At 37.7% G+C, this 144179-nt stretch overlaps 2 protein-coding genes across 5 annotated transcripts; both read left to right on the top strand.

The window, feature by feature from the left end:
* Positions 1-60093: 60093 nt before the first annotated feature.
* Positions 60094-69121, top strand: LOC149811702 (BTB/POZ domain-containing protein At5g48800-like). Its single transcript, XM_089992900.1, has 5 exons — positions 60094-60225; positions 60327-60475; positions 65928-65994; positions 66806-67978; positions 68393-69121. Exons 1-5 carry the CDS (start codon positions 60094-60096, stop codon positions 68927-68929), a joined length of 2058 nt encoding a protein of 685 aa, XP_089849026.1. The 3' UTR covers positions 68930-69121.
* Positions 69122-87474: 18353 nt separating this feature from the next.
* Positions 87475-117856, top strand: LOC149811701 (mitogen-activated protein kinase kinase SIPKK-like). Of its 4 annotated transcripts, XM_089992766.1 has the most exons (9): positions 87476-87711; positions 87809-87893; positions 90759-90893; positions 92482-92706; positions 92811-92993; positions 93176-93399; positions 116915-116960; positions 117063-117162; positions 117408-117856. In XM_089992766.1, exons 1-8 carry the CDS (start codon positions 87638-87640, stop codon positions 117150-117152), a joined length of 1062 nt encoding a protein of 353 aa, XP_089848892.1. In that variant the 5' UTR covers positions 87476-87637; the 3' UTR covers positions 117153-117162; positions 117408-117856. The 4 variants fall into 4 exon arrangements, 2 of the variants coding, with proteins under 2 accessions (XP_089848893.1, XP_089848892.1); XR_016428480.1 differs by lacking the exon at positions 93176-93399 and having other exon boundaries at positions 87475-87711; XR_016428479.1 differs by lacking the exon at positions 117408-117856 and having other exon boundaries at positions 87475-87711; positions 116884-116960; positions 117063-117111.
* Positions 117857-144179: the final 26323 nt, after the last annotated feature.

The following is a 144179-nucleotide window of genomic DNA, read 5'->3' as shown; positions in this document are numbered from 1 at the left end:
AATCCCTTAACTCGATGGGATTGACATGCTCGGCATACCATTTGGCGGCTATTCCCTCCAAACTGCGGGGAAAACAGAGGAAGAGGGCATGGTTGTCTTCGCTGAACCGGGCGCATTCTGCGAAGAACATGGCAAGGTGGGCCTTGGGGTCTCCGGATCCATCGAATTTAATGAATTTTCGGGGGAGATTCTCCAAATTGATGTCTTCTTCCAAACCAAGGTAGAAATCATGCCTAGTGTATGCCCTTTTTCCTTTGTCCCGGACTTGCAGGTCTTTGACGATTTTTGTCAATGCCTGGATCGAGTCTTCTGCGGGGGCCCCATACTTGGGCTTGTTCACTGACACTGGCTCCTCTACCGGCCTCTTGGACTGCCGCAGATGTTTCGGGATGTAAATCAACTGCTCTTCTTCAGAATTTTCTTCTGCTGACTCAGAATCTTCAGAGGTACTGTCACGCTGTACCTTTTGCTTGCTGATCTTGACGGGCTTTTTCATGGGCTTCTTCTTAGCTTTGGTCTTAGAAGCCGCCTTCTTTGGAACCGCCTTAGTCTGCTTGGCCATCATTTTAGTCATCATTTTCTGAAAAATCTGGTACATGGCCGGATCAACATCGCTTTCATCTCCGGAGTCATGCTTCTTGGTCAATCTAGGAGAATTCATCTCCTCTGACTCGTTGTCACTGTGTTGTTGAGCAGCCCTCTTGTCAGCCCTTGTCTGAACCATTTTCCAGATGCCTAAGCTTCCCTGCAGAATATGGGAATGGTTAGAGTATGGAGAAGCTTTTTGAAAATCATAATTTCTTCGAGAGAAAGCAAGAAATGAGGGGATTTGGTAGACAATTTCAAGAGATTATCCCATTACCCGGGATTGGGTCATCACACGATTTGTGATTATTGTGTTACCATTTGATGATAACAGAGAAATGTGCCTTGTTACCTAGGCGAGGTCGTCAACCATGATAAGATTTGAAGAAATGCGGAAGGAATATCCCTTTTACCTGGGATTAGGTCGTCACTCAAGTTTTTGTGACTTTTATTTGTGCTACAAACAAAATACAGAAAATAACATTTTTGGCCAAAAACCAAAATTTTATTGATATTTGTAACTTTCAAGGACAAAGAGAGGGTGGGCAGACAGTTTGCCACCACTCTTGATATTCAGATGATACATTTGGCCCAGAAAATATAGACAGAGAAATAAAGGAGTTCCAGGTATATTTTGCGACATGATATGCCCCAGACCACTGATCCGACTGCAGGTTGAATTCTGACACATTGCATGTCGGGAAACGGGTGTTGGCACGGACCTGCCGCTGTGAAAACTGCCTCAGACATCGTTCCGGCTGATAATCGACACAAAAGAAAGGGCCCATCAACTTGTAGTGCTTGTCACGGGCATAAGTGTATCGAGGAACAATCTCTTTTCTGTCAAAGAAATCCCAGGTGATCTCCTCCTGATGCAGCTTCTCGATCAGAGCTCGGCATTGGATGACTGTCTTCGGTTGCTTACTGTTGAATCTGAAAGAACTGGCCTTCGAGGGAACGTGGCGTAGGAGCCACGACTGCAAGGCATAAGTGCATCCTTCTACCAGAATGGTCTCCCCAAGAGCGAATCGAGCCAAACCTCTGTAAAGGAAGGCTAATGCGGCCATGGAGACTGAGAGCTGACGGGTCTGCTTGCTTCCCCATCTCCGAAAGAGCTGAGCAACTCTGATGTCTATAAAATTCTGACCATCTTGGAAGAAGGCTAACCCCACTGTGCACAGGATCATGGCGTGCTGAATTCTGTCCTTCGCTGCTCGGGACAAAGTGTCAACCTCTTTGTAGGCTCCGTACTTTTGATATAATTCAAACAGGTCGATGAACTGATTCCCACCAATCTCGGTGAGAGGCCAGGATCTGCTCCCTGTTGCTCTTGCTAAGGCTTCTCGAACATCTACCCCTCTGATGTTGATCAAAAATTGCTGCTCGACAGGATCATCTGGCTGACCAGCTGGTTCGGGCAATCCCATAATGTCGTTGAATTCGTCCATCAGCAGAGTCATCTCTCCCCAGGGAAACCAGAAGGTGCAGGTACGTGGATTCCATCGTTCTGCCATGGCCTGAATCAACGCTCCATTGATGACTCGCTTGCCTACCGCTGATGCCATCTCCAACCCACAGTCATCCAAGTGATCTGGGAACATACGTGAGAAGGTGGCGAACCAAGAATAATACCACCGTGGGAAGAAAGTACGAGACTGGATGACCCGCAGATCTGGGGTTCCATCCCTTATTTGATAGAGGACATGATCCCAAGGAAAGATAGTATCGGGAGATTCAGATGCCATCGGAGTGATACTGAGGCAAAAGGAGGAAGCGAGTCAGATAGAATGCAGAACTTACGGATAGACTTTTTAAAGAATCAAACCTGGACATTTTGAAAGATTGAGGGGATTTTTAAAAGAGTTTTCCAGGGTTTTGGAGAAAATTTATCCTAAAAAGAGGAAAAAGAAGATGTAGGTAGATAGAAAATATACACCTGGGGTTTTTGAAAATAAAGGTAAGTTTTGAATAATACACCTAGGGTTTTTTGAAAAAAAAGGTTTGATACATATAAGAGAAATATCACACAACCAAGGCTGCACAAACAAGGATGCGCATACAGCACTCCCTAAAGGCTGACTCTAAATGCAATATTTGAAATGGCTTGTAGGACCTTAATCCTAACTCTAAGGTTCAAATTATCTGATTCCGATCAAGATACGCCGATATACCCAAGCCGAAGCTCGAAGTACGTGGCATAGAAATATTTCTCCGGTTCTAAGGTAATGGCTTCCCAACATCCTTGAGCACCTACCGATATACCTCGGACTATGGCCCTTTGGTACGTGGTAGGGGGGCGCGAACCCAAATAAGTGGTCCAGTTGTGAGGCTCTCTCCCGAACTATGGTTCAGTGAGACAGCCCAGCAACGTGAAGACCGGGACAATATAGGTAAGGGATGTTTTTGAAAACATGTTCAACAAAAAGTCAGATGGCTCTAATGCAAGTCCTAAAGAGATAGATTTAAAATAAAGAGAAGCATACACTTGCATACATTGTTTACATTCAATCCCTAAATTTGAGGAGAGTTGTATTCAAGACCTAAGTCTAATGTGAGCATGGAATAATCTCCTCAATATGATCCTACCAAACCATACTTAAATCCTATATGCAATGATGTCAGCTTTAGGACAGAGTCTAGGCTCCTAAGGTTTGCATGAAAATGTAGCTGACATATATAGAATAAAGACTTAGATAATATCAAAGCAAAAGAAAAGGCATAATTCGACCGGACGGAGACGGGTCCCATCACGGTCGCCAAAACTGTGATCATCGCAAAAATTTTCCTCATAATGTTCTCTCTCTTCCTTCTCTTTTCCTTTCCTACCTCTTATTTTCCTCCTTTTTGAAGGGAGAAAGATAAAAGACGGAAAGAAAGAGAGAAGAGAAAGAAGAGAAGAGAAGAGGAACTCTTTTGCGGGTCTCACTTGACCTTAATTTTGAAAATATTTTGAAATAACTCGCCTCCGTTTTTGAAATATTTGCGGGAAAACTGGGAGACGGGATCCGCTCGTCGGTACGAGGTTCGACCGTTCCTGGCGCCTTTACCAGGGGTAATCGAATCAAGTGTCGAATTAATGCCTTTTGCTTTGCAATGAATTTATCTAAGTATTTATCCTAAGTCTAAAATGCACAATGAATCATGCTTGTGCAAATGCAAAGATGTATGCTCTTTTTGAAAATATTTTGAAGAATTTCCAAGTGAATTAGATAAAGTGAAGAAATGTTTTCTAACTTAGAACTTAAGATTTGAAGTTCTAAGTTTTTAGAATAATCAGAGCTTAGGAAAATGAATTTGGATCTTTGAGAGAAATGATCTTAAAACTGAAAGAAAGAAAATTTCAAAGTCATAAATGGACTTTGAATTTGGAAGTTTGAACTTTGGAATGGAATTGAATTCTAACTTTGAAGTTTTTGAAGTTAGAAGGAAATGTGGGGGATCTAAAGGAATTGAGGAATGGGACTTGGAACAGTTGGAATTTCAAGATGAAATCCGAATCCAAATTCTGGATTCTGAATAGAGTTTTGAGTTGATTTTTTGATTTAAGATCTGAAATAGGAACTTTGGTTTGAATGAAAAAAATGAGACTGGCTTTGAGAATTGGAATTCAAAGTGGAATTTGGACTTGGAATTTTGAATGGAATTAGATTCAAGATGTGGAATCCAAGAAGGTATTTGGATCTGAAATCTGAGATCCGAGATAGGGTTGGACTCTGGATCCTAAGATGGAATTGGATCTGAAGTTTGAGATCCAAAGTAGAATTGGATTCTGGATCCTAAACTGGACTTGGATCTGAAATCCGAGGTCCGAGGTGAATTGGGTTCTAGATCCTAAAGAATGGATTTTGGATCTGAAGTCTGAGATCCAAAGTAGAGTTGGATTCTGGATCCTAAGAATTGGAATTGGGATCTGAATCTGAGATCCAATGGTAGAATGGGATCTGAATCCTAAATGGATTTTGGATCTGAAGTCTAAGATCCAAAGTAGCATTGGATTCTAGATCCTAGAATGGATTTGGATCTGAAGTCTGAGATCCAATGTAGGATTGGATTCTAGATCCTAAGAATTGGATTTTGGATCTGAAATTTGAGATCCAAAGTAGAATTGGATCTGGATCCTAAATGAAATTTGGATCTGTGATTGGAGATCCAAAGTGAAATAAGGGTTTGGACCCTAAATGGAATTTGGATCTGTGATGGGAGATCCAGAGTAGAATAAGGATTTGAATCCTAAATGGAATTTGGATCCGTGATTGGAGATCCAAAGTGGAATGGAGTCCTATACTTGGAAACCTGGATCCAAGTTGAGACTAGGATTTGATTTTGGATTTGGGTTTTGAGAAGTCCAAATAGGTCCTTTAAAGGTGGATCTGGGTTTTTTAGAAACCCAAATTTAAACTTGAGATTCAAACCCAAACCTTGATTGAAGATAAGGGGGATGAATTTGATTTTGAAATCAGAAGATAACTTCAAAGTTAAATTGAACTTTGATTTTGAATTTTGATTTGAATTGAAGTTTGAATATAAAATGATTTTGGAATTTCAAAGCCAAATTGGACTTTGAAATTGAGATAGATTTGAAATTTGAAATAGAAAAGATGTTCAAAAAAATCACTTTGGGTTTTTGAAAGAATTTAAAAAAAATATGATGCAATTCTACCCTATATGATGAATGAATTTGAATAAGTTTGAAATTGGACTTTGAAAAGCTATTTCATTCTTTAAATGAATTAAAATAAGATTGAAAATATAATACATCCTTGACTATGGTCATTGAGTGTATTATATGATAATCTATATTTAAATTCAAAAGAAGAATAAAATACATTTTTAGTGCTTTTATAGAATTTAAAATGAAATCAACCCTCAATATACCCTGACTATGGCCATTGGTATATATTTTGAGTTAATCCTAAGTTAAATTCTGATAAAAGAAAAAAATATTTTGAGAAAATATGATGGATTTTGAAAGTGGATCCAGTGTGGATCCAATGTTATTTCGTAAAAGATAAGAATTCTAAGTTTTGTTCACACCCCGACTATGGCCGTTGATGTAAATCGTCAACTTAGAATTAACTTACCTCTTACGAAATGGTGCACGTGCCATTCTTGTTTCACCATTGTGGGGATTTTGAGAAATACAGAAAAAAATGCATGGAATAAACAATTCATGGTGTTCTATGATGCTCATCCATTCTACCTAAAGCGAGAAATGTAAATTTTCATTAAAGCCTAGCTATTACAACTCATAAAATCAAATTTACAACTTCAAATAATGACAACTTTATCCACATATTTCCTGCAAAACAGGATTAGCACTTGACAAAAATGATAAAAGAAATACAAGTGTTAATCATGTTTATGGAAGACATTTAGAAATGAGGAGGAGGTTACAATGCATATTCTATATTTATGAGAAAGTGTTCGTATATACCCATGCATATATACATATTATTATATATATATAGGAAGTATCATAAGCCGAAAAAAAAAATCCTATATGTGCAATGGATAAATATGAAATGTATAGTAGTGGCTAATGAGGTGAGATGGTAGGTAAGTGAATGATGATTTAGGTGACTGTGCTGAATCTACACAGGTGCTGTAGTAATATGAGGGATAGTGTATCATGCTGCCATGGATGGAAGGTATGCAGGGTATACATCAGCACAGCTGCTGCATAACAGTGGAAGGAGATGAACATGCAGGTGGGTATGTGGCTGTGAGAGGCTCGTGCAGGGGTTTAACAGGTGAGACAACAAATGATGCTGAATGTGTTGCTAGAAATGTTCAGCTACATAGGTTAAAATATCATCCAGATGACATTTGGAAGGCAATGTGAGACAAAGGGGAAACTGTGATGAGAAGGACACACAAAAATAGAAAACACAACACTGTGCTGAGACTGCTGCTATAGCAGATGGATGCTGCAAAAAGATGCCTCAGTTAGTGAGGGAAATGTAGGGATGTCATGGGAGCTGAAGTCTGTAACTGAAGTTGTGCACTCATATAATAGGCTTATATTATGCAGGAGTAAAAAATGTTGGCCGTTGGGGGTGCTATGTTTGAAGAAAATATGAATGGAGGTGCGAAACATGAGATGGGATGCTGACAGTACTGGAGTGTTCAGATGACCTGAAGGGTAATCGGTGGTTCTCAAATGCTGACAAACGATGAGAGGAAAAGCTTTTCCTATCCTAGCACAGTCCTGCAAGTTAAGCATTCAATAAACAGAATTACATGAATTTGTTCACCTGGTACCCTCCCCTTTTTATATATGAAAAACTAAAGGGTCCTTCTGACACAACCTCTATCAGAACGACCTGTAGTCATAGCGGCTCACAAGGCTTCACCCCTTTTACCCACCTGGCCAGAACACTATTAAAATGACAGTAATGTGACCGTAGTTTCGAAAACGTGATTGCCAAAAGCATTCAGTATGTCAAATATTTGTAACATGTCCCCTACATAACCCTCTTTGGCATACGTGATGATCACCATCACTCAAGGAGCTACGTGTGCATCGCATTAAACAGATATAACGTGTCATATGGATGCATTTGTCCAAGTGAGACAAAACTCCACTGAATAGTTTTGGGCATGGATTTCCTTGCTACTGAATTCCAAATAAATTCATACTCTCTTCGGAGGAGCAGAGAGGCCTGCTCTTAGGTAAAACTACCAAAGACATCGTTCTTTATGGGGCAATCCTAACTGAAGAAAGATCTTTAACATCTGCTAGGTTGCTGGGCACCATTTTCCAGAGGACCAGTGAATAACCTTCCGAGCCACACAAAGATCGTCTGATGCACTGGTAGGCAGGATATCAAAAGAAATGAAGGGAGTCAAGAGATGAAGGGTCAATGAAAACATAAACTTGATGAATAACAAAAAAAAAAAAATCATTGTGGAATGAACTCCAGCCGATAGCAGCAAAATCTTAAATCATTATGCTTTACTATATCTGATACACATGAGGTATATTCAGAGCTACCCAGATCAAGAAGTCAAGCAGGGATGACATTATGAGCCATTAAACCATACAGCTAACATGGAAGAGGTGAATCAAATGACATACAGAAGAAACCAAAAAAAAAAGGGGAAAGTAATCAGTCGATCAACACGAGGATCTAGGTTAAACCAAGCAAACAATCAAACGTAAATGCTGGAACTAAGTTACAGAAATTATGATAATGTAAAATGATGATTGCTTGCAACAAAGTATATCAGATGTTTCAAACATACGCACAATGAGCAATCTGCAGAATCCCTTTAAAATTCTTACTATGAGCTGGACATTAGGAATGGAACTTGCTTCCAGCACATGGAGCCGTTATCGTTGATATATAATGAAATACCTCATAGTCCCCCTTTATAGTTTCTTCATAATTACCCACCAGATTCTCCGGTGAGTATACATCTTTGTTCAGTTACACCTTGGTTAAGGAGAGCCAATGAAGAAGATATCCTCCACTTCATGAAAAGGTGTCATAAGACCATCATCCATTCCCCTGACTCTGAAATATCGATCGGAGGCAAACTAGAAGAAATTCTGAGATCTGAAAGGTGCGTACCCCTCTTTTCTTTTTTTTTAGATGGGAATCAAGTGATTTCCAAACTATGTGACCGAAACAAGAGACTACCTATTTACAGGCTTTTGAAAGCATGTTAACGGCAAAACGAGCTCCAGGAGCAACAACACACAATGTTAAATATGAAGTAACTCATAGGAAGATACAGAAAATGTAAATGATGACAGGGAAATAGTAACTGTAATCATGGAGTGCGTCTCTTTTGCATTGAAAGACTCATAAACTAAATCAACAAAACAATTATAAGTAAAAAAAAAAAGGGCAAAACGAGTGTTGGAATCGTGAATATTCCATTAATATTGCCATAGGTAAACCGATTCTGCTATAGGCAGATCGGCATTACGATAAGGGCTTACTTATCACGTGATAAAGAACAACTTCGGATTTCATAATACACAAAAGAGAAAAGGGGAATTCGCTTACTGTGAATTCGAGGAAGGATTCTCTTCTTGATTTCCTGCTGAACAAAATTCCTTGATTCGACTGAGATAGAGGTAGAAGAGATGAGTTTTCTGTGTACAACCGCAACAGATGATGGATTGATCGATGAGAAGAAAACTTGATAAGAGGATAGGAAATGGATATCGACCCTTGATTATCAGAAAAACTCCATGCGTCGGAGTGGAGTATGGATGATCGGCACCAGAGAAGGAAAATGAATGGTAAATGGATTCTTGCCGAGGAAACTTGGTCGATAATGGGGATGAAGAGATGCCTATAAAAAAAAGAATGGGTGCCAGAGGAGAAATTTTGCTGTGCCAAAATCCATCCTCCGAGAAGCGGTGGAGGCCTTCTCTTAAAGGAGTAGTGGAAGGTTCGAGTAGAAAAACTCGTTGGAGATGGAAGGTGAAGAATGGGCAGGCTGTTTCAGATCGGACGGTGATGAGAGAAGAAGAGGGAAGCGCGGGAGGAGTTTGTTGTGGATTTTCTCTCTTTCCAAAAAGAAGACTCCTTTTAAGAAATTTTTTGTAAAATGGTTTTTCAAATGAGGTTTTTAGCAAAAGACAACTTTGCAAAGCTTGAAATCATTTGTTTTTCTTATAATTTTTCCAAATTTTTGCTTTTTCATGTTATTTTTCTATTTTTTGTATTTTTAGAATAAAATCCTAAAGTTTTACGAGAAATCAAGGGTTAAAAACTATTTTTTTTTGTGTTTTTGCGAAAATATTTACAAAAAGGAATTTTTCTGAGAATTTTAAAAATCTATTTTGAGAAAATTTCCTCAGAAATGGGTTTTGATCCGGATTTGGAGGAAATATGGATTTAAAGTGCTGGATTCGGATCCGGAGTTGATTTTGAATATATCAATATGAATTTTAATTCAGAGAATCTGAAGAAATGACTTGATTTTCTCAGAAAACGGGGTTAGGGGCAAAATGGTCATTTTTACAAAATTTTGAAAAATTTGGGGTGTTCACAGATGTGTTAGTCAAGGTCGAGGACTTCTACTTTCCTATTGATTTTCTTATTCTGGACATGGAGGGCACTGATGTCACTCACCAGATCCCCATTATTCTGGTCAGACCATTCTTGGCCAATGCTCATGCTCATATCGATTGTCATACTGAGGAGATGAAAGTTTCTTTTGGCAACAAGCATTTACTGTTACATATCTTTGATGTTGCCAAGAGAATGACAGAACATGATGATTGTTTTTAGGTGACAGCCGCCACAGGGAAGCAATCCGAGCCACAGTTGGATGCATGTCATGCTAGTCATTCGGTTTATAACTCACCATCATTTGAGACTAGTCTCCACGTGGAGATAAAGCTCCTTCATCCCAAGTTTCAGAGTCATCGTAGGATACATAGGAGTAGAGTTGGAAGACACATAGTGTGTAGTGTCATAGATGACACTATTTTTCTTAGAACCTCTGATTGAGCATGACTTCATGTCCATTGATCTCACGGACGATGAAGGGTCACCAGAGATTTGTCTGGCTGTAACATAAAACTTAACGCTTTATGGAAGGCAGCCCATATTTGCGATGTACTATTAGTAGTTTCATGTTTTTAGTTAGTTTTCTTCTTTCGTGAGCATGAATGATAAAGCATGTATGCATTGCATTTTTGTATATTTTTATGAGTTACATAACAGGCAGACATGTGGAACCTATGCATAGCCATTCACATGCCATAATAGATAAAGTTCCACAACGTGGATTAGGTGACTTCTACCCCTTTCTCCTAGTTATTTTTGTTCTCATATGTATTCATTCAGTTTCATGCAAGCATGGTGGAGTGCCACTGAGGACAATGTCATTCAAGCATGGGGGGGAGTGTAGTTTGCACACCCAAACTTTTTTTGTCTTGGTACTTGCACTTTTTATGACAACTCATAAACATTGGGCTTTTAAGGAATGTGTTTGATATTATATAAATGCTTTACATAATCTAATGTTTTTAGAGAATTTTTAAGCCCCACGATTTTTTTCCTAACACTGATTTAGAAAAATGTGGTTGTTTATGTAGATTTCAAAGAAATAGCGATAGATGCATGTTAGAGTTTATTTTGAATCATAAGTATGAGTATGCATGGTTTTATTTTAAAAAAACTAAGCAAATGAATAATATTAAAAATAAGAGCTCAAAAAGTGAAAATGAGCATATGTTTAGTTGTTTGATATCTTCGTATTCCCTAGTAGCTGGGCTCAGACACAAGTTGAAGTATTTGATTTCTATGTTGAAAAGGATAATGAGGGAAGTCACTTCTATGTCTAGTTGATATCTGTGACATATTTTATTCAAGCAAGTAGAGCCTGAGGGGTGTTTACACCTGGTGTCCTAAAGCCATCTGGTTTGAGTGCCATTGACCCAAAAGCCCATTACATGGACTTTATAGAGAGCCTAATAGATGTTGACATTGCACATGATAGAGAGGCAGACTATACATAAACTATGAAAATAGAAGGTCTAGTGACTTGAGCAATTAAGTATGAGGGATACTTAGTATCTGGTGCCCTAAGGTCGTCTGATCTGGGAGTCACTGACTCAAAGCTTGTTACGTGGGTTATAAAAACTGGAAATTTGATATAGTGCTCAACAAAAGAAAGAAAAAATATGAAAATTTGAAAATCAAGAAAAAGAAAAAAGAAATGAGCATAAAAGAGAAAAGATCATTGTTTTGAAGCAAATATTGAGAAAACCTGTGCAGAAAACATATGAGGGATGATAAGTAAATAATGACATATACATATTTAATTTTTTTAGAATAAAACATAAATTATTATGCTATTTAGAAAAGTAAAAGAAAAGATTTTATTCTGTGGTGGCCTGTAAAAGACTCTAATTATGTTTTGATAATGTAATGGTATGAAATGTTTATTAAAACAAACTTCTTAACTGCCTAATGGTTTTTGAAGTCAAATTTTTATGCATACATGATTGAGATGTTTGTGGGTAGCATCACTGCAAACCCTCACGAGGCCTTACTCATCTACTTGGGGTAACTCAGGGGTTGAAAGAGCTTGTTGCATACGCTAAATGTAACCGTGATTCCTACGAAAGTGAGTTAGGTTTGTTTTGATTAGTTTAGTATTTGTGCTTTTTGCTTCAGTTTGCTCAAGGACTAGCAAACAATAAGCATGAAGGTATTTGATCATGCATAATATTTGCATTTTATTTATCTTTATTTATGCATGATCCATGATAAAATCACATTAAAAACCCATCTTTCTCGTTGTTTTCGAGAATTCACTTCGAGATTAAATTTCCCAAAAAAATCACATTTTCTGGTTTGGCCCTACATTTTTTGGTATTTTTATTAGTTTTAGAATTTCCTTAATTATAGTTTAGTTAGATTAGGACTTAATTATTTTGAATTAGTTTTAAAAAAAATATCTCTTTGAAAAACAAGTTTCAAGAAGCGACCTGTTTTGGAAATTGAGAAAAATTATCAGACTCTTTTTGAAATTTTGAATTCTAACCTAATTAGAGATTATAAATAGTATGCTTTCAGCTGAAGAAAATGGTTTTTTTTCAGCAGCCTTAAGCCCTCCTCTCTCTTTCCCCATCTCTTCTCTTCTTCTTACTCCCTTCGTTTCTCTCCTTGCTGATTTCTCTGCCTCTTCTTCTTCTTCTTCTTCTTCTTCTTCTTCTTCTTCTTCTTCTTCTTCCTCCTCCTATTCTTCTTGCTTCTAGACCTTCTCATCATCAGCAATACAGTCTTTTCATCAGGGAGGTACTTGCTCATAGCTGGGATTAGCCATCTTTTCTTCTCATCCACTCCGTCGGAAGCGGATCGTTAGGTTTGCTTCTTTCTTCCCCATTTCATCGTATATCTAGTTTTGCATCACATAAAACATATCATCACATGTAGTTTTATTAGATCATTGCATCATCTAGATGTTAATATAGTTTAGTTCATGTTTTACATCTAAAAAAATAAAAAGAAAAGAAAAATATATTTCATTTTGATAGTTTAGCCATTTTCTAGATTTAATCATTGAAAAATCTTGATTTAGGTAGATTGTTAGTTTTAATATAGGTTTTATATTTTGTTTTCTTGATTTGTGATTAGTTTTAATATAGGTTTTATATTTTGTTTTTTTGATTTGTGATTAGTTTTAGATTAGATTTAGTTTAGAAATGGTTGCAGCACATTTTATTTATTTATTCGGTGTTTTGTTTCGTGTTTAGATCACGTAAATAAATTTCTTTTATTAGCCGATTAGTTTTTATCATTTTTCTGAAATTCGGTCAAGTAGTTTGTTGCTTATTTTCAATACCAGGTTAGTTTAGCTATTGTTAACCCATGTTCTAGATGTTTTAGTTTGTTAGTTTACTTGTTTTAGTTTTTTTGTTTACTTAAATAAATTTCTTCAACCAATTCGGTAGTTATAGTTTAGAATTAAATTTTTTTTACACCGTGATTAGTCGTAGATTGCTATAGTGATAGATGAGCTTACGAGATCAATTCAAGAAAATATGCCGTGGTGTATGTTGTTTGTTGATGATATTGTTTTGATTGATGAGTCTAGAGCTAGGGTTAATGCTAAGTTAGAATTATGGAGACAGACATTGGAAGCAAGAGGTTTTAAGTTGAGTAAGAGTAAGACAAAATATATGGAATGTCGGTTTAGTAAGCAACGAAGTAGTGATGGGAGTGTAGTGAAACTTGGTGAGCAAGAAATATCGGTGGATGATTGTTTCAAATATTTTGGATCTATCATTCAAAAGTATGGAGAAATTGATGGAGATGTAAATCATAGGATAAAGGTTGGGTGGATGAAATGGAAAAGTGCAACTGGAGTGTTGTGCGATCGTAGAATGCCATTGCGGTTGAAGGGAAAGTTTTATAAGACGACTATTAGGCCCGCTTTACTATATGATACAGAATGTTGGGCTGCCAAGAGACATCATATTAAAAAAATGAGTGTAGCTGAGATGCGTATGCTTAGATGGATGTGTGGAAATACAATAAAAGATAAGATTCAAAATGAGGAGATACGTAAGAAGGTAGGTGTTGCACCCATTGAAAATAAGATGAGAGAGAATCGTTTACGGTGGTTTGGACATATTCGGCGAAGGCCTAATGATGCTTCAGTTAGAAGGATGGAGAAATGGGAAAATATATTTGTTAAAAGAGGTCGGGGTAGGCCTAGGAAGACTTGGATGGAAATGATAGGAAAGGATATGAATGCTTTGAACCTCACCGAGGACATGGCATTGGATAGAAATGATTGGAGGAGAAGGATTCATGTGGAAGACCCAGAATGATTTTATTTTTTGGTTCATATCGCCGATCCCAATTGTTTTGGGATGAAGGCGTAGTTGTTGTTGTTGTGATTAGTCATAGATTACTTGCAGCCTTTAAGTCATTAGCCGTCAGCAACATTTTTGTTTTTTTAGTTTCTTTGCAGCAACATTTCTTTAGTTGTTTTGAATCAACATTTTTTTTATTTTACTAGTCATTTTTTTTAGTAGCCGAGGTCATTAGACGTTCCTTTTTTTGTGCCTTATTAGTTAAGCCCATCAGTCATGTATCCCATAAGGTATTTCAATTAACATAGTGTATTTCCTTAGGTTATTTCACTACTGCAATCGTTGATTTCATTTAATTTTTTTAGTTCTTATCTCATTAGTGGTTACTTTATTAGTTTACCTCATTAGTTATTTACCTTAGACAATCTTTGTGTTGCATATAATTTGTAGAGTATTGCATTAGATTTTCATGGGTGATAGGGTAGTTCATGCTAATTAGTTATTGCTAGTTTTGCTATGATTCACGTCATTTTTGTTTGTTTATTTAATAAGATTGGTAACAGTTAGGTTAATTCCTATTCATTAGAGTTAATTAAAATCCCAGCCGAGTCAATGCTTTTGATTGTTAACAGATTTTTTTTGTGATAGTTTAGGTTATTTGTTGCTATACATTGGTTAGTTTTATTAGTTTAATTTGTGTTTTAACAATTCGTATATCATCCTTCGTTATGTGTCATTCGGTAGTTAGTTAGTTGTTTTAATCTTGCATAAAGTCTACTAACTAGATTTAATTGATTCGGGTTAGCCGATTAACATAGTTTATTAGTTAATTTTCCTGATTTAGTTCTTGTTAATTTTTATTAATTTGTTGATATTAGAATAATTTAATTAGTTAAGTAGTTTGCCATGTTCAGTTGAATGCTTTCTTGATCTTTAGAGTTAATTAGGTTCTTGATTTATTGAATTAGTTAATCATAGTTTGTTAGGAATTAGTTTTTTGATTAGTTAGTCAGGTTGTTTTGCTATTTTGTCATTTAGTGTTAGTTATATTAGTTTGTTCATAGTTAGTGCTTGTTAATTGTTTGTTTTAGTTAGTTTAATTCTTGTTCTTGCTGAATTTTGTCATTAGCTAATCAATTATTGTTTACTTCTATTCGTACTGCTTTACTTCGCGTTGTTTGTTTTTGCAAAGAGGCATTTGGATGTGCGGTGAGCCCCTTTTTGTACCCCCGAAGTGCCCTCTAAGGTCCCTCCAGGCCCTCAAAAAGTGCCCTCAGGAAGCCCTTTAGCAAACCATGCAAAAGTGTTCAACCTAGTTAACCAAAGCTAAAAGGGGAGGGACAAGAAGACTCAAAGCACTGAAGCCTTTTTTCTTTTTAGATTAGGATTTCATTTATTTTATTTATTAATTGGGTCTGTAATAAAACTATTTATTTATTTGTTTAAGCCCTTTGCAGGGGAAACACCTTAGTTATTTATTTAATTAATTGAATTTTCTTTTTTTTTTGCAATAAAGAGTAGTTTAGATTGTGTGCTTGAATACAAAGTATTTCCCATCCCCTAAGTTCGACCTAGACTCCACCACTTGTGCAAGCTAGTTTTTATATTTTTGATGTTTGGCTTTCACTTGATTTTAATTAAAATTATTATTTTAAAAAGCATTTTCCAAAACTCACACCAATACGCATGAAAATTTTTAATTTATTTTGATGTTTGCATAAGTATGACCGTGTGCATGTTTGGGAGTTTATGTATAAAATTGATCATGATAATATGTATTGCAAGTATTTGTTTGCATGCGTATGCAATTGGTTTTATGTGTATTCATCTTGTGTAATTTAATGTTCATTGTGGACATGTTGTGAAGCAAGTTTGTTGCATGTTCATTGAAATTTTACAAAAAGATGCATAAATCACTTTGAGATGCTTTTGTGGTCAGATGTGAACCATGACGATCGTGTGGACTAGGAGCAAGTGTTGCTTCAATGTTGTTGATTTTAATTTATGCATTACAAAATTTATTTATGAAAATTATTGATTTTTCAAAATTAATTGCATTGTTATATTGTGTGGGTCAGGGCCCAAGATGGGTTTTGAATGTTGATTTGCAAAACGGTTCTTGTGTGAAGAACTTGAATTTGTTTAAAAGGTAAAAGAGACCAAATAGTGTAATTAATATCTTCCTTGATATCACTTACATAGTGTGAGGATCTTGAATAGTGGTTTTGAAGAATCTGTGAGGATACTAAAACTTCATATGCGATTGTGCCCCTGAACTTGATATGATGGTTTACCTCCTGACCACGGTTTTAGAGAGATTCAGTCATTTTTCCTATGGGTGATCTTATTGACTCAGCTATAGTTATTGGTATACCAACAATATGGTGTCAATGGATGATGATTTTCTTGATGTTTCAACATTAGATGTTGTTTTCTAATGTTCTGATGGATGGTGTTGATTCCTGATATCAGTCGAGCAACAAGTGTTGAACCCAGTAATAAAATACAAATTGTGTGTTAAGCTACAATTGATAACCTAACTTGGACTTCGTGAACTTGTGCCCGATTTGAGTATTCGTGGGTTTAAGGAAAAGTTAAAACTAAAATTATGTGCATTTAATTGAGACATGCATACAAAAGCAACTCTGATAAATATCTTAATAAGTTATCCATGCATGTGCATTGAATCATGCATATTTATTATTCTGCATTTGTTTATGCAGTCATGCTTATTCTGTTTTGCATGATATGTATTGTTGTATGATATTTGTTTAAATATTCGAATGATAAGTTGATTATGAAAATTATTGTTGTGATATTCCTCTAAAATTATGCATGGATTTGGTTTATGCTATTTCATTACTGTTTAAATTTTTAGAGGAATTCATACAAAGGACTTTGGTTTTTACCCATTTTCATAATTGTTTTATATGATCGGGTACACAGTGATGAGATGACTTGCTATATGGAGATTGTGAGCCTTGCGTGACATGTTCTGGGTTCTTGATAGAGTGGCTCCTTGTTCAAATAATTTTATTATTTTTGCTTATTTGACATTATTTTATTGATTCATAAAGTTGATTATCCTTAGTTGATTCAATGCACTATCTGTTGTAGTTTGGTATATATTAAATCTCTGAGACCTCGAATCCTTGGGTTTATTTCCGCAATTGTTTAAAAAAAATCCACTTTTTATGAGGACAAGTTGGGGTCGTTACATGCCAAGACTGCAATCAAATGCCAAACATGATTTGAATTGAATTCAAACCTTGCACCAGGTACCCACTCCAACGACGATAGTTTGCTCGAGGACCTTGGTTCCCATTTACACGAATTTTCACTTAAATGATATTTAGAGCAGAAGAAAAAAGCAATTTCTCCTTTGTCGATACATAAAGACCACCACCACTTAGATATAAGGGATACATTCTATTGACATAGGCAACGAATACCCAAGCCCCCACGAGACATGGTGTTCGTATAAACAACCACCAAACAAGTGCAGAGCGATGGGCATTGTCAATAGAACTCTACAAATAGGATTTCAAATGTTTTTCAATTTGGTTCTGAATTTTGGCTGGCATATAGAATGTGGACATGAAGTAGGTTGGGATAGAGGACAACATTGATTTAATTAGTGTCACCTTACCAGCACTCCAGAGGTGCTTTGCTCGCCATGTTTGTAATCTACAATCAATTTTATCCAAGATTAGACACTAAACGAGTTTAAGCAAGCACACACAACCCAATAGTTTATGTGGTTGGACTTAGGATGAGTCTACATCCATGGCCCAACGATTTTCTCTCTCTATCTCTCTTTACCTTTTTCAAAGATGAAATGTTTCCTTATATATAATTGTTTTAAGTTACATACTTTTAGGGAACCCAGAGTCCCATTACAATTCAACTTTGATTTTATCACATCCACGTTAAGAGTTCTAACACAAGTGACATTTTCTCCATCTTGAGGCTGCTTCATTTGATATCTCAATAAGAGTTGTCGCATTTAGAGCCTTTTCATTTAGTGACATCTTGCCCTGCTGGGATTTTCTTCTCATTAGCCTTATCACAAGGTTTGGTAACTATCCCATTTTTAATAGGACTCTTCACATTTGAGCTTTATGGATCACTATCTTGATCATAATCTATATATTTTTTAACAACCACCCTCAAGCTCAATGGCCTAAGGGAGTTGAGCTTCTCTCTAAGTAGGATGGACCTGAATCTAGCATGAGAGTGGAGTCCCACGGGACACGAAGATCCTTTAGGAGATACGTGAGCCAGAGCACCTCGACAACTGTGTTGGACAAAGACCTATATTCAGCTTTTGTACTAGAGCGGGACACAATGCTTTGCTTACGGGCAAACCATGAGACCAAAGAGTTACCAAGGAACACGACAAACTCACCAGTCAACTTTCGATCATCTATATTATCAGCCCAGTCTGCATCTGAATATGTGTGGATCTGAAAGTTACTCCTCTTAGGAATGAGAAGACTATAGTTGATAGTGTGCTTGACATAACACAGAATGTTGTCCAATAAATAGTGATAGGGTTATGCATAAACTGACAAACCTTATTAACTATAAAGGCAAGATCTGGTCTAATTAGAGTAAGGTACTAGAGGGTGTCGGCCACCTGATGATGTTGTGTAGGATCTGGTAGAGTGTCTCCTTTATGGATGGATAACCGAGTAGAGGTGTCCATAGGGATGTGAACAAGTTTGGCGCCAGATATGTTAGTTTGTTTCAGTAGGTCCAACATGTACTTTTGTTGGGACAAGAACAACCCACCAGGGTGAAACTTGGCTTCAATGCATAAGAAATAGTAGCTAGTTGATCAATAATGCGAGCAACATAATTTAATAAAAGTGTAGGAGTCTATAGGTGGGCCATCCCATCCTATGTGGCACTCCTTTTCAACTTTAAAAAGTTAAAATGAAAATTTAGCTTTAAAATCAATGATATTTTGAAACTTACCAAAAACCAAAACAAGGCATTAAAAGTCAAAACTTACCTCTTCAAATAGTAGCCTCCTAAGGGGAGAGGGGCATCCCCTCCTAGATGGTTCTAGGATGGGGATGGCTGGAATAAGGAAAAGAAATAGAAAGGGCATGGGAAAAGAAAAGAAAGAAAGAAAGAAAAAAGGAAAAAAACTTCTTGACTATTCAAACTTGCTTGCCAAGCAAGCAAGTTTGAAAGTGGGAAATGGAAAGGTTGGACCATAGGGGTCAACCAGCCCATCTTCCCTTTTAATTCACATGGTATACCATATATTATATGACCCATATACATATATTATATATATACCTTAATCTAAGTAAAATATCAATACAAAAGAAAATAAAAGAGAGGAAAGGAAGTAGACAAAAATTTGAGAAAAGGAAAGAGAGCTTGAGAGAGATCAGGGGCTGAGATTAACCCAGCCCTTGACCTCCCCCCCTAATGACTATAAAGCCATAGGAGGGGCTCCCCCCCCCCCCCCCGCACCCCCACCCCCGCTATTTGCACATTTTGAGATTTTTTCTTTCTTGCTCTCCCTTTTTCCTTTTGCTTCCTTGATTTCCCTCCTTCCTCCCCTTTTTTCCCTACATCCTCCTTGTGCTTCTCCTCTTAACTCAATTAAGAGGGATTCTACGTGCATGTGTGGAGCGTAAGGAGTTTGTTGGCATGGTCACTATACATAGTGGGCGGCCAGTTCGTGTACAAAGTTCAATTTCACAAGCTTAAGAGGTGTTTTCGCAAAAGAGGTAGGGAGTTCTATTCTCTACACGTAAATCAGAATTAGTAGGCACGAGTCCTTCTGATTTTTTATAAGAACGAACCCTATACCATGCCCTCTCATATGTGGGTTTGGCCTAGGATTTGTCGAAATATAAAATAGAGAGAGTTTTAAAAAGAAAACCCCCTCTCAAAACCGATTTCTTCAAAATGGGGTTTTGGAATCCAATTCAAACTATTGTTAAAAAGAAGATTTTTGTAAAAAAACATGTATGGTAAATGAATGTGATCGGGAAATAATACGCCAAGTTTTTGTCCTGTTTGAATTTTCGCTGCAGTTTTTATAAAACCGTTTCAAAAAAAAAATCTTGATTTTTGGGATACAAAATTTGCGGTGTTACAAAAGAGATAGCAATAGTATGAACAATATGAACCATTGGTGGTTCTACCACATGACCAAATATTTCAAAATAATCAATCCCTTCTTCTTGACTATAGCTTTTAGCAACAAGCCGAGCCTTATGGTTGATTTTAAAAATCCATTTGCACCCGACAATGTTGGTATTCATTTTAGGTGGAACTAGGATCCAGGTTTGGTTTTTAAGGAGAGCATTAAACTCATAAGTCATGGTAGAGCGCCAGTGAGGGTGTTTATGAGCTTGGGTGATACAGGTAGGTTCATGGTCTTGAAGGAACTCGATGAGATAAATGAAAGGGATATGATTCTAGGTAACAAGGTAGGTCTTGGGTTTCAAGGACCTAGTTTGAGACTGGTTAACCATAGCATGGGTATGAAGGGGGAGATTCAGTTGGGCCGCAAGGGGAGACAATGGAGTGACAGGAAGGGCAGGCAAGGGTGGTGGGTCTATAGGAGCTGGACCCATATCCGAATCTAGAGTGGGAGATGTGGGGATCAACAAATCAGGTGGGAGGCTAGCTAGAGGATCATGTGGGAGAGGAATAGGGATAGACACAAGGACATTCAATGACATGGGAGGAGAGACAAACTCAGGTGGGTGTGGTAAGGGTTTAAAAGGAAACTCACTTTTATCAAATTGGATGTTTCTGCTAATGACAACTTTTCTCGTATCAGGTTCAAGATAGAAGTATCCTTTGTGTTGACCACTATAACCCAAGAAAACACACTTTTTGTTGCAAAATTAAAGCTTGTGGTTATTGACTAATCGAAGGCAAGGGTAACATGCACAACAAAAGATCTTAAGAAACTTATAGTCAGGGATGATACAATAGAGGATTTGATAGGTTGACCTGTGTTTAGTAACACTAGATGGCATTATATTGATTAGATAGACAACAATCAAGAAAGCATAATCCCAATATTTTTGTGGTAATCCTACTTGAGTTAAGAGAGTCAAACCAGTCTCAGCTATGTGTCGGTGCTTATGTTCAATACAGTCATTTTGCTCATGTGTGTATGGACAAGTGATTCTGTCGTCAATACGATGCGATTTCAAATAAGAGACAAATATATATTCACCGCCCTAGTCAGTTTGAAGGGTCTTATGCATCGCCCAAATTGGTTTCTTAAGTTTTTGAAAATTTTGAAATATGGGGAAAACATGAGGCTTTTTCTCAATAAGAAATATCCATGTAAATCTTGAAAAAGCATCCACAAAGCTAAGATAATGTGAATATTTTTTAGCACTATGAACTTATGCGGTCTCCAAACATCAGAATAAACTAAATCAAGAGGTCCATCAACCTTATGTGTAGATGGTTCAAAGGAGAGAATGTGACTCTTACCCATTTGACACGCCTCACAAACAGAACTATGATGCTTACTTAAAACAAGCAGATTGTACTTATTTAGAATTTGACTAACAATCTGAAAAGAAGGATGTCTCATCCTTTTATGTCATTGCTCAATAGAAGTATGTTCACCTATGTAGGCGAACACACCATGATCTTCCTTCCAATGTCCATGTTTGGTGATGTCCAAAATTTATAGACCCATCATTTATACCCTGCAGAACTGCTTTTTTCATTTTGTGGTCCTTAACATAACACCGACCATGATAAAATTTAAAGAATACATCATTGTCTTTAGTAAATTTATGAATAGATAAGAGATTTTGAGTAATAGCATAAACATGCATAATATCTCTTATGATAAATTTAGTATCATAAACTACTAAAAATTGAATCACCAATATTTTGTATTTATAAGTGAGAGCCATTACCAATTTTATTGTGATCATTCCCATGATATTTGGACTGCAGTGAGAGGTTGTTCAAGTCTACCGTGACATGGTAGGTAGCATTAGAATCGGCAAACTAGGCTCCATCATCAACATGATTCATCTGGCATTATAAGCTTCTAGACTAAGCAGGTCTTTTTGAAATTTGAATACTTTACACTACAATGCACCGTGGTCTTGTTTTCTACAGGCCTAACATGTGGTACGACATTGAACAACAATGTGTCCATGATTTCCACATGCATGACATATGATCGGATTTGCAGAACCTTTGGAATTGGATCGGTTATACCTATGGTTTTGACCAATCCGATTGGATTGTCATCCTCCTCCTCTCCCTCGTGAGGAATTGAATAAGTTTTAAGTACTACGCAGATCACGATTTCCCAAAACATGACTCTGGTTGGGGGGTTTGTAGGTTAAATTGGCCATGATTGGCTTAGGTTCCTCAAGTTCATGTAGTTGGGTTTCATGAATGAATAACATGCCCAAAAGATTTTCAGGTGTGATAGAATCTTGTTTAGTATTGAACAAGGTTCTCAACGAACCGTACTCGCTCATGGGTTGGCCAGCAATGATATACATAGAGAGATCATCATTAGATATAGGCTTCCCTGCCATAGCCAGTTGATGGGTGATGCTTTTGGCTTTATAAAAATATGTAGTAATATTATCGAATCTCTTTTTCTAACTTTGCAATTGGGATTTCAATTGTTGTTCCAACCACTTAGCAATGCACACTGTCAGACAAAGAGGACAAGATCCAACTCAACAATAGTTGATCCATGTGTTCCCACTTAATTAACTTAGGTTTTTTCTCTGTTTTTTTGCGGGCTTCATCACTACAATATTCATTTGGATGGGGTTTTGAACTATCAACGTACCTCATAAGATTGCAACTTTTAGCAGGAGAATAAATTGTGATTCTCACAAGAGAAAATTGTCCGTAGACAGTTTTACGAACAGAGTGTTGCAGGCTAGTACGTGCAGGGAGCAGAAGGAAGAGATCATTCACCTGTAACGATGGAGCTGTTTTCTACAGCCATAGCAGCACACGTTGATAGGACAGAGGCAGGATCACAATACGATGATGATGCCAACACGAACTAGATGAACCAGGTCGCAGGAAGGCATGTGCTCTATTACCGTAAACGAGTTCATTCAAGTACATAAGATACAATAGTTTACGGGGTTCGAAGCAGGATGAGTCTATGCCCACGACCCAACAATTTTCTCTCTCTATATCTCTACCTTTTTAAGAGCTGAGAGGTTCCCAACTTATATAGAATTGTTTTGAGTTACATGCTTTTGGGGAACCCAGAGTCCCAAAACGATTCAATTTTGGTTTTATCACATCCACATTAAGAATCCTAACAGGTGACTTTTTCTCCATCTTGAGGTTGCTTCACACGTGATATCTCAATAGGAGTTCTCATTTGGATCATTTCATTAGTGACGTCTTGCCCAGATGGGATTTTCTTCTCATTAATCACAAGGTTTGGTAATTATCTCATTTTCAATAGGGCTCTTCACATTTGAGCTGTGGATCACTATCCTGATCGTGATCTGAGTCTTCCTTAACAGGCACCAATGATGCGCGCTAACAGACTTGTGAAGAGGGAGCCCCAAATACATTGTAGGAAGAGTGTCGATCCTACATCCGAACAAATAAGCAGCAGTGGTGACTGCGATGTGGTCTGTATTGAAAAGAAAATTCTCGCTCCTAGTCTCATTTATACGCATCCCTGACATGAACGCAAATGCCTTAATAATGCAAAGAAATCTGGTCATTTGTTCGGTGGCGTTCCCGAAGATAACTGTCATAAGCAAACATGAGCAACCTGAAATCAAATCCATGGAAGCACATAGGGGTTAGAAATCCAACTTCACAGCTTCCCTGAATAGTATGTTAAAGTCCCTCAATGGCCAAATCAAAGAGAAGGGGCAAAATTTTGACCATTAAAAAAAAACTCAGTTTTGAGTTCAGGCTAGGCCTGCTAAAAAACAAAAGAATTTGAACTCAAGTCTTACTAAACCAAACTCGAGCAGTTCATGAGTTACCCAGATCGATGCCCCCCCCTTTAGCCATTTCATGCTATGTTAGGAGTGCACATACCAGTTATGAGCCGTCTCATACCTTGTTGGTTCAATATAAATAATGCATAATGTCGAAAAACATGCTTTAAATTTTTTTTTATATATGTTGGCCTATCGAGTCCTCCACAAAGCTTAGACATATTTAAGGCAATTTGTTTCAAGTAGTTTTCATAGGAGATTGCTGAGGTGACATCTCTTCTGGTCCTTAATTTTCCCACCATGGTTGAAACATACCTCCAAACATCATACCTCCCTCCCCTCCCCACTCTTCCAAAAAAGAAGAAGAAAAAGCTATTTTAGGAAGACTGAGCTGGCAGGAGTTTCTAGAAATCTTCCTCATTTCTCATGAAAAGCCTCCTTCCATGGAAATGAAACAAATGGGGACATTGCAAAGAAATGACAACCAACCTGCTTGTGATAGACAAGACTAATTAACAAAGCAATATTGAGTTCAAGGTTGTGATTCTTTCTTGGGCATTTTAAAGAAATGACATCCAACCTGCTTGGGCAAATTCAATCCAGCTGGGCATGTTTGAAGATGCTGGATCGAACCCCACCTGGGGTTTACCTCGTAGGGGGCAGGTGCACAAAGCGGCCTGGTTTTTGGTGAGGGTTCCTTGCCATAAAAAAAAAGTTTACACACTATACTTCTTGCACACTTGCAGCCACAAGAAGCTTGCCCTGCCTATCGTTAGGGTTGAGTGGTGGGGTAGGGGTCTCCTACGCAGACCTCCTGGTTTTCATCATAGTAAGCTTTGAAAATTTGTATGATCATGTCTACTTGGTGGGGTAGGCGTCTCCTACGCAGACCTCCTGGTTTTCATCATAGTAAGCTTTGAAAATTTGTATGATCATGTCTACTTGGTACTGGGCTACCTGGAGGGAGCGAAACAATAGAACTTTTCAAGACACTACATCTAACCAGTTCACAGATTAGTATTAACGAGCGGTTTTCATATGGTCTGTCGCCAGTGGAAAGATAAATCTTGGGACTTGTTGGCTCCTCTTTTTTAATGTAACCCACAACTGTTGAACTCGCTTATGGTCGACTTCTCTTCGACCAATTTTTCTGTATGACAGATTTTTGCTGATGAAATGAAACGTTAATCTTTACCTTCAAAAAAAAAATTCAACAGCCTCCCAATGTAGCCAAGATTTCATGACTTGAAATCATGTTCTTACATCAAAAACATTTTCTGAAGCCTGATCCTTAGCAGATAGACTAAGCTGAATATATCTAAGGGTCAGATTGAGTAGATGCAAGTTATGCCCATAATTTTCAGCTAGATAGGAGTAGGTACTCCAAGAGCATCCAGGTCAAACTACCAAAACCCTGTGGCACTTTCCCTCCCCATAGAAAACACACTTTGGCATCTTTCGTATGAAAACCCCTTCATATGATTTTCCTTTCCAATGTCCTAGTGCCTGCCACATGAAGGCTCCTTCACCAAGAAACAAACGTGCCTTACCAATGGGGGCTCCGTTTGTCTGGTAGGGGCAGCTAGTATATGTCACCTTGTGATATGACGTTGCAAGTTCAAATCCCAATGGTATCGTTGTATAACTGGCCAGGGGTCTGCCTTGTTGGGGTTTTCAGGTTTCGGTGGTGGATTTCCGACGAAGCCTCAATCGGCACCCCTGAGCAGTGGTGGCCCTGCGTAAAAACAGAAATAACACAGAGCACACGTACCTGATGCCGCCATTGGTGGAGCTGTTGTGCTCGTCGGAGATAGTCGTCGGAGTTTCTCTGCTTAGCCGAACTGCTGCCCTCCACGAGTACAGGCTTCCTGATGCATTCGGTGAGTAGACCTTCTTTTTCACTTCTGAGAAGTATCTGTATCAGGGTCGCTCATGATACCCTGTTTTTATAAGCATAGGGTGGGAACGATTTGCGTAACCGTTCCCCCTTATCTTATGCTGATTTATCGGCAGGATCATCCCTTATCGGGGATGTATCCACATTCTGGATAACCACCACGTTAATCGTGGTGGTTAATCCAACATTCTCCTACTTGATCCGACGATAAATCTTTTTAACCAGAAAACCTTATGGAAATAACTTGATGAATAGATTGGCCTTTATAATCTATTCTATAGGTCCTTAGTTGAATCTCTAATCCTTATGAGATTAACAACAACCATAATGAGATTCAAGAACTGAAAGTGATCACTTTATTTATATGCATATGTCAAAAAAGAGTTTAACAATCCCATCCTCATTACATGTTAGGAATATAATCCTGGTGCTAGCCCTTTAGTAAGAGGATCAACGATCATCTCTTTGGTACCAATATTAAAAATATGTACTAAATGATTCTCCGTCCTTTCTTTAACAACAAAATACTTCAATTCCATATGCTTGCATGACGTAGTACTTTTGTTGTTGTTCGAAAAGGACATCGCAACTTCATTATCACAGTAGACCTTCAGTGGCTTCCCAATGGAATTGATGACCTTTAACTGTGATATGAAGTTCTTTAACCATATAGCCTGCGAAGTAGTCTCGTACAATACTATGAATTCTGCCTCCATGGTGTGGGCAGCAGTGGTCGTCTGCTTTCCACTCCTCCAAGAGATCGCGCCCCCAGCAAGTAAGAAGACGTACCCAGTAGTAGACTTTCTACTATCAAGGCATCCTCCTAAATCTGCATCTGAGTAGCCAATGACCACGAGGTGATCAACTTTATGATACATTAACATATAGTCTTTTGTCCCATGTAAGTACTGCAAGACTTTCTTGGCAGCCTTTCAATGGGGTAAACCTGGGTTAGACTGAAATCTGCCAAGTACCCCTACTGCAAAAGAAATATCTGGTCGAGAACATGTCTGCGCGTACTGCAAGCTGCCAACAACTGATGCATATGGATAAGCACTCATCTGTGCTTTGTCAATATCGTTCTGTGGACAATCCTTTAGGCTCAGCTTATCACCTTTTGATATGGGTGTAGAACTAGGAGAATAATTCTCCATCCCATATCGCTTTAACACCTTTTCTATATAGGATCTTTGGGAGAGGCCTAGAAAACCTTTTTCTCGGTCTCAACGAATCTCAATGCCAAGAACGTAAGCAGCCTCACCCATATCTTTCATATCAAAATGTGATGCAAGAAACTGTTTTGTCTCTGACAGTAACTTTATATCATTGGTTTCAAGTAAGATATCATCCACATACAACATCAATATAATAAACTTACTCTCACTTTCCTTACGATATATACATTGATCAATAATGTTTTCTGTAAACCCGAAAGTCACAATGACTTGAAAAAATTTAATATACCATTGTCGGGAGGCCTGTTTAAGTCCATATATTGATTTTTTAAGCTTGCAAACCAAACGATCATTTTCAGAGAAACCAAGAGGTTGTTCCATGTATACCTCTTCATTCATATCCCCATTGAGGAACGTTGTTTTCACATCCATCTGATGTAGCTCTAAGTCATAATGAGCTACGAGGGCCAAAATTATCCTCATTGACTCCTTAGTTGAGACAGAAGAAAATGTCTCATTATAGTCAATGCCTTCCATCTGAGTGAATCCTTTAGCAACCAATCTTGCTTTATGTCTCTCTATGTTACCTTTGGAGTCCTTCTTGGTCTTAAAGACCCATTTACACCCTACGGGCTTTACTCCCTTAGGTAACGTGACAAGATCTCACACTTGATTTTTAGCCATAGAGTCTAACTCTTCTTTCATGGCTTCTATCTAGTGCGAAGATTGTTTGCTTTCAACAACTTTCATAAAAGTCAACGGGTTATCATCCATATCTATGAAATCACCAGGCTTCTGAAGGTACACCACATAATCAGGATGTATGGCAGATCTCCTAATCCTTGTGGATCTCCAAACAGGTCGTTCCTCAAGCTCAGATTGAACCTGATCATCCTGTTCGGGCTCTTTTGCATTATCCACAATAGGTTCACTTTGGATTTATGCATTAACAATCGAATGATCAACCACACTATCATTAGGAATAACAATGTGGTATCTTTCGATGTTTTCCTTAACAGGTGACAAAACTGGATCTTGTTCTTCCTCAAAACCAAGGCTTTGAAGTGCACTTAATCCTACTGAACCATCTTTTAGGAATTTAGCCTTATCTGTTTCAACAATCTGTGGTGAATGAGATGGGCAATAAAACTTGTACCCTTTTGATCTTTCTGGATAACCAATGAAATATCCATTGGTCGTTCTTGGATCAAAGGCTTTAATGTGGGGGTTATACAGTTTAGCCTCTGCAGGACATCCTCATATGTGCATATAAGACAGTGATGGTTTCCTACCTGTCCACAGCTCATAAGGAGTTTAGGCACAGATTTCGTAGGAACCTTATTCAAAATATGCACAGCAGTCTTTAAGGCTTCACCCCACAACTTTATGGGAAGGGTTGAATAATTCAACATTGCTCTGACCATTTCCTTAAGTGTACGATTTCTCCTTTCACCTACACTATTCTGATAGGCACTACCAGGCATGGTATATTGAGGCACAATGCCTTCTTCTTTGAGAACTCGTGTTAATGGTTCTTCCCTTTGCCCCATCTCAGTAAACCTACCATAATATTCGCCACCTCTATCAGACCTGACTATCTTAATAACTTTATCGATTTGTTTCTCTATTTCTTTCTTAAATTCTTTAAACATCTGAAAAACATCAGATTTTTCGAAAATCAAATAGAGATACATATACCGAGAATAGTCATCAATAAAGGTGACAAAATATTTTTCGCCTGTGTAACAGGGGGAAAACGGTCCACATACATCTGTATGGACTATTTCTAATATCTCACTACTGCGTTTGACACCCTCTTTATATGTGTTTGTATGCTTAGCCTTTATGCAATCAACACATGGGTCATTGTCAGTAAAATTTAGAGATTGCAAGATCCCTTCATTTACAAGTCTCTTTATTCTCTTTTCAGAGATATGACCCAACCTTCGATGCCAAAGCATGTAAGATTTATCATTCGTCATGCTACGTTTATTTTCAACTAATGCGTATTCAGAAGTCAAAGACTTCTAAGTTTGGATATTCACATTCAATCTATATAAACCATCATAAACTGATGCAGAACCAATTTTAATTGAATTTCTAAATATGAACAATTTAAAATTTTCAAACTTAAAACAATATCCAAATTTATCCAACTTTGAAATTGAAATTAAGTTTCTACTATATGATGGAATATAAAAGACATCATGAAGATCTAAAACTACGCCTGTATCCAGAGTAATCCTGCAGGTTCTAACACCCTTCACATGTGAACACATCTTGTTTCCCGAATAGATGCTCTTCTCATGCATTGTTGGTTCCCTTCTGCTCAAGAACAACTGTAGACAGTTGGAAATAGGAACAGTAGCACTAGAATCAATCCACCATCTATTTTCAGGAATATGTAATAAATTACATTCATGAGAAACTAATGACAAATTACCTCTCTTTTCCAACCACTTATTATACTGTATGCAATTTGCCTTCATGTATCCCTTCTTCTTGCAAAAGAAGCACTTTATGGGAGCAGAATTGGATTGCTTGTCTTGGAATGACTTATCCCCAGTTGGCTTCTTCCTAGCATTTCTCTTAAATGCATTCTTTCTTGGTTGTACCTTGAACGTATGAGAAGCCATATGTGCACTCTGCACCTTCTCACCTTTCATCCTCTCTTCTTCTTCAACACACTTGGATATAAGTTCATTGAACGTCCATTCATCATTATGTGTGTTGTACGAGATTTTGAAAGGTTTGTATTCCAAGGGTAAGGATGTTAGAACTAAATGCACTAGGAAAGAATCAGAGATGGTGAGCTTCATGTCATTCAGCTGAGATGCTATGTTCCTCATCTCCAAAATATGTTGGCGAATGTTTCCCCCTACAGTATATTTCATAGATATGAGTTTTGACATCGGGGCACTGGCTCTGGCCTTGTTTGAACTCACAAACTGTGCCTCAATGGCATTCATGAATTCCCTCACTGTTTTGCATTGTGGGATAGCACTACGAATGTTCTTAGCTACTTTAGATTGCAAAAGCAACAAACTAAGTCTATTTGAGCACTCCCACTTCTCAAAAGCAATCTTTTGATCAGTAGTGCTCTGACCAGTGAGGATCGCGGGTTCATCTATCCTTAGGGTCAGATCTAGATCCATATACCCTAATGCAAAAAGATCAGTTTCTTTTCAATCACTAAAATTGAATCCATCTAGAAAAAGTATAGAGCTTGAGCCATCTAAAATCACAGAATTAAAAACTGCATGACAAAAGACACGTATCAAGAAGTATTCATACAAGACTAAACTTTAATGGAAAAAGCAAAAGAATAAAGGCCCTTGATATACTTCTTTCCAGGCGAGTGAAGGGGGTCATCAAAGTCCTACTTTGGTAAGAGCTCCAACACGCGAAACCACTTCGCCTACCGACCATGTTCGGTAAAACTAAGGTTCTTGTGAAGTTAGACCATCAACACAAGATACCTTTGGATACTCATGTGTGATGTATCTCAACACATTTACCTTATTCTACCCTACTTAAATTCCAAACACGATAAAACTACCTTTGGGTCGTCTATCATTTCATGAATCTAAGTACAATGTGCATATCGACTTAAACTGTATGATAGTAAAAAAAAATCATTGATGACTTACGTGTATTCAATCACTTTGGTGACATGAAAACATTGAGTCATCTAACTATCCTTAATGCCAATATGCAAAATAATATCTTAAAATGGTCCATAAACGGAATGGACCAGTCATATGACCTTCAAAATGGTTCGAAAACTGAATGAACCTGTCATATGTATCACGAGCCGGTCTTAAAGCACTCTGAACCGGTCTGAAATTGCCTCGAACTAGTCATCCAAGGGTCCGAACCGGTTCTGAACCGGGTCAAGTATGGACAAAAGTTCATAAAAACCCTATAACTGTATGCCAAAATCCCTGCATTTTCTTATATTTAAGAAAACAAGGTCTTAGCATCTCGGAACCGGTGAGAAACTGGAAGGAACCGGTCAAAAACGGCTCTGAACCGGTCCTGAAAGGGGACCGAATCAGTCCCTGATCCGGTTTAGGCCAAATAGTGCATGGACCCTACTGGATCTGGGTCAGACCCAACTGTGACCGGATCTGGGTCAGACCCGGTATAATCTGGATCCGGGTCGGACCCGATACTAACAGGATCCAGGTCGGACCCAGTACTAACCGGATCCATGTCGGCCCGGGGTTTACTGGATCCGGTCCAGACCCGGTACTGGCTGGATCCGGGTTGGACCCGGTAAGAACCGGATCCGGATCAGACCTGATATTATCTGGATCCAGGTCAGACCCAGTAATATCTGGATCCGGGTCGGACCCTGTAATATCTGGATCCGGGTCGGACCCGGTTGTAACTGAATCCGAGTCAGACCCGGTAATAAATTGGATTCGGCTTGGACCCGGTAATAAATTGGATCCGGGTCGGACTCGGTTGTAACCGAATCCGAGTCAGACCCGGTAATAAATTGGATTCAGCTCGGACCCGGTAATAAATTGGATCCGGGTCAGCCCGAGGTTTACTAGATCCGGGCCAGACCCGGTAATAACCGGATCCGGGTCTGACTCGGGGTTTACCAGATCCGGGTCGGACCCAGTCCGGTTCCACCCATTAAAAACACACGTAATGGGCACAAACAGAAAACCCGATTTTCTGAAAAGAGGGGTTTTTCCCTTCTTGCAGTCGGCGACCGATGTCGCCCGCCGGCGACCCACCGGCTACCAACGTCGCCTGTTGGTGACCCACGCAGGAGCCCTGACAGAGACGTACACCGGAGCTCTGCCGATGATGCACCACTGGCAAAAATTGCCGCCTAACACAGCCTGCTGCCCTAAAATAGGACGCCAGAGTGCCCTAGATATCGTACATCTCCGGATTCATCTTCGACGTCGGTGATACATCCGTCAAAAAAGCTCCAGTTTCCCGGCGATACAGCAGCCTTATGGCCTCAGGTAAAGAAAAACCCGAAAACCCTTTTTCTTTTTTTTGTCGCCCGACGGTGACAGTCGCCGGAAAAGGGGTATGTCGCCCAATGGCAACAGTTGCCGGAAACCTCGCAGCGGAAGGCGAGGTGTGGGCCCATAACCCATTGTTGGGGTTTTCAGGTTCCGGTGGTGGATTTCCGACGAAGCCTCAATCGGCACCCCTGAGCAGCGGTGACCCTGCGTAAAAACAGAAATAACGCATAGCACACGTACCTGATGCCACCATTGGTGGAGCTGTTGTGGTCGTCGGAGATGGTCACCGGAGTTTCTCTACTCAGTCGGATTGCTGCCCTCCACGAGCCCATGCTTCCGGATGCAGTCGGTGAGTATACCTTCTTTTTCACTTCTGGGAAGTATCTGTATCAGGGTCGCTCATGATACTCTGTTTTTATAAGCATAGGGTGGGAACGGTTTGCGTAATTGTTTCCCCTTATCTTATGCTGATTTATCGACAGGATCATCCCTTATCGGGGATGTATCCATATTCTGGATAACCACCACGTTAATCGTGGTGGTTAATCCAACATGCCTAACCCCAGCTTGACTATAAAAAAAGAAACAAACGTGCCTTGAGGAAACTATTCCTCCATCAACATTCAACATTAAGGTGAAAGGAATAAGAAATAGGGAAAATAACATTTAAGAGAGCTTGGGAAGTTTGTAATTGATTCTTTTTGCCCTTTCAAAGATGAAGGCTTTTATAATTGCTTAAGGAATAGCCATATTTTGTAATGATAAAGGCCAGAATTGTATGAAAAAATTAAGTTTGTGACCCACGAAGAATGATGGTCTTGTTTGTCATATATAGCATTTACTAAAATTTTGGTCTAATCAATTGGGGCTCCGCGTGGTTGATAGGAGCTGTCAGTGCACGTCTTCATGTGGTGGGACGTTGCAGGTTCAAAACCCAATGGTTGCAGTTGAATAACTGGTGGGGTCTGCCTAACCCCAGCTTGCCTTTTAAAAAAAAGTCTGTATACTGTCTAAGGCATCAAAATTTGAACCCATAATCACTGCTTTTATGTTTACATCAACATATGTAATTCTACATGAAATGAAACATTAGTACATGCGGTCCACCATTATATATCACGTGGCAGCAGTGATCTCCACTGGGATTACTCCAACCCAAGTTCCCTTTAATCATGATAAAAAAAAACTGGCCCATCCCTAGAAAGATGCTTCACTACTTGCCTTTTTGTCCACAGAGAAAGCTAAGGTTAGGCAGACCCCTAACAGTTATACAGCCATACCATTTGGGGTTTGAACTTGCAAAGTCCCAACACAAGGTGACATACACTAATTACTCCTGCCAGACAAGCGGAGCCCCCGGTGGTAGCTTCACTACTTTCTTACACAAATAGATCCATGCTCATTTTGCTAAAATATGCTTCATTCTTTTTTCCCCTTTTTCTTCATTTTTGAGTAGCAAAAATTCTTTGGCCACTTTCCAGCCACAAAGAGGAATGAAATTTGATTCCAATTCCGCTGAATCCTTGAAACCAAACAGAAAATAGGAATACTATTCTACTTCATATTAGGGAAGCCAATATATGGTTCAGACTAGATCCAGATCTGTACCATGTCCGACCTACATTTGACTAACGGGTAGATTGTCTCACCATAATCTGGCCTGGCTTTGTTCTTCAACCTGGATCGGCCATGGTCCCTCATAGTTTGAATGTTCTGTATATCGGATATAAGCAGTTCCCAATCTAAATCCACATCCAGCAACCGCATATACAGGTGAAACATACGCAGGTTTTATGCTATAAATCATAAATCTACTTGAGGGCATACTAGATTAGGATATTTATCCCTGATCTAACTTGGATCGTGGCTAACCCTACTCATCATATATCCTTTTTAAACTATTGACAAAGTGCTGATCTACTCATATTGAACACTTGAATCTTTGTTGGTTATTACATGTTTTCCAAATTCTCAATAGAATGAAGAAAATTAAGAAGGGGAAGATGAGGTGTATGGATTTTATTTTAGAATATATGGAGTGCACGCATATGCTTAGATAAATATTGGTGTAGATCCAAGCAGTTCATGCTGGCCATCAACCTATCAACAAGAACTAAAGATAGAAGGCATCAACATTCTTTAGTTATTTCAAGAAAGATGAAATGGCCCAAGTCAATCATGCTAAATCAGGTTTATGTATATTAAAGATGAAATTCTCTACCAAATGCCTTAAAATTTCAGCCAACTACCTTAGTGGGATTCTCTTAACGCAGCACTAGGGGTGGCAGTGGACTGGGGAAATCAAAACCCGTGTGGGGATGGAGGTGGGGACAAACTTACGTTTTTTCCTGCCCCGCTCCATTAGTAAAAATGCTAAAATACTCTTTAGTGATGGCAGTGGATCGAGGGGAAAAGGGGTCCTGCCTCACATCGTTTGCACTGGGAATGGAGGATATGAAACGGGGATGGAAGTTAAAATCAAAACCCGTGTGAAGGGATGAAGGTAGGAATAGAGGGCAGAATTTTTATACGGGGTGGGGGTGGAGACCTTGTCTCCCGCCCCGGTCCAGTGCCATCCCTACACAGCACTCACATCTTGACCTCCTTTTATTGATTATGATTTGCAAGATCTCGTGCATTTCTTGCTTTGTAATATTTATAATGTAAATCAATTGGGCACTATGTTACAAGGACACGATTTAGGGTCTCATGTAAAGGGGATGCAACACGACACTTAGACACTTACAAACATTAATTTTTTTTAATATTTAATAGTTTTCAATAAATTTTTAATTAATAGATAGATTTTACATATTAGATATCAGAAATATATTTTTATCGCTTATATAATACTATATTTGAGAATAGATCAGTAGGGTTATTTTGGAGAAGAATGATAGGGATAGAAATGACAGCACTACAATAACATTTGACGTAAAACTTTTACATCATTTTATCCTCCCTCTTTTTCTCTCACACACACTCTTTTTAAAGTGCCAATATTACTTTTTTTTTTCTCTTGAAGTCATTATTGCTGGCTTGGTCTTTGCTACGGGTGGGCTGGCTGGCCCCTCTTAATTATCACTAGAAATGGTTCATGTGATGTGGTGATGTATATGTTCTTTGATATTTCCAAGAGGGTAAAATTATCGAAAGATCCATAAATTTTAGTGACGTTTGAGATGTGAGTTAAGTTGGTTTAAGCTTAAATAGAGAGAGAGAGAGAGAGAGAGAGAGAGAGAGAGATGAAAACAGAAACTGAAACTCTTATCATTTTCTAATAAAGTTAAAGAGTATCATCAACATGGAATTCTAATTACTTGTAAGACTGTTTGTCAGACTTGAATTGAGACGGAAACACCATTTCTTTGTGTTACCAAAATATGGTTTTGTCAAAATGTAGTGTTATGAAGTTGCCAAAAACACTCTTTTGGATGGTGTTGGGGCTTCCAACTTCAATCCTAACACAGTGCTTTGACAACACACAGCAGAGAGCATGACAGCACGGGGACAAACCGCAACACACCACCAATTCAAGGCTCTCAAACAGAGCCTAAAAAGCTTTATTAAAAGAAAGTGCATGTCAGGCTTTCTGTTTACCATGTCCTAGCGGTTTCTGCATAAAAATGACAACATGTTGTCATTTTCAGTGTGAATTGGCCGATTTGTAGGCAGAAAATCGATACGATACTAACCTAAATTGGCTATTTTTTTATAAATATAAAATATTTAAAATTAATTTTAACATTATTTTAATGGTTTTAACATGTGTCAGATTGACATAGAATATTTTTAAATTATTTTAGCCAATTCAAAACAATTCACTTGAGAATCGGTAAAGGCTGATTCACCTGAATCTTTGGACAAACGATTAGATAGCCAATATGATTTTGACAACATCGATGGCAACAGCAGCGAACTGTGTCCCAGTTTGTGTATTTCATAAAATATTAAGGTCTTGTCAAAAAGATGGTTGAGTTCTTTTGTATGAATTTAGGAATGTTCAACAAATCGAAATTATCTAAGAAGTTTAGGTGTTAATTGATTAATTCTGTGGGTTAAACACTTTTTATGTTCATATAAAGAATTTAAACTTGGATGAATCCTTCATATAGCAGATCCCAAGAATTTTTTTTCTCTAAATCATGGCTACTAGCAGCATGGACTTGAGCTCATGATGCCTCGATCTGCCTTCCTGGTTAGGGGAGCCCGTGACTTGACACTTGTCATGAGCAGATCACAGTTCAAAACTCTATTGTGCCCATTGCTGGAAGGTCAAGGATTTTACCAACCAGAGCCCTGTCAATGTGCGGTCGATGATGGTTGTTTTTCTTTCGCTTAAAAGAAAAAACATGTACTTTAACAAATTCTCTCAAATCAGCATATTCACATGCATTAGAGATATATTGAACCAATAAAATGAGTGCATTTAAGGGGTTAGGATGCCCACTCATCAGAAAAAAGAAAAAGTTATATGATTAAGCCCCATTTGCCTCAATTTTCTGGGGTCAGCATATGGAGCCAAACACTTTCATGGTAAACACAAGCTGTCTTAAATGATAAGGATTATCCTTAAGAAAATGGACAAAGATTGAATGATTGCACATTCATAATAAGAAAATAATAACGTCCCTCTATTTTCTGCTGTGATGTATTAAGTCAATGCTTTTATATATATATATATATATATATATATATATATATATATATATATATATATATATATATATATATATATTTTGAGCACTCAATATTTTGTTTAATTCCCTTGACATTAATGTGTTGGCTTATTTTTTGAACCATGTTCCTGGTCAAAACTTTGTCTCTACTTCTAAACTTGGTCAGGCAACCCCCAAGTGGGGGTTGATTAAGTACTTGGTTAGATCTAGTGACGGAGTGGAGCTACATGCAATTCGAGTTCATAAGAGATTTATTTGGATTCATTTTAATTTAGGTTTTTTTTTGTGTTTATTAAATTTAAATATATTTTTAATGTATTAGATCCATTAAAGATTTGAAATAAACCTAGGGTATGTTGTGTTTTCTTATAAATAAATACTCATTATAAGAATCTTTCAAAAAAGTTGATTGGACTTAGACATATTATTTTATTTTTTTCATTAATAATTGCTTGTTTCCATTAATCTTGCTTTGGTACGGTAGAGCATAACTTAGTTGTTTCTTCATGAATCTGAAAATGAATTTGCATCAACTGGTATCAGAGCAAGACCTTGATCTTGCTCATGATGCTGTGAAATTAGCAGAGCAACTCTAAGGAGGCAAAAAAACCATGCATGAGTTATGTGAGAATTGTGTTGCATGAGATGAAAAAAGAATGCATGACATGATTCAAGAGTGTTTCCACAACAAGATTCTGGAACAAATAGATTAAAGATATGTTGCACTCAAATAGATGCTCACAAACCAAAACACATCCATCAAGTTCATGACAAAACGAAGTTATCGTCCTGCAACTCGAGAAGCAATACCAAGAACACAATTCAACTAGCAGCCAACATCATCTCTGGCATATTTGCAACACTGGCAATGACGGCAAGTGGTTTCTCAACCCACATGAGGGTGACCAAGTTGTTCACGAGGGTCGATGCACCAGAGCCCTTTGTCATAGTTGGTCATGTACCAATAGAGGAGCGACAAGGGGTGTCAAGCAAACAAGCACGTCTTTTGCTGGGAGCATAGCCAAGCAAAGCAGGTTATATGTTCCCCCCCCCCCCCCCCCGAACAGGGCCGGTACTGAGATCTCATGTTCGGGGCTTCCAAATAGCGCCACATATACGATCAAGACCGGCATGGTTCCCGATGACAGTCCGCATCATACTGCATCGTAATTTGGTGCCGCAACAAAGACTTAAGTACCCTTTACCGCCATTCGCTTTATCTTCCTTGAACGGACATAAATGCCCTCATTCTAGAAAACTGAACCGTCGGTTCGTGAAAAGGACAAAACTGCCCTCCATCGTTATCGCGCCAAAACCTTCCGCAGAGTTTGCGTATGTAGCAAGCGTTATTTTGTAGGATTCAAATAGTTCGAAACAATCCATTCTCGCTCTAAGCACTCTACCGGAGATTCTTTGCTTTCATCTGGAGTCGTCGGAGCATCCTTTTCCCTTTGTTCCAGAGCATCTGTTTCCGTCTTACCACTGCTTACTCTACAGTTAGAATATCCAAATTTCCATCGTTTCGGTGAGTTTCGTGTAAGGTTTCTTTCTTCAATCTGAACTTTGCTTCTTATACAACGATTTGTTTCTTATGAACCCAAATATTCTGACGATTTCTAATCATGATGATCGTGTAATGTGTTGTGCAGGTTACCAATGTCTGCGCCTCATCAGATTAGAGATACCCCGTCGTTCTATGGGTTGTCTATTAGAGAAGTGATCCGCCAGTCCCATCTATCTAAGGTGTTTGAAAGATACCAAAATATACTTAAGATTGAGAATGATAAAAATAGGGAAAAAGCCTTGGAATCGTATTATGCGGAGGATTATCCATCAGACATTGAGGCTGCGGACCAAATGAAGAACTCTGAAGAACGAAAGATGCAGAACAAGGATGACGAAGAGAAGGCAAAGGCAAGAAATATTGCTGAGAATTTGAAAAGAAGGCTGAGGATTGACGCACGGGTGAGGGAAAAGATGAAGAAGAATGAGGCGCAGTATAAAACTTATGTTCAATCTTTAGTGGATGAAACTGCGACACAATGTAAGAGGAGAGACTTGGAGTGCAGGGCAATGTTTAACAAGACATGGCTACTGAAGAAGAAGGAGGAGAGGCGAAGGCAAATGAATAAGGAGGAGGAAGAGAAGCAACAGAATAATCCTCAATATGAGGAAGAAAAGGAAAGGCGAATGAGGGAGAAGGAGTTTGAGGAAGCTAAGGAAATGCAAAGGCAGGAGAAGGAGAATGAGGAAAAGAAGAAAAGGCAACGGAAGGAGAAGGAGGAGGAAGAAGAAAAGGAAAGAGAAAGGAAGAAGCAGGAGGAAGAATTCCAGGAAAGAAGGAAACAAGAACTGGAAGAGAAAGAAAGGCGGCGGAAGGAGAAGGAGGAGGAAGGAAATGAAAGGGAAAGGAAGAAGCAGGAGGAGGAAGTGCAGGAAAGGTTAAGGAAGAAGCAGGAGAAAGAGGCGAAAAGAGAGAGAGAAAGGAAGCAGAAGGATGAGAAGAAAAAGCAGAGAGAAAGGAAGGAGAAGGAGGAGGAGGCGAAAAAGGAGAGAGAAAGGATGCAGGAGCAGAAAAGGGAGAGAGAAAGGAAGCAGAGGAAGAGGAGAAAAGGGAGAGAGAAAAGAAGGAGAAGAAGGAGGAGGAGAATAGGGAGAGAGAAAGGAAACAGAAGAAGGAGGAGGAGAAAAGGGAGAGAGAAATGAAGGAGAAGGAGGATGAGAAAAGGAAGGATAGAGAAAGGATGGAGAAGGAGGCCGAGAAAAGGAAGGCGAGAGAAAGGCATGCGATGGTGGAGCCGGTAGAGATGGAGCTTGAAAGTCAATTGGTGGCACTGAACCCACCAGAAAGTCTCAGGTTGGAGGGAGAACAGGAGAAAATAGCGACCAAGGTAAATATATTTGTTCTGTCTGTGAAGATTTAATAACATATTTAGCGATTTTGGTATAGCGATTACTGTGTTAGGTATTAATATGTATAGCGATTACTGTGATATTCTGTCTGCAACCAATATTATTTATAGTGGTTAGTAGAATAGTATTTATAAGTACAAATGGAACTAAATTACAATTGGTAGGAATAATATATTATTTTGTGTTACAGGGAGTTCACAGGAGAAGTAGAGCACCAGGTGAAAAGCTCAGAGGTCGGTGTCAATGACCTGTAGTTCTGTCGTGGTATGGTCAGCTGAGTGCATATCAGAAGGACCGATTACGAAATATGCACTTCGGTGGCCTTTTGGACCAGCAATATTTTGAAACTTGCTGGAATACCATGACCCACCTGGTAAATAAATGGAATGATAAGACGAACACATTCCAGTTTGATTCTTTTGAGATCACCATGACTCTAGAAGATGTGGCGAGGATCACTGGCCTTAAGTGCGATGGCAGTGCTGTCCTGTTACGGCATTCAAACTATAACGCAAGGGAGAAATGCACGGCCCTGTTAGGAATGTCGATGGACGAATGGAGTCAATGTATTTCTGGTGGAATAAATTTCACATCAATAAAGGTCTCATTTTTTCGTAATAAATGGGAAGGCCACTCCGCTACTTGTGCATCTGAAATAGCTGACCAAGAGTTGCGCGGCTTCCTTCTATATTTTTTTGGTCTTACATTATTTTCCGATTGTTCTGGTTCGAGAATAAGTTCCATGTGGCTGCAGTACCTGGCAGACTTAGACGAAGTAGACAACTATGCCTGGGGTGCCGCTATGCTCGCACACTTGTACAGTCAACTCCACCATGCGAGTAACGGTACGAAAACAGTTGGTGGATTTTGGCCATTTGTTCAGGTATTTGTTGATTACATACTTAGTAATTGTAGAACAATCTCATTGCAGGTTGTGGTGTTACTAATAATATTGTTTTTGTTAGGCCTGGGCGTTGGAACATATTATCCCATTGCGTCCTCGTTGTGGCCCTCCGATTTGTGGTTTTCCAAAGATCGGTCGTTGGGCTAGAATAAACGTCGCAGTTTATAATGCTAAGTCCATTTTAGATGGGCTGCAACTAAACGAGGTAAACATTCTAAAATTGTTTACAATCGCGACAGCATTTACCATTGAGTATTATAAATCGTTGTAATGTTCAGCATTCTTAAGTATCCATCGCTGCAGGATTGTCTTCCGTAGTACATATCATTGTTGCCATATCATGCGTAAATAAATGTTAATATATTTGTCATTCGTTATTAAAAAGAATTACCAATGTACAGGTTTTATGGAGACCTTATGGAGATGGGGAGGACGATAATGAAGACGTTGTTGCGGTGGCTGCTAGATTGTCTTATCGCGATTTGTGGATATTCTGCAATTTTGAAGCCGAGTTGCAGCAAGGTAGTCGAGCTCTTCTATAATCTGGCTTTGGGCAGTCTATCCCAAATAAGCCTTTGGAAGTGAGAAGGAAGATGAATAGTGGTGGTGGCAGGAACGTTAATTGGCTCGATCGCTACAAGGAGGAATTATTAAATTGTAACTCAGGTGGTTTGATCCCTTCTATTTCGAAACCACATGAAGGACGACAATTTGATCCCTTCTATTTCGAAAGGTATTGGGAACCAATGCGGCGAAATCGGAAGATTGAAAAAATTATGAACCCATGCATCCCAACTGCCCCTTCTCATGTTGCAGGCCAGCCTCTACAACCAAAACGTTGTCTCTCTCCGGTTACTACGACTGGTCCCTCAGTAACAAAGCGCGAGGAAGAGCGAACACTTGCACTAAAAGAGAACATTGTCTCTGCCGCAAGGTTTGAAGTTGTGGAGAGGGAGAATAAGAAATTAAGGGCAGAAGTAAGCACTATGGGGATTCAATTGAACTCAGTGGTAGAGATGATGACCAGTTTTCTTAATAAAGGTCTCGCAACGAAGATGCCACGCAGGATAGACAGTGCATAAATAAAAAGTGAGAGACAAGTCTATGATATTTTATCTGATTCGTCAAGTGCCTCGGAATAAATCGTAGTTTTTCATTTTTATCACGCTAGGTTTTTGTTGTAATTGTATAATGAGTTGTAGTAACGTGACATTCTTTTATTGTTTAATTCTTTTTTGTAATAAATAAACTTTCATCGAAAATAGATGTTTGTTCAAAAATCGTGGCATTGCCTAACCTCTCTAGCATCGCTAAGATATATCATTTCTGTTTAGCAATCGTTGTATTTGTCTCTGCCTCGAAAGAATATCGCAATAAGGATTGGCGATGTAAGCCTTAAATAATAATTTAACGAGTTCTGACGGCGTAAATGATAACAGTCAATAGCGATAAGAAAAGGGTTTGTCGTTGCATGAATATATCGATGTATCCATATACGATAATCAATAGAATAATCATGAAAGATTATTCATACCCAAAAGCTTGTTATAATGCGACCGACTAACGATGGGGTTTTTATTATTTAATATTAAATAATTAAATTTCGGGGGTGTTTCCGAAAAAGTCTGGCATGTGAGACGACGTATTTTTAATTTTTTCTATCGAAAAAAGGGCGGTTTGTGGAAAGACGTATTTTTAAATTTTTCGAAAGCAATCATTTAATTTGGCGGCGGCTATCGAAAATAGGTCGGCATGCGAAAAGACGTATTTTTATTTATTTAAAACACAATCATTTAATTAGCGGGTTGTTTTCCGAAAATGTCCGGCATGTGAGACGACGTATTTTTAATTATTTCTATCGAAAAAAGGGCGGTTTGTGGAAAGATGTATTTTTAAATACTTCGAAAGCAATCATTCAATTTGGCAGAGGCTATCGGAAAAAAGGGCGGCATGCGAAAAGACGTATTTTTATTTATTTAAAACGCAATCATTTAATTAGCGGGTTGTTTTCCGAAAATGTCTGGCATGTGAGACGACGTATTTTTAATTATTTCTATCGAAAAAAGGGTGGTTTGTGGAAAGACGTATTTTTAAATACTTCGAAAGCAATCATTCAATTTGACAGAGGCTATCGAAAAAAAGGGCAGCATGCGAAACGACGTATTTTTATTTATTTAAAACGCAAGCATTTAATTAGCTGGTTGTTTTCGAAAAAGGGTGGCGTTTTCGAAAAAGGGCGCTGTTTTCAAAAAAGGGCAGCGTTTTCGAAAAAGGACTTTACCTTTGTATTTGACTGAGGACGGCGTTTCCGTATCTGCGTTGCAAAGGTGCCATCGATATCTCCGTCCAGGCATGGCGCCGAAGAAGGGGACAATCGGAGCAGTACGACCAGCCATGGCGTCCAAGAAGACGACTACGGGGCCAATACGACCCGGCACGGCGCCAAAGACGATGGGAGCACTACGACCGGGAACGGGGGCAACGGAGAGGACGATGGGAGCAAAACGATCAGGCACGGCGCTAACGGAGAGGACGATGGGAGCAAAACGACCAGGCACAGCGGAAACAGAGAGGACGATGGGAGCAAAACGGCCAGACACGGCGCCGAAGAAGAACACAACCACATCCACATTACCAGTATTAGCGCTTAAGACGTATATTTTTTGAAACGCCTGAGCGGTTTAGTCAACATTTGCCTTTTCATGTCGTATTTGGACTATTGTTGTTTACTGTAGACAATAATTTCAATGTTGAATCCTGAATACCACGCTCATGGTGCACACAGTTCAACATCCACAGGCAAGGCTGGGCGGCAACGCCCTGACGAGTCCGTAGATGACATCGAGCAGATGCAAGATGAATTTGCAGTTGAGAACACTATCAGTAATTTTGTAAGTATTTAACCACTATCAATTTCTAGGTCGTTCCGGTTTGTATGTTTTGAAGTTCGTAAATTTGTGCAAGCAGACAATGTGTGATTTTGTCAATTACATCCAGAGCAAGCCAACGAGCAATACAGTATGCATCATCACCCCTTATTTTATGGTATGGTTGTTCCGCTGTTGTTTTGTTTGTTTTTATTACGTACTAAAGTTTCTTGATGGTTAAATCTTACTATTTCGTGCAACAGATGTACGTCCGACGAAATCCATATAGCATTGGATTCAAAGATGCAGTAACTTGTTGGAACAGCGATGATGAGTGCCTAGACATTTCGAAATTTGGAAAGGTAAGTGAACAAACCTTTTCTCAAAGGTTTAGTCGTAACATCCCCATCATGATATGTCTCTGGAATGAGAAATTATTTTTTCGATTCGCAGATTTTACTTCCTACACTCCGACAAAATCCCGACCATTGGGTCCTATACGAGATGAATTTTTTGGAAAAACAACTATGGTGCTACAACTCATTGGACTGCCACAGTGGCGTAGAACGCGACGCTATGCATTTGGTAAGATTGTGGCCATAGGTGAATCGTAGCTATTCGAGGTGGACCGGAGTGTAATATATTATCCCTTTATCACAGGCGAGATTCCTTAACGAGGTTGTGGGTGTGGACATTGCCGAGTGGATGTTGCTCTATGCTGACGATGCTCCTTTACAAAGTAATGGGGTAGATTGTGGCATATTCGTAATGAAGCATATTGAAGCAATATACAATGGAATAGATGTTACTTTCCACGTTGTATGAGCTTTGTATCCAATGTTATTGTTTATTCCTGTTATATATTTGTTTCACATTACATGTTTTGTTGCAGGATATTATGCCGGAAATACGCGACGAAATATGCGAACAATTGATTGAGTTTAAAAAGAACGGCAGACAAAATATGTTGTTTTCCTCTCCGCCATCACCGTTCTCGCCCTCCTCCTCGACAGCAACCCATTCGGTGCAGTCGCGCTCAGGATGGCCAGCAGAAGCTCCACCACATTGTCTTCCTCTCCCTAACGAGGAGGTCTCAGCACAGCCGTCGTTCCGGTGACGGGCGTTCATATCATTCCGGTGACGGGTGTTCTACGAAATGTAAATCATAATCAGAAATCGCTGTATTGCTGAACCTACGGTAAGGTACGCCTAAGGCGATTTCTTGGGACGCGTCTGGACGTACTTTTGGATTTATTTGAGATCGAAAAATTCGGTCCAATCGCATTGATTAATATTTGGAATAGCCCCCACATTGTTCAATATCATTAATGCGGAGTGCATTTTTACTGAAGATTTGCTTTTGGTTTAATGAAACTGACGTATATACTTGAAAACTGGCAGAGGGTGATAGGACGTTTCATTAATATTTGATTGACACAACACACACTTCCACTTTGCTTCGCGAATAAGGAACCGACAAATCGATAATATTCACACCGACAAGTTTTCATGGTGGTAGCAGTGTAGTTGACGGTAGACCACTAAGCGTATCGCTTCGTACTATTCGTAAAATACGAAAGCTACATTAATGGTCGTTATTCACCACTTTTTTCATATGCCAGCAATAAAGCGATGTTTAAGCATACAACATTTCATAGCGATGTTGAATATTATCATTTCGAACATTAGAAGTCTTTGTTCATTAAAATACATCGCAGTCTCACTCAGCGACTGTCAACCACGTCGGTTGAGCGCACATCTTTTATCAATTGCAAGCCTTTTAGATGCTCGCAAGGCCTCCTTCACTTTCTTTTCCGCAATTAGAAAGGACGTCAATTTTTTGCAGAGTTCTTCACGGAATCCGGGTATATCAACCTGCAAAAACATATTGTAAAGTAGAAGCAATAGACATGCACTTAATCCTCAATAACAGAGGCAAAGAAATGGCATACAGCGTCGAATAAGGGTTCTGCACCATTGTATATTGCTTCAATGTACTTCATTACAAATACCCTGCAATCAACGCCATTATCTTGTAAAGGAGCATTGTATGCCATGCGATAGATCCACTCGCTAGCATCGACTCCCAAAATGGCTTTGAGGAAACCGATCTGAGAATAATGCGACCGACAGTAAATTCATGACCCCAGTACACGTCTTGTTCCTCACATAGATATTGAAACTTACGAGATGGGAAATGTCTAGCCGTAAACCACTGTCAACTTCCAACGAATTGTAACACCATAGTTGTTTTTTGCGTAAATTCATCACGTATAAGACCCAATGCTTTTCAGATTGCCATAGTGTAGGAATCAATATCTGCAAATAGATCGAAAATTTGATGTTAGCACTTGTTATGCTGTAATATTGCACTCTAGGTTTGTTTGCTTACATTTTCACTTGACAAAGGTTCTCTGCAGTGATTACCGTTAACCCAATAAGGTATACCGTCTTGAAATCCACTGGAGTATGGCAAACGGAGTAAGATAGTCTGCAAACCGAAATATTGCTAACACCAATATTAACATACGAATCAATTGGACTAAATCAATAATGAAAAGCAACATAAAATACAACCGATATACCATGAAATACGGGCTGACGACGCTTACAGTCTGGCTTGGTGCGTTGCTTTTAATATAACTGACGAAATCGGATATAGTCTGTTTGCAACAAATATGTTGTTGTTAACGGACGTACACATGGCTTACGTATATAGACAACTGCTACTAGTTTCATACTAACAAAATTACTGATCATGTTGTATTGTGCGAATTCACTCTGCATTCTGTTGATGTCGTCCACGAGTGATTGACTAAGTTTTCGCCCAACTTCGTCGGTGGATGTGCGACTGAAATGAATGTGGACATTGCAACGAACGATATTGAAAATACATTATACAGTACACAAAACACAAATCGCAAAAAACGGCATGAAACAGACGGATTTTGATGAAAATGTAGACGATGTGTAGACAATATACCCATGATTCGCCATTGTTGATCGTGTAGCTATCTTCGTCTGTGTAAGTTTGTATGTATGAAGGAACCGTCTGTTTGATTGTTGTTGGTTCACGAAGTAGAAGACAAACACAGCTTCTAGTACCCGTGCGACTATTTATGACCTAAAAGATGTACTGCTCAACCAACATGATCAATGAATACTGTACGACAAATCAAACATTTATTGTTATCCATTGTAACTGAGTAATTCGACTACATATTGTGGTTATCGTTGAATAGCGATTTGTGCATCAATACTCGGCCTTGGTAAAGGGTGTTAATCAACGCCGATTTGCGGTGTTAAACGATACTAGTATAAATTGATAGTGAACGTTTGTTCATAATAACTCCACGGATCTAAAAAAAAAACCACGGGTTGAACCACATATCGATTGTGAGAAATTGTGCTTTACCACTCACACTTGCACTTCGACTGTTAAAGCGAACAATGTTCCCCCTGTACCAGATGAAGAGGTTGACTTACCTCTTAAGAAATGAAGTGAGGAAGAGAAAAGACACATTGAGTAGCCTTTTATTTATAATATATGGATACAACATTTCACAGGATAACAATAATGATTTCAAAAGGCAATTGGAGGTGTCACAGGAATCTCGTGTAGGCAATTAATTTAGTTGTCATGCCTCTTTGCATGCCCCGATCTCCACAATGTCGGGTATGTTTTTGTGTTTATAGTCATTTGTAACTGACGACTTGCGGTCCGTGGTTGGATTTGCTTAAATCGATAGATAGCAATTTTTTGCTTTTGCAGGAAGTCGATCGATGACATCACTGTATGGCGATTTGTGATTACCGTTGATTAGCGATATGTGGCATCGCAGCGAAGTGATTTGAGTGTATTGTTCGAATGTCGATCAAAGCAGGATGACAATGGTTGTTCAAGTAAGCTTTTTTGGGGCATTGACCAAGGTTGTGCTTCATTTTATGATCCAAGTAGGCTTTCAACCGCGCAGGTGATAGCATACTTAGATCATAAAATGGAACGCATCCTTGCTCATTGCCCGAAAAAAGCTTACTTGAACAACCTTTGTCATCCTGCTTTGATCGACATTCGAACAATACACTCAAATCACTTCGCTGCGATGCCACATATCGCTAATCAACGGTAATCACAAATCGCCATACAGTGATGTCATCGATCGACTTCCTGCAAAAGCAAAAAATTGCTATCTATCGATTTAAGCAAATCCAACCACGGACCGCAAGTCGTCAGTTACAAATGACTATAAACTCAAAAACAAATCCGGCATTGTGGAGATCGGGGCATGCAAAGAGGCATAACAACTAAATTAATGACCCACACGAGATTCCTGTGTCCCATACCTATCTGTCGAATGCATCAGAGCCTGTCATGAAAGAGAAAATATTAGACACTGAATTAAGTTTCACAAGAAATGCATACATCCTCGCAACATTGATTACATACCAAAAGACTTGTAAAACTGTAGCGATCGTTGTCGGAAATCTGGTCGGGAGGAATGTAGGTTTGAACGTTTGGTGGTACTTCGGCATGGTATTGCTGCATGATGGACATTACACGAGTTAGCTATTTGACAAGCTTCTCGCAATGGGAAGCAATATAATGTTTTACATACCTGTTCATTGCAAGGGCCTTGTTGTTTTTTATTACAGGTAGGTTGTTTCTTAATCCTCTTCTTGCCAACCAATTCTAATGCACCCTTTGCCCTCCGACAACTGCGATTAGAGGCAGGTTTTCTTTTGATACCCTTCGCTTCATGAATATGTCCATCATAATCAACAACGTTCACTACTGACTTGTTGAAGATAATGTTTACGCTTCGGTGCAACTTCTCAGGAGTGTCAAGCGAAACATGATTTTGACCTACGCTTTTCGATCCCATTATCTTCGTCTGGTATTCATTCGCTGCAACGGACTTAATGTGAATTAACTCCACGTTTTCAAGTAACTCCGTTGCAGCTTTTCTCACACATGCATAGCCTTCTTCACTTCTCGATGCCAAATCAGCAACATGCATGAATGACCTACACAGTTGTTGGTAACGGGAGGTTATGTGGCACTTCTCGTCAACACCAGATTTACTCGCATTGTCCATAACGAGCATTTCAATCTTCGCGCGTCTGGTCCATCTTCGCATTACGTAAGACTCAGGTATTTCTTGTATCTTCTCTTGATTGAGTGCCTTTAATACATGACAGCATAGAATGCCTTTGAATTCATAAATTTTGCACGAACATTCTACCCTTCCGTTGTCAACATTGTACGTGACATGTGCTTCTTGCCTTTCCTGATGCTTTTCGCCCTGACAAAAAATATGGTATTTGTGCATATTCTCGGTTTGCACGAGTCCTTCTATTTTGCAATTCATGACATGCAACACCTCTTTCTTGATCCATTCAAATACAGTTAGTGTATACAGAGCTGCAGGTCGCATCAATATTTCCATGCCAAAAGTTTGAGGTCGTGTATTGAAGCATTTCACGTCATGTTCAAGCTCATTTTGTCTTAGACCGTCTACAAATAATTCATATTGTTCCATGAAACGAAACATTGTTAAACATGAATACAGAGTTTTCTTCAGGGTGGCATGCATAGATTCGGCTCTTTGTGTGCTTATCATACCTGCACAAAAGTATTGTCTTCCATATGCCAATGCCCACTTCTCTTTTTCTGCATATAAATTTTGTAACCACAGACAGTCAGTAAGGTCGTATGTCTTAATCATTTTGTCCCAATCTGACTTAAAAGTGACCTTGTCTACGCTATGAAGTACACACCTTGTAAACGATTTGTCAAACCCTGTATTCTGATTAAATATGTGTCCTATGTTCTTTGCAGCATTTTGAAAGATATGCCACAAACATAGGCGATGATGTGCATCTGGCCACACATGAAGCACTGCAGCCGCAATTGCGTGATCACCATCTGTAAGTACAGTTTCAGGATGCTTCTCGTTCATTGCCTGTGTAAATACTCTGAACAACCACTCAAAGCTTTGCTTGGTCTGGTCATACACAAAAGCACCGCCTAATATACAACTTTGTGCGTGATGGTTCACTCCCACAAACTGCGCAAATGGCAATTGTTCAGTATTAATCTTTACTGTAGTATCAAACACAAGCACATCATTGAAGCATTCATAATCTACTCTAGACTTTGAATCTACCCAAAACATATTCACAGCATATCCATCTTCGCCCACTTGAATTGCACTAAAGAAACCATGTTCATTGCTTGATTTATTCTGTAAGTAGCGAACCAAACAACATATTTCTCCGTTCTTCATGTTATCTGTCCTCTTTCTTCTCAAGTGGTTTCTTAGATCCAAAGGAGTGAATGGCACATTTTTGCGACCACCATCTATGCGGGTAAACAAATTATATGTCTTCCTTGGTGCAATGCCGGCGCTATCGGCTATTTCAGCCATTACAGCATGCGCTACAGTTACTTTACGATGTGACCTTAGCATAGCGGTCATATATGATGTAGATAAATCATGATTATGATCACTGATTAAAGTACGCACGACAAATTTCTCATTCAGATGTCTTCTCAAAACCAATCTCGCCTGACATCCACATCTTGATTCTGGCATGCTCCTTGTTGGATTTCCCATTGATTTCTTCCAACCTTGCTTGGAACAGACATATGTCTTTCTAACCAAGACACCCTGTGTATTTTTTGACCAAGAAAACCTTCTCACACTGAAGCCAACTTTTAAGGCATAATCATTGTAAAATTTATATGCATCTTCCTCGTTATTAAACTGCATTCCTTCTACAGGAACATAGTCACGTGTAATTCCATGTACATTCCCAGTTCCTACGGTATCAAAATCTACCTCATTATTGAATTGCATTTCTTCTCCTGGAACATTCAAGTCAAGTGTACTTCCGTGTGCATTTCTGGGGCCTACACTTTTATTATGTGCACTGTCATCAAAATCTACCTCATTATTGAATTGCATTTCTTCTCCTGGAACATTCAAGTCAAGTGTACTTCCGTGTACATTCCCGGGGCCTACACTTTTATTATGTGCACTGTCATGGTAGTCTAACTCATCATTGAATTGCATTTCTTCCGCTGGAACATTCAAGTCAAGAGTGGGTCTAATGCCTGCACCCTTCTTTTCATGTGCATTGTTAGTGCAGATATTCAATACTTCAGTTGCGTCATAAGTATAGATATTCAATTCTCTAGATCTTTCGATGGATTCAGCTACATCGTCTTTATTACAACCTGTTGATAAGCTCAAAAATGTTTTAAGCAATATATCAATTTGTGTTTTGCAGCAAAATAGCAAACAAATCGATATTAACTAACAAAACAGGAGTCTGTTACTAATACAGCGGTTTGAGATACAATACATACGATGAATGAATGTAGGATACCTGATGGGGTAGAGGCCCTTCCTAGCATCTGCAAACAAGCATTCTTGTCAATAGGTACCAGCGTCTTACAAATATCGATAAGTTTCCAACCTTCGTAAGAACAAGATCTACCTGCAATAACCAAACAATGCCTTAATGGCACACAAGACGACATGCCTTCTTCATCGATCGCATGATGAGATGAAAAGCTACTCACGCTGCCTTAATGGCACTGGTTGGAATGTTTGTGCATAATTGCTTTCTTCGATAATGCCTAACAACAACGACAAATAAAATAAGACAGTGGAATGTTTTGTAAGCAATATATCAATTTGCGTTAGCAAGCAGCATAGCTTTACTACGATTTAATCAGGATGCATATAACAACGGATACCACTAGGGTTAAGCAAGTCAAAGCAACGATTTAATGCATGACAGTATCAAATCAAGTGCAGTTTGATGTTTACTTATACTGAGCATCGACTTATCGCTTACCATGCAAATAAAATACTCATGTCGTACATGTGTGTTGACGATAACGCTCTCATAATATCCATGAGTCTCTAAAGCGAGTTCAATAGAAGTCGCTGAGAGAGCAGCGATATGCATGCGAAAATCGCCCCGCCATTCGTGTAACGATGTGTTTCTGCATCCACATGTTTTCAAAGTCTGTGTACAAATATCTTACAAATACATATTACATGAAATATAATATCTTACACAAACGATATGTATGTATAGCGATTTGTAAGATATTGAAAATCGATGCGGCAGTTCAGCATAATAACTTACAACTCGACGATACAAAACCATACTATCTAAAAGGTCGATAAATATATCGCACAATAAATTACAAATCGATAAGGAAGAAGTTGAGCATAATAGCAAACAAATCGATATTAACTAACAAAAATATATCTCACAAAAACGGGAGTCTGTTACTAATACAGCGGTTTGAGATACAATGCATACGATGAATGAATGTAGGATACCTGATGGGGTAGAGGCCCTTCCTAGCATCTGCAAACAAGCATTCTTGTCAATAGGTCCCAGCGTCTTACAAATATCGATAAGTTTCCAACCTTCGAAAGAACAAGATCTACCTGCAATAACCAAACAATGCCTTAATGGCACATAAGACGACATGCCTTCTTCATCGATCGCATGATGAGATGAAAAGCTACTCACGCTGCCTTTATGGCACTGGAAGGAATGTTTGTGAATCATTGCTTTCTACCATGATGCCTAACGACAGCAAAAATAAAGAGAAGACACTGGAATGTTTTGTAACGCAAGGCAGGCACGAGAAGGCGACAGTGTGTTGTACAACAGGATAAAAAACAAGGCGGAAAGCTAGACTGGAGACGAAGGCAAAGTTTTGGTTGATAATGGGAGCAACTGTTACAGCAGATGGTGCAGGAGTTTAATGAATAGGGAACGTCTCCACGTTAACATCAAACTTTCTGGATGGAGGACTTTTTTGTCTTTTTATCGACCCGTCGTTTCACAACTTTTGAATGGAGGATATTTTTGTCATTTTCTCGAACCGTTATTTCAGGGCAGGAAAAGCAAGTAAGGGTGATTAAGTCTTTGCAACAGCACCAGAGTCCGATGCAAAGTTATGTCAACATACACGGGAATACGAGCCCCATGTGCATGAATACGTGGCGCTCATTCGATCCCCCGAACACAAACGTGGGATTCAATGAATCATCGGGGGCGAACATACACCACCCTCTCATAGCCAAGCCACCATTCATCCTTTGTGGCTGGCGAGAGGACTCCCCTAGTTTCTGTCAATCATGGTTTGTTGTCAGAGCCCCCATCTTGTCCATCAAGGACACCACCTCTATCGATATCCATCAACGATGACCCACCAATTGAATATAATAGGCCATACCTTTCTCAGCCACCACCCATCTCTTCCATTTCTCACCTCCCACCCTCTCCCTACTCCCCTCATTGAACTGACCATAGCAAATCGACGGACGGGAGAGAACTGGCCGACCAAGGGCCGCCGACCACTTCAAAGCTAGTGGGTTCCTCCACCATGATGGAACGAACTGAACTGATTCTTCTTCGAACCGGTTTGGTTCCTCACCCCCTTTCCTTTTACAAAATAAACATCTTCTTGAATCAACTTTAGAACCAGCTTCTCTTTGCAAAACCTAATATTCTTATCTTTTCAACTCATCCTACCTTATTGTGAATCCAAATCTGACCCAAAGTCCACCTAAACCTACCAGTTTAAGTTTGAATACCCTTTTTAACTTGGATCAATTCAAACCATGTTAACCTTAAACCCAACCATATGACCTAAGACCCTATCCAAGACTACTTAGATCCAGTTAAGGAACATTTGGGTTCCATTGATTGTAATTGAATCCAAGTGCATTTTAAAAATGGATCTTTCTACTTTGACCCATATCTCAATATGAAGACCCACTTGTTTCTTTGGGAAATAAATCACTTGATGATCGAATCATCATTTCACACTTGCTTGGATATTTTATAAATCGGATCTCATCAACGACTGCGGACCTACATTTGCAAGAAGTTGCAATGGAGTATTATTTCTTACGGGTGAAGCAGAACTGGAAGAAACAAAAGTGCACCAGACTCAAGGCCGAGCCTTTCTCCAACCCGAGAAAAATTATGTAGAAACAGAGCATCATGCAATCTGGGTTCATAAGAGATCCATTTAGATTAAGTTTAATTTAGAGCTTTATTTGTGTTTATTTAGATTTTGATATTTTTAAAATGTATTGGATCCATCTTGGATTCAAAATAGACTTAGGATTTCTTGTGTTTTTCTATAAATACTCATTATAGGGATCGTTCAAGAAGGTTGATTAGATCGAGACTTGTTATTTGCTTTAATTTTATGCATTAGTAATTGCTTATTTTACAAACACCTTTGTTTTCTTTTGATATCTCAACGATGATTAACCCAATTTTTAGAAACTGGATGGAAGAGAAAAGCTTAAAATTCAAAATAAAAATGTTTGATTATGCAGGCAAAGGGGCAAAGAAGGAAGAACACGAAGAAGAAAAAAGAAAGTATAAAAGACAGGAGGATGAACAGCTAGTAATAGCAGAAGCTTGGGATACTATTTCATTTGCTCAAGCAGTAAGGAGTTTCCTATTAGTAACCCACTCGATTCTTAAAAAATACATCGTATTACCTTCATTGATAATAGTTAAAAATATTGGTCGTATGTTATTATTTCTTGCTTTGGTAGCATATAGTCACATGAATAGCATGACTTAGTTTTTTTTTTTGTGAATTCGATAACTGATTTGCATCATCGGGATAGACTTTTAGGTGGTGAATTTGGAGTTGTTCTTGGCTAGGTTAACATCTCTAACAAGTCTTAACCAGCTCATTAACTTATTTCACTTTAAACTTCAAGTGTCACATGACTCATGCCTTGTCTTTTGTCTATTAGGTAGCAATGAGGAACTCACTCAAATCTCCAACCAACATCCCAATAATCCATTGTTTGTGTTGGTGGGAGTGTGGGAGAATTAGAGAATCTATGACATTTCCCACCTACACCTTGACATAGAAATCACTGTCCTTTTTGCGTGTATTTATTCTACACTTGAATTATCTCACCTATGGAAGACAATCCAAACTCTGTCTTTCTAGGTAAAAATATCATAATCGCCTATCTAGTTCACAAACCAGTTATTGAAACACAAAGTCTTTCATTAGCTTCCTTGTTCATTTTCTTGTTTCTCCCGTAGTACTAGACCTAGACTCCGGCTAGTCAAACTTCAAAGTTCTAGTCAAGTTCAAATCTGTGGAGCCAAAGTTTGACTTGGTCATGGATATTCTTATGTGCTAATCAAGATCAACTCTAAACTAAGTTCATGTTTCGATAGTCAAGTTGAGGGATCGTTATACGGAAGAGGTTGATGCTATTCAAGCTAGATCATCAGATACTACCTCACCATGGCAGACATTGTTGATCATAATTATGCTTTGATATTAGTATTGTTAAGCAAATCAACATACCATCCAAGCTTTGGCTTTTAAACAGGACGCACCCAATTGAACCATGGAGTTTGTGTCCAGTTGCAAGGTCTAGACCAAGATCCAGAGTCAACCCGACCTATGTCACATATCATGTGTAGATCGAGATCCAAGGGTGAGATTACGATGAGGCGGAAACCCCAAAACCAAAACGAGGCCAGGATTTTTGACAGCCCTCCGATCTGAGTTGATCGGACGGCTATTTTGGGTGTATATATATATATATATATAGAGAGAGAGAGAGAGAGATAAGACAAATAAAACAAATTAAAATTACAACAAAATGCAATATATAGAAGGTATCTGAAATGCTGAAGTTTTTTTATAAGACCCTCGTCGAAGTGAGAAAAACCCCGGGTGGGACCCCACGACCACCCTACTTTACGTGGCCTGCTTCTTAATTCTATGAACACACCTGTGTGTTAGTGATGTTTGATCCAGCATCTTCATCTCAACGCCCTCACAATCACCCTTGAATTTATCATCACTTTATGGCTTCATGAATTTATTGCAATGCAATTTTGATATATTCAAAACAATGGTGGCATTTGTCACTATGACTTTCTCGCAAGGGCTGAAGACAGGTCGTGACCCATTTTCCTTATCCAAAACATAGCCATCTTGCACCTGGTATTTGTATTTGAAGGCCAATTCATATATGAATCGACATCTAACCACAATAACAAGTATCCTGGTTATTTATATTTAACGTCTTTTTTGTGTTCAAGTAGATCTTATTGGTAGATACCAGACTAGGGAATTCACACTCATCATGATTGTGGCCGATGTGAACTAGGTTTTCCTTTCTCCTAAACTATATATATATGCCGACCCCAATTGTTTTGGGATGAAGGCGTAGTTGTAGTTGTTGTTGTTATATATATATATATATATATATATATATATATATATATATATATATATATATATATATAAAGCTGCTCCTATATCGACAGGTGCGTGATGGAAGGTCAGTGCAGAAACGGCAAAAAAATTGCAAGAAATATGCAAGGCATTAAAAAGGGCCTTTAGTGGCGCTTTTGAAGCGGCGCTAAGGATGCACCCAGCATTTTTAAAAAGAGCTTTTAGCGGCGTTTTTGAAGCGCTGCTAAATCCCCCAAAGATACGTTTTGCAGCATTTTTTGCAGAAAAATTTCTGAATATCCATCACTCATACGATGGACACACAACAAAATCAAGTTCCTGTCAAGTATTTATGGATCAAGCACCTACCACTCACTATATATATACAAGCCTATACTAGGTGAGATCAAGCAGGTCAAGCACATTAGCAAACCTAACTACAATACCCTACAAACACATAGCTCGAATCCACAACCCTAACTCATTAATGTATGTCAAGATTTGATCTCTAGGTTCTACCTTTCCACTCCCAAACAAAGTTGGGACTTTGCAGTGCATTCACAAGATAAAAAAGAGCATGACCGAAAGCAGATAATGAAAGTTAAAAAGACAAAAGGTGGATTAGTCAAAGTTGAAAACTTGTTTCATGATATCATGGACTGTTGAGCGGGGGCCCATAAAATGGGACCCTAAATATGTGTTCAATCGTAGAATCCAAGGCCACGCACTGCCACTACCAGTTTGAACCGTAGGTCCTAGCCTACTTCAGCTCTTGCTTGTTCAAGGTCAAGTAATAATAGAAACAGTGTAAAAGAAAAGTGCTCCAGCTTTTTCCGTTCAGGTTTCTTTATAAGATGCATCTAATTTTCCAGATAAGTGGGATAATCTAGGGTATTGTATTGTGCTCCAAAGATCAATGCCCTAGCATTTTCTATTTTGCATCAAAGCATGCCATTAGAGTGATTGTGAACATGAACAATCAGGATCCGGTCATCCATTTGCATTGAGAAACAATTCCTCTATGGTGAGAGGCATGAAAGGCCTTTTGTGAGAAATTGTCCATTTCCATATGAACTGGCATTAGGGTTGCTTGCTTCACCCATGGTAAGAAATCATTTATTTTCATAGGAAAAATGAGTTTCATTTTCCCATAAAACAAATGGGCCCATTTGTTTCACTCCTATAAAAAAGCAAGGCCTTTCATGGGAAGGGGCACTGATTTCTAAATTTCTGTCAGCTCAGTCTTTTCATGAGAGCTTTCATGGGAAGAAGGTACAAAGGGATGAAAAAACTGAGACCCACTTGCGCCAGCAAAACACTTTCCTACCATGATGATTTGATGTTTGTTTCATTCATGGTGAAAAAGGAATAAAAAAGATTGTCAGCTGTATACTTTCCCATGAGAATTGCATGGCCCTAAGAAAATTCACATGTGACTTAGTGACCGGATTTGCTTGAGGAAGCAGTTGAGAGAAGTCAAATATGCCAGGCTAATCATCATTCATCCCAATCTAGTGATAGGTTTGGCTTTCCCATCCTTTTATGTCCACAAATATAATTCATGGCAGCTAATTAAAGAAAAAGATTGGAGAAATAATTATCATTATGAAATAATAGCTACATGACAAATGACACCATGTGGCATACTCCACCTAACCTCAGACCATGCAACTCATACGTTGGCTTTTGCTCAAAAATGGGATGCAAACGTATCAATGTACAGCTATGTATCACAAACAAGGACAGGGAATTCTTGAATACCCTAGACAAACATAAGCTGTTGAATACCACATATCATAGACAAAAGGTGCAGCATATGAGATCCCAGATCATTCTTACCTTGTGGCACAATTCATGGTTTTGAAGATGCTCATAATAGAATACTGTGATCCCAATGTATTGCTTTTCTGCCTGACCTTGCCCTGTAAAAAACAATCAGCAGGACACTAAAGACTTCTTTGCATGGGAGTTATTTTGCCAAACACTAGGACACTAAGGGCTACTTTGCATTAAATTTTTTCCCCAGGATCTTATTGCACTTATGTTAAGGAGTTGGATTGAATGGAGTGAGACTTCTCATGGTAATCTCTTGAGATTTCATTCAGTATATTTCAACACATAATTGCATATCCAAAGGATTACCGTTCTCCCATAATCCACTGAAAGCTTCACTTTTTCCAATATTCAAATTATACTGAAAGTCGAGATTTCCAATCATGGTTGATAAAAACAAAGGGTTGACTCTCTCATGGCAAATACCACAAACGAAAATTTAAAAAGTGAAAATGCAACTGGGATATTCCCATTGCCACCATCCAGAGGAGAGTTTAAAAGCATTCTTTCTTTTTTACATTCAATGAGGGTAAACCCGGCCTAGGAGAGATTGACGCCCTACCGCATAGCTCATCTGTAAGTGGTTAAAATCATGGTTTTAAAATCCAGTGACTCGTCCCTCGATCGGCTCGTCTTTGAGTGACTTGTGACTCTGTTGGGACACTCTGGTGACTCGACGGGGTCATGTTAACTTTATATTTTATAATATATATATATATATAGTATAGTATTTTACCAATATATTTTATATATATATGAATTATATGATATTTTTTATAATATATTTAATATATAATTTTATTAATACATGTATAACCATATTTTTATATATAATATACATAATACTTATATTATATTTTATATAATATATGTAATTATATATAAAATATATTGTATATGTATATATGCATGACTCGCCTATGACTCAACTGACTCGCCCATGACTCGCCGAGTTTTGTGTAAAAAATGAGTTAAACACATTTTTTGACCTAGAGACATGTTCCCGTCCGAGTCAACCAAGTCACCGGGTCAACCCGCCCAGTTTTTTAACTAGGGATAGAACCCCTCGACCACCCCCTTTGTTCACTAGAGAACTCTTGACATTCTTCAACTTGAAAAAACCAACCGACCTAAACAGGTAACATTGATCAGTTTGAATTTGGGGCAGATATCTGTTTATTTAAATTTGATGGAGTAAACATATGATCAGTAATCAGATTCTGATTTTTTCGTAGAGTTTTACATCCAAATTAGAATCCGAGTAGAATCATGTTCATATTAAAGCAAGCACACAAATTTTTTTGCAAACTAGGACTAAGGACATAGTTTTAAAATTTTTCAATGGATACAAATATAGCTTTGCTATGTTGATTTATCTGAAAACATTATTGAGAACATTAAAATAATAATATATTGCGTGTCACATTGCATGTTCAATAGTTGGAAAACTCGGCGAGTCAACTTGTGACTCGGCCGAGTTGACTCGTATCGGTAACAAACTGAGTTAAAAAACTAAGTTAAATATGTTTAGATCAAAGTCAACCGAGTATTTTATTAACTTGGCCAAATCAATCAAAACTCAACCAAGTCTACGAGTTTTACCATTGACTCGGCCGAGTCAGCTGAGTCAGCTAAAACTCAATAAAAAAACACTCAAGTAAAAGAAAAACAGTTCGCTTTTAAATGGGCAAAAAGGTAAATTAAAAGTATAACCTTCAATTCTAGTTTTAAAGCCCTTGCCAAAAGTAGGACGTGTGGATTTGGATGAGTGAAAGGATGAGCCACCTTTCCCATCGATATGGTACTAATTTTCATACCATACACAGTATTCACATGACAAGAGTACTGTCACCAAGGAACGGTACACTAGGCAAAGTTTATATTAAAAATAACATAAAAACCAAAAGCTCTCTTAAATAGGAAAAAAAATAGAATAGAACCCATCAACCTAAAAATATTATAAGATATTGAGATGATTAAATATTTTTATATTTTGGAATGATTAAATATTTTGCTTATATTTAAGAGAAAAGAAGAATATCTGTAAGTCTTATGAAATAGTAAAATACTAAAATAGTTAAATTTTTGGCTTTATATATATATATATATAAGTGTATTAAATATAGAATAGATTCAATAATATATATATATATATGAAAAATTCATATTCCAAATAGATATATTCTTTTAAAAAATTTATATATATATAATTCATGTTCATCATTAATTTTTGATAAATTAAATAAAAAACCTTGACTCACCGGAATCACTAGTTGACTCGGCCGAGTTAGGTTTGACCAATCCCATACCAAGTTTCGGGAATGCCAACAATGGCATGTTAACATGTCATGACATGACATAGAAGAAACACCATATTGAGATTCAATAATGCCTACATCCCAATCAATTCCTACCCACTAATTGTTTCAATCTCAGGCCTATAATGGGAATGGACACTGATTTTTAAAAAATCTTTCTAGCAAAACCTTCTTACGAGAAAGCTTTCATGGGGGAGGTATGAAAGGACTTACCCATAAAAGTGACAGGTGGTGAGAAAAAATTGGGGCCCACCTGTGCCAAAATAATACTTTCCCACAACCATGATGAATTTGATGTTTGTTTGATTCATGGTGGAAAATCAAAAGAAAAAGATTATCAGCTCAGCACATTAAGCCTAGAAAACCATCCAAGCATTGGAAACTGCTCTTTGGAGCGGAACGACATGGACTCTATTGAGGTTGACAGACCTATGAAGTTCCCGAGAAAATCAGGGGTAAACTTGTACATGACCAAGTCAGAGATGAAAATTCTCATTTATTTAAGGATCATGTTTGTCCATGACAAAGATACCGAGGTTATTTTGTGGTAATTCCTCCCAAAATCAACTGCCCTCTGCTGACTGCACTTCCCACCCACAATTGCTTTATTTTTTTCACACTCCAACTGTCATTGTAGTGGTGCAGTGAACTCCCGGGAATTGCTGATGCTTGTCTTTGTGGTGGGTGTTTGATGGCTTACTGTTCTCCCGCTTTTGGTAGTGACCCTTGTGATTCATCATCACATACTGCTCTCTTCTTCTGTGCTATATCCTTAGACATGACCCAGTACTTCGCTCCCCACCACCATCCTTGACCTCCTCCCTTGGCATGCAGACCAACTACTCCAACATTTGTCTCAACCAACTCTCACTTCAGTATCCTGACTTTGCTTGCTTTGTGCGGAATCTGGGTCTCCCTGTTTATCACTGCAAATGGATTACGAACCATCCCTGTCTAAATTCCCTGCTTGGATGGCCTTTTCCGGGCAGTGTGGAGGGAATGAATGGTATGACAGTTAAATTTTGATCTTATTTCTGGGTTTAATAATCTCATTTGATGTTTGTGGGTGTTATGGTTTTTTTGTAAATTTTTATGGAAGTGGGTCTCTGGTCTTTGTTATGATTATTGTTCAGTGTTGAAGGAACTACCTCTTTGCTAGTGTTCTTTCTTTTATATGAGAGTGGTGATCTATGTTGAAGGTGGTTTTTCGTTGTACATCTCTTGTTTTCTTTTCTCTTTTTTTTTTGGTAAAAATATTTAATTCCGATCCCTTTGCCTTGACTCTTTTATTCTATCTTAATTGATATAGAACTTTGATTCTAATAAATATCTTGTCTAAAAAGAACAAAAAGTGTTCATTTTATTCAAGTTAAGGTTTTATATGTCACCTTCATAGAGCTGTTATTAAGAAGATGATAAGATCATCACGTTGCTTCTCAAGTGAAATCTAAGATCAGTCAGCAACTGGTAGCTAATATTATACTCTAACTCAAGAACTCTAATTGTTTAGAATTTGATCTTGGAAGCAGTTGCATAATACTTATTCACATGTAAGGCTCATGCTTGATGCACCTTAAGAGAAGCCTCTGTGAGATGGGGAAGGATGAAGCAACAGTTGATGGCTTTCTATGCAAAACCACAGTTTCTTTTAAATTAATTGGATGGGTTGGACCTTCAGTGTCATATTCAAATTGGGTTTTGAATTAGGAACTGAATTCCACACTACTGCAACACTGGTGATGGCAAGAGAAAAACGACCTATCTTCAATGAAGAACATCCCCTCTTGCTGGAATATGAATTTATGTTTATCCTAATGACCATAAATAACTCAAATAATGGGGATGCTCGTGATATTGAATGCATCAAACCTTGAACAATGGGAATCACCAAGACTACTTTTTAGAGGTCATGGATGTGATCAACCATAAAATTATATTGATCACTTGCTACTCCGTATAAATTCTAATCATTCAATTTATTGTGGATCGCATGTTATAGGATATGTGGGTTTAATGTGGTGATTTGTTGGTACTATGAAAAACAATGCCAATACTGGTGGTTATTGTCCAAGGAATCAAGTCGCCACAAATTCTGCAACTGAAAAATCAGTTGATGATGCTGGCAAACATAGTCAAACATGCTGCTCTGCATTCTTTTACAAAGTTAAACGTGCAATCCACCAGCGGTTCATCATGGTTTGTTGATTTTAGAGCTACCAATCACATTTCTGATAATGTGGGTAAGTCATCTAACCCTCATAATCTGGTAAACGAGGAACTTGTTGCTAGAAATGGGAATATATACCCTTTCATCTTTGGTTTACTCAATTTCATTTGTCCTCCAATTAGGATGGGATTTTATTTCAATTTGTTGACAAGTAAAATGCTTATGTAAGTTTTCTCATGTAGCAAGAGCATCAAAAGGCATAGATCTGCAGTTTCCTACTTCCTTGCCTAGTGGATTTAATGCATTGCCAACTGGTCCAATCCTCTAATGGGATATGAGGAGGTGTACACACAGATATCCATTATCTTCAGGAGCTGATAGGTCCAAGCTTATATAAATCAGATATTCTTGAAATTGGTGTATCAGTTCATCAATCCAGAAAGGTGAAAAATCCGATAAGGTTTGTTAGCTATGAAACTTTATCTTTGAAATTGTCAAACCTATAGAAAAGGCTGCAGTTAGGAAAAAATTTGAACCAATTACTTGCAATAAAAGAAACGTGGATCATAGATGAATAGAGGAAATGAAAAAAGAATATGATGACTCTTCATAGACATCAAACTTGGAAAATTGTTGATAAACCTGTTAACAAAAATATAGTGGAATAAAATGGGTCTATAAGATTAATTACAAGGATATACTCAAGACAAACTCTATTACTATGAGACATTTACACTAATTGTTAAAGTGGAATAAATATTTTTATTGTCTCTGGTAATCAAACATGACCTGCCACCAGAGCAATTTGATGTGAACTATCTTTTTTTAGGAAAATCTTTGTGAAAAAGTATACACAGACCAGCCACCACGTTATAATAAGGGTATGCCACAGTTCAGAGTTGTGTTGATTGGTAAAACAATCTATTATCTCAAATGAATACTGTGGGTTTGATTAGTGTTTCTACAAGGCAGGGCAGTTTGGCTTCTGTAAAGCCAGGTGGACATTTATTTCATGTCAACAGAGATGATTCTAGTATGGATTTTATTCTCTTGCTTGTTGATGACATTGTTACTACAAGTAGTTCCAAGAAATAAATGATTTTTACAAGTTCAACTTCAAATGAAAAGAGTATCGAGCATTTGATGACTTTTTGAAATAGAAGTGGATAAAAGACCAAGTTAACTGGCATTTTTTCCAGCACAAATTTGCACTAAACTATAAAAGAAAACATGTATGAATAATTTATAAACAATGGTAGAACCTAGTTGTGCTAAAAGATATTTGGTGGAAATTGAAGGACGATATTCTTAAATTCTCAAAAGAATATATAACATTGCAGGACTTTAGTATCTTATGTTGACATGATCATGCGTTGTGTTTGTCGTTCATAGTATGCATGCTCTAAGGGCATGTTTGGAAGTGGAAAACATGTGAAGATTCTTTTCAGAATGGAAAACTTTCCATAGACTTCCAAACAAGAGAAAAAAATTCATATTTTTATACAGACACTAGGATTTAAATAAGCTATCCATGTACAGCTTAAGGGGTCTGTTAGAAATTGATTTGGTAGTGTTGAACATTAGAATTATTATATTGTTTCTGTATAGAGATGGAATTATTGATATTATCCATATAAGTGGTTTTATACTGATATATTACATAACAATGTGATGTTTAGTTATTTGAAGGGTATACTAAATTATTATAATCTGATGTATTGATGAATAATTGCTATCTATGTAACAGCTAGAATTTTAGTGTTCACCTACTTTGCATGTTCACACTCAGCCCTATTTGTAGAGACTTAGGAACCTAGGTGGGAGCACTTAAAGTTGGTGAACAAGATAATTTGGTTAGTTAATCATTGTTCCAATTAGACTAGTCAAAATTGAAAAACATAAGTCAATATTTTTTTATCGCTTTAGAAAACTTTATTTTTAGTGGGATTTGGATCCTTAGCATAATTCTTCTGGAGATCTTATACACACACAAATTCATTTATTATCAGGTGAAATCTAAGAAAATGCAAATGCATCCTTAAAAGGATGTCTTTTTAATAATGTGCACCTGTTTAGAGACGTATTCTTTTGTCAAATAATTCTCCATGTATTTTAATAAAAAAAATTATGTCATTCTTTTCTGATTCTCTAATGTTTGGATGAGTGATTCTGTTGATTCAGATTGGGAGGAGGTTCATCTTATTCGAAGTTGACATCACAATTCTGTATCTTCCTGTGTGTTTCATTGATGTTGTCCCTAATGTAATCTTATGGGCTGTGGTCATTTTAAAATTCTATATTTACATGGGAGATTCACCATCATTAGTGGAGATTATTTCTCTTTTATTGCATAAAGTCTCAAGAAGAAACATATAAATCATGGATAAAGCCCTCATCACCTCCTTTTATTTGTGTGGTGTGGTGGTTGTGCATTAAATAATGCAAGCTCACTCCCTTGAACAATGTTCAGTTCTAGTTGCCATCCAACCTTAAGTTAGCGCTTTGTCACCAAAAATACAATAGTGTCTTACACACACATATATTATGCCTTTTATCTTATGACAATGTATGTATAGGAAAACTGAACCATGTGGACCACAAATATGCAAACATCCATGTGAACGGAGCATTTCTGCAAAAATCCGACCATGCAGATGTGTTCGGCATGGTCTTTTTGCTAGGAATCAACACTCCAGCTGTATTTTTTAATAAAAATATATGATTTTGAGGCTTAAATATATACGAAATTTCTAGGACATTGATTTTCAAGCCCTAAAAGAACCTGATTTCGTGTTGTAATCGTAATCGGATAACTAAGCATATAGATCACATCCATATGGCCAGATTTTGAAAAAAAAAAACTGAAAATCTCGGTGCATTCACATATTTCTGGTGCACATGATTGACTCTCACTTTCTATATATATATATATATATATTATGTTTTTTGATTTATGACAATGTGTGTTCTTCATGAAACAAGCCTGTAAGTTTCTTGTTCATGTAGAAGTTACCTATCTAAACAATAAAAGAAATACTAAGCTGACTCTTGGTTAATAATGATAGAATTTCCAAAGCACAACTACAATAAGTGAAGCAACAAGGGAATTGTTCAGAAAACAGAAAGATACAGTTTCCCAGGAAACTGTATATTGTTCAATTCTATACACAGTACAAAAGCCAAACTCAAAAGAGGGTAGTTTGACATAATTCAAAAGGCCATTTTTATCAGTATATCTATGGAAGGAGGGTTTGCGTGCATGCTATGTAGGCATGGTTATCCTCTCTTTTGTGGGTTATAACGTAATGTTATCATATATCAAGTTTCTCTTGGAGCAATCTCATTTGTTTTAGGATGATACTTGCTCTGAAGCATAAGTCCCATAAATCAGGATCAATTCTTCAAGCCGAAACATGAGCAACACCTGATTTGGAAATCATAATCCCACCGAAACATGAGAAACACCTCAACATCACATATCACAAAGTTAAAATCATAATCCCACCGAAACATGAGCATTTCCTCAACTCAACTAGGCCTGTTTATAATCACTCATTTCAGGCATTTTTTATGGATATTATAAGCCATGAGGATTTAACATAATCCATTTAGGTTTGAGTTCCTTTTGAAGAAGAGAACATTGCATCTGGCCCACGGTGCCTGTATGCACGTCAGGATTTTGTACAGATGGGAACATGTGCTAGGACTGGTCACCAGTCGAAGCCTTTTTCATAAGATTTAAAGGAATAATTCATGTGTGTGGGTCTGATGTAAGAAGTGCACATGGTTCTCCAAATTGCTATAATATGCATCCTGCACAAAGTTTATTCATGATGTACATGGGTGGACTTGTTTTGGCTGTTTGATTCAGTTTTTGTCTCCATTAGTGTCTTGGCGACAGTGTATTTAATATTTGTAGGCTGTTTGCACTTGGTGAAGGAACCTTCCAAAGCTATTTTTGCACTTTAATTCCGTTCCCTTTTGTCAACTGAATCTACACATGTGGCACAGAATATGATTATACAGTTCAGTTTTATGTGTTTAATATTATTTTCTGGACATGCTTTACAGGATATTTCCTGATGTCCCAAGTGATATCCTTGTTGAAGTAAACGGCGGAAGCTTTGCCTTGCACAGGGTATCTTGATTTTTATATCTTATTATTAGACTGATATGTATTTTTTTTCTTTGAACAAACTATGAATTACCACTTGATTGCATTTCTTCAAATCCATAGAAAGCACAAACTTGCTACAGGGAAACAATTCAAAAATCCACAAATAAATCAATTCATGACCATGTCACAGCACATATAGTTCAAGATATTGACCTATTTTTCATGCTGTGGATTTAGTACAATCACACTAACAAGTAAATGCTAAAACATTCTAGATGATCACTACCTCAACTATAAAAATCAGAGCTGGATTCGATTAATAATAAAAAGACATGTATATGGTTGAACACAAAATTTTCAAGCATTATATATATGAAGGAAAAGATTGGCAAATCAAGTTTATAAAACCAGAACATTTATGAAAATTCCATAGCAACAAATTTGATTGAAAATTTGACATTTTTAATTGATATGCTTTAACTTGTTTAAGACTGATCAAATCAAGTTACCTCAAGTTTAATACTTTCGAAAAAAAATATTGAGTGCATTATATTGGTTTTGATGGTAACCATTTTCCATCTTAGCCATAGTCTGACAGGATCCTGTGCTCTATGTTTAATGGTATATTGTTTACTTACTTTCTCAAAAACGTGTGTGGATATGAATTGAGGCTATAGCTGCTGGATCCTATTTCACCATATCCAATATCATTATGTATGACAATGAGTTACATCCATCCTTTTTCTTTTCTTGCATTTTTTTGTCTCGGTTCTCTTTTGGTAACTAGTGGAATTTTACTATTTCACTGATGCTTCTGCTTTGGAAATTGGAGTTCCCTCTTGTATCTCGAAGTGGAAGAATCAGAAAATTAGTAGCAGAGCTCAAGGATTCTGATATTTTGAAGTTGGAGTTGTTGAACTTACCAGGAGGAGCTCAGTCTTTTGAATTGGCAGCAAAATTTTGTTACGGCATTAACTTTGAGATCACACCATTGAATGTAGCAGAACTATGTTGTGTGTCCGAGTACCTTGAAATGACTGAAGAATATGCAAAAGAAAACCTTGCATCTCGTGCTGAAGCTTACTTGGATGGAGTGGTTTGCAAGAGCCTTGAGAAGTCTGTTGAAGTTCTACAACAATGTGAGAGCCTTCTTCCTTTAGCTGAGGAGCTGGAAATTGTTAGCAGGTGCACAGATGCAATAGCATCTATAGCATGCTCAGAGCAGATAGCTTCTAGCTTCAAAAGATTAGAGTATAGCATGTCTGGGCGGCTGCATACAAACAAACAGTCTAATAATGGTTGTGGAGACTGGTGGATTGAAGATCTTTCTGTACTATGCCTTAACTTATATCAGAAGGTTATATCCGCAATAAGATATCGAGGACTTCATCCTGAAAGTATTGGTGCATCTCTTGTGAACTATGCTCAGAAGGCATTAACTAAAAAAACCAAAGTTTGGAGTGTATGTAGCCAGACAAAAATTGATATTGGTTCTGTTGAGTATGAACAGATAGTATTAGTGGAAACAATCACAAGTCTGTTACCTGTGGAGAAACTAGCTGTGCCAATAAGCTTTCTCTTTGGGCTTCTACGAACTGCAGTTACATTAGAATGCTCAATTGCTTGCAGACTTGACCTTGAGAGAAGAATTGCATCACAATTGGATATGGTCACTCTAGATGATCTCCTTATCCCATTGTTCAGGCATGCTGGAGACACTCTGTTTGATGTTGACACAGTGCACAGGATCTTGGTAAATTTTTTGCAGCAAGATGACAGTGATGTTGACTTGGATGATAGGTCTGTCTGTGAATCTGATGGGCCAAATTCTCCCTCTCAAGCTGCAGTTTTCAAAGTGTCAAAGCTGGTGGACAGTTATCTTGCAGAGATTGCTCCAGATGCAAACCTCAAGCTTGTAAAGTTCATGGCAATTGCTGAGGTATTGCCAACACATACCCGTTTAGTCGATGATGGACTGTATCGTGCCATTGATGTCTATCTTAAAGTAAGTAAAATACTTTATTCCCTTTCCTTTTCTTCATGAGTTGCCTGAACAATTGCCTTTAGAGATACATAGTGATCATGGTACTTGGATAATGTAGGCTATGTATAGGATTACCAAACTGCACATGTAAAATTTGCCTTGCGTGTTGCAGAAATAAGTGGCCTAAGAAAATAAAAATGGTCATGTTTCTTTCAATTGTCTTATTCATGGGCATGCATATTGGTTATTGCCCGGTATCCTACATGCTAAAATACACTGGCCCATGCTATGAAGGCTTTTATTTTATTATTTTACCTTTAAATGTCTATTAAAGATGTGCATATTTGTGTCTGTAATTCATGATTTTTCTTCTTAGGTCAGTTTCAAATGTAGAAGTATTGTTTTTACAGCAGAAAAATCTGTTTCCTACTGCAGGCCCACCCAGGATTGTCAGACTTGGAACGCAAGAAGCTCTGTAAGCTGATTGATTTCCAAAAGTTATCACCTGAAGCAGGTGCCCATGCAGCACAGAATGAGCGTCTCCCAATGCAATCGGTCATTCAAGTCCTTTATTTTGAGCAGTTAAGACTCCGTAATGCCTTATATGCTGCTCACCCAGATGAAGACCAGAAAGTATTGTATCAATCTCGACGAATCAGCAGTGGGGCCCTTAGTGCTGCCATGTCTCCTCGTGATAATTATGCATCATTAAGACGAGAAAACAGGGAACTAAAGCTAGAGCTTGCACGCATGAGGATGAGACTGAACGACTTAGAAAAGGAACATGTTTGCATGAAACAAGACCTTGAGAGATCAAGCTCTCACAAGTTTCTAAGCTCTTTATCACGGAAGTTTGGCAAATTAAGTCTGTTTGGAAACAGTAACTCCACAAGATCAACTTCTCCTTCAAAGCAGTCACAAGAAACTGAATTTAAGCACACTGGTAGAATTAGAAGAAACTCATCATCTTAATTCTACTAAGTTTTGCCTTTCCTTTCTTGCCTGTGTTTGAAACTTCAAGTGTACCAGCCTTTTGGCAGCTTTGACAGGAGATGGATGGACCTTAACCTGGCTTACCCTGATAGTGCAAGTCTTGTATAGGTATATGAAAATCTCTACCATAAATACAGACTCTTTGTTTAACCTGAATATTATTGCTGCAAACAGTGGGCAACTTTATATGTCACCAAATTCTGTTCATGACAATGTTTAAATACCTTGGCGGTTCTACTGATTCAAACCAACAACAATATTCTAGTTGATTTATAAATGTACATATTTTTCTAACGAAAGGCACTCGACAGAAAAATAAAATAATTTGGATTTTCTTATTGAAATACCATTGGTAATACAGTTCATAGAAAAGAGAAATTATTGTACAACTTTTTAGTAGCCGAATAATCAGGCAAACTTATTAATTTAGGAAAGTTGGTGAACTTGACTATGTGTGAGTACATGAAATATTTTTTTTTAAATTAGATTATTTGTAGATGATATAGTAATTATTAACGAAACCAGATAAGATGCAAATAGAAAATTATAATTTGATATGAATACTTTTGAGTATAAAGGATTAGGACAATTTGCAATGTGCTAAAATTGAATTTATATGTTGATTAATGAGAAGGCTAACGGGAAAGTTAAGATAAAAGATCTGATGGTGCTGTAACAGTGTATATATTATAGATTTCATTCAACAAGATGGTAGAATTTGATGAATGTGTCACCGGTTGAATTACTGCTAAGTGGACGGTGTGGATAAAAATGGTATATTGTGTGATAATGGGCTAAAAAAAAATAATTATAGTAAGATTTAACCACTATATGATGATGTACATGTTATGAAGAGAATCGGAATAGTGCCATGATGTACATGTTGAAGGAACAAAAAATGGGTAGACCACTGAAGATTTTGAACGGATACTAAGTAGAAGCCTGAATGACTTGAAATATTTTTGCTTTCAAAATTCTAATTCTAGGTGGACAGATGATGGATGAAGCTTGACGATGATTATCATATGAAATCTCTCTCTCTCTCTCTCTCTCTCTCTCTCTCTCTCTCTCTCTCTCTCTCCATCCATACATGCGTGTCTATATATCTATATATATATATATATATATATATATATATATATATATAGTGAGAGAGAGAGAGAGGATGCTATTCCCCAGGTTTTGGTGTGTCCTAGTGTGCTCACACCCTAAATTGTCTGACCAAATGATCAAATAGTCAAACCAGCCTAGAGATGTAATCTAATTGTTTGTTTAATAAAAGCATGTTTTGGATCATATCATTGTGATGTGTAAGAAGGATTTTTAAGGGAATAAAAAAAATCAATGGCATACAATTTCCCAAAATGTCACGATTTAAAAAATCATGATTTTATTTCAAAGAAACACAACCAAAGATATGATTCTTAGCAAATAAACTATGATTAACTCATTCACAAGGTTAGATTGAGTGAAGGAGATGTCCTTGACCCTGGGGCACACTAGTGCATACCAAAACTTAGGGCATACCATCCAGCTTCTATACATATATAGAAGTTGGATGGTTTGCCCCATGTTTTGTGTGCCCTAATGTTCCCCCACCCTAAATTGTCCAATCAAATTTTCATATAGTCAAAAAATCCCTGTGGATGTGATCTACATGGTTTATTTAATAAAAACATGTTTTTGATCATATCGTTGTGATATGTAATAAGGATTTTTGAGGGCAAAAAACATCAATGGATCACAATATACAAAAAATTCACAACTTAAAATATCAAGATTTTATTTCGAAGGACAATCGCAAGTATGATTCTTATCAAACAATTTATGTTTAACACATCCATAGGGTTAAATTAAGTGAAAGAGATGTTTTGATCCTAAGGCACACTCGGGCACACCAAAACTTGGGGAACACCATCCAACTCTCTCTCTCTCTCTCTCTCTCTCTCTCTCTCTCTATATATATATATATATATATATATATATATATATATATATATATATATATATATATATATAGGGAAATGGAAACCTACTAAACATAGATTTTCAGTCATTTTTCGAAATTTTGACCCCATAGATGTGTTCAACATGATTGATTTACTAGAAATCACCACTTGGATCATGCATTTTGGACGGAAAAATGTATTTGGAGCCTAAAAAATTATGAAAATTGTAGGCCACTGATTTTTGAAACCTTATAAAAACCTATCCATGCATCGGAATCAAATTCCCCAAGCAGTGATTCCTATAAAAACAAACATATAGATCACAACGGTCAGAATTAAAAAAAAAACAGAAATTCATGAAAATCCAATGGCATGTTTTATTTACTAGGTTTCATATTTAGTTGGTTCCCATTTCCATATATATATATATATATATATATATATATATATATATATTAGTCATTTTTAACAGAGTCGAATGACCAAAAACACCTTTACCAGTAATGACTTTTTCTGGTGGAATGCATTTTTTGTCTTAAAGAGAAACAAAAAGCAAACACTTGCGAAAAAGTAAGTGTACTTAAATAACTTGAATTAAAAAAGTGAAATTGGCTTTTTTAACCTCAAAAAAGTACATACGTATTTTAAAAATGCAACTACTTATAATGGTCTTTTGATTATTTCAATCAATTGAATGGTGCTTAAATAAACATAACCAGTTTAAAGTTAGATAAACCATATATATATATGTGTGTGTGAAAAGATTTGCTACAATCGATTGTATGTGCAATTGACTTAGCAAAGCAAGGGCCATTTATTTATTTTTTCACATTGAACACCTTAGTGATTTAGATGTTTCTGTCAGTGGGAACTGGATTTTGTTTAGCTGGAATCCGACATGTATACAGTTTTTTTCGGTGATCCAAAAATCAATGGCTATGAAAAAAATGGTTTTTTTCGACTAAAAAAAAACTTTTTTTGTTAAATAACACGATCCAAGGGTCGATTCCTACTAAATCAAGCATGCTTAACACATCTATGACGTTAGATTGAATCAAAACAAATCCCATCATGAGATTCTAACTCGATTGTATATATAGGGCATTTTTCTGTGCAGCGACACTGCCACCACTAAAAGCCACCCATCTCAACATTTCTCAAGATGGACATCCATCTCTAGAAAAGCGAAGATGAGTGGCGCTGCATCATGCAGCCCCTCTACATATAATGCAAACACACATGCACGCACACACATATATATGGGATAACATTCGGTAATGGCTCCATAACATAATTTATCTTTTTTTTTCATTTGTTTTATCTTTTTGGTTATTTTTCATGAAACTAACCTTACAGATGTAATGCACATATATTTGTTTAGTGGTTATAGGCTCTTTAATTATCCAATTATGATATATATGCAGGTTTGTATTTCCTGGGTCGTAAGATGATTTTTTTTGTTGTTGAAAAAACATGATCCAAAAACGGGTTCCCACTATTTTGAACACGTTGAATTCATCCATTAGGTTGGATTAGATCTAAACAACTTGTGTCATGGAGATCCAAAGGTGTTTATATGTAACGGCACCATGTTATCATATATATATATATATATATATATATATATATATATATATATATATATATATATATATATATTTGTCATTTATGTTTTTCTCAATTTTGGACCCCAACTTTTTTTTTAAACTAGGAAGTAGCTAGAACTTCATGGGTTTAGTCATATATTTTCACTGAAAAGTGATAGTTAGCCCAAGATTTCGGATACACGTCAGTGAAAATATAATTGTATGTATTTGTGCTATGTTCCTTAATTTTGTCAAGAAAATAAGTGCATTATTCTTTTGTGGTTTTTCGAGCTGCATTCCACCAAAGTACACTGAGTGATAAACCAAATTTCTTTGAAAAGTTCTTTGTCGAATGTTTCATGCAAAATCCAGCATGACATGTAGGTCATGTGTGGAGGACAACATACTTTAAACTTGTATGCCTATCTATGAAGTATGAACTTGGTGAAGTATATGAATTTATGCTTTAATACTTCTAAAAATCATGTCCATAAATCATTGGACTCCTTATCAACAACTACAAATGCTACCAAAAATATCTCACCACAAGGATCAATAGTATGGGTTGATAACAATATATTCGTGTATCTTTTATTTAAGAACATTCCACCTATAATAAGAACTGGAAGGTAACCATTAAAAAACCATTGATGCTCAACCAGAAGGATAAGAACATATACTTAAATCGATCTTTTCAATCATTCTTAATATACCTTAGCCTTCATCAGATGATCTAAATAGGTGGGAAACGTCTTGAAGAGTTCTTCGAATAAACCATATAATGCAGCCTTAGTGTGTTTTCATCCATGCCATGCTTGTTTGTAAGTAACCTTCACACCTTCCTCGTGATTGATGTCATTCATGATTTCTCTTAGAGTTATCTTTGGGTTATCATACATGCGTTTATGAATAACACCTAAAATCTACTTGGAAGGCACTTTCTCCACTACAAAATTGCCCAATGATTCACCACATGTATGCTCGCTATCTTACCTCCTCACTTGAAAGAAACTTGCTTCGCATACTTTTGCGTAATAGATCTTTCATGGGCAATCAACCATCATATGAGTTTTCTTTCTCATGCATACGATAATGACTTTGTTGTTGCAACTCTTTAAGAATTTTATTTTATAGTTATTCTTAATCACATGATCTTTCAAAAGCTCACGACAGTGCTGGTGTAACGACCCCAACTCATACCCTTTAAAAGTGCAGATTTTTTTTTTAAACAAATACAGAAACATTCCCAGAGACTCTGAGCCTTACAGTTAAACACCACCACTACCATCACAAGGGATCTTATACTCATCTTTCATACCAAACCAAAACAAACCAAACTTTATTTATTCAAATGTAAAGAGTCTGAGACATAATTAATTAAAAATAAGAAAAGCAAAAGAAAGACAAAAAGAAAGAGCCACGCCGTCCAAAGAATTTTCCCTATCATCGTGTAGTCTCTTCGTGACTCCTCTCAAAAGCAGATCACCCCCACTAGGCATCTGAGACTGCGAAAAACATAAAAAGTAGGGTGTCAGAATCCAAAGAATTCTGCGTATGAAACCCTCTAATGGAACAAATAAGCATAAAGAACACATATAAGATTCATGAAATAATTTAAAGAGATGCATTTATGTCAATTTCATAATTTAAACAATCATGTAAGTAATAAAGAGCAAATGCTAAAAATGAGGGAACAATTAATATTAACAGGGAACCTTAATTATACATTAAAAACATGATCATGCAATAGAGAGCACAAATCATGTATTTATCTATACATCACAACTAAGAGAACAAGTAAATATGCATGATCTAATACATAGCAGAATTATGCATGATTTCTATGCATATGCATGAATAAATTATTATCTTTTACTAGAGTACTCTTTTCATATGCATGTCCCTATTTAGATGCACACAATTTAAGTTTCTCTTTTTAATTATCATTACCCGCGGATACACCAAACAGGTAAAATCCCTAAGGTCAAGTTAGGTTTTCAAGGTAGCTTAGCACACAATTTGTATTTTATTACTGGGTTTCAAACTTAGCCCTCGACCAAAACAATCTTCTAAATATTAGACCACATATCTAATGTCGGAGACACCAGGGACTACCCATTCACAAGTGTTATTTTTCTTGATATACCAAAATAACAACTATGTCTACACACCACCCCCAGGCAAAGTGGCGGATTCTCTCTAAAATCGTGGTCAGGAGAAAGAACCTCAATATCAGGTTCAGGGGCAACAATAATGCACACGAAGTTTTTGTATCATCACGGTCCCCAAACCGCTAAGCCCAAGATTACCTTTCTGTAGAAAGAACATCAAGGGATCGTTAATTATATTGTTCTCTTTTTTATCTTGTTATTAAAATTAATTTTATAAATTTGTAAATTAATATGCAAACATAAGCTCGCAAGTCAACATGCACAGCTCTTTACGGTCTACCACCCGTGCCAATAATAGAACAGTGCAATTAAAACCACAATATCAAATGTGATCTTTTCAATTTATAAACAAGTAAGGAGCATACCGGCTCAAAGCATTTCACTGCCCATGATGATCCACTTTAATCATTCATGCATTCATATGCAAAAATCATTAGGAACATGCCAATGCATTCATTACATGTCACATGTTTTTCAATTCTCAACCATGCATGCCAGTGACTATATCCTTAAGCATGTATTCATATCCAGATATATGCATTCACATAATAATACCCAAAGCATACTTTCATTCATGAACCAATTCAAGTAAACATTTGAACCAATGCATGCTTTTAATCACGAATCAATTCAACTAAACATGTGAGCATTCATGAATTAATGACCTTACATAACATTTTTTACAAGCCAAAAATATATTTATCACGTGTATGTTCATGTAGCTGAAACAATCTTACAATAACATATTTATGTCACATGTCATAGAGGGCCAAAACATGTGAAAGAATCTCGTTCTTAGCATGTATAAAATCAAAACGCATATACTTAACCAAATATGGAAATCTAATTACATGACTGAACACATTCACGTTATGCATGCATATGCACTTGAAACAGACTTGAAATAACATGTTGCTTAAGCATGTCATACCCAGTTGAAGCATAAAAATTTTCATTCACAACATGTATTCAAACCCACATACATGTACATAACCAAAATCTAAAACTTTGCCATGCATATTAAATGTTTAATTCCAGATTTAAATACATCAAGTGTTAAATATAGTTTTTTTTTTACATGGCCCAACTGACCTAGTTGGGTCTGTGTCCTGCTGAACAGGATCCAACCCAGCCAAACCCAATTGGTTGGGACTGAACTATCTCAATTCAGTCTAGCCAACTGAGTTGGCTAAAACTCAAGCGAATATTTTTTTTTAAGCCACCCAGCTGCTCCAAAACATGCTCAGCCAACTGACAATGGGCTGGGGCCAAACCAAGTTTGTACCCATCCAACTGCCAGTTGGCTGGGAGGGGCTCTAAAAAAACCTTCTTCTTTGTTCTTTTTTTCTATTTGATACGAGAAATTAGGAAGTCACTACTGCAACATCTTCTAGGACCGGTCGCGCAATGAAAAGAGTACCTGACAGAGGTGTTGGACAGATTAATGTCATCATTCATGGTATGTAATCGTTTATCATAACTAATGTGTTTCATATTTAATTTTTTGTTATACTCATGTGTGCTAACTTTCTGAAAGTATTTGTAGGCTTCCCATCGCTTCGCAACTGCGAATGAGGAGAAAGACGCGAGGGTAGTGTGGCAGAAGGTGACTGCTAATCGATTTGCCGACATGTTGCACAATATGAAGACTGCAACAAAAAAAACAACTAGTGGGATAGATGATCCACTGTAGTGGAAGGGTCATGGGCCTTCTACTATTAGAAGAGATTATTGGAAGAGCATGTGCGACAAGTGGGCGAGCAATGAATTTCGAAACCGCTCAGCAAAGGCTGCAAAAAATCGAGCGAAGATGCCTGATGCCCATCTACACACAGGTGGATCTAGGACTTTTGGAAGCCACTAGAAAAAAATGGTAACTCATTAATATATATATATAGTTAAATTTGTAAGTATTTATGCATACTTATTAATCATTTTTTTTATCATTTAACATTATAGAAAGCAGAAAAATGAGACATTGTGCCTTACAAGGATGTGTTTGTTGAAACACATAAACATAAGAGCACGAGAGATTTTGTATCAGAGAAGGTGAGAGCGACATTGGTATGTATTTATTGTATTAATAAATATTACAATATATAAGTTACTATGAATTATGTTATCATAAACATTATAATTCTTAATTATTAATTTATATTCTAATCATTACATTGTAAGAGTCATACGAGCAAAAAATGGTACAACGATATGGCGATGACTTCATTCAGCATCTACCTTTTGATCCTGTAGCATGGGTGACTACAACCGGTGAACCCAAAAAGGATCGTATGTTCGGGTTTGGGAGTAACATGAACACCACAGCAGTTGTTGCCTCCTGCAACCATGGCTCTCAGAGTTCTCCCTCCAGCATCAACTCCCAACGTCTGATTGACTCTGCTATATCTTGGGATGATGTCTGTCAGCGTCTTGAGAACAAAATGCAGTACTTTTTAAATGAAGTCATTCTCAACATTGTCTGTAATGAGTTGTGCAACTTTTTTCAGGACAGAAAAACTTCATCTGCATTCAACATGAGCTCCGGTGCCCGTCAGGTATAAAGATTCATGTTATTTGTTTCATGTCGTTAGATTTCAAGCTAGTATATACATGATTGAATACATATAAGCATGATTGCCTCACTATAAAAATTTTTGACACCTTATAACACATATATGCATGATTGATTCACTATATAATTTTTATGACACCCTTATAACACATATACGCATAATTGAATCACTATGAGAGTTTTTTTACAACCTTACAACACATATATCTGTGATTTCATCACTATAAAATTTTCTTAGTGCCTTATAACACACCTATGCATGATTAAATCACTATGAAAGTTTTTTGACAATCTTAGAACATATACAAGCATGCTTTCATTACTATGACAACCTTAGAACACATATGAGCCCAATATTAGCATATATGAAAGTTTTTTAATGTCTTATAACACATATATGCATGATTAAATCACTATAAAATTTTTTGACTGCCTTAGAACATGATACGCATGATTGAATCACATATAAAGTTTTTTGACTGCCTTAGAACACATATGAGCATGATTGAATCACTACGAAAGTTTTTTGACTGCCTTATAACACATATGAGCATGATATTAGCATATATGAAAGTTTTTTTACTGCCTTATAACACATATATGCATGATTGAATCAATATGAAAGTTGTTTGACAACCTTAGAACACATATATACATGATTTAATCAATATGAAAGTTTTTTGACAACCTTAGAACACATATATGCATGATTGAATCACTATGAAAGTTTTTTGACAACCTTAGAACACGTACAAGCATGCTTTCATCACTATGAAATTGTTTTATTGACTTAGAACACACATATGAATGATTGAATTATTATAAAATTTTCCTTAAAACACATTTATGCATGATTGAATCAATATGAAAGTTTTTTGACTACTTTAGAATACATATGAGCATGATTGAATCACTATGAAAGTTTTTTGACAACATTAGAACACATATAAGCATGATTTCATCACTATGGAAGTTTTTTGACTGCCTTGTAACACATATATACATGATTGTGATACATAACACATTTATTGACAACCTTATAAACCATATATACATGCGTGAATCACTGTGACATTCTTTGACAACCTTAGAACACATATCTGCATGATTGAATCACTATAATTTTTTTTTTTAGTCTTAGAACACATATCTGAATTCTGTTAATGTCCTTCAGTTTATTGCTAGCCTATGTGTCATTCAACCATTTACTTTGTTGCATTAGATTAGGTGCATTGCATATAATTTATTTCATTATATTTTGTTTATAAATACTAACATTTTAGTTCTCTTGTAGGATGCTGAAGATGATCAACGTAGAGGAGCTGATAGAGGCATGGAGGGAGGGGCAAATCGAGAAAATGAAGAGGATGATGCTCAGAATCTTGGCAAGGATTAGATTCATTTGTTTAATTTGTTTGATGTACTTGTAACTAATTATAACTTGACAAGGACTGTATTTGGTTGTTAAAGTTTGTTTAACTTAGAACTTGTGTTAAATTTATTTCACCTGTATATGTATTTTTTATGTATACTTTGTTTTTTATAAGCAGGTTATATGAATTGTATAACGAGAAATTTTTCTTGAGTTTCAGAATATTTTTAAATATATATATATATATATATATATATATATATATATTTTAAAATTAGTGACGGATATTATCCGTCGCTACTCCGTCGCCAATTTAAAGCAGCCATTGGTTTGCGACAGATTAAATTCTATCGCATAACTAAATCAGTCTCTATTTAGAAACGAATTAGCGACGAACATGATCCACCGCTAATTCATCGCTACTTAGCGATGGATTGGCGACAGATAAATTCTGCTGCAGTTTAGCGACTAGGGTTATGCGACAGACGCTATCCGACACTATGCCATCGCTAAACATGTTAGCAACGGATAGCATCCGTCGCTAATACGCATTTTTCTTGTAGTGGATTCTCTCATTTCCAAAGTGAAAGCCCTACTTCATGAGCAATTTCACATCAAAGACCTCAAAATTTTAAAATATTTCCTCAGCATTGAGGTTGCTCGCTCCCAACATGAGATTTTCTTGAACCAATAAAAATATGTTTCAGACTTGTTGAAAGATGTTGGGTGTCTTGGATCCAAACCTGGCATCTCAATGGAGCAACACCTAAAGTTGGACCATAGTGGCAAAATACTTAAAGATCCAACTTCATATTGATGGCTTATGGGAAGGCTTACATATTTAACTATTACACGGCCTAACATCACACATTCTGTACATATTCTTATCCAGTTTATGCAGGAGCCTCGCTAACCACATTGGGATGCAACCATGAAACTACTCAGATATTTGAAGAATAAAACTGACAAAGGAAACTTATTGTGTGCTAACAACTCCATGCACCTTTTCTGCTATACAGATTCAGATTGGGTCGGTTGTCCTATTACAAAGTGAGCCACCACCAGATATTATACTTTCCTAGGTGACAACCTTATCTCTTGGAAAACCGAGAAACAAAACACTGTGTCTCGTTCATCTGTTGAGGCCGAATACAGATCCATGGCCACCAATGAAATCATTTGGTTAAGATATTTACTTAGTGATCTTGGTTTTTCTCTTGATGGACCTGTTACTCTACAATACGACAATTAGTCTACTTTACATATTGCGGCAAATCTAATATTTCATTAACGCATCAAGCACATTGAGCTGATTGCCACTTTATCAGAAAAAAGCTTCAATGACGCATCATTACTACTCAATTTATTTTGTGTCAAGAACAACTTGCTGACATTTTCACTAAGGCACTTGACTGAGATCAACTTCGTTATCTACTTGGCAAGTTGGGCATGCCTCACACGCCAACCTCATTGATTCAACCCACTTAATTATCGTGGAGATTGAAATCTTTCTACGATAAGTGGATGTAGTTACTGATTATTTTGCAACCATTCCACTTATCGTGGAGATTGTTAGGATCACTCCACCATAAGTGGACAAGATATCTTATTGTTGTATCATATGTGTAGTTGCTACATTTTCTATTTAGCAACTGCCCATCATGATTTAAGGATCACGCATATCTCAATTACAAGAGATATCATAGATTGCTTTCTTATAACCAATTTTATTCCTTTTTTAAACCGCGTAACATGTATATATGTAACACCTGAAGTCAATCTCGAGAATGAATGAAATAAATTTTTCCTCTATTGTCGTTGTTCCCTTGCGACTTACATTGTACAGTTGCGCTTAGAGTCTGTTTTGCTTTTGTTGAGTCTGATGTAAGCTGCTCGGTTCAGGTGAATCAATACCCCGAAGGGGCAGCCCGTATACTTGAATTGTAATAGCCTGCGGGCAAAATTGTGAATAAAGTAAATGCGTTGAGCTTTCTTTTGTTCACCCTCGTTGTGATTGCTTCTTGTGATTGCAATTTCTCTCCCTCAATTCTCTCTTGCTCTCTTGCACTCTGATTACAAGCTTCTGCGATCGGCAAGCGAGCTGACAAGTAGGCTTGCGGTGATGAGAAGGAACCATCGCGCCGCGGTAGCCCATTGGAGGAAATAGGCCCGTGACAAGTGGTATCAGAGCCCGTTCTCGTGCTGGGGAAGGGACTCCGGAGTCGGTGTCGACAGGCTGCGATTTGTGAGCACGACATTGTGGCATCTTATCAAAACTTGCGCAACACCAAAGGCAATGCAGTTGCCGAAGCTGAGGAGATGGGTTCACCTCGGGGCCAAGAAGAGTTGGCTGCAACTGTTAACAAGTTGGTGGAAGAGATGACTTCGCATGAGGAAGCGATTTCACGCGCATGTAAATCATTCAATGGATTGAATGATGTGGTGGCGAGCCTGCAAGAGCAGGTAACCTTACACTTTGTTGACAACTACAGTGGCCGACTTGAAGACTTAAGTAGGGGAGCTTCAGTTGAAGAACTGTACGTTGCAACGGACGGTGACCCTAATGGCAGAAATTGTGAGAGGCCATCAAGGATTTATGTGCCAAGACCGGCAAAATTCAATGGTTCTCGTGATAGCAAGGTCATTGAGAACTTCTTGTTCCAAGTGGAAGACTACTTGGATATCCAGAATGTGACCCTTGAAGATCTGAGGATTAAGGTTGCAGCGACCTTACTTAATAAAGATGTTATCGCTTGGTGGAGGCGGAAGCACAATGATATAGAGAGGGGTCAATGTGTGATAGACATCTTTGATGACTTCAAAATGGAGTTGCACAACTACTTCATGCCAAAAAATGTGCAGAGACAGGCATACCAGATGGTTCGTGAGCTCAAACACTCTGGTTCGTTGCAAGACTATGTCAGAATGTTCTAAAAGCTTATGTTGGCAATACCTAACATGCCAAAAGACGATATGCTCAACTGGTTCATTGTGGGACTTCAGCCATGGGCACAGTCTGAAGTGGAAAGGAGCAACCCCCGTATTTTGGAAGATGCATATGTGGCGGCCGAGCGCTTAGTTGACACTCAGTGTAAGCCTTTCACCCCATCAACCAAAGTCGGGAAGAAACCTGACCATGAAGGCAAGAAGGATGAGCAACATAATGATAAAGGTGAGACATCGACACACCATAAATCCAAAAAGAAAAAGAACTTCACAAAGCATAACAACAACAACAACGGTGCGGTTGTGACATGTTGGTTCTGTGGCGATAGACATATCACCAGGCAGTGCCCAAAGTGCCTCGTAAAGGACGACGAGCAAGCTAATGCTGCACAAAAAGAATGCAGTGACACTGAAGCGATGCAACCAAGGATGGGGTCCATGCGATCGATTAACGCGGCTAGAAGTTGCACGGCTAAGAACATGCAGGTCAGTAAGAAACTTATGTACTTGGAAGTCATTATGAATGGAAAGTCTACTTCAACAATGATAGACTCCTGGGCAATACACAACTTTGTCTTGCGGGAAGAGGCAGAACGATTGAGCTTGAAGCCTGGGCCAAAGCAGAGGACCATCAAGAAGGTAAACTCTGAGGCCAAGCCCATCCTCGACGAAGCAAGAGACGTGGCTATCCAAGTGGGGAGTTGGGTCGGCAAAGCCAACTTCTCTGTGGTGCCTTTGGACGATTTCAAGATGATTTTGGGTATGGAGTTTCTGCGAAGCCAGAATGTTATGATGCTACCAAAATTTAACATGTTGATGATCATGGGGTTAGACCTGTCTCATACATTGCAGTGCCTTACGCAGAAAGGCAAGTCTTCGGTGTTATCGACAATGCAGCTGAAGAAGGGTGTCAAGCATGGGGAGCAGACATTCTTAGTGGCAGTATACACAGAAGAAGGGAAGGTAGAAGCAGCAGTGCCGTCGACCCTAGCTCTACTATTGAAGGAGTTTCGGGTGGTGATGCCTCCGAAATTGTCAAAGCGTCTTCCGCCAAGACGTGAGGTCGACCACAAGATTGAGTTGACCCCGGGAGCGAAGCCTCTCACAATGGTTCTATACCGTATGAGGCCAGCTGAACTAAAGGAGGTGAGTAGGCAGCTAGACGAGATGTTGGACGCAGGCATTGTTCGTCCATCAAAAGCCCCATTTAGTGCCCCATTCCTTTTCCAGATGAAACATGATGGCTCCAAATGGTTATGTGTGGATTATCGTGCTTTGAACAAGGTCACGGTGAAGAACAAGTACCCATTGCCACTGATAGCAGACTTGTTCGATCAGCTAGGCAGTGCTCGTATCTTTTCCAAGCTAGATCTGCGATCGGGTTACTGGCAGGTGAGGATTGCTGAAGGTGATGAGCCGAAAATAACTTGCGTCACTCGCTATGGTGCTTACGAATTCCTAGTAATGCCATTCGAGCTGACAAATGCTCCAGCCACATTCACGTCTTTAATGAACCAGATCTTCTACCCTTACTTAGACAAGCTCGTTGTAGTCTACCTGGATGATATCGTGATTTACAGCAACAACATGAAGGAACATGTCGGACACTTGCGAACAGTGTTTCAGGTGCTGAAAGAGAATGACCTTTGTGTCAAACGAGAAAAGTGTCTCTTCGAGCATGAGAAAATCAGCTTCTTTGTCCACATTGTGGGGCATGGTGTGCTGCGTATGGATGGGCAGAAGATAAAGGCCATTCAGGAATGGGTTCCGCCAAACAAAGTGCCAGAATTACAGTCATTCTTCGGTTTGGCAAACTATTATTGACGTTTCATTGAAGGCTATTCCCTCATTGTTGCGCCCCTCACAGATTTGTTAAAGAAGAATTGGGTATGACTCTGGACAAGAGCGTGCCAAGATGCCTTTGATGGCTTGAAGAAAGCCTTAGTGAGAGAGTTAGTGTTGCGACTGCCTGATCATTTGAGACCCTTTGAAGTCCACACGGATGCCTCAGACTTTGCCATTGACGAAGTTCTTATGCAAGATGGCCATTCGATCACATATGAGAGTCGCAAGCTGAAAGATACAGAAAAGTGTTACACGGTGCATGAATGTGAGATGACCGCCATTGTGTATTGCCTCAGGACCTGGCGGCACTACCTCTTGGGTGCTGAGTTTGTCGTCAAGACGGACAATATGACCACGAGCTATTTTCAGACGCAGAAGAAGTTAACGCCTAAACAAGCTCGATGACAGATGTTTTTGGCTGAGTTCGACTTTGCCTTGGAGTACAAGGTTGGAAAGACCAATGTTGTGGCGGATGCCTTGAGCTGTAGGGTTGAACTGGCAGCTACGCTTGCGGAGCCTTCTGAAGTGCACTTGAAGGGTGTATTGCTGAGCCGCATCCGTGAAGGTACACAGCAGGATCCGACTGCACAACACTTTGTTTCTCTGGCGCAGACAAGGAAGACTCGACGATTTTGGCTACAGGATGGCCTCCTCATAACAAAAGGGGGACGCATCTTAGTGCCACGGTGGGGAAGCCTTCGCCGAGAACTACTTAAGGAGTGCCATAATACACTATGGGCCGACCATCCTGGTCAGGAGCGGACCTTAGCACTCCTTGAGCGCGGCTACTATTGGCCGCAGATGAGAGAGGACATTGAGGGGGTATATGCGAATATGCCTCATCTGCTAGCAAGATAAGGGGGCAAACTAGAAGGCTGTCAGTCTCCTTGAGCCTCTACCAATTCCAGAACATCCTTGGGATAGCATCTCCATAAACTTTATTGTTAGTCTGCCAAAGGTAGAGGGCCTCAGTTTTATTTTGGTTATGGTGGATTGTTTCTCAAAGTATGTCACCTTCATTCCAGCTTCTAAGGAGTGCCCTGCAGAGTTGTTCGTAAAGCATGTGGTGAAGCACTGGGGCATACCAAAGAGCATTGTGAGTGATCGCGATGCTCACTTCACGGGCAAGTTCTGGCGTGAAGTATTTCGGCTACTTGGCTCTGATTTGTTATTTTCAACAAGCTTTTATCCATAGACAGATGGGCAGACAGAGCGCATCAACGAGATATATGAGCAGTACCTTAGGCACTTTGTTAGTGCCAATCAGAAAAATTGGGTGAAGCTCCTTGATATGACACAATTTTGTTACAATCTGCAGAAGAGCGAGTCTTCAGACCACAGCCCGTTTGAGATAGCCACGGGGCAGCCGCCACTGACCCTGCACACTCTTGCCGCACAAGAAAAGGCAAGGTCATCCTTCGCCTATCAGTTTGTTCGCGACTGGCATGAGCAAAATGAGTTGGAGAAGGCATTCTTACACAAGGCAGCAAAGAGAATGAAGAAATGGGCGGACAAGCATCGTCGGCTCGCGGGGTTCCAAGTTGGGGACCAAGTGTTGGTAAAACTATATCATGGTCGTACAGGCATCTTCCGCGGGCGACATCGCGAACTGCTCAGAAAGTATGAAGGACCCTTCACTATCACAAAGAAGGTGGGCAAGCTGGCATACAAGCTGGAGTTGCCCCCAGACTTGAAGGTGCACCCGATGTTTCACGTGTGCAACCTCAAGCAGTTCCATCCGGATGATAGAGACTCAGAACACAGTGTGCCACAACGCACTCTCATTATGCAAAGGGCCCCGGCAGCACAACAGGCCGAAAAGCACCGCAGTTAGATCCTTCGCCACAAAGTCAACTACTTGGGAGAGGCAAAGAAATACTTGGTGCAGTAGGAGAAAACAACGAAACCAACGTGGGAGCCTACATTCCGAATGAACAGCCGCTACCCGGCTGAAGTCAGAGCTTACCACGAAACAGATGGCATCGAGGATGGCACATGATTTGAAGGGGGGAGCATATTCCCTTGCGACTTACATTATACAGTTGCGCTTAGAGTATGTTTTGCTTTTGTTGAGTCTGATGTAAGCTGCTTGGTTCAAGTGAATTAATACCTCGAAGGGGCAGCCCATATACTTGAACTGTAATAGCCTGCAGGCAAAATTGTGAATAAAGTAAATGCGTTGAGTTTTCTTTTGTTCACCTTCGTTGTGATTGCTTCTTGTGATTGCAATTTCTCTCCCTCAATTCTCTCTTGCTCTCTTGCACTCTGATTACAAGCTTCTGCGATCGACAAGCGAGCTGATAAGTAGGCTTGCGGCGGTGAGGAGGGACCGTCGCGCTGCGTTGGCCCATTGAAGGAAATAGGCCCGTGACAGACGTGCTCTATCGTTTTTCTCCTTAACAGGCACCACGGAGAAGGCCTGACGAGACCACCAAGCCCTTGAAGGTCATCACCCTCTCTGGCTCTCTCTCCGACGTGCTTCTCTCTCCGTGCTTGTAATACCTAGGGGTTGAAAAATGAACACAAAGGAGATTGATGGGTAATCAATCATTTTTCTGTATTTTTTTTCAATATTTTGGGTGTAATGGCTCGCCCATTTTGATTTTGATTTAGATATTTTGTTGTGGTTGTGACACCTCTTCTTCTTCATCTTGTTCTTTTTTTTTGCTGTGCAACTTTGTTTAAGATCTCGGGTGATTGCAATCCAATCAAGTTTCAGTCTTTCACTAATTTGTACCCCTTCGGCAATGTATCAACCCTCTCTCTGCCTAGTGAGCCTGGACCGAGCCCAGTTCAACTCCATTAGTTGCGCTCAGGACAAGCTTAACTAATCGAGCCGAGCCTGAAGCAACTCGGTCTGTTGTGGTCATGACGAGCTTAACAAATCAAGCCGAGCTCAACACGAAGAGCTTGATGTTCAGGCTCGGTCCGAGCTCAAATCTAACCTGTACACGTATTTACTTGAGCGAGTAGGGATGGCAGTGGACCAGGGCGGGGGACAAGGTCTCCACCCCTGCCCTGTCTCAAAATCCTGCCCTCCATCCCCCACCTTCATCCCCACCCCATCTCAAAATCCTTCACTCCATCCCCACCACCATCTCTGCTCGGGTTTTGATTTTAACCTCCATCCCCGTTTCATGCCCTTCATCCTCAGTCCAAACGGAATGACACGGGGCAGAGCCCCATTTTCCCTCGGTCCACTGCCATCCCTAAAGAAGGATCGGGGATGGGGCGGGGCAGGAGGAAAGCCTAAGTCCATCATCCCTCACGGGTTTTGATTTTAACATCCATCCCAGCCTTCATTCCCCTTTCATTTCCTCCATCCTTGGTCTAAACGGGGCGAGGTGGGGTGGAGCCCTATTTCCTCCATCCCCGATCCACTGCCACCCCTATGGGCGAGCGATCCCTACTCAAAAGGGTGAGATTTGGCTTTGGATACTAAGGGGTTGGAATCCATCACATTTTTTTGCAAAATGGTTCCTGCTTTATCTACAATTTACAAATTAGTCCTTACATTAAGCAGTTTTGCAAACTATTTTTGTTAACCGTTGCAAAATAGTATCTGTGGTTAACAGCCGCTTCTCTTCTCTTTTGCAGAAAGTGTCAAAATATCAATTCTGCGCTCCCGGAGGACCAATTTTGGAAGAAACAAATAAAGCATGGACTAATTTGCAAAAAGAGTGCCAAAATGCAAAAAATAACTATCCTACCTTCACCCTAGGACCATTTTGGAAAAATTGAAAAAAGCAAAGATATTTTGCAAAAACCACTGAAAATTGGAACAGAAACAAAACTATTAAATCCTTCTGCTGCTCATATTCATGTACTTTTGAGGAGCACATTGCGTTAGAGATCTTTTCTCGACAAACAACACAAGGTAAAATTATGCTTTTGTAGTTTTCACGGGCCTAGTTTTATCTTGAACAGTAACGTTCCAATTATATCCCGATCAAATTTCAAATGTGCTTGTCTTTTAACTAACTTTATTAAATTGGTATGATGGTATCCACCACCACCAATGCACGGAGAGTGGCTCTTTACCTACATCACCTTGACTGAAACGCTAAAAGTAATCCTTGGTCTGTGGGTTGGGGGTCCCCCGCTGGCCAACCATCACCTACTCATGAGATTTTGACTCTTCCTGCCTGCCTGCTTCTTTCTTCTTCTTCTTCTTCTTCTTCTGCGACACACCTCTCTTTTCCTCTGTGGCCATGCTCAGGGCAGGGCCAGGAGTCATCCTGTCGACGCCATGAAGATCGAGGGGTCGAGGCCTCAACTCACGGTCTCTCCTCGTGACCAGCAGGTCTTCCTCACCAAGTTCCTGTAAGCCTCTCCTCCTCCTTCTCCTCTTCGTTGGTTTCTTTTGTGGTGGATTCCTCTTCATGATGGGGGTTGGTTCTCTTCTCTTCAATTGGTTTAGGAGGCGGAGTGGGGCGTTCAAGGATGTTGACCTCTTGGTCAACAAGGATGGGCTGCGTATCCTTCCCGAGGGTGGCTTGGATTCGGTATCTTCTTTCTTTTCCCTCCTTTATCTCTCTCTCTCTTGTGGTTTTAGTTCTGGACAGAGTTGATCGTTGATCGAGATGGGTGGAGAATTTTGTGTTTCTTTTCGTATTTTTTCTTTTTTCATGGTTCTGTGGGGAAATTGGTGACGATGGTATTTGCTGTTTTTGCTTGTTGCATAAAATTCTTTTCTCTTTCGTATTCTTCTTTCTGGGAAATGTTGCGACCTTTTTGGCGTTTTTTTTTCATTACAGGAAAAAACAACTTCAGCTTGAAGTCTTTGTTCTGATCCTGATTCATTGGTGGTTTCTGTGAGTGGCTTTGTGTGCAGATATAAACTGAGTTGGGACATTGAGTTGGTATGCTGAAACCTGATAATTTTGTGGGACTAGAAAAATTTTATGCTTGCTTTTCGCAAAATTTCCCCTAAACAATGAGAGATTGGAAGTTTCACATGTGAGTGTGGTTGGAAGATCTTGGGGCGTATTGACTCTTTGGAACAGACAAGGAATTGGTAAATTTGTCTCTACCAATGAATTAGTTATATCAATTATACTCTGAGATGGATTTAAGGAGGTGCACTTAGTCATTATGACAACTCATGGTTTGAAAATTTAGCAAAGGAAATCTTTTTGGGACTAGGAATTGTCGATGATTAAGATAAGTTATGGTGCATGGTGCTGCACTGAAGAAGACTTTGGCTCATCTCCATAAGATGAAGTGTGAATGGAACGGCACAAAGAACTAAACTACTATCTTATTTAGTGACTTCATGAATGATTATGATTTTGTTGATATCCCTTTCTTGACACTTAATTTAGTTGGTCTAAATAGCAAAACAAATGATGCCTGAAGAAGCATGATGGATCCTCAAAACTTTGTTCAGACCAAACATCCCAATCAATATAGTAAGATTAGAGGAGAAGCATCAACCAAGACCAAAGAGTATTTTTTTGTCACAATCACCGTAAGATTGGGTGTGTGTGGTGTGCCACTCAATCAACCAACTTTTTTATATTTTTGCCGCACCCCCGCACCCGGGTTTTTTGGAAGTGCCGCATCCCCGCACCCGCACCTGCACCTGCACCCATGTGACATAGTTTATGAACCAAACTCAAGTCCAACTGAAATCAAATTAATATCAGAGAATTTACATGTACAAAGTTTAAAAAATGCTTTTACCTAATTGACCAAATCTTGGTTTCTGCCCATCCTGATCCCAAGCTTTTCCTGTCTGATTCAGATTTTATCTGGTATTTACCTTGTACTGGCAGAACAAAGTTGGATTTGGAACTGGCCTGGCTAGGTTTGGCTCAGATTGGGCTCATTGACAGCACTAGGCCCCACCATGTGTTTGTGTTGACCTTTGCTCCTTTAATTTTCCGGCACTTTCTCCTCTTTTTGCAAGGAATCCATACTCTTCCCATGAAGCATCATATGCAAAGCAAACATGGCCAGACCTAACTTGGTGACTTGGGCGAGTCATGTTTTTTATTTAATTTATTAAAATAAATAGATAAACATATATTTTATAATATAGAAACATTTCTTAAAGAGTATATTCATTTGAAACATGGATTTCTCATATATATATAGATATATATATACATATATATATACATAGATATATATATACATATATATATACATATATATATATATATATATATGTATATATATATGTATATATAACCAAAATCACAAACCTTGTTCTTAAGATATTCTCAATAAATAGATATTTCTAAGTATTTTCAAGAAAATGCATTTTTGAGAAAATCTTGATAAGTTAAACAATAAAAAAATAAGGACATATTCTCATAATATGAGAGAGAGCATGAAATATCCGAGGTGTCATTACTCAACCACCTAACTTGTGACTACAAATTAGTTTTACTGTGGAATGACCTTAAAGCCTCTCATATATATGTATTATGAATGTATAAATGTGTATGTATGCCTTACAGATGGTTCACCTAGGATCCTATATGTCCCATGTCAACATGACATGACACCAACCATGACCAGACGCTTGCTTACACAAATATACTTGTTTCAAGCATTAATTATAATGGCTTATCATTGATCTTCAAGAATATACACTCTAAGGTGCCATCTGTGTTTTGTTTCCTTTTTATTGCAAATTTGAGTATATGTGAGCCAAGTCCTTGCCTAGATTTACAGAAAATTTGTCATTACCAATTGCAGCATTGATGTCATGTAGTCATGCCATGTCCATTTAACATACATGCACACATACACATATACACGCACAAAACTACAATAGATGGCTCCATATTACAAAGGATGGTCCTCTCTTCAACACCATTACAACATCAATTTGGCAAAAACTGCCAGAAAAGGATGATCACAGCTGATTCCTGTCACCACTTGGGTTAGGTGCTAGGAGCAACCACTTCAAATGTCCTTGGCAACAATGAGCCTTAGATTTTAAAAATTTTTTTGGAGCCTACTGTTTGGCATTTTCTTAGTTCAATGAGGCTGGAAAACTAGAACTGCATATAGTGGTGATGCCAAACTCATACTGGAAATCCATCCATGTTAGCCTGGAAAAGTGCCAGAGTTGAGGACTTCACATAGGCTCAACTCTCTCTCTCTCTCTATATATATATATATATGTGTGTGTGTGTGTGTGTGTGTGTTTCTTATTATGCTTTTGAATTGAACAATGTTTGATTTGAGGAATTATGTAACAGCCCTCGTAATAGTAAAGATGTTTACTGTGACATGGTCTTCATGGCATTATGGTTCTGTTTCGTTTTCATATCTTTTACTGATACTCATAGTTTTACAGTTTTTGTCTCTAACCCATGTTTTTAACTCTTTTGTTGTGTTTACTGTATGTACAGCCAGCACCTATACAACCATCGGATGTCCAATTCACATTAGATGATATTGACACTATCAAGGTGATTGGAAAGGGTGAAGGAGGCATCGTTCAACTTGTACACCACAAGTGGACTGGACAGTTTTTCGCTTTGAAGGTTCTGTTTATTCTTCAACTTTTTTCGTTCACTTATTACTCAAAACATTTATAGGCTAAGCTTCCGCAATGATATTTTTTGTTTCAGTTTTCTGCAAAGGTGTTCAGCAAGTCTTTTCCCACACTAAATCTTTGTCAGACGTGGTGCACATTCTAGAACACATGTTCAGGTTGCTATTGCTATGAGTGCCACTCTTAAAGATGTCGAGATGGATAAATGGTTCACGAGCATGTGCTTAATTTTTAGTTGTATATCAAAATGATGTTTTGGGCGTAAACCCATTTTCCAGACCAAAAACTAGGTTTCAGTGTCATTTGGATGATAACAGAACCTGGTTTAGGAAAAACAGGCCCTCAATTTTTCAACCTGGTTTAGCAGGGGCTGGGGTCCCTAACCACTCACCCTCTTCCTCTCATGCTTGGTCGCAAACCTCTCACCCCACCCTTCCCAATTGCTACTCTGGCCATTTATGGCTGGTGCCGAGCCAAGAAATGGTCAAACTAGTGCCACCTGGTGAGGGAGGTAGCATCCTAGCACATCCAGCGGGTCAATGGCTGGAAATTGATCAGATTTCTCTGCCTTTTTTTATTTTTCATGGATATCTAGGCTTTCAACCACCCACCAGCTGAAAAATGGGCAGGGCTGCTATTACCCTTACTGGCTTTGTCGTCTTTTCTTTAACGTCCGGCCATTTTTTGGTTGGTTGGTGGCCAAATCTTTTGTCTTTTTCTTTACTTAGTAAAGATCAGGCTTTTTGTTTTTGGTCATCGATACACACTTGGAACCAACTTTCTGGAACCCAGTTTGCCAAAAACCTGGTTTTATGGCAAAACCTAGGTTTGTAAAACCCAAATTTTGCCGTATGTCATCCAAAGAGGGCCTATATCTTTGAACGTATGGAAAATGAATTTACATCTTTATTTTCTACATTTGTTATATATGATTTTGGGAATTGCAGATCACTGTACAGCTAGTCAACTTTCCAAATAGCTAGCACATGAGATGTCATGACCACAATCAGCAATACTTGTAAATACTAAGTGACAAATACATCTGAGATATGTCAAGTGGCAGACATTTACATAAGATTAGATTTATAATTGGGTCCACGAGATAGGTATGATAAGTAGATCTGTTCTATCCACAAAATTGATGTGCAACAAAAAAAATCATGAACCATTCTTCAGGTTGGCTTTTTGTATTAATGGAAAGTTGCACTAGTGTGCATACGGATGAAGAAACTGCTAGGATTTTTCTTAGCACTTGTATCCCAATCAGAATTTCCTTTTTGTGGTTTTTTCCCTTGTTTTGAGTTCCGTTGTGCTAAATGTTTTCCATGCCTTGATTTCTGCTATAGACAACTTGATGAACTTCAAAGCTTGTCACAAGCATAAGCTCAAACATGGTGATCACTTTTGGTGGATGAACTATTTTGATTTTCAAACAATATAAATGGAGAATGCAGTTCCAGAAAAGACACAAATTTTGCTTTCAATGGTCATGGCAGTCAAGAGGAAACTAAAGGTGGAAAAATTTTGAGCAGCTGGTTTGAGAGAATAACTAGCTGTATTTTGTCCTAAAATTGTAGGTTATTCAAATGAATGTTGAGGAGAGCACACGCAAACAGATTGTGCAGGAGTTGAAGATAAATCAGCGCTCTCAGTGTCCCCACATTGTAGTGTGTCACCATGCTTTCTGTGATAATGGTGTTATCTCAATAGTACTGGAGTACATGGATGGTGGTTCTCTTGCAGATTTGATCAAGAAAGTGAGATCCATCCCAGAAGCATATCTTTCTGCAATCTGCAAGCAGGTACTCGCAATTGCAACTAGTTTTATATTGGACTTGACATGTATACCTGCCTTCGACACAATTTATTTCCCATGTGGTTCTCGTTTAATTTTCCATCAATGCAGGTTCTCAAGGGTTTGGTATATCTTCATCATGAAAAGCATATCATTCACAGGGACATAAAGCCTTCTAATTTGTTGGTCAACCACAGAGGAGAAGTGAAAATAACTGATTTTGGTGTTAGTGCAATACTGGAGAGTTCCAGTGGCATGCGGGATACTATGATTGGTACACGCAGTTATATGTCTGTGAGTATCTTCTCAAACATCCATTAAATACTTTTATGATAAATTATTCTTGTTGTAATGAATTTAGGGATTAGCGCACACGTGTATATGTACATTGTGTGCGTCTGTTTGTGTATATGGGTGCCCAACCATGGGCATGCATGCCTTTTTACTCAGTTGCTTATGTGAAATTTTCTGGTCAGCCAGAGAGAATAAGTGCAAGCAAGTACGACTATAAAAGTGATATTTGGAGCTTGGGACTGGTTTTATTAGAGTGTGCAATGGGCAGCTTTCCTTATACTCCACTTGATAAGGATAAAGGATGGGCCAATATTTTTGAGCTTCTGGAAGCAGTTGTCGACAAGCCACCGCCTTGTGCACCTTCAGATCAATTTACATTCGAATTCTGTTCGTTTATTTCAGCATGGTAGTTCTCGTGCATTTACTTCTTTGGTCATTCCCAGAACATGCAAATCATATTTTTCAGATTCCTATTGATAATTGCTTCTCAGTTGTTTCCTATGCTTGCCAAATATGTGAATTATGTAATAAAACAAGATGGAATACAATAGTGAAGCCACTAAGGGCATACAAGCATAAAGAACGATGTGCACAATCACAAGTATACCAAGGGACAATACAAAAGCCAATCACTGGCAAATATAAAAGCACAAAAAGTGCATACATTAGCCACTAAGGGCAATCACAAGAGAGCACAACATAAAAAGGAGCACAACATAAAAATATGAGTTCTTATTCACTTAGAAATGCTTAAGAAAAGCATTGTTACAAGAGGGGATTAAAACCCCTTTTTATAGACTACATGGGACTCAATGTAGTCGTTGGGATGCTCCCAATGGCTATAAATATAGTCGTTGGGGAGATCCCAATGACTATATTGGTCATTGACCAATATACCCTTATACAAAAGGAAAAGACATAATATAATCAAGAAAAAAAATATAACAAATACCAATTTGCCCCTAATGGGCAGTACCTATTACATGTAGGTGAAAAGACAAAAATGCCCCTAGAGGGCATTAACAATTACATATGTACATGAATATGTGTATATATATATACACATATTAACGTATACAACTCATATTTAGCACTCACCCTCAAACTTATGGTGTGATTACCAAAAGCTTGCTAAGGAGATAAATGAAACGAGGTGATGGAAGAACTTTAGTGAAGAAGTCTGCAAGCTGACATTCAAGTCACATAGGGCAACTCAGTTTTTACTCTTAAGTATTTTTCTATGACATAGTGACAGTCCATCTCTATATGCTTGGTTCGTTCGTGGAAGGTGTTGTTGTTTGCAATATAGATAGTGCTTTTATTGTCACAACGCATCTTTAAAGGACTAGAGATGATGACACCCATATCTTTGAGAAGATTTCTCAACCAGATAATCTCCATAGTTATGGTTGACATGGCTCGATATTCAATTTTTGTTGATGATAAATAAACCTTTTGTTGCTTCTTACACCTCCAAGATATAAGAGAGTCCTCTAGAAATATACAAAAACCAGTAGTTGAGACTCTATCATTAGGATTTTCTCCCAAATCTGCATTTGTATAAGCAATTAAATCTAAAGAAGTAGATGATAAGAAAATTCCTCTAGATATAGTATTTTTTATATATCTAATGATTCTCAAAACGGACTATGGTGCATGTTGAAATTGATTGGCTAAATGCACAACATGGACAATATTTGGTCTCGTAATAGACAAGTCAGGGATCCAATCATTTGCCGCCTTGTCGGTATGGAGTTGGATCTTCAAGAAAGGTTTCATCTTTCAATCTTAGTTTTGCATTGACAACCTCCGGCATATCAACTTTCTTATCAAGATTGATTCCTGATTTGACAATGATATTTGTAGTCGGCTTTATTTGAAATAAATTATATCCTTTGGGTGAGTCACTTCTATACCTAAAAAATATCTTAAAAAACTAAGGTCAAACATATCAAAATATTTTTTAAGAATTATTTTAATTTCAGCAACTTCCTTTTTGTCACTTTCTGGAATAATCATATCACTCACATATAACAGAAGAATAACAATGTCAGCACTTGTATCTTTCACAAAAAAGTAGTATTAGTATAGCAAGATCTATAATCCAAATTTAACATAGCATTACTAAATCTATCATACCAAGTTTTGGGGGGCTTGCTTAAGCCTATACAAAGTCTTTCTCAAACTAACAACTTTTCCTCTCTCGATCTCAAGACCGGGAGGAGGATCCATGTACACTTTCTCATTTAGGTCCTCATTTAAAAAAGGATTTTTGACATCAAGTTGATAAACAAACCTCTTCCTAATGGATGATAGGGCAATAAGAGTTCTCACATTGGTTATATGGGCTACAAGTGCAAAGGTTTATTCATAGTCAATACCATATTCTTGGGCAGTGTTGTGAAAAGCATCGAGGCGTAGTGAGGCGCTCCACCAAAATCTGAGGCGAGGCGTAAAGCATAAGCCTCAAAGTTTTTTTTTTTAAAACTTAAAAAAACTATAAAAATATCTAAAATTATAAATAAATAAAAAATTCTTTTTTGATGAAGCAACAACCAACAAGAAATAAAAAATCTCAAATAAATACTGAAAAATATGAATTAACATATAAAAATAACATTAATGCAACAACTTGATCTATGTAAGTATCTAAGAAATAAAACATGAGCATTCATTAAATAAAAAATTAACATTAACAACGAAATGCATATTAGCATTAACAATATCATGTCATAATTAGAAAATGCATTTGAAGGAGAGAATAAAAGTTTGAAGAAGATGGAGAAAAGCTTGAGGAAGATGTCTTCTTTTGCGTAACCACGAACTTTGGAGAAGTGTCACATGATCCCAAGAGTGTATGACTTTGATACCATGTAATAAGACAGGAGGGAATCCACTAATGAAGCCACTAAAAGCATATAAGAATAAAAAACAATATACACAATCACATGGCCACCAAGGGACAATCCAGAAGCCAATCAATGGCAAATACAAAAGCAAAAAAAGTGCATACAATAGCCAATAAGGGCAATCACAAGATAGCACAACATAAAAATATAAGTTCTTATTCGCCTGGAAATGCTTCAGAAAAGCATTATTGCAAGAGGGGATTAAAACCCCTTTTTAATAGTACATAGGACTCAACGTAGTCGTTGGGATGCTCCCAACGACTATAAATATAGCTGTTGGGGAGATCCCAATGACTATATTGGTCATTGACCAATATACCCTTATACAAAAAGGAAACGACAAATAATAAAATAAAGAAAAAAAATATAACAAAGACCAATATGCCCCTAATGAGCAATACCTATTACATGCAGGTGAAAAAATCAAAATGCCCCTAGAGGGCATTGACAATTACATATGTACATACATATATATATATATGTACATACATATATATATACATATATATATATATATGTATATACATATATATACATATATATATACATTAACGTATACAACTCATATTTTAACAAATTACCTCAATCCTCAAGAAATATCTAAGAAAACAAGATTGGTCATTTCAAAAGTTTGTTTTAAAATACTCTTAATATAACTAACTCTCTGTTTATCTCCTCCGATAATGATCATGTCATCAATATAGAGGAGAATAATAACACCTGCATCAGATTTCTTAATAAACATAATTGTGTCAATATAACAAGATTTTAAACAAAGTTTAATAAAATAACTAAACCTATCATACCAGGCTTTAGGCGTCTGTTTTAAGCCATGCAAAGTTTTTTTTAAACGAAAAACCTTTCCCTCAATATTATCATATCCTGGTGATGGATCCATGTATACTTCTTTTTTCAATTTACCATTTAAGAATGCATTTTTGATATTCATTTGATAAATGTGTTAATTCCTAATGGCAGCTACAACTATGAGGGTTCTAACTGAGGTTATCCTAGCAACTGGTGCAAAAGTCTCAACGTAGTTTATACCATATTTTTTAAAATAACCCTTAGCTATTAAACTAACCTTATATCGTTCTAGGAAATCATCACTGTTTGTTTTAACCTTGTAAACCTACCTACAACCTATGAACTTTTTCTCATTGGGTAGCTCTTTCATTTGCCACGTGTTAGTTGTTTCTAAAGCTTTAAGCTCAAGGTTCAATGTAAGAAAAAAATTTGCTAGACATGCTCTATATTGAGGGGAAAAAGATTCACAGGATGCAAACCTATCTAGGGTCTAGGTTCCCTAGTGGATCTCCTAAGACTACTAGATTCTTGTGACTCAAGGTTAGAATATTTTTCCAAGGCACTAGACTGACTATCATTGCCTCTTCTTCTATATTGAAGAACTGGTGATTCACTTCTATCACTTCTATCTATATCATGGTTCTCATCACTAGAAGTATTTAGTACAAGTTCTTCATTTAAAATATCAATACTCACAGAGTCTTTTTTAGGAAGCAACTCAAACAAAAATGAATAGTTATTAGCTTTCTTAGCCACACTTTGATCAAATAAACTTTCTTTTTCCAAAAAAATTATATTTTTAGAAATATAAATTTTATCATTTTGTAGATCATAACATCTAAACTCTTTTTGGGTTTCACCATACTTAAGAAAAGCACAAGGAATAGCCCGATGAAACAATTTATTAATTTTGTTGGTAAGAACAAAACATTTGCATCCAAAGGTTCTCAATCTAGAGTAATCAAGGAAATTTTTTTAAAGTTTTTTAAGAGGTGAATGTTTTGAAACTTGACAGAGAAAATTTTATTTATGAGGTAAACAACAATAAGTGTGGTTTCGGCCCAAAAATCCTTAGGAACATTTTTTGAAATACTAAAGTTTTAGTAGTTTGAACAATATCCCTATGTTTGCTTTCTACCAAACCATTTTGTTGAGGAGTATAAGCACAAGATCTTTGGTGAAGAATTCTATTTAGTTCTAAATACTTTTTGAAATCATTTGACATAAATTCTCCCCCTGAATCGAAGCGAAAAACAACTATATCAGACTGAAATAAATTTTTGGCTAAGTTGTGAAATGATTTGAAAATTTCAAATAATTTACTTTTGTGCGTAAGAAATGAGTGTAGCTGAGATGAGTATGCTTAGAGGGAAAGTTTTATAGGACGATTATTAGGCCCGCTTTACTATATGGTACGGAATGTTGGGCTGCCAAGAGACATCATATTCAAAAAATGAGTGTAGCTGAGATGCGTATGCTGAGATGGATGTGTGGAAATACAATAAAAGATAAGATTCGGAATGAGGAGATACGTAAGAAGGTAGGCGTTGCACCCATTGAAAATAAGATGAGAGAGAATCGTTTACGGTGGTTTGGACATATTCGACGAAGGCCTAATGATGCTCCAGTTAGAAGGATGGAGAAATGAGAAAATATATTAGTTAAAAGAGGTCGGGGTAGGCCTAGGAAGACATGGATGGAGGTAATAAGAAAGGATATGAATGCTTTGAACCTCACTGAGGACATGGCATTGGATAGAAATGAATGGAGGAGAAGGATTCATGTGGAAGACCCATAATGATTTTCTTTGTTGGTTCATATCGCCGACCCCAATTGTTTTGGGATGAAGGCGTAGTTGTTGTTGTTGTGCGTAAGAAAATAAATCCATGTGTACCGATAATAGTCATCAACAAATATCACATAATAAGCAAAATCACCCTTAGATATTGTTGAGAATAGGTGGTTTTAAGTAGAGTTATCTTTCATTAAGGTGCTTTCTGTAATTTAGTTATTTATAATGGGGCAGTATTGTAATTAGGTCTTTAAGCCTCTCTCTATTTAACATAGAGAGAGGCCCTAATCGTATTATGAGTTCTGAGGTTTTCTTTGCAGCCGTCTCTCTCTCTTCTCTCTCTTTCTCTCTTCTCTCTCTCTCTCTTCTCTCTCTCTCTTCTCTATTTCTAGGGTTCAGGCCATCTTCTACATGGTATCAAAGCTGTACCGATCGTGGGAGCGTGATCGTGGGAACGTGATCGAGTCTGATCAAGTCTCGATCGATCGTGGAGGCCATCAGATCGTGGAGGCCACCAGATCTGTCAACAGATCTAATGAGAAAAAGGAAAAATACCTAATCAGGTCAGCGATAAATTTTTTTTTTCTGGATCTGTTGACAGATCTGATCACGCAGTTGGTCGTGGATGCTTGCTGTGAGTTCGCAGCTTCTTGTCGTGGATGCTTGCTGTGAGTTCGCAGCTTCTTGTTTTTATCATTTCATGACTGCCTACTGTCTCGGTTTCGTGGCTACCTGTTGGGAGTTGATTGCTGTTGGTAGAATATACACTGAACATGTTGTGAGATATTGCTATAGTTGTTGTTGGGAGTCTGATTACTGTTGGTGATTTTACATATGGTTGGGGGCATGTTTTGTGTATCTTGATATCGTGGCTGTGTGGAGTTTGATTGGTGCTGGTACTTCCTGCTTAATTTTTTTTCCCTCCAGCAATCCAACTCTTAGTGGTGTTGCTCGGGAAAAATTAATGACGTATTGTCAAACTGTATATGTCTGGGGAGTTGCCCCTGTTATGAAAGATTTTTCTGCATATGCAGAAGTCGTGTTAGCTGTGAATCACTGAAGTGCTGAATTATCTGTCTGCTTATGGGCTGCTGCTCACTACTGTAGTGGGGTTTTTTTTTGTTGTTCGTGAGTGAACAACTGCTGGTTGGAATATCAGTTAGCGTGTGGGTGTAACACGCGGGGTTTGTTTTTGGATAGTGTGGAGACTATCCAGTTTTTTTTCTGCAGTATGGCTGAAACTTCTAAAGGTGATTCAAAATTGGAACAGATGGGAGAATATAAGGCATTTGCCAATCCCTTTTCGTACGGCTCGTCTGTGAGGTTAAATGAAACCAACTATGCCTGGTGGTCCAGAACATTTATGATGTCGGTATCTGGACATCGTAGAAAACATATCTTGTTGGAAGATGGACCCACTGAAAAGGTGGGAAAATATGTTACTTGGGATGAAGATAATGACATAGTCATGTCATGGATTATGAATAGTGTCGAGCCCCATATTGCAGATGGTTTAATTTATTATAATACCGCCAAACAGATGTGGGACAATCTTCGAGATACATACTCACAAGAAACTAATGTGAGTCGTATCCTACAAGTCGAACAGGAAATATACAATTTACAGCAGGGAGATCAAATCTTGGCCCAGTACTATGCCTCCGTAAAAGCTGCTTTTGAAAGACTTAATGCTCACAGACCTCTCTGTTGTTCGAAACAAAAGGATCATCAAGAACAAACTATGGTTGCTAGGTTTCTTACAGGTTTATCTTCAGAATTTTCTGTTGCAAAAGTCCAAATGTTGACTGGGTCGGATGTGCCTACTCTTGCTGATGCATATAACCGTCTAAGCAGACTTGCTATATCTCTTCCACATTCTCAGCCTGTGACTCAGTCTTCTGCCTTAGTTGTCTCATCTGGTTATGGACGTGGAAATCTTCAGAACATCAGAGGACGAGGTCGCGGCCGAGGTGTGGGAGGCAGAGGAAAGCTTCAATGTACATTCTGTGGAAAATCTGGACATTTAGAAGATCGTTGCTGGGATAAGCATGGACGACCAACCTCATCTTCATCAAAGTCATATACTCCTAGGGCTAATACTACTTCTCTTGAGGCAACAAAGGCACAAGACAATATTTCTGCAAGTGACAGTAGTATAACCCTCAGTCGTGCTGAATATGATGAGCTGATAGCTCTTCGTCCTTTGAGCTCTACCTCTCCTGTTGCTGGTGTTGCCTATTCAACCGGAAATCTTCTTCATCCGACTGACAGTAAGTGGATTATTGATTCTGGTGCATCCAGGAATTTGTGTGGAAATTCACTTGTTTTTTCAGATCTGAAGGATATTAAGGCTCAGCTTGGAGTCTCATTAGCCGATGGGAGTACCTCCCCGGTTGTTGGTAAGGGAAATATTTCTATATCCTCCTCATTACAGTTGAAAAATGCTCTTCATGCCCCAAAATTTTCTCAGAGTTTACTTTCTGTGAGTTGTCTTGTAAAAGAACAAAACTGTCGAGTAATATTTGATCCACTGGGTTGTCATTTTCAGGATTTGCTGACGGGGAAGAAGATTGGTGGCGGCTATGAAGAAAATGGAATCTACTACTTACATCATCCAATGGGTACTGTGCATGCAGCAGTGGACCATTCATTTAGTCCTGTTCAGTGGCATCGTCGTCTTGGTCATCCTTCATTGTCAAAGCTTCGTTCGGTCTTTCCTCAGATTCCCTCCACCACATCATTTCAGTGTGAAGCATGTCAGCTGGGCAAGCATCATCGAAGTTCGTTCCCTTCGAGTCAGAGTCCGTCTAGTAATAAAGTCTTTGAACTTCTTCATGCAGATGTATGGGGTCCTAGTAAGATTCCTACTAGGACTCAGTGTCGATACTATCTAGTTATTGTTGATGATTTCTCTAAGTTATCATGGGTGTTTTTAATAAAGGAACGATCTGATGTTCCAAATATTATCAAATCTTTAATTCTTGAAATAAAGACTCAGTTTGAATCGAGTGTCAAGATTATTCGCACTGATAATGCTCTCGAGTTTAAATCAAAAAGTCTGTTACAATTTTACCATGATAGTGGCATCCAACCCCAAACTTCCTGTGCCTATTCATTGGCTGAGCGAAAACATCGTCACCTACTTGATATTGCCAGGACCATTATGATCCAATCAAATGTTCCTGCGTTATACTGGGGAGATGCAATTACAACTGCTTGCTATCTGATCAACCACATGCCTTCCTCTTCTGTGGGTGATCAAATTCCAATTCATATCCTAAAACCCAATACCCCTCTTTTCTCCCTCTCGCCCAAAGTGTTTGGATGTGTTTGCTTTGTACACAAACTTGGCCCTGATCGTGATAAATTAGCTGCTCAAGCTACAAAGTGCATATTTATAGGTTATCCCAAAAATCAAAAGGGATATCGATGTTATGATCCTACTTCTCGCAGAGAGTATGTCGGTGCGGATGTGTCTTTCTTAGAATCCACTCCATATTACTCTAATACTGGTACCCCGCTGCAGGTTGATCCAGCTGAGTCTTGCCCATTACCTATACCCCCTTTTCCCTTGGAATCCGTGCCCTCATTCCCGAACCACACTTCATCCTCTTCCAGATTCCATAATCCTCCATTGGTATATGTGCGTAGAGATCCATCTCCTCAAGTGCCTCCATCTTCTTCCCCTGAGGTAAGTTCTACTGACAATAATGATCTTCATGATGATGATAACAGGCCGATTGCTCTACGAAAGGGGACACGACAATGTACTTTATATCCCATGTCTCGATTTGTCTCTGAAGCCCGACTTGGAAATCAGATGAAATCTTTTATTTCAGCTTTATCTGCTGAAGTTATTCCTCGGAACTATCAGCAGGCCGAGATTCATACTCACTGGAAGAGGGCTATGCAAGAAGAAATGGATGCCTTACTATCTCAGCATACTTGGGACCTAGTTGATTCCCCTGCAGATGCTGACATTGTTGGATGCAAATGGGTATATACGATAAAGTACAAATCTGATGGTTCCATTGAACGGTACAAGGCCAGATTAGTAGCCAAAGGGTATACTCAGACATATGGTATTGATTTCTTTGAAACTTTTTCTCCTGTTGCACGAATGGGTACCATTCGTCTTGTTCTCTCAGTAGCTGTGCAGCATGGTTGAAGCCTGTCTCAATTAGATGTGAAAAATGCATTTCTATATGGGGACCTATCTGAAACTGTTTACATGCAACAACCTCCAGGATTCGAGGTTGAGGGGGAGTGTCAGAAGGTGTGTAGATTGAAAAAGTCAATTTATGGCTTGAAACAAAGTCCTCGTGCATGGTTTCAGAAGTTGTTTGAAGTAATGTAAGGTTTTGGCTTTAATAGGTCAGCGGCAGATCATACACTATTCATAAAGAAAACTAGCTCTGGCATAGTTGTTATGGTGGTATATGTGGATGACATCATTCTTACAGGTGATGATGTGAAAGCTATTGAAGCCACAAAGGCTCATCTTCACAAACACTTTGTTACAAAAGACCTTGGTTCACTCAGGTATTTTCTAGGTATAGAAGTTGCCAGGAGCCGTGAAGGGATGGTTTTGTCTCAATGAAAGTATGTTCTTGACTTATTAAAGGAAACAGGAATGTTGGGAGCTAAACCAGCAAATATTCCCATGGACCATAAAGTTCAGTTGTTTGAAGAAGGGTCAAAACTGGTTGATAGCAAAAGCTATCGCTCCCTAGTTGGGAAACTACTGTATGTAACTGTGACCAGGCCAGATATTGCTTTAGCTGTGAGTAAAGTCAGTCAGTTTATGGACAAACCTACTGAGGTACACTGGAATGCAGCTATTATGATTCTCAGATATCTAAAATCTTCTCCTGGAAAGGGGTTATTGTTCAAGAAAGGTGGACCTCTGGATATAGTGGCCTATTCTGATGCTGACTATGCAGGATCTGTAGTAGATAGAAAATCTACCACAGGATTTTGTGTGTTCCTGGGAGACAACTTAATCTCTTGGAGAAGTAAGAAGCAAAATGTGGTTTCGAGGTCTAGTGCAGAATCAGAATATCGGGCTATGGCCCAAACAGCTGCTGAATTGATGTGGGTTCGTACTGTGCTTCTTGATCTCCAGGTGAAGGTTTCTTCTCCCATGACCATGATGTGCGATAACAAAGCTGCAACATATATAGCAAACAATCCTGTATTTCATGAGAGAACAAAGCACATTGAGGTTGATTGCCACTATGTAAGGGATATGGTTCAAGCGGGTCATATCACTACCCAATATCTAAAGTCGGAAGACCAAGTTGCAGATATGTTCACAAAACCTCTTGCCAGACCAAATTTTTCAAAATGTTGTGACAAGCTGAGCATGATCGATATCTATGCTCCAGCTTGAGGGGGAGTGTTGAGAATAGGTGGTTTTAAGTAGAGTTATCTTTCATTAAGGTGCTTTCTGTAATTTAGTTATTTATAATGGGGCAGTATTGTAATTAGGTCTTTAAGCCTCTCTCTATTTAACATAGAGAGAGGCCCTAATCCTATTATGAGTTCTGAGGTTTTCTTTGCAGCCGTCTCTCTCTCTTCTCTCTCTTTCTCTCTTCTCTCTCTCTCTCTCCTCTCTCTCTCTTCTCTATTTCTAGGGTTCAGGCCATCTTCTACAGATATAATAGGTGTTGGTCCCCATACATCAAAATGTATTAATTCAAGTGGTTTGGTAGCAAAAAATGTTCGTTGTTGAAAGGGAATGACCTTTATTTTTTCAAAAATACAATCAGTGCAATCAAAATTTTCATTACAAAATTTTCTCAATTGAGGTACATTGGATAATTTAGATATGCTAGGATGACCTAGCCTTTGATGCTACGAAACAATATCCAAATTTTGTATATTGTAACAAAAATTATTTTTAGAAATTATCAATCAATTCATGTAGTAGAGATCTCCCTCTCTATGGTCTTTTCCAATTTGCATCTCGAATTAGAGATCTTGCACCAAACATTGGTCCAATGAAAAGGAGATTCTATAACCATGATAAGCTATTTGAGAAACAAAAAGAAGATTTAGATTAAGTTTTGGAAGAAATCTAATTTTATGTATAGAAAAATTTGAAGAATTTTTAAAATCACTAGTCCCTTTTATATCAAGAAAGGATCCATCGTCGATAAAAACATTAGATCTACTTGAATTACTTCTATATTTAAAAAGTAAATAAATATTAGGGGTCATATGGAAGTATGCACCATAGTCCAAGAGCCAAGAAATTTTACTTGGAGGTAGAAGAAGAAGAGACTGCGACACCCATGATATAAGAAGATGAACCTTTGATAAGTGGTTGTAGGGCCTCCACTAGTTGGGGACAACGACATGGTTCCAAAGGATTTGGAATCTCCATTGGTTCTACTATTATCCTCATCTTATCCTTTCCTTTAAATTTGGGGCAATAAGGCTTAATGTGCTCCAATTTTCCATAATTATGGCATATATTCTTTTTTCTTCCATCATCATTATGTTCCCTCCCAAAGTTGGGTCTTGTGAAGTGAGGAGGCTTGTAGGCATTAGTGTTGTCCCGGTCTTTGGACGACACACACATTATCTTTAAGTTACTTGGGCTTAGTCATGGTTCTCAATCTAGTCTCTTCCATACATACTTCGGCCAACATTTTATGAAGGATGAACGCTCATCTTTCACGATGAGTGATGGTGACACTCACATTCTTGAATTCGGGTCTAAGGCCTTAAATAAATTGAAAAAATTGTTCTTCTAAGATTTGTTTTTTCTTTAGATGAACATCATTGGGTGTGTCCCAAATAGGCTCAAGTTTAATTATTTGGTCCCAAAGTCTTTTTAAAGGTTCATATTGTTCGCACATACTTTTGTCACCTTGTGTACACTTATGGATCTTGTTACGTATTTTTCATTTGTAAGCGGCATCTCTTTGGGTATACGTTTCCTTGATAAAAAGTCCAAGCCTCATCCGCTCTTTCAAATTCTAAGATATTCTCACAAGGCTCCTCACACATGCTTTCCATGAAGGGAGAGCACTATAGCATGGCCTACTTCCCATGTCTTATAGGTACTTTTGTAATCCAAGGGAGCTTTATCTCTCTCATTTTCTTTGAGGGTCTCCTCTTTAGTTGTACCATCTTCTCTCACACCTTGGTAAGAATAGGTTGAGGTCTAAGTCACAGGGATTCGGCTAGCAGGGTGCCGCACCCGTGTCGACGCGACTCGACGTGGGTGCGGTCAACCCGACTCTGGGTGCGTTGACCGCACCCAGGGTCATTTCGGTCCATTTTTTTTTTTTTTTTTAAATTTCCCTATGAAATGGGCTGTGCAATTTAAAAAAAAAAATCTTGTGGGGGGGGGGCGCTGCCCCCTATACCCCCCCCGCTAAAGGCGACCCCCCGTGGACCCCCGCCCGCTGACAGCGCAGGGGAAGCCCCCGGACCCCCCTTCCTGTAAGGGCAAAAACTATGAATCAGGCTCCACAACTCATCATGGACATGATCTTCTCTTTGAGAAAGAAATCTCTTACCGCCTCAGAAATGTCTTTAGATACAATAGACCAGAATAAAGTAAAGAAGCTATCTGGGTACCCATCTAAGCTTGGGGCGCTATCTCCATCAAGAATAAAGACCACCTTAACCACCTCCTCTTCCAACCCCACGGATCCGAACAAACCTTTAAAAGGGTTACGATTGATGTAGCCCCTGACAAATAACTTGAAGAAATAATTTGAGGCCTCTCAAAAAATACTCTTTTCCCACCACATAGGATTCATCCTCCTTTTGAAGTCAGTTCATCTGTTTACGCTACGTATTGTGGTTTGTCATAAGGTGGAAGAGTTGGGATGATCTGAACATCCAATGGTCATTAATGAAGCAACGATCGATCCTACTGGCGCGACCGTTAGGACCGACTTGCTTGTTATGCCAAGTAAAACAGGAAGACCCATAATCAATCTCTATCAGTCCTGCTAAGTCTATGAAATCATTGAATTCATTGGCACCCATATGATAGGTAGTTAAACCCCAACATTTAGAAATATGTTTTGTTGAGAATAGGTGGTTTTAGGTTAAGTTATCTTATATTAGAGGTTTTCTGAAATTTTGTTCTCATAAGGACCTAGTTGTAATTCTTCCTTTTTGCCTCTCTCTATTTAATATAGAGAGAAGCCCTAATCTAATTAACGTGTTCTAGTTTTCTGTGCAGCCGTCTCTCTCTCTCTCTCTCTCTACACAGGTGGCTGCCTCCTTCTACATGGTATCAAAGCCCTCGATCTCGGGAGCGTGATCACGAAGAGGACTGATCTTCACCAACGAAAAAAAAAAATCAGATTGCATGAAAAATCAGGTTTGCTGTTGCACTCGTGTGGAAGATCTGATAACAGATCTGGGATGTTTCCCAGATCTGTCGTCAGATCTAAGGATGGAGCTCCTGTCGTGATTTCCTGGAGCCGTAACCATTTCCTTTGAATCTGGTTTTTTTTTTTGGGTTTTGTTTTGTCATCTCCTGTTGTGATTCTCTGGAGATTGATGAGTTCCTGCTGGTGCGTGCCTGCCGTGATTGATGTGCCGTGATTAACGTGTTTCTGTTGTTCCTGCCGTGATTGACGAGTTTGGGTCACGCAACATGCTTCTGTGCTGATGCGTGTCAGCCGTGAGCTATTGGCTGTTCCTGCTGTTTGGGTCACGCAGCAAGTTCCTGTGATGCTGCGTGCCAGCCGAGATTGACATGTTTTCTGTGCTGATTGCGTGCCTACCGTGATTCTGGAATTTCATTTCTGTGTTAGCTGCGTGTGATCGAGATATGATTGCTCTATTTATTTGTCTTCTGAAGACTTATTGGTCGTTATGCTTTATATGTTTGGGGAACAGCAGTTGTCGTGTTCATCTGTGTTGCAACTGAATATGATTGTTGGTCGTGGTGTGTTTGGTGCAGCAATGGTCGTGACTCCCTGTTGTGTCGAGTTTTGTTTCGTGCTGTGTTAGTTCCAGATATCCCTTTGTCGTAACAGCAGCAGGAGTGATTACCTGCTGGTTGTGGACTGTTTTCTTTTTTGGAAACAGTCTAGTGAGCAGTATGGCTGAAAATTCGAAATGTGATTCTAAAATAGAACAGATTGGGGAGTATAAGGCTTTTGCCAACCCCTTCTCGTATGGTTCTTCTGTAAGGTTGAATGAAACCAACTATGCCAGGTGGTCCAGAACTTTTATGATGTCGGTATCTGGACATCATCGAAAACACATTCTGTTGGAAGGCGAACCCATTGAGAAATTGGGAAAATATGTTACTTGGGATGAAGATAATGACATAGTTATGTAATGGATCATGAATAGTGTCGAACCCCATATTGCAGATGGATTGATCTACTATAATACAGCCAAACTGATGTGGGACAATCTTCGTGATACATACTCACAAGAAACGAATGTGAGTCGTATCCTGCAAGTCGAACAGGAAATATATAATTTGCAACAGGGAGATCAGACCTTGGCCCAGTACTATGCCTCTGTCAAAGCTGCGTTTGAAAGACTTAATGCTCACAGGCCTCTTTGTTGCTCGAAGCAAAATGATCATTAAGAACAAACCATGGTTGCTCGTTTTCTTACAGGTCTTTCTTCATATTTTTCTGTTGCAAAAGTTCAAATGTTGACTGGATCAGATGTTCCCACTCTTGCTGATGCTTACAATCGTCTGAGTAGACTTGCGATCTCTCTGCCACAATCTCAGCAAATAACTCAGTCATCTGCTCTTGTTGTCCCATCTAGTTATGGGCGTGGAAATATTCAGAATATCAGAGGACGAGGACGTGGACGTGGTATGGGAGGCAGAGGAAAGCTTCAATGTACATTCTGTGGAAAATCTAGACATTTAGAAGATCGTTGTTGGGATAAGCATGGTCGGCCAACCTCTTCTTCATCAAAGTCATATACTCCTAAAGCAAATGTGACTACTATCGAGGCAACAAATGTACAAAAGAATATAGCTGAAAATGAGAGTAGTATCACCCTTAGTCGTGCGGAATATGATGAGCTGATAGCTCTTCGACCTTTGAGTTCCACTCCTCCTGTTGCTGGTGTTGCATTTTCTACCAAAAATCATCTTCCTCCGACTGATAGTAAGTGGGTTATTGACTCTGGTGCTTCCAGACATTTGTGTGGCAATTCACGTGTTTTTTCAGATCTAAAGGATATTAAGGCTCAGATTGGAGTCTCCTTAGCCGATGAGAGCTCCTCTCCGGTTGTTGGTCAGAGAAATATTTCTATATCTTCCTCGTTGCAGTTGAAAAATGCTCTTCATGCTCCAAATTTTCCTCAAAGTTTACTCTCTGTTAGTTGCCTTATAAAAGAACAAAACTGTAGAGTAATATTTGATCCAATGGGTTGTCATTTTTAGGATTTGCTGACGGGAAAGAAAATTGGTGGAGGCCATGAAGAAAATGGAATTTACTACCTACATCATCCAATGGGTACTGTTCATGCTGCAGTGGAACATTCTTTCAATCCTGTTCAGTGGCATTGTCGTCTTGGTCATCCTTCATTGTCAAAGCTTAGGTTGGTCTTTCCTTAGATTTCTTTCACCACATCATTTCAGTGTGAGGCATGTCAGTTGGGCAAGCATCATCGAAGTTCGTTCCCTTCGAGTCAGAGTCAGTCTAGTAATAAAGTTTTTGAACTTCTTCATGCAGATGTATGGGGTCCTAGTAAGATTCCTACTAGGACTCAGTGTCGTTATTATCTTGTTATTGTTGATGATTTCTCTAAGTTGTGGGTATTTTTAATAAAAGAACGATCTGAAGTTCCAAGTATTATCAAATCCCTAATTCTTGAAATAAAACTCAGTTTGAATCTATTGTCAAGATTGTTCGCACTGATAATGCTCTCGAGTTTAAATCAAAAAGTCTGTTACAATTTTACCAAGATCATGGCATCCAACCCCAAACTTCTTGTGCCTATTCATCTCAACAAAATGGGGTGGCTGAGCGAAAACATCGACACCTCCTTGATGTTGCCAGGACCATTATGATTCAATCCAATGTTCCTGCGTCATACTGGGGTGATGCGATTACCACTGCTTGCTATCTGATCAACCGCATGCCTTCGTCTTCTGTGGGTGATCAAATTCCATTACATATCCTAAAACCTAATGCTCCACTTTTCTCTTTATCACCAAAAATATTTGGATGTGTTTGTTTTGTACACAAACTTGGCCCGGACCGTGATAAATTAGCCGCTCAAGCTATAAAATGCATATTTATCGGTTATCCAAAAAATCAAAAGGGCTATCGATGTTATGATCCTATTTCTCGCCGAGAGTATGTCAATGCGGATGTATCCTTCCTGGAATCCTCTCCATATTACTCTATTTCCGGTTCCTCGCTGCAGGTTGATCCAGCTGAGTCTTTTCCATTACCTATACCTCCTTTTCCTTTGGAATCTGTGCCCTCATTACCAAACCAAACTTCATCCACTTCCAGATTTAATAATCCTCCATTGGTATATGTGCGTAGAGCTCCACTTCCGCAAGAGCCTTCATCTTCTTCTTCTTTTGAGGTAAGTTCTACTGACAATAGTGATCTCCAGGATGATGATAACAGGCCTATTGCTCTACGAAAGGGGACAAGACAATGTACCTTATGTCCCATATCTCATTTTGTCTCCCATGCCAGAATTGGACATCAGATGAAGTCTTTTATTTCAGCCTTATCTGCTGAAACTATTCCTCTGAACTATCAACAGGCAGAACTTGATACTCGCTGGAAGCTGGCTATGCAAGAAGAAATGACAGCTTTAATATCTCAGCATACCTGGGATCTAGTTGATTCCCCAGCAGATGCTGACATTGTTGGATGTAAATGGGTATATACAGTAAAGTATAAATCTGATGGTTCTATTGAAAGGTACAAGGCCAGATTAGTCGCGAAAGGGTATACTCAGACATATGAAATTGACTTCTTTGAAACTTTTTCTCCTGTTGCACGGATGGGTACCATCCGTCTTGTTCTCTCAGTAGCAGTTCAGCATGGTTGGAGCTTGTGCCAATTAGATGTGAAAAATGCATTTCTATATGGGGATCTATCTGAGACCGTTTACATGCAACAACCTCCAGGATTCGAGGTTGATGGGGAGTGTCAGAAGGTGTGTAGATTGAGAAAGGCGATTTATGGCTTGAAACAAAGTCCTCGTGCATGGTTTCAAAAGTTGTTTGAAGTGATGTCAAGCTTTGGCTTTAATAGATCAGCAACAGATCATACACTTTTTATAAAGAAAACTAGTTCTGGCATTGTTGTTATGGTGGTATATGTGGATGACATCATTCTTACAGGAGATGATGTGAAAGCTATTGAAGCCACAAAGGCTCATCTTCAAAAACACTTTGTTACAAAAGACCTTGGTTCACTCAGGTATTTTCTGGGTATAGAAGTTGCTAGAGGCCGTGAAGGGATGGTTTTGTCTCAACGGAAGTATGTTCTTGACTTATTAAAGGAAACGGGCATGTTGGGAGATAAACCAACAAATATTCCCATGGACCATAAAGTTCAGTTGTTTGAAGAAGGGTCAAAACCAGTTGATAGCAAAAGCTATCGCTCCCTAGTAGGGAAGTTATTATATGTAACTGTGACCAGGCCGGATATTGCTTTAGCAGTAAGCAAAGTTAGCCAGTTTATGGACAAACCAACTGAGGTACACTGGAATGCAGCCATAATGATTCTCAGATATCTAAAATCCTCTCCTGGAAAGGGGTTATTGTTCAGGAAAGGTGGAACTCTGGAGATAGTAGCATATTCTGATGCTGACTATGCTGGATCTGTAGTAGATAGAAAGTCTACCACAGGATTCTGTGTGTTTTTGGGAGACAACTTGATTTCATGGAGAAGTAAGAAACAAAATGTGGTTTCCAGGTCGAGTGCAGAATCAGAATATCGGGCTATGGCCCAAACAGCTGCTGAATTGATATGGGTTCGCACTGTTCTTCATGATCTCCAGGTGAAGGTTTCCTCTCCAATGACCATGATGTGCGATAACAAAGCGGCAACATATATAGCAAACAATCCTGTCTTTCATGAGAGAACAAAGCACATTGAGGTTGATTGCCACTATGTAAGAGATATGATTCAAGCTGGTCATATCACTACCAAATACCTAAAGTCGGAAGACCAAGTTGCAGATATGTTTACAAAGCCTCTTGCTAGGCCAAATTTCTCAAAATGTTGTGACAAGCTGAGCATGATTGATATCTATGCTCCAGCTTGAGGGGGAGTGTTGAGAATAGGTGGTTTTAGGTTAAGTTATCTTATATTAAAGGTTTTCTGAATTTTTGTTCTCATAAGGACCTAGTTGTAATTCTTCCTTTTTGCCTCTCTCTATTTAATATAGAGAGAAGCCCTAATCTAATTAACGTGTTCTAGTTTTCTGTGCAGCCGTCTCTCTCTCTCTCTCTACACACAGGTGGCTGCCTCCTTCTACATGTTTGGTAACCTTCTGATCACTAATGAGCAATCATGGATGCGGGACCCGCGCCGGGGGAAACCCCCGGACCCCCCTTCTATATATATATATATATATATATATATATATATATATATATATATATATATATATATATATATATATATATATATATATATATATATATATATATATATATATATAGAAGGGGGGTCCGGGGGTTCCCCCACACCCAAGGTTTTTGAAAGTGCCGCACCCCCGCACCCGCACCCATGTGACATAGGTTGAGGTTTTGGAGTAGAACCATTAACCAAGTGCCATAATTCCTTCCCTACTAAGATTTTCTTCACCGCGGTGGCCCACATGTTTCAGTTGGTCCCATCAAATTTGGTGGGAACAACGGTTACAACTTCCTTGTCAGCCATAAAAGCAAAGAGAAAAAGAGAGAAGAGAAGAGGGAGATGGTAAAGGAAGATGAAGTTGGATGATGACACGCTTCCCAAAGCAACAAACCAACGCTCCCCCAATCTCACTGTGCACAATGCGATCTTCAAATATAAATTACAATCAAATAGCACCAAGACTCTTATACCATATAATGAAAAAGCGAAAAACAATACAAGAGCATGCCTCTTATGGGCTTACAAGAACACAAGAGCATAAACACAAGGACCACTTATGGGTCAATAGGAAAATACAAGCACAGGGGCCTTTTAGGAGCAAAAACACAAGTAAAAATAATGTCCTTTATTAGAGAAAATATGCTTGAGGAAGCATTAAAGAATAGGGACAAGAGGTCCCTTTATGTAGAGTACAAGAGGCCAAGGGCGCTCCCAATAGAGTTGTTGGGAGCTCCCAACGGCTATAAATGTTACTGTTGGGGGCTCCCAACGACTCTATGGTATAATGACCATAGAGCCTCTAGCCTATATAAAAAGGACAAAAATAATAAAAATAAGAAAATTACAAAACTTGACCCTAGAGGACATGACCTATTATAATTAGGGAAAAGACCAAAATGCCCATAGAGGGGCATTACCTATTACAATACAGAAAAATGTAGTATATATACATATAAATGTGTATATACTCATATACATAATAAACAATATATATATATATATATATATATATATATATATATATATATATATATATATATGTCACATGGGTGCGAGTGCGGGCGCGGGTGCGGGGATTCGGCACTTCCAAAAAACCCGGGTGCGGGGGTGCGGCAGGGGCAAAAATGTAATATATATATATATATAAGGGGTCAGGGGAATAGGCGGGGTTTTTTTTTTTTTTTTCAGCTGTCAGCTGCTGACAGCAGCTGACAGCATTAATGGACCTTAATGATCCTGCCAGCTGCATAGTTTTTTTTTTTAAAAAATTCGTAAGCCCATTTGGGCAATTTTTTTTTTTTAAAAATGGACCTTAATGATCCTGGGTGCGGTCAACGCACCCAGGATCGGGTTGACCGCACCCGGTGCGGCACCCGCACCCGCGTCGAGTCGCGTCGACGCGGGTGCGGTACCCTCCTAGCCGAATCCCTGTGACATATATATATATATATATATATATATATATATATATACAACTTTAACAACTTTCACCTAGTGAATCAAGACAACATATAGTTAATGTTTTCAGTTTGTAATCCATATTGTAACTTTTTGTGATAATTATTTCCTAATTTCTGTACAGAATGTGCTCTCTATTTCAGCCATTGTTCTGACACCTACACTTGCTGTTATGTTGTGCACTTCCTTTTAGCTTTTCTGCGATTGTAGTTTAGGGCCATGTGACCCGAACTTGCTTGCCATAAACTTCCTTTTAGCCTTTCTGTAATAGTAGTTTAGGGCCTTGTGATCAAACTTGCTTTCCATAACAAATGAGCTGAGAACGAGTTGGCAATCTTGATCAGAATGACAATGAAGTTATGATCACAACCTAGTTGTATGCCTACTTCCTTTTTGCTAACTAGGTCTTGTAAATTTGTTTATTACATGTACAAAATCAGTAAAAAAATGCAAAGAATCTCGGTGATAAACAGTGGACCATATTCACAAGAAAACTGATCACAAGCCTATGTTGTTCTAGCACCTTCTGGAGTAGGACTAAGGGGTAGCTGCCTACCCCCTTTTTGGCGAACCCAAAATGGACGATCCATCATGCGCACAATGGATGGCATGCGCAAAACTTTTCAGCATTGCGCGGAAGCTCCATTAAAGACCTAGAGGGTCTTTGGCTGTTTCACCCACCGCTTAATGTGCTATTTTTCTGACAATAAATAAATAAATAAACAGGACGCACAGGTGCCATGTGGCGTGCCTGCGCACATCCACTGTATGTTCGCCCAGGAGGGTCTTGGCAGCTACCCCCTACTGTTTGGAGTTGTGCCTGATGAACTCTCCATTTTCCATTTATTCTTGCGTCTGACAGTATTTTTCCTTAGTCTTTTGCTTGTTTGCATGGATTAATGTGGAATCTTTGTTAAGATATATGCCTTGTATTATATACCTAAGTATGTAAGGTATACTTATAGGTATGTTTCTTTGTATTTCTTTTGTATTTTCTTTTTCATTGTAATTCCAATTATACTAAAGTATACTTATTGTGATTTAGATTTTAGTAAAAGGATAGTTTAGGATAAGTATACATATTGTATATTTTTAGGGTAGAATAGAGATTTTATTTTTATTATTATTAGACTATTAGTCATTATTTAAGATGACTAAATTTTGTAATTTTATTTATTTATTTACTTTTCTTTTTGGTCAAATGAGATTGACCAACTAGCCGTTGGGGTTTGTAATGGCTAGTTTGACTAGTCATACTAGCCGATCAGATTTGCTTTAATGGCCAGTTTGAATGGTCAAACTAGTTGTTGGGATTTGCTCTAACTGCTAGTTTGACTAGTCAAACTAGCCGTTATGTCTTCTTCTATATATTGTTTATTTTTTGTTGCATAGGTGAGAGAGGATGGATGTACATATGGGGTGCGTTTGAGTGTTTTTGTAATGAAGTTCATTTGTAATTTTCTGTTTATTTGTTAATAAAAATTATTTAGGTGTGTGCACCTCTTGTGGTTGTAACTGGTTTTTATTGTCAGTCTATATTACCGGTATTGCTAGTGCTTGGTCACTGGTATGATTATTGCTAACATTGTTTTTGATCTCTTGTCCTATGTGTTGATACACTCGGATTTTGAGGAGGTTGAGTTGGAGGTCAGTGAGGTGATTGCTTGTGGTTACCAAACTATTGTTTTTATAAAACCTTGCTGGAATTTGTGAAAAATCTTGTTGTTTCTTATTATGTTAAATTTTTTGTGTATGAGATTTTTAAAATCTCTTCAGGTATTTTCTAATCTTTTTCACTGCCCTTTTATGGGAAATGGTTACTTTTTTAGCCTCCATTAGCATACATTATTCATTATATTATGCCTTGTTTGCATAGATTGATATATATTGAATGTATTTATTTCATATCGATATTGTTATTGTTATTGAGACGTATATTGTTATGATCCTTTGAGCTTTAGCATTTTTTTGAGATATCAAAGTCTTGCTCTTATATGATTCTTACTTATTTACAATTTGATTTAGTTAGAATTGTTGATGATTTAAATTTTATTGTTTGAGCATGCTTGTCTCTTGATAGTCTATATTCATATGTGATTATTTTTTGTCTTTAGTGTTTTGATATCTTGTATTTATCTTTGGAAATGTGTTGTTTTTGTGACTATAGATATTTTAGAATTACTGAAGATATGAAATTATGTTTAGTAACTCTTGTTTGAAAGTTTTATTGTATCTTTTACATGTATTTAGTTGTTGGTTCTTGTACTTGTTTTTTATTTTTTTAAATTGATTTTCTCCTGATTGTTTAAATTATTGTAATTTATATTGTATTTTCTCATGTCTTTGGTGTGTTTGGTCATCCTCTCTCCACATTATATAGATATATGTATATTTCTTGTGTTTTTTAATATATTTTGTTATAATCCTTTTGTTGTAGTTGTTGTCTTGTGTCGTTATCTCAATGCAGGATCTAATCAAAGTCATGGATTGGGATAAAGTTCCTTGGAGATTTGAAAGATTGGATTTCTAATAATGATCATAGAGTTTCCTTTGAAAGATCTATTGTGGTTGAAGGACTCCATAAAGATTATTGTTTGAATCCATCGAAGATCTATTATTGTCCCTTGTATTCTGTTTGCAAACTTTCAGTTCTTTACTGTAAGTTTGAGTAAGGGTGTTAAAGATATATGCATTCTATTGTATACCCAAGTATACAAAGGTATACTTATAGGTATGATTCTTTGTATTTTTATTTTATTTTATTTCTCATTGTAATTCCAAGTATACTAAAGTATACTTATTATGATTTAAATTTTAGTAAAAGGATGGTTTAGGATAAGTATGCATGTTTTATATTTGTAGGGTAGAAGATGGATTTTACTTTTATTATTATTAGTCATTGTTTAAGATGACTAAATTTTGTAATTTTATTTATTCATTTACTTTTTTTTGCCAAATGAGATTAACCAACTAACCTTTGGGGTTTGTAACAGTTAGTTTGACTAGTCAAACTAGTAGTTAAGATTTGCTTTAATGGCTAGTTTGAATAGTCAAACTAGCTGTTAGGATTAGCTCTAACGGTCAAACTAGCCGTTATGTCTTCCTTTATATATTGTTCATCCATTTGTTGTATAGGTGAGAGATAATGGATGTACATATGGGATATGTTTGAGTGTTTTTGTATTGAGGTTCATTTCTAATTTTTTGTTTATTTGTTATTAATAAAAATTAAATTATTTTATTTCTTGTTGTTATTGTGGGTGTATAAATATGTTGCTTCTTATCTTTGGTTAAATGAATTATGTTTATGCTTTAGATCCTTTTTGTTTGTCTTACGGTTGTATCTCGATCAGTGTCGCTTTGTGACAGTCTGTCATGTTTCAGCATGCAGAAAGACCCCAAGGATCGGCTGTCAGCTCAGAAGCTCTTGGTAATATATTTTTCCTTTTGTTTTGTTTTCGAAGGTAAATTATGTGGAATATTATGGCCTCACATTAGTGACATGGTAAAATGTGAAATATTATCATTTCAGGATCATCCCTTTATCACCAAGTATGAAGTTGCAGATGCTGATCTTGCATCCTACTTCACCAGTATGGGAACTCCTTTGGCTACTTTCTAACTTTTGACTGGTAAGTTTCCGAAATTTGTCATTCCTGCAGAAAGTTTTGTTCGAGTATTATATGGTACACGATCTCATATACTGCCATTTCAGTTTGAATATCAAGATCTCATGTCTGGCAATATCACATGGTGGTTTGCACAACCTAATTTTGAGGACCAGCTACTTCATCTTGTAGCAGTTAGGATGTTCCAATATTTGAAGCTAACATTGACTATTTTGATTCCTTTTGACATGCATTTGGTGACTGGACAGAGTATGAAAAACAGGAACTTTTGTTTTCTAGTGATGGTTCCGTAATTGGAGTGTTGCATACTGTCGGAGCATTAGAGGGATGTGATCATATGCTGTTTGAGAAATTCATCAAGGTAATTGGAGTCCCTGTCCGATGCTACGAAGAATTCCTGGGATGCTCTCATAGTGAGAAGTTGCATTAGTTTCCCTGTTTGAAAGTATCTCGTGCATTACCTCTCACTAGTAAAAGTTTACTCTCTTCACTCTTGCCACAGCCACAGATGCTCTATTGTCCTAGTTGTGGAACTACAAGATTAGTTTGTATCTTATGATTTTGATGCTGGTGATTGGTAGCAGTGTGCAGCTGCCTTTCAAGTTTATTGGTTATGTACTAGCTAAAACGTACCCAAATTATGTATACAGCTTCATACAATGATGTTACAACCACCAGACGCCTTTGCCTAATCAAATGTTTCTCATCTAAATCTATTAGGGCCTGCTTGTTTCATGCGATTTTCATGGGAAATTGCTGAGCTGGGACCCCTTTACCTCCCTTGCCCACCATGTGTGAAACATGCATCAATTTATCATGGTAGCACAATTTGGCTTTAGTTTTTTCCATCACCAACCACTTTTCATGTGAACCATTCCATACCTCTCCCCCCCAATATGAAAGCATTCTCACAGAAAAGCTGAGCTGGCAGGGTTTTTTAGAAATTGTGCTCTTTCTCATTAAAAAGTCCTCTTCGATGGGAATGAAGAAAAGGGGCCAGCATTGGCCAACCTCTGGTTGGTAAAACCCCTGCCCACCTTGCAGCAAGGGATGCCACCCTTAGGTTTCGAACTTGTGACATCCCTTCATCCTGGTGATATTCACAACTCGCCCCTACCAGATAGTGGAGCCCTTGTGGGCAAAAAAGGGGCCCTTAGTTGATGTCACAGAGACAGCAATTCCCCCCTTGGACATCACACAACGCTTGATCTGGCATGGAACCCGCCAAAACGCAGTCATGACATGGTCCATGCCACATCACATGGTTAACAAAGGTCATCCATGTTAGGTGCGATCTACCCTGGGTCATATCCCTGTTTTGTCATTTCTAGAAGTTGAAATTTCAAGTTTCTTTCGTCTTCACCCTCACCCCATTAAAAGTGAAAGTCCTGTTTTTTGGTTTTCAATAGAAGTGTAAGAGAGATCAAGCAGCAGTGATCGATATGCCATAATTGAGTGAAATGGCTAGAACAGTATCAGTTGATAAAGTTTAGGAACCACAGAACCTCACATAATATATAAGCATCTGTTTTTTTCTGCCCTCACAAGGACTCTGCTAGGCGGCTTAAAATGTTCAAGCTGAAGGACATCAAGAGTTGGATACCAGGGTGTGCATCCCTTGTCACAAGGCCGAACCAACAGGATCCCTGGTGAGCAAAAGGGCCAGCCTCGGGGTTTTAAGTCGCCAGGCATGACCATAGCTCTGCAAGAATTTAGAGCATGGCAGGTCTTGGGACCAGGAATCGGCTTCCCTGTATAATAAACAAAAAGAAAAAGCATCTGAATTTTTTCAAGGGCGCCAATGACTAGGGATGCAACCAGTCAGATATGGATCAGGCTGTGCTTGACCCAATACAGCATCTGTATTTGGTAAAGCAGGTCTACATCCAGATTCAGTAACAAAATCGGATCTCACAGTAGAATCAGGTGTGAGCCATGTGAAAGTACATCCACCGAGACAAGCAAAGTTTCATTTTTCAAAGGAAGACGCTGGATGTTACTCAGGATTTCTATTAATGAGATTTAAGTCAATTACAAATGATCCCCCATTGAGGGAAGCCAATCCGGCATCATACCTTGCGCAAGCCCAAGCATGGGAACTTCCTGGGGCCAAGGGGTAAAAGCCCATAAAGTTTTACACTACCAGGGCAGTGATCAATAAGTACGGTAGGCAGAGCCAGCGCTGCTAGGTCTCTGATCTTGGAGCAGTTTCTCCATGTAAATATAAGAAAAAACTCTAAAGATGTGGCATTTAAATGATATGGACTTTTGACAAGCAATCTTTCATGCTTTCTATGTATTGAGAAAGGTAGATTCTGACCCGTATCTGATTTTATTTACTTATCCAAATCCTTTCCAGATTTGAGTACATGGTCTATTTGCATCCAATGATGCAGTTCAATCATAGCAGGTGGCATCCACAATGTCACAAAGATCAGTATCGGGATTTTCTCATGAAGAAAAATCTCATTAAGTTTAAAAAAAAATGGTCTTTATGAAAAAATCTTTGGAAATATCGGCATCTATAAAACTCAAAATATGGGAAAACTTATAAAAATAAAACGAGTCGTTGTTGGGATAAAATCATGATTTCAAAGACCAGACATGAATATAAGTGTTGATATTGTGATAAAATCATGATTTTCAAATATCACCAACTTGAGACCATGGGCTGAGAGGACAGGCAGAGCAACGCGGGCAGCACCTCTCTCCCTCTATACCTACCAATACTGTTCTAGCAAGATAATAAAAACCTTCGTCTCCCCGATTAAAGTCCACCAACGGAACCACTACGACGTTCTTGGCCTCCCTCTCCGCGCCTCCCTCGAGGACATCAAACGGGCTCGCAAGAAAGTTTCAGAGCAGCCGTTTAATATGAGTGATCATCTCCGACGACAACAGCCGGATAACGGTGGGCCTACAGTAAGTCTCCCGGAGCTCGGCCCCAGACCTGGAGCATGCCGGAAGCTCGTAGGGACAGCCACCGAACGTAATAGCTATCGCCGGTGGGTTTCAATGGAGAATGATCACCTCACGATTCATTTCACTTCGGAAGCGCAAGGAGTGTACGTCCATGGAACTAAGGAAACCAGAGCATATGCTCATGCAGAAAGGAAAGGGGCTGGGATGCTGGAGCAGAACAAAGCTGCAAGAGTTTTTCGTCTCATGACAGCAGCCAGCCGACTGCAACAGGAAACGCGGGGCTGGTCGTGCTAGGAATGCGCCACTCTCAACGGCCTCGCGATGTCGAGATGAGATGTGGCTTCGAGCAAGACCAATGCCACCCCACCTCTTCACAGTAAGAAGAGAGAATGGCTTGGATACAGCAGGCCAAGAAGGCTGGACGGAGCATAAAACCAAGCGTAATGTTCGTAACGAAAAGGGTGGGTGTTGTGTGTTCGCCCGCAAGACAGATTCGTGTATTCCGGGGTGCCAGGAGGAATATCTTGGGACCCGCGATAATTCATATGCCAATGTTATCCATGATGATTTTATAATAAAATAACATATAAAAAAGATAAATAACATATAAAAAAGATAGATATGCATTCAAGCGGATATGTCCTCCCGTAAGATAGATATGCGTTTGACAGAAATGTCCTCCGATAAATAGCTTTGCACATTCCTGCGAGTCCAAGTTCTCATCTTGATTTTTAGCTTATGTCATAACACATTGCCGCCTTCTCGTTCCTGCCTTGTGTTACAAAACATTCTCGGGTTATACTTCGTGGAGATCACTATAAATCGATCGACTGGTTCGATCATTGGTGGGCATCATAGCGAGATTTGTCGACCATCTCTTTTTACAGTCTTCTCTTCTTCTTCGTTTTAGTTAGGAAGTATGAAAAAAAAAACAATGACGCACAAACATTCCAACAAGTGCCATTAAGGCATCATGAATACATTTCCATGTCATCATGCTATTGTTGAAGAACGTATGTCGTCGTGAGTGCCATTAAGGCATTGTTTTGTTATTGCAGGTAGATGTTGGCTTTTTGACGGTTGGAAGATTAAAGACATTTGTAGGATGTTGGGACCTGTTGACAAGAATGCTTGGTTACAGATGCGAGGAATGACCTCTACCCCATCCGGTATCGTTCATTCACTCAATATATACAATGTATCGCAAATCGCGGTTGTAGTAACATACTACCGATTTGTGAGATATTATTTTGTTTATTAATATCGATTTGTAAGCTATTATGCTGATTTGCCTTATTGATTTGTAATATATTATGCGATATATATATCGATTTGTAAGATATTATGTATTTTTTATAGCGATTTGTAAGATATTTATAGTATGATTTTAAAACATGTGCTTGCAGAATTTATATTGTTGCGTGCTTGCGGTGACAATTTGCGTATTCAAATCACTACTTATTTAGCGATTTCTATTGAAATCGCTTCACAGCATCGTAAATATAATTAAATCGCTGTCACGTGAATCGCTATCGTCAACATACATATACGATAAATCGTATCTTTTATTGATATGGTAAATAATAACTCGATGTATAGTATAAGCAAATAACAAATCGTTGTTACTTTTATATTGTGATTCTTTCAATAATTTCTTTGACTTGCTTAACTAATCAATATTCGTTGTTATATGCATCTTGAATAAATCATAGTAAACGTATGCGCTAGCTAACACAAATTGATATCTTGCTTATAACAGTGGTGAGTTTATCATCTTATCGCAGTAAAGATGATGTATCTTTATCATTGAAAAGTTATAGAGAAGTGAACAATTGTATTAATGACGCACTTGAAGAAGTGAACATGTACACTAATGATGCACATGATAAGAAGGTTGAAGCATTGGATTCACTCTTGACTTGAATGTTCTAGCAGAAGAAATGCAATTCAATAATGAGGTAGACGATCATGATAGTACACTTGACTCTGTTCTCATAGAAGGAATGCAATTTAATAATGAGGAAGCTGCATACAAATTTTATAATGATCATGCCTTCAAACTTGGCTTCAGTGTTAGAAAGTATTCTTGGTCAAAAAATGCACAAGATGTCGTGGTGAGAAAGACATATGTTTATTCTAAAGAAGGTTGGAAGAAGTCAAGTAAAAATTCAATAAAGAGTAAGCCAGATTCAAGATATGGTTGTCCAGCGAGAATGGTGTTAAGAAGACTTTTGAATGGAAAATATGTAGTTCGTACTTTAATCAGTGATTATAACCATGAATTAGCAGCTTCATTTATGACTCCTATGTTAATTTCACATTGTAAAGTAACTGAAGCGCATGCTGCAATTGCTGAAATAGTTGATAACGCCGGCATTGCACTTAGAAAGACATACAATTTATGCGCACACATAGATGGTTGTCGCGAGAATGTGTCATTCACACCTATGGATCTAAGAAACCACTTGAGAAGGAAGATGACAAATAATATGAAAAATGAAGAAATATATTCTTTGGTTGATTACTTACAGAAGAAATCAAGCAATGACTCTGGTTTCTTTAGTGCAATGCAATTGGATAAAGATGAATATGCTATGAATATGTTTTGGGCAGATTCAAAGTCAAGAGTAGATTATGAATGCTTTAATGATGTACTTATTTTTAATACGACAATGAAGATTAATACTGAACAGTGGTCATTTACACAGTTTGTCGGAGTGAACCATCACTCACAGAGTTGCATATTAGGCGACATTTTTTTGTATGACCAGACTAAAAAAAACTTTTGAGTGGTTGTTTAGAGTATTTACACAGGCAATGAATGGAAAGCAACCTGAAGATGTACTTACAAATAGTGATCACACAATTGTGGTTGCAGTGTTTCATGTATGGCCAGATACACATCATCGCCTATGTTTGTGGTATATTTTTCAAAATGCAGTAAAGAACATAGGATACATATTTAATCAGAAGACAAGGTTTGATAAAAAGTTTACAAGGTGTGTACTGGAGAGCCTAGATGAGGTCACCTTTATGTTTTATTGGGAGAAAATGATTCTGATGTACGACCTTAAAGACTGTGTGTAGTTACAAAATTTATATGCAGACAAAGAGAAGTGGGCATTGGAATATGAAAGATAATACTTTTGTGCATGTATGATAAGTACATAAAGAGTTAAATATATGCACGACATACTGAAGAAAACCTTGTATTCATGTTTAACAATGTTTCGCTTCATGGGACAATATGAATTATTTGTATACGGTCTTAGACTGAATGAGCTTGAACAAGATGTAAAATGCTTCAACACATGCCCTGTAACTTTGAGAATGAAAATATTGATGCAACCTGCAGATATGTATGCACTAACTGTATTTGAATGGATTAAAAAGGAGGTTATACAGGTCATGAATTGCAATATAAGAACGTATGCAAATCGAAAATATGCATAAATACCGTATTATATGGGAGGGCGAAAAGCATTCGAAAAGGCAAGAAGCATATGCAACGTACAATGTTGACAACAAAACAGTTGAATGTACGTGCAAAATGTATGAATTCAAAGGTATTTTATGTCATCATGCATTAAAGACACTTAATCAAGAAAAGATACAAGAAATACCTGAATCATATTTAATACGAAGATGGACAAGACAAACAAAGATTGAACTGCTGGATACAGATAATATCAGTTCATCTGGTGTTGATGAGAAGTGCCACATAGCCTCCCGTTACCAACAACTATGTAGGTCACTTATGCATGTTGCTGATTTGGCATCGAAAAGTGAAGAAGCTTATATATGGACGAAAAAGATGTCAAGAAAGTTACTTGAAAATGTGCAGTTAATTTACCACAAGTCCATTGTAGCTCATGAAGACTAGTCTAAGAAAATGGGAGCGAACAATGAAGGTAAAAATCATGCTTCCCTTAACCCACATGAGAAGTTGCGTCGAAGTGTAAACATCATCTTCAATAAGTCAGGAGTCAACATTGTTGATTATGATGGACAAATTCACCAAGCAAAGGGTATCAAAAGGAAACATGTCTCTGATCGCAGTCGTCGAAGGACAAAGGGTGCACTAGAATTGGTTGACAAGAAAATGTCTAAGAAACAACCAACCCCATCGCATGAACAAGTATATAATATATTATATTGCTTCTCATGTAAATTGCATTACGTGCAGCTTATCAATATCTAACTTGTATAATTTTCAACATGCAGTAATATCCTACAAATGTGTACTACAATGTTAGAACCTTCAATCTTCTCGACCAGTTTGAGTGGAATAATGACATCAGTTTTACAAGTCTTTTGGTGTATAATCAATGTTGGGAGGATGTTTGCATTTCTTGTTAAACTTAATATAGTGTCTTATATTGTTCTATTTCATGATAGGCTCAGTTTAATTCAAAAGTGAGCAATGGAACACAATAATCCTGTGTGAATTCTTTAGCTACATAATTTTATAAATAAATTACATTAAAAGTAAAAATCGTTGTCTCATCTAGGCTTCATATATACAAATCGTTGTACATATATTGTATTTAAATCATTACACAAAAAGTTGTTCTGTGAATAAACTGTATTAAAAGTAAAAATCGTTGTCTCATCTAGCCTTCACATATACAAATCGTTATACATATACTGTAGGTGAATCATTTCGCAAAAAGTTTTTCTGTAAATAAACTGTATTAAAAGTAAAAATCATTGTCTCATCTAGCCTTCACATATACAAATCGTTGTACATATACTATATTTGAATCGTTATACCATAGTGTTCTATAGCGATTTATACAATGACATCTATGTCAGAGATGTATTGCTACAAATCATTTCATGGCCAAACTGTTGGTCATGATGTATTGTAACTAAATACTCATATTGTTTATAAATGAATATGGTTGTAAATCATATCGATTTGTATTTATGAAGTCATTGTGACAACGATATGTCTTTGTTTGTCTTTGTGAATGATATCGATATGTAATATCATGATTCACTTATATCGGTTTGCAACTGTTACTAAAATATTATGAACGAAACAGTGATAGCAATTTGCAACTGTTACTTAAATCGGTATCAAGTTATAAATCAATTTATATTTATGAAGTTACCTCGATTTATACTTTATTAAGTCTAAACATTGTGTCGATTTGTGTACATGTGCGTAAAACCCTAATATAGATCTGTGTAAAACCTTATTCTATGTAAAACCTGACCCGACCCATTGTTCAGGTCTAAAACCCTAATCTATTTAACCTCTCTTCCTCTTCTTTTTCTTCCTTGTATTTTTCTTTCTTCTTTATTCTTTTATGCTCTTGTGTGTTCTTTCTACCTGTGATTGATAGATGGGGTTTGATGTTGATAACCTAGTTGTTTCACGCTGTGAGGAAAGATTTAGATAATCTTCGTTGATGATTATGGTGGTTATCTTTTGTGTATACATCGATATATTCATGACACATACACTACAGTTGTCGTCCCTAAATCGATGCCCACAGGCATAAACGAAGGGTTTGGTTGCTTGTTGGTCATGCGAAGCGTTATATGTGCTCGATTTAAAACAAACGAGGATACCACGACTGTGGCGTATTTGTCGTGAAGTATATCAAAGTTTACGCATAATATAATAATAACAAATATGCTACAGTCATGTGGTTCCATCTTCTCTACCTGTAGAAACATATCGATGATGATGGGATCCCATACATTCTATAGCTTCGTTAGCTCTACTTTGAAGCTTTTTGCACTAGCAAGCTGAATTTCATGCATATTTAGATTGCATTCGAAGCACATCACTATTTAGACATGGGGGTGATGTTGATGATGATGTATGTTTTCTTTGATGATGATGGTCATGTATTGTATCTAAGTCAAACCATTGATCATGATGTATTGTAACTAAATACTTATATTTTTTGTAAATGAATGTTGTTATAAATCACATCGATTTGTATTTATGAAGTTACCGCAACAACGATATGTCATTATGTAAATCACGATAAGACATATCATTCACATTGACAAAGCTCGTAAAAGCAAATCACGATAGGATAAATATTACTATAGTATGAAACTTAAAGAATTGTGGTTGTAAGTCGATTTGTATTTATCAAGTTACCTAGATTGGTACTTTGCCAATAAACATCATGTCGATTTATTTTTTCTATCACCTTTTTTGCCTTTTATCAGTCATTGTGTAAATCGTGATAAGACAAATCGTTGTATATATACTATATTTGAATCGTTATACCATATAGTGTCCTATAGCGATTTACACAATGACGTCTATATCAGAGACAACGATTTGCCTTTGCTACAAATAACAGTCTAACTTATTGACGTGTTTAGTAAAATCGGGGTAATTGTTGAATTTTTATTTCAACCTAGAGAGATTTATATAATTTGTATACACAGTCTTATAAAATTTGTATACACAGTCTACAAAATCTATCACAAATCTTTGTACATCATATTACTTCTGGGGGGTCGCGTCGTTCGTTGCCTTCTAGGTATTCTTGCCATCTGAGTTTTTTTCTCTTCCACAATTAGAAACTCTATCAATTTTTTGCATAGTTCTGTGCGGAATCCAGGTATATCATCCTGCAATAAAAAGGTAATGTGACACCAATATATAAATTGAGTCCCTAATAATATAGGATAATAAAACATGTTTAAGTGTAGAGCATACAACGTCAAAATCAGGTTCTTGTCCATTGTATATTGCTTCAATATACTTCATTACAAATACGCCACAATCGATGCCATTATTTTGTAAGGGAGTATCGTGTGCGCAGTGAAACCTCCACTCGCCAATGTTGATACCCAAGACGTCTTTGAGGAATTCCTCCTGTGGTTAATGCAAAAGCAAATAAATTTTGGACCACTATACAAGATACAATACACTTATAGATAGAAACTTACTAAATGAATAATGTCACGTTGTATACCAATGTGAAAGTCTAATGAGTTGTAGCACTATAATTGTTTTTTTCGTAAATCCATCATGTATAAGGCCCAATGCTTAAACGATTGCCACAATATAGGAATCAATATCTGCAAATCAATAATAAAATATCTTACAAATCGATATGGAAATTCATATTGATAGCTTAAAAATCGATATTAAGAATCAACATACAAATCAATAATAAGAATCAAAACAATGTCTTAAATCAATAGAATATCTTACAAATTGATAGTACAAATCGTGTTAGGACTGTTATGCCTCATAAACCTTGGACAACATGTTTCTTCACTTACTTTTTCACTTGACCAAAAGTCTCCGCAGTGATCATCGTTACCCCAACATTATAGTCTATCTTGAAATTCAATGGTGTATGACAGTCGGTGAATGAAACTCTGTTGAACGAAGTAGTGATAATAATAAGGTTAAAACATGAAGCAATAAGAGTAAATCAAAAAAGAAAATAAACATATAAGAGAACTGATATATCATGAAATAAGGGGTGATGATGCGTCTAGTATTGGTTGTTGCGTTGCTTTGAATATACATGACGAAATCGTATATAGTCTGTTTGCAACAAATATGCATGTGTTAACATACATACCCATAGCATATGTAAATATATAATTAATAGTGATTTTATATGTACAAAATTACTGATAGTGTTTTCGTCTGTAAATTCATCTTGCAACCCAGTTGATGGTTATCTTGGAGATCTTTGTTGTGTTTTTGGGTACCTTTTTTTTTGGATGTTCTACTGACATTAGCAGAATATTCAATAAACGATCTGTCACATTATATTGTAATTCCTTTCAACAGTACACAAAACAAATCAAATATACAACATAAAAGAAATAAATTTTGAAGAAACTCATTACGAGGTTTAGAAAATATATGTCTGATTCACCGTCACTGGCTGTGTAGCTATCATCGTCTCCTTCCACGCCATCGATACCCCTTTGCGATGAAGCAGGTTATATATTCGACCCATGAACATATTGTTTATAAAGAAAATGTTGGTTCATTTTTTCCTTACTCATGAAGCAAAGTGAAACAACATCCTCCTAAACTTGTGTGATGTGTCATTCATTTATAAAGGAAACATCATTTCACATACCACTCTTTTTAAAAAATCGCACTCAAAATATATAATAAATAAATAAAATACATTGCGCATGAATTAAAAAATGTTGTTTCATTTGAAAATCACTATAGAAAATAAATTAAAAAATATTGTGTTGATTTGTTGATTGTTTTTCTTTTTTGCCTTTTACAAAAAAATTTATAACTGGTTGCAAGTCAATCGGTATCAAGCAAATCGTGAAAGCATGTCAATTTGTATTTATGAAGTTACCGCGACAACGATATGTCTTTGTTTGTCTTTGTGAACGATATTGATATGTAATATCATGATTTACTCATATCGATTTGGATCTGTTACTAAAATATTATGAATGAAACAGTGATATCGATTTGCAACTGTTACTTAAATCGGTATCAAATTGTAAATCGATTTGTATTTGTGAAGTTACCTCGATTTGTAAAGGCAAATCACAATAGGATATTCAAACGGATTTGGTGGGATGAGATGTATTCGATTGAGAGGATGGGTTTAAGTGGAGGAGTGATTGAATTGGGTTAGTTGTGAGACTCATTTAGATCTTATCAAATCCAAACCCAATCTAAATTATTATCTATATATAGAGATACACATTTACATATATATATTTTAATTAAATTTATTGGGGTCTCAAATGAACCCAAATTTTATTTATTTAAGTAGGATCTATTTGAAATTTAGATAGATCCAAAACTTATTATATTCTAGTGAAATTCATAATACACTAAAAAGATTCATTTAGATCATAAGTGAATTCAAATCTTTTTTTCTTAAGTAGGATCTATTTGGGTCTTGAATTGAATTCAGATTCAAACAAATTCATTTTACCTCGATTTGTATCGTTGAAGTTACCTTAATTTGTATTTTACTAAGTCTAAACATCATATCGATTTGTGTATTGTTTTTTTTCCTGCCTTTTATGAATCAGTCATTGTGTAAATAGTGATAGGACATATCAGTCACTTAGACAAAGCTCGTAAAAGCAAATCGCAATAGGATATTCAAAAGAATTTGGTGGGATGAGATGTATTCTATTGTCAGATGGGTTTAGGTGGGGGAGCGATTGGATTGGGTTGGTTGTGAGACCCATTTAGCTCTCATTAAGACCATAAGTGAATCCAAATCTTTTTTTCTTAAGTAGGATCTACTTCGGTCTCGAATTGTCTTTATTTGTCTTTGTGAACGATATTGATATGCAATATCGCAATTTACTTATACCGATTTGCAATTGTTACCTTGATTTATACTTTAATAAGTCTAAACATCATATCGATTTGTTTATTATTTTTTCTTTTCTCTTTTTATGAATCAATCATTGTGTAAATCGCGATGGGACATATCATTCACATATTCAAAGCTCGTAAATGCAAATCATGATAGGACAAATCATTTATGCTTTATGTTCGTGGTTGTACAGATCATGATAGAACACTTCTTCTATAAAAAATGAATCGCGATCTCTTATAGAAAGAACTATATAATTATTGAATGTTACGTTATAACAAAGAATTATAACTGGTTGCAAGCTAATCTGTATCAAGCAAATCACGATAGCACATAGCCTTCATACGCACAAATCATTTCAGCCTTTTATCAATCATTGTATAAATCGCGAGAGGAAGATGGCTCGTAAAATCAAATCATAATTTTTATAGTACACAACGCTAAACGCTTCTTCAATTTTTTTTATGAAGGTCGAACATTACAACAATTTGTTCGGTGGCAATTGTGTGTTACACTTATTAAAAAAAGAATTATAAATTTATAGAATGTCACATTACAAAAAGAATTATAGAATTATAATAAATAATTATCGGGATACAAAAATCACATAATGTTTATTCAGTGGCACTTGAAGACTCAGATGGACTATGACATACAAATTGTCTCTTTCTTTTCCTTGGTGGACTCTCTTTCCTCGGTGGCGTCTTGATTCCCTTGATCTTATTAAAACCACTGGTAATCATTTCTACCAGTGTACCATATTGTGACAACATTTGTCTCCCCAAATTTTGCACCTGCTTTCGTAACTCATTATTTTCCCTCTCCAACATCTCTAACCTTATGGCAGAGACTACCTTCTTTTTTGTGAGTTGTGTTCGCTCCTCATTGTGTACTGCAACTAAGAGAATCATAGTTGTAGCTGGATGGAAATGATGGACATTTTTTCAATGCTGGGAGACAGGAGGGACCTTACTTCCACGTTGCTTCTTCTCAATCTTTAGATTTCGACGCATGGGTTCCCAATATTTTTTTAAATAGTTGGGGTCAAATTTTTATTCATTATAATCATATGCTATGGCACGAACACCTCATTTGATTCAGCTATCCAATTGTTTTCTGAAGCATTCGTGCCAATTCACATTCCTAGCCTCACCACTATTCATCTTCCTTCTCACTTTCACAGGCTGCTTTGGGGTAGACTGTCCCAAGCCAGCTTGTAGGAGAACTCGACTACCATGTTGCAACTCTGCTTCAAATTTGTTAAACAGCTAAATATCATAGCCAGACAGTCTTGCAGCCTCAACAACAACCTCTTAGTCCTCATTCTCCCCATCTCTATACGGTCTCTACACAACCTGTATATTGGGGATTGTGGTTTAGGTATAGACACGAGTGCTAAATATATTACAACGATTTATACTAATGAAGATAAAATCCTATAGCGATGATTACTTAAGAATGCTAAACATTTCAACAATTTACACTAATGAAAGTTAAATGCTAAAGCAATAATGATTTGTACTAAGGAATACAAAATCTTGGAATGATCATTACTTAATAATGTTAAATATTAGAACAATTTATACTAATGAATGCTAAATGCTAATGCGATAACAATTTGTACTAATGAAGATAAAATCCTATAGCGATGATTACTTAAGAATGCTAAACATTTCAAAGATTTACACTAATGAAAGTTAAATGCTAAAACGATAACAATTTGTACTAAGGAATACAAAATCCTGCAACGATCATTACTTTAGAATGTTAAACATTAGAACGATTTATACTAATGAATGATAAATGCTAATGTGATAACGATTTGTACTAACGAAGATAAAATCTTACAGTGATGATTACTTAAGAATGCTAAACGTTTCAATGATTTATACTAATAAATGATAAATACTAAAACGATTGTAAACGATTTAAAACTATTTACCCCATTTAATTGCAGACCATCTAAAATGAACTTAGCATTATCCTCCTTGACATTTATTGTAGCCCACCGGCCGATCTTGGGAAAACAATAAATCGTAGGGCCATACTGAGAACTCAAGGCGACAATATGCTCTCACACCCAGGCCTACAAAAACAATATATTAGTAAGACTATAACCTTCAATGATCTTAGTCTACAACTATCAAATATGTAATAAACAATTACCTGAACAAATGACCAAAACCCTCCAACGATTTTTGTACCCTTACTCGCATGGTAAAGTTGATTGTACAAGTGTGCGAGCATACCAGCACCCCATGCATAGTTGTCGACTTCATCTAAGTCTTCCAAGAACTGCAGCCACAGGTAACTTAACCTCAAACCAGACAAATCTGAAAATAAAGTAAGTCTAAAAAAATAAAGAAGAAAGTCGTGCAACTCTTGGTCAGCTCTTTTAGATGCATATGTAGCGGACCAGTCTTCCCATTTATTATGAAAAGAAGAAACTATCATCGATGTGGAATTACTTCCACCAGAAATACATTGACCCCAATCCTCCATCGACATTCCTAGAAGGGTCATGCACTTGTCCCTTGCGTTATAGTTTGAATCCTATGCTAGGATAGCACTTCCATAGCACTTAAGATCCATAATCCATGTCATATCTTCTAGGGTCATGGTGATCTCAAAACCATCAAACTGGAATGTGTTCATCTTATGATTTCACTTAATGACCAGGTGGGTCATGGTGTTCCAGCACGTTTCAAAATATTGCTAGTCTAAAAGGCTGCCGAAGTGCATATTTTATAACCGGTCCTTCTGATATTCACTTAGTTATTCATACCACGACAGAACTACAGGCCACTGACACTGCCCTATGAGCTTTTCACCTGATGATCTACTTCTATTCTGACCTCCCTGTAATACAAAATAGCATATTATTCATATCAAATCAAAATTAGTTCAATTTGTACTTCTACACGTCGTTGTATACAGTAATCACTATATATAATAATCGTTATATACTCACTATCACTGTAATCGTATACACAATAATCAATATCAAAGTACTCGTTATACATGCTAATCGCTATACATAGTAATCGCTATCACAATAATCACTATACATAGTAATCAATATCACAGTAATCGTTATACATAATAATACATATCACAGTAAATCGTTATGTAATCGCTATACATACTAATGCTATTACGTTAATCACTATACATAGGTCACAGTAATAGCTATATAAAGTAATTGCTATCACAGTAATCGCTATACAAAGTAATCGCTATCACATTAATTTGTATACATAATAATTGCTATCACAGTAATTGCTATACAAAGTAATCGATATCACAGTAATTGTTATACATAATAATACCTATCATAGTAAATCATGACAAACATGAGCGATTTACGTACTTTGGTCACACTTTTCAACTCTTTATTCCCTCCCTTCATTCTCTGCCTTTCTTGTTGCTCCACCATTTGCTCCTCCTCCTCCCTCCTATGCCTTTCTTGTTCCCAATTCATTCTCTTCTTCTTCTCTTCTCCTCTGCCTTTCTTATTGCTCCTTCACTCTGCCGCCTCCCTCCTCTGTTTTTCTACTTCTTCCTTCGTTCGCCTTCCTCCTCTTCTTTTCTACTTCTTCCTTCATTTACCTTTTCTTTTCTTCCTCCTCCTGTTTTTTCCTTTTCCTTTCTGTGAACACCCCAAATTTTTCAAAGGTTTTCAAAATGACCCTTTTGCCCCTAACCCTGTTTTCTGAGAAAATCAAGTCATTTCTTCAGATTCTCTGAATTAAAATCCATATTGATATATTCAAAATCAACTCCGGATCTGAATCTAGCACTTTAAATCCATATTTCCTCAAAATCCGGATCAAAACCCATTTCTGAAGAAATTTTCTCAAAATGGCTTTTAAAATTCTCAGAAAAATTCCCTTTTTGTAAATATTTTTTTTTTTGCAAAAAACACAAAAAATTAGCTTTAATCTTTATTTTCTCACAGATTTTAAAATTTTATTATAAAAATACAAAAAAATAAATAAGATGCGAGAGAATCGTTTACGGTGGTTTGGACATATTCGGCGTAGGCCTAATGATGCTCCAGTTAGAAGGTTGGAGAAATGGGAAAATATATTAGTTAAAAGAGGTCGGGGTAGGCCTAGGAAGACTTGGATGGAGATGATAAGAAAGGATATGAATGCTTTGAACCTCATCGAGGACATGGCATTGGATAGAAATGATTGGAGGAAAAGGATTCATGTGGAAGACCCAAAATGAATTTCTTTTTTGGTTCATATCGCTGACCCCAATTGTTTTGGGATGAAGGCGTAGTTGTTGTTGTTTTTGTTTTATTGTAGGAAAGTTATGAGAAAAACAAATGGGTTTAAGCTTTTTAAAATCAATTTTGCTAAAAAAAAATCAATTTAAAACCATTTTATGAAATTTCTTTTTACACGAAGCCTTTTTTTGGAAAATCCAAATTTTTACAAATAAACCCTTCTTAGGGTTTCTCTTTGAAAAACCTCGGAGAGGAGTGGCGGCGGACTCTCTTCATCGCCCCCCTCTTTTTCTCTCTCCTCCATGATCGATCACACTAAAACCCCTCGTCTCAGATGGCTTCCTCTCTCCATCACCATCCATCTCTAACAACCGCAAACCCTAACCGCCCATCTCCAACCAAGTTCTCTTCTCGAACCTTCTTCTCCCCTTTAAAAAGAGCTCGCAGGACACCTCTTACATCCATCCATTCTCACCCCGCCATTTGCATTCTTCACTGATTCTCTTTTCCCCTCTTCCTTCTAATCTCTTCTTCTTAATATTCTCCTTTTCCTTTCTGGTCCTCTTCTTGATGATCGGAAGGAAGCCGATCGATCACCGTGATTCAACCCAACATCCTTCTCTCTCCTTCAGAAGATCATCGGCCTCTACCCTGAAGCTTCTCCTCTAATCGATTGAAAGATCTTCAATTCCAGCAATATAAATAAGCCAGGAGCGACTGAAGAGGCCTCGATTCTCTTCTTCAAGACCCCTGTATGATCACGGTAGGTCCCCTTTCCCCTTTCCTTCTGTACTATTTATCCGTCCTATGTCTTCACTACATGCTTTCCTGATTTTTCTTTTTTTTTTAAGTTTCCTTTCCCCTTTGGGATTTGCCGTAAGATTTCTTTTGTTATTAGATCCCATTCTTCTGCATAATTGGTAAGATCGACTTGTATATCGCAACATCGATCTACCTGATGCTATAGCAAAGGAACATTCGTATTCCAATAGACTTTTTTTTTTTCTCTTTTCTCTTCCGTTTTATTTTGAATATCTGCTTATGTTTGATTCCTTGTTTTAATGGTATCGGATAGTATCTCATATACCTTCCTTCACGATATTCCATTCAAGCTAATGGCGATGGCACTACGCTATCTACTACATTCCGGTTTGATTTCATCCAATTCTCTGGATTTTTCTCAAGAGTTCCTGCGTTCTATGGCTCCTCCGTCCATTTGTGTATTTTTGCATAACATCATGCCCTCGATCGGAGATCAGACTAACCCAGGACAAGGGTGTACAACAGAGATTGCACCGAATCCCTATCTGAAAATGTTCGAATCTGTTGAAGCTCAAACCATGTTCCCAAATGTTCGGCGGAGGGCTCTGTTTGAAAGCCCCGTGAATCAGAAGGTGTGAGGCTTCTGTTTCAAATATTGCGAAGACTTCAGTTTTTTTTTCTTTTTCTTAGCTGTCCGACCTTTGCATCCACTTTTGGTTTTCTCCCTTGTGTCCAGATCTGTACAACCCATGGCATCCATATTTTTCTGTAGCATAAGTTCATCATGCTACAACGGTATTGTGTTCCCTGTGATTTTTAATGTTTCTTTTGCGCAAGGGTCATGAGTGACCTGTTGGTCTATTGCATAACTCGCTCATCTGCTGACAAAATATATCAAAAAAAATGGGTTGATCGATCAAGGTGGTATTGGGCGTGAATAACATTTATGGTAACTGGACATGAATGATTTAAGCTATTAACGATGTAGCACTTCCATGCTTTGTTTGTTCTTTCTTCCTCGCGGCAGAAGTCTTACCATCACAGGCATTATGTTATGATGGAGATTTGATTTATCATGGAAAAACGATTACATACAATTGCATGTTGAACCAGGTCAGATCTTTGTATTACTCCCCTATTGATTATGGGCCTAATAATAATTTCTGCATTATATCTTTTGATAACTGCAATCATGTTCTGCTATAGTTAGGGCTCATGAAACAAAACTCTTCTGCTTTCTTTAGCATTCCTTCTTTCATGTTGTCTAAGGAATTCAAAGCATATCTAAGCATCTCATTATTTCATTTTCTCGACTATTCTATGATATTTTAGCTAGAGGCGTCACTTACTGTCAGTAAATTACCATATCTGGGGTATTTTTCTTGCTTTTTGATTTATGCAATGTATAGCTCATTCCTTGGCATGCTTTAAAACCAGATTCCTAATTGGCATGATTTATGCAATGTATGGCTCAAATGATTCTGACAATCAGTATCATCATCTCCCAACAATGGTGTTTATACAGGTATGCCTGACTCTTTCATCAAAGTTTTAGATCTAAGATGCCCTGTCATTTTTTTTTAGATTATCTACAACATACATTCCAGAGAAATAGTGTAAATAATCAATGTAAGCACATTGTTCCCCTGCTGACAAATACATATTCTCGTTTTGAAATTTCTGGAGAAGTAAACTGAAATTGGAAGAAGCAGCTGCTAGCAAGGTGTTCAGCAAAACCACCTAGACGCAATCTTTTGGGTCCCCAGCTCGTAGGGGGGCAATATGGGAGCTCCTCGGCAAAGGAGAAGATGCTAAAACGAGTCTGTTTATACTCCTTAATCTGGGGTAAAGATGGAAATACCAGATTTCATATGAACATTTGTGTTATATCCACTTTCACTGCCAAACACCATGGCTCACTGCACTTCTACTGCGTTTCTCATTAGCACTGTTGTGCTTCTAATCCAATCACCCAGTGCACTTACCTGCAGTAGCCCCTGAAGTCACACTACCCCTGTTTTTTTTTTGCACAGCCACCACCATTCATATCCACAGCAGTTGCTGCAATTCCCTACAGCCACCTTCATAGCATCATAGCTGTGATTTACCATGTTTTCATAATCATGCCAAGTGCCACAACAGTATGTTGTTCGTAACAAATCCCCATTTGTTGTCTCCTTCTGTTGGCCTTCACCACTGTAATGGATGCACCACCCGGTTATAAATTCTAGCTTGATCTTTATATGCTGCTGAGAACTTGGAAACCTTTTTTCCTGGATAATGAAGGATGCAATTTGAAAAATATCTGAACATGGTCATATTGTTTGATGACTACCTTGATAATGTTGTGCTGGAGTTATTGGTATATGCTGTCATAAAAATCAGTCAACATTGCTAGATATTCCCATGACCAAAACTCACTAAGTGATTCACAACAAAGCAATTTGCTATCATTGAGGATAAACTGCTAACTTACAACAAGTCAGATTGCTCTTATGGAGCATTGAAAGCACCGTCTCCATTTTTTTCAGCAGGGTCACTGCCATTGTTTTGAAGAAACTCATCATTGTAACCTATCATCACCTTCCCAACACATACACAACTCCTAGTAGCTGTGTACTATCATTCCACCTGTATGCATATATATATATATATACATATATATATACGTATATAGATATATATACATATATATAGGCATGTATATATGTACATAGGTACATATTATTTTTTTTTCTATACTTTAGATCTTCAATATCTTGGCATATGAGCGTTTTACCGTTGATATCCATATGATATGTGCATTTTTCCTCTATTTTCATACTAACCCAGTTGTTTTGCAAGAAATATGTGGAAAAAGCTATTATCTGGAGTTGTAAATTTGAATATATATGTTGTAATAAGCTAGACTTGAATGAGAATTTATATTTTCTGTCCTAGATAGAATGAATGAGCATTGTAAATATCATGAATTACTTGTTTTCATGCATTTTTTCCTTCATTTCTCAAATTTTCACAAACGGCAACACGAATGACACATGCACCATTTCGTAAGAGGTAACTGATCCTAAGTTGATGATCCACATCAATGGCCATAGTCAGGGTGTGGACAAAACTTAGCATTTTTATCTTTTACAAAATAAACACTGGATCCACACTGGATCCATTTTCAAAATTCATCATATTTTCCTTAAATATTTTCTTCTTTTATCAGAATTTAACTTAAAATTAACTCAAAATATATACCAATGGCCATAGTCAGGGTATATTGAGGGTTAATTTCATTTTAAATTCTATAAAAGCACCAAAAAGGTATTTTATCCTTCATTTGAATTTAGATATGACTATTATATAATACATTCAATGACCATAGTCAGGAGTGTATTATATCATTAATCTTATTTAAATTCATTTGAAGAATGAAATATGATTTTCAAATCCAATTTCAAACTTATTCAAATTCATTCATCATATAGGATAGAATTGCATCATATTTTCAAAATTTCCTTTTTCAAAATTCTGAGTGATTCTTCTTCTTATTCAAATTCTATCTCATTTCAAGATTCAAAAATTCAATTTCAAAGTCCAATTTGACTTTGAAATTCCAAAATCATTTTATATTCAAAACTTCAAAGTTCCAATTCAATTCAAAATTCAATTTCAAAATTCCATTTAAACTTTGAAATTCTTGATTCATTCTCAAAATCAAGTTCATCTTCTTATCTTCAAAAATCACAAGTTTGAGATTGATTTTGAATCTTGACTCTTCTTAAATTTTAAATTCAACATGGGTTTTCAAAACCCAGATCCATCTTCAAAAGTCCCATTTGGACTTTTCAAAACCCAAATCCAAAGTTAGATCAACTTGGATCCAGTTTTCTAAATATAATTCTACTTTTTGGATCTTAGACTTCAGATCCAAATTGCATCATGAATTCCAGACCTTAGATCCAAATTCATTTTAGGATTCAGAACCCAATTCTACCTTGGATCTCAGATTCAGATCCAGATTCCAATTCTTAGGATCCAGAGCCCAACACATCTTGGATCTCAGACTTCATATCCAAATCAATTTTAGGATCCAGAACCCAATCCTACATTGGATCTCAGACTTAAGAATCCAAATCCATTCTAGGATCCAGAATCCAATTCTACATTGGATCTCAGACTTCAGATCCAATTCTATCTTAGGATCCAGAGTCCAACTCTATCTTGAATCTTAGACTTCAGATCCAAATTTCATCTGGGATTCCAAATCTTAAATCCAATTCCATTTCATTTCCAGACTTCAAATCAAGTTCCCATTTCGGATCCTAAATCCAAAATTCAACTTTTGGACTCTATTCAGAATCCAAATCTTGGATTCGGATTTCATCTTGAAATTCCAACTTTTAAATCAATTCCATTTCTCAATTTTATTCAGATTTCCCAATTCTATCTTTCCTTCTAATTCAATTCCATTTTCATTTTTATTCTGATTCAAAGTCCATTTATGACTTTGAAAATTCATTTCTTCTTCTTTTATCTCAAAACCTCAAAATCGTTTTGTTCAAAATCCAGATTTATTTTCCCAAGCTCTTGATTATTCTAAAAACTTAGAACTTTAATCTTAAGTTCTAAGTTAGAAATCATTTCTTCACTTTATCAGATTCATCTCAGAAACACTTGGGAATTCTTCAAAACATTTTCAAAAGGAGCATAAATCTTTGCATTTCGCACAAGCATGATTCTTTGTGCAGTTAGACTTAGAATAATTTCTTAGATAAATTCTTAGCAAAACAAAAGGCATAAAATTCGACCCTTGGTTCGATTACCCCTGGTAAAGGCGCCAGGAACGGTCGAACCTCGTACCGACGAGCGGATCCCGTCTCTCAGTTTTCCCGCAAACATTTCAAAAACGGAGGCGAGTTATTTCAAATTTTTTCTAAATTAAGGTCAAGTGAGACCCGCAAAAGAGTTCCTCTTCTCTCCTTTTCTCTTCTCTCTTTCTTTCCGTCTTTTATTTTCTCCCTTCAAAAAGGAGGAAAATAGGAGGTTGGAAAGGAAAAAAGAAGGAAGAGAGAGAACATTACGAGAGGAAAATTTTGCGATGATCACAGTTTTGGCGACCGTGATGGGACTCGTCTCCGTCCGGTCGAATTTAATGCCTTTTCTTTTGCTTTGACATTATCTAAGTCTTTATTCTAAACATATGTCAGCTTCATTTCCATGCAAACCTTAGAAGCCTAGATTTTGTTCTAAAGCTGACATCATTGCATATAGGATCTAAGTATGGTTTGGTAGGACCATATTGAGGAGATTATTCCATGCTCACATTAGACTTAGGTCTGAAATACAACTCTCCTCAATTTTAGGGATTGAATGCAAAACAATGTATGCAAAGTGTATGCTTCTCTTCATTTTAATCTATCTCTTTAGGACTTGCATTAGAGTCATCTGATTTCTTTCATGTTGAGCATATTTTTGAAAACCTCCTTACCTATATTGTCCCGATCTTCACGTTGCTGGGCTGTCTCACTGAACCATAGTTCGGGAGAGAGCCTCACAACTGGACCACTTATTTGGGTTCGCGCCCCCCTACCACGTACCTAAGGGCCATAGTCCGAGGTATATCGGTAGGTGCTCAAGGATGTTGAGAAGCCATTACCTTAGAACCCGAGGAATATTTCTATGCCACGTACTTCGAGCTTCGGCTTGGGTATATCGGCGTATCTTGATTGGAATCAGATAATCTGAATCCTAGAGTTAGGATTAAGGTCCTACAAGCCATTTCAAAATGTTGCATTTAGAGTCAGCCTCTAGGGAGTGCTATTTGTACATTATTGTTTGTATATCTATGATTGTATGATATTTCATATTCCCTATATTTTCCAAAACCCTGGGTATATATTATTCAAAATTTCCTCTTTGTTTTAAAACCCAGGTGTATTTTTTCTATTAATTTCTTCTAATTCTTTTATCCTGCCTGCAATTCTTCAAAATTTTGAAATCCTTTTCTATATTCTATTTCTTATCCTCATTTACAATAAAACATCTTTTGTCAGGAGATGTCCTTTTCAAAATTAAATCTTTTGTTCATATTTTACTTTTTCAGAAAAACAATGCGGTTGTCGCAAAATTTTGGGTGACAACCCGATCCCTCGTAATGGGATGTTTTCGTTGTCAAATTGTGATTTCTTCCTTTATTAAAATTTTCTTCCTAGATCTTTTCTAAAAACCCTCCATCTATTCATCAGTGAAAACGTCAACGTTTCATCATGGTTCAAACGAGAGCGAGAAGAAGGGCAGCTCAGCAGCACAATGACAACGAAGTAAACTCTTCCAGATTGTCTCGAAAACATAATTCAGAGGAAGATGATGTTGACCCGGCGATGTATAAGATCTTTCAAAAAATGATGGCAAAGATGATGTCTGAGCAAGGAGGGGCAAGTTCAAAGAAGACATCTTCTAAAAGCAAGACCAAGAGAAAGCTAGTGAAGATGCATGCCAGGATCAGCAAGAAGAAGGTCCAGCAGGACAGCACGTCTGAGGGCACAGAATCAGCAGAAGAGAATTCCGAGGAAGAACAGTTTGTGTTCATCCCAAAACATCTGCGGCAGCCCAAGAAAGCGACAGAAGAACCTGAATCAATCAACAAGCCTAAAGATGGAACCCCGACAGAAGATTCAGTTCAAGCATTAACTAAAATGGTCAAAGATCTGCAGACTCGAGATAAGGGAAAGAGAGTATATACCAGGCAAGACTTCTACCTTGGTTTAGATGGGGACAACAGCTTGGAAGATCTCCCCCGAAAATTTATTAAGTTCGATGGGTCCGGCAACCCAAAGGCCCATCTCGCAATGTTCTTTGCCGAATGTGCCAGGTTCAGTGAAGACAATCGGGCCCTCTTCTTATGCTTTCCTCGCAGTTTGGAGGGCGTAGCAGCCAAGTGGTATGCAGAGCACATCAACCCTGTCGAGCTGCGAGATTTTGATAAAGTTGTCAACCTGTTTGTAGAGAGATTCATGTTCAATACTGAGGCGCCGCCAACCCTCAATCACTTATGCAATTTGAGGCAGGATGACAACAAAAAGGTCATAGATTTCATCCGTAGGTGGAGAGATACCTGCAACAAGATGAGAACCCCCGTCTCAGAAGAACATGCCCTTCAACTCATCCTCAATAACTTCTCTCAACCCCTAAAAAGTCTCATTTTTCCATACCCTTCCAAGTCATTTATTGAGTTGACTGAGCGAGCTGAATGGCTCGAGATGGGAATAAATAACGGAGTCTATGATGGCACCACTTTGGCAAGGGGCAATCAAGATGCAAAGAAGAAAGCCCATTTCACTCTTTCCGCTGGTCCCTCATCTGACAACAAGGGTAACAAGGATGATCATGTTAGCAATTCAAAAGGATTCAGGGGTCAAAAAGGAAGGTCTTCCAACAACAATAAGCCTTCCCAACCTAATTCTCAGCAGCGAGAAAAGAATCAGGAAAAACCAAAGCGCAAGGATTGGGGTCCTGACCGCGAATTCACCCCTTTGGAGCAGACACTCGATGAGGTTCTGGAATATATGCTCACAAAGAATATGATTCGTCTGCCAAAAGTTGGCGATCCTTCAGTAGTCTTGGGCAGCTTCAAGGAACAGTTCTGCAAGTATCATCGAGCAATGGGGCACGACACAGAGCACTGCTTCGTTCTAAAAAATATCGTTCAGGACTGCATCGATAAGCACCTTCTGATAGAAGAGAAAACTGAAGAGCAGCCCGCCATCCAGACATAGCCTTTTTCAGATCATTAAAAAAGCTGATGACACTAGAGCCATTTTCTGTTGTCCTCCCTTTTCTTTACCAAACCATCATGTAAGGGCAAGTCAGCCCGAGTCTTTTGTGACCTTTTGGTCAAAAATACCTGTAAATATTTCAGTCTTTGCTGTCAATTTTGCTTATAAATGAAATGTCAATTCCTTTCCTACCCTTGAAGTTCAATTCTTATTTTTGCAATATTGGGGTATCTTTTATTGTTTAAATTTTCATTCACACTCCAAAATATTCTTTTGCCATCAAATTCCTATTCTTTTCAAAATTTGGGACAATCCTGACATCATTCATGAGAGAAATGATATTACCTATGAGGGTCTTTCAAAAATCATGAAAACTTTAGTTCAAATATTTTATTGCAACCTTTTTCAAAGATCGACCCTTGTGTTGATCATATTTTTCTACAAATTGATTTTGAATCATTGCATTTCAAAGATCAACCCTTGTGTTGATCATATTGATTTCGAATTATTGCATTTCAAAGATCGACCCTTGTGTTGATCATATTTTTCTACAAATTGATTTTGAATCATTGCATTTCAAAGATCAATCCTTGTGTTGATCATATTAATTCCGAATTATTGCATTTCAAAGATCGACCTTTGTGCTGATCATATTTTCTAAAAATTTGGTTTTCAAAACATTACATTTCAAAAGATCAACCCTTGTGTTGATCATATTTTCTAAAAATTGATTTCGAATCATTACACTCCAAGATCAACTTGCGTGTTGATCGTATTTTTCTAAAAAATTGATTTCGAACCATGGCATTCAAAGATCAACCCTTATGTTGATCATATTTTCTAAAAAAAATTGATTTCAAATCATTACATTCAAATATCAACCCTCGTGTTGATCATATTTTCTATAAATTGATTTTCAAATCATTGCTTCAAAAATTAACCCTCATGATGATCTCTCATGAATGATCCCCTTTCAAAAGATCAACTCTCGCAGATAATCTTTCTTTCCAAAAATGATTTTCTCATATTCTTCTCTCATTTTGAAGATCCCACATGCAGGCAGGATCAAATCTTTCTCAACTTTTTCAAATTTTCATTTATCAAATTTTCTTTTCAGTCTTATCAGTTTTATTCATCTTTATCAAATTTTATTTTATTCATTCATTTTTATTAATTCTTTTGTCAAATTCTTATTTCAAAATCTTACCCTTTCAGGTTAAGGGATAAACCTGATGCCTCTTTCCCATGAGGTATTTCTTTTCTTTTTCCCCCTTTCAGGATAAGGGATAAACCTGAAACCTCATCCTACGAGGTCTTTATTTCTTCAAAACAAGGGATAGTCTTGAATGTCTTTCCTCCTCTTTTAAAGCTTCATTAATCTCTGCCAAATCTTTTTCTTTATCAAATTTTCAAGCTTCGTTGATTCTTTTATCATACCTTTTATCAATTCTTGCTAAAATTTTATTTCTTTCCCATTCAGGATAAAGGATAATCCTGAAACCACTCATAGGAGCAACGACGCTACCTGTGAGAATTCATTTACAAAGGTAGATTTCATAAATTTCCTTGATTCTTCTCTCTTCTCAAATCTTCCATAAATTTCTATCTTTTCTCATCAGTTCTTCACAAATCTTATTTCTGCCCCATTCAGGATAAGGGGTTAATCCTGAAAATCAGGCCACATACAACTTAACTATGATGGTCTATCTCAATCCACAAGTTGAATCCTTTCTTTAGGTTGAAATTCCTATAGAATCAAAAGCTCGTAGGTTGAACCCCTGTCAAACCAATATGACTCACAGGTTAAATTCCTCTTGAACTAAAATTCCTTCTCAAAACAGGCGAGCTTTAGGTTGAAGTCCTACTGATTCGCAGTCCTTAGGTTGAAATCCTTTAGGACCATTTCTTCCGATCTTTAGGCTGAACCCCTACTGATCAGCGAGCTTTAGGTTGAAGTCCTACTGATTCGCAGTCCTTAGGTTGAAATCCTTTAGGACCATTTCTTTCGATCTTTAGGCTGAA

This window comes from Nuphar pumila, chromosome 17, assembly GCF_984573655.1.
Source record: "Nuphar pumila chromosome 17, dmNupPumi1.hap1.1, whole genome shotgun sequence".
Classification (NCBI taxonomy): Eukaryota; Viridiplantae; Streptophyta; class Magnoliopsida; order Nymphaeales; family Nymphaeaceae; genus Nuphar; species Nuphar pumila.
Note: the sequence above shows the minus strand (reverse complement) of the source record. Positions and strands in the feature narration are given on the sequence as shown.

Bases quoted from the DNA above. Each gene is read 5' to 3' on its own strand.
- LOC149811702 (XM_089992900.1), top strand. From the start codon at position 60,094: ATGGACTCTATTGAGGTTGACAGACCTATGAAGTTCCCGAGAAAATCA. The intron at 60,476-65,927 runs GTACTTCGCTCC...CATGCTTTACAG, and splicing joins ATATCCTTAGACATGACCCA to GATATTTCCTGATGTCCCAA. The intron at 65,995-66,805 runs GTATCTTGATTT...TGGAAATTGGAG, and splicing joins GAAGCTTTGCCTTGCACAGG to TTCCCTCTTGTATCTCGAAG.
- LOC149811701 (XM_089992766.1), top strand. From the start codon at position 87,638: ATGAAGATCGAGGGGTCGAGGCCTCAACTCACGGTCTCTCCTCGTGAC. The intron at 92,994-93,175 runs GTGAGTATCTTC...TTTTCTGGTCAG, and splicing joins GTACACGCAGTTATATGTCT to CCAGAGAGAATAAGTGCAAG. The intron at 93,400-116,914 runs GTAGTTCTCGTG...GTCATGTTTCAG, and splicing joins TGTTCGTTTATTTCAGCATG to CATGCAGAAAGACCCCAAGG.